The sequence below is a fragment of the Hordeum vulgare genome, chromosome 7H, assembly GCF_904849725.1.
Source record: "Hordeum vulgare subsp. vulgare chromosome 7H, MorexV3_pseudomolecules_assembly, whole genome shotgun sequence".
NCBI classification, from domain to species: domain Eukaryota; kingdom Viridiplantae; phylum Streptophyta; class Magnoliopsida; order Poales; family Poaceae; genus Hordeum; species Hordeum vulgare.
Window position 1 is genome coordinate 543,823,023 of NC_058524.1, and position 144,179 is coordinate 543,967,201.

Here is a 144,179-nt window from a genome sequence, read left to right on the forward strand (position 1 = left end):
AAATCTTTTTGGTTTTTCTCAAACAAGACAGACACACGAAAAGAAAACGAGAAAAAGAAAATAAACTAGCATGGATGATACAGTGGCAAAGTATGAACACCGGCTAACAAAGTGAAAGCATAAGCAAGAACGTAAAGTCGGTGAGAACACGTACTCCCCCAAGCTTAGGCTTTTGGCCTAAGTTGGTCTACTCCCAAGGATGGTCCTGGCGAAACCCAAAATCATAATGGGGGTTATATGGGAGCGCTGCAGCCACTTCCTGAATAGCTGCCTCACGGAGACGAGCAACCTTTGACTCCCTCTCGTACTGATATGCCTCTTCTCTGGTTATGTAATATCTCTGTTTTACCTGAAAGTCAAAGAAGGCAGGAGAAGGAAGGGTAATATGGAAAACATGCTGCCGGTTAAATATCAGACGGTATAGGAGGGATTCGTCATCCCTCTCAAGGAACTGGTAGCGTGTCAAAGCGACGCGGTCAAGGAAAGCTGTATGGAGCGGGGGATCTCTGCTGCGGCAACAAAAGTCCTTCCTTGGCGCTAGGAATTCTTCTTGTTACTTCTCTGGTTTGCGGCAATTTTTCCCTTGAAGAGGAAAGGGTGATGCAGCACATGAGCAGTAAGTATTTACCTTAGTTTGAGAACCAAGGTATCGATCCAGCAGGAGGGCCTCGTCAAGTCCAGAGTACCTGCGCAAACACAAACAAGCTTGCACCCAATGCTTCAATGGGGTTGTCAATCCCTTCAAGATTGTTTGCAAAGTGAGATCTGAAGGCGGAAAGTGCAACGAAGTAAAAAGTGTAAGGCTGAAAAAATGGTGTGGAGTAGACCCTGGGGCCATAGTGTTCACTCATAATAGCAAATATCACGGTGTCGAGCAATTGATAGAACTGCGCAAACTCATGACGATATCTAAGACAATGATCATACATATAAGCATCACGTCCGAGACAAGTAGACCGATACTTTCTGCATCTACTACTATTACTCCACACATCGACCGCTATCCAGCATGCATCTAGTGTATTGAGTAACGCCTTAAGCAAGATGACATGATGTAGAGGGATAATCTCAAACCAATGATGAAAACCCCATCTTTTTACCCTTGATGGCAACAACACGATGTGTGCCTCGCTACCCCTTCTGTCACTGGGTGAGATCACCGCACGGTATGAACCCAAAACCAAGCACTTCTCCCATTGCAAGAATCATAGATCTAGTTGGCCAGACAAAACCCACAACTCGAAGAGAATTACAAGGATATGAAATCATGCATAAGAGAGATCAGAAGAAACTCAAATAAGATTCATAGATAATCGGATCATAAATCCACAATTCATCGGATCTCGACAAACACACCACAAAAGAAGATTACATTGGATAGATCTCCATGGAGATCATGGAGAACTTTGTATTGAAGATCCAAGAGAGAGAAGAAGCCATCTAGTTACTAGCTATGGACCCGTAGGTCTATGGTGAACTACTCACGCATCATCGGAGTGGTCATGGTGTTGATGAAGAAGCCCTCCGTGTCCGAATCCCCCCTCCGGCAGGGCACCAGAACGTGCCCCAGATGGGATCTTGAGGAGACAGAATCTTGCGGCGGCGGAAAAGTAATTTCGATGATCTCCTAATTTTTTCGGGATTTTTAGGGAATTTATAGGCGCAACCCCTAGGTTAGGGGGCGCTCAGGGGCCCCACAAGCCTATGGGTCGCGGCCTACCCCCCTGGCCGCGGGGTGGGGGCTTGTGGGGCCCCTGAGGCTCCCCTGCCTTGGCTCTCAAGCTTCCCGATCTTCTTTCGTTCCGGAAAATATCTTTTCGGGGATTTTCTTCCGTTTGGACTCCGTTTCAAAATCTCCTCTAAAAGGGGTCAAAACATGGAAAAAACAGGAACTGGCACTTGGCACTGAGTTAATAAGTTAGTCCCAAAAAATATATAAAAGGCATGCAAAACATCCAAAGTTTGACAAGATAATAGCATGAAACCATCAAAAATTATAGATACGTTGGAGACGTATCAAGCATCCCCAAGCTTAACTCTTGCTCGTCCCCGAGTAGGGAAGTGATAAAGAATGAATTTTTGATGTGGAATGCTACCTAGCATAGCTGTCCTTTGCAACTTCTTTCACGTGACATGAATGTTCAGATCTGTAAGATTTGAAACAATAGTTTGCTATTGACATGAAAACATTAATACTTCAAGCAAACTAGCAAAGTAATCATGAACTTTCAAAATAACAAGGACATATAAAGTTATCCCTACAAAATCATATAGTCTGGCTATGCTTCATCATCCTCACACAACCAATGTAAATCATGCACAACCCCGGTATTGTCCAAGTAATTGTTTTCGCACTCTTACTTTCTCAAACTTTTTATAACTATCACGCAATACATGAGCGCGAGCCATGGATATAGCACTATAGGTGGAATAGAGTGTGGTGGTGGTTGTAAGACAAAAAGGGAGGAGATAGTCACATTGACTCGGCGTATCAATAGGCTATGGAGATGCCCATTAATAGATATTAATGTGAATGAGTATGGATTGCCATACAAGAGATGCACTAGAGGTATAAGTATGTGAAAGCTCAAAAGGAGAACTAGTGGGTGTGCATCCAACTTGCTTGCTCACGAAGACCTAGGGCAATTTTGAGGAAGCCCATCATTGGAATATACAAGCCAAGTTATATAATGAAGATTCCCACTAGCATATGGTAGTGCCAAAGTAAGAAGCTTTCAATCATGAAGAACATGGTGCTATCATGAAGCACAAGTGTGGAAAAAGATAGTAGCATTCTCCCTTCTCTATTTTTCTCTTTTTTTCATTTGGGCTCTTAGGCCTCTTTTTATCTTTTTTTCTTTTTTTGTTTTTGGGCTCTTTGGGCTCTTTTTTTTTATTTCCTCACATGGGACAATGCTCTAATAATGATGATCATCACACTTTTATTTACTCACAGCTCAAAGATCAGAATGATGATGACTTCATAGGAAATCCCTCCGGTAGTGTACCGGGATGTGCAACGATCTAGCATGGCGTATGACGTTGAAACATCTCGCTAGCTATCTTACGATCATGCAATGGCAATATGAGAGTGACAGCACAAGTCATGAGACGGAACAGTGGGAATTGCATGGCAATATATCTCGAAATGGCTATGAAAATGCCATAGTAGGTAGATATGGTGGCTGTTTTGAGGAAGGAATTTGGTGGGTTTGTGCACCGGCGAGAATTGCGTGGCACTACAGAGGCTAGCAATGGTGGAAGGTGAAAGTGCATCTATACCATGGGCTCACATTAGTCATGAAGAACTCACATACTTGTTGCGAAAGTTTTTATTAGTAATCGAAACAAAGTGCTAAACGCATACTCCGAGGGGAAGGGTTGGTAGGTGTAAACCATCGCGCGATCCCGAACTCAACACAAAGGATGGCAATCAATAGATCAATTATGCTCCGACTTCCTAACATAGCGGTTCACCATACGTGCATGCTACGGGAATCACTAACTTCAACACAAGTATTTCTAGATTCACAACACCCTACTAACATAACTCTTAATATTACCAAATCCATGTCTCAAAACTATTTGAGAGAAATCAAAACTTCTCTTTCTACTCAATGCACATGAAGATGGAGGTTTTTGCATCCTCTTTGGGTATCTATCACTTTTGGGACTACTTTAATAGCATAAGACAACTACCAAATCATGCACCGTCGTGCTCTAAAAGATATAAGTGAAGCACATACGGCAAAAGTATCTAGCTCAAAAGATATAAGTGAAGCACTATGAGCATTCTAGCAAAATCATGATGAGTGCATGTCTCTCTCTCTCAAAAAAGGTGTGCATCAAGGATGATTGTGACGCAACAAAAGGAAAAGACTCCTACGATACAAGACGCTCCAAGAAAAAACACATATCATGTGGTGAATAAAAATATAGCTCCAAGTAATGTTACCGACGGATTGAAGATGAAAGAGGGGATGCCTTCCTGGGGCATCCCCAAGCTTAGGCTTTTTGGTGTCCTTGAATTTGGCTTGGGATGCCTTGGGCATCCCCAAGCTTGAGCTCTTTCCACTTCTTATCTCTTTGTCCATGAGAACATCACCCAAAACTTGAAAACTTCACAACACAAAACTTAAACAGAAACTCGTGATAACATTAGCACAAGAAAACAAATTACCACTTCTTTTGGTACTTTAGAAAACTTGAATTCTATCTATATTGATGATGGGCTACTGTATTCTCACTTTTCCATGGCTAGTACCCACCGATACTAACCATACTTTCATCAAAACAAGCAACCAACTCAACAAGAACATAATCTGTCAAAAACAGACCAGTCTTTAGCAATCTGTATACTTCGTATACTTATGGTACCTCAAAAAATCTGAAAAATTACAACGGTCTGGGCAAATGGCATATAAACCAGCAGCAAAAATAATCAACTCAAAAGCTCTTTATGAAAAATCATCTTGTGAGCGAAAAGTTTCTGTCTTTTTCCAGCAGGATCAAACAACCATTACCAAGACTAGTCATAAAGGTTTTGCTTGGCTCAAACACAAAAAGAAACACAAAAAACACAATCACAACAGAATTCTTAAAGTGAGGATGCAACAAAACAGAAAGAAAAAGATAAATTCATTGGGTTGCCTCCCAACAAGCGCTATTGTTTAACGCCCTTAGCTAGGCATAAAAGCGATAGAATCACGTATCGTCGTCTTTGGTGCTCAAACCATAAGTGGCCCTCATCATGGATTCATAAGGCAATCTGATTTTCTTTCTAGGAAAGTGTTTCATGCCCTTCCTGCAAGTTGTAGTTACCTACTATGTGTTACGATCCGGCAACCCCGGAGCGACAATAACCGAAACCACTCCCGGTGATGACCATAGTTTGAGGAGTTCATGTGTTCACCAAGTGCTAATGCGTTGGTCCGGTTCTTTATTAAAAGGAGAACCTTAATATCCCGTAGTTTCCTTTTGGACCCCGCTGCCATGGGAGGGATGGACAATAGATGTCATGCAAGTTCTTTTCCCTAAGCATGTATGACGACACACGGAATGCATGCCTACATTACATTGACGAACGGCAGCTAGCCACATATCTCTCCGTGTTATAACTTTTGCATGATGAATATCATCCAAACAAATCACTGACCCATTGCCTACGAGTTTGTCCCACTGCTGCTGTTACTTGTTTTGCTCTGCTGTTGTTACTTGTTTTGCTGTGTTGTTGTTACTACTGTTGCTGCTGCTGTTACTTGCTACTGTTGCTACTTGCTACTGTTGTCACTAGTGTTGCTATTTTGCTGTTGATACTTTGCTTGCAGATATTAATCTTTCAGGTGTGGTTGAATCTGACACATTCACCTGCTAATACTTGAGAGTATCCTCTCACCTCCAATCGGCGAATCAACAAATTTGGGTTGAATACTCGACCCTCGAAAACTGCCTCGATCCCACGCGCTGGTGGGTTATTGCAAGACAATTTCTAATTGTTGAGCAATCGAGAACAACATTTGTCTAGTTATTGCCATAGAGTGCTAGTCACTTCCTACTAGTGAAGTCATTCTTATCGTATCTCTTAGGTTGTGGGTTATCAAGATTAACCGTAGGTTCAATCTCCACATCCTTATCATGGCTAGGTTGAGCATTATTGTGAACATCGCTGTCCATATTGTCACCAGGTTCATGTTCATCACCAGATTGTGTTTCTGCATCAGACGCAGAAATATCATTTGGTTCTTCAGGTGTGAAAGTATTTGGTGAACTGACATGTAGGTTTCTATCATCCTTCTTCTTCTTCTTAGGATGACTGGGTGTATCAGCATTAATTCCTTGAGAATCTTGATCAATTCTCTTAGGATGCCCTTCAGGATACAAAGGTTCCTGAGTCATTTTGCCTCCTCTAGTAATGACTTTGACAGAGTTGTCATTTAATTCATTGAGCAAGTCATTCTGAGCTTTAAGTACTTGTTCTACCCGAGTAGTAATCATAGAGGCATGTTTAATCAGAAGCTTCAGATCATTGACATTTCTGTCTACACAAGCACTTAAATCACTAAGCATACGAGTACTTTGTTCCAAATGTCTGCTAACATAATCATTGAAACTCTGTTTTTGGCAACAAAGTTGTCAAATTCATCAAAGCATAGGCTAGCAGGTTTATCAAAAGGAATATCACTCTCATCAAACCTATGCAGAGAATTTAGTTCTACTACCTGTATCGGGTTATCGAGACCATGGATCCCTTCGTTAGGTGGTAGATTTTTGACATCTTCGGATCTAATGCCTTTCTCTTGCATAGATTTCTTGGCTTCTTGCATATCTTCAGGACTGAGGAATAGAATACCTCTTTACTTAGGAGTTGGCTTAGGAGGTGGTTCGGGAATAGTCCAAGCGTTATTGTTGATCAAGATGTTATTCAGTAGAATCTCAGCTTGTTCTATAGTTCGTTCCCTAAAAACACAACTGGCACAACTATCTAGCTGGTCTCTAGAAGCATCGGTAAGTCCGTTATAGAAGATATCAAGTATCACATTCTTCTTAAGAGGGTGATCAGGCAAAGCATTCTGTAGCTGGATGAGCCTCCCCCAAGCTTGTGGGAAACTCTCTTCTTTGTGTTGAGAAAAGTTGTATATTTCCTGCAAGGCAGCTTCCTTCTTATGGGCAGGGAAATATTTCTCATAGAAGTACTAGACCATATCCTGGGGACTACTCACACATCCAGGAGCAAGAGAAGTGAACCAGGCTTTAGCGTCATCCTTTAGAGAGAAAGGAAACAACTTAAGGATATAGTAGTAGCGGATCTTCTCCTCACTAGTGAATAGGGTGGCTATATCGTGTAGTTTGGTAAGATGGGCGACGACCGTCTCAGACTCATAACCGTGGAAAGGATCAGATTCGACTAGAGAGATTATCTCAGGGTCGACAGAGAATTCATAATCCTCATCGGTGATAAAGATAGGTGAAGTGGCAAACTTCGGATCGTATTTCATCCTAGCTTTCAGAGATTTTTCCTTCCACTTGAGAAGTAATTTCTCAGCGTCATAGGCATCCTTACACGCAAGAAAATCCTCAGCTATCTCTCCCTCCATAACATAACCCTCAGGTATATCAGGCAATTCATATCTAGGAGAGCTAGATCTAGCAAGAGCAAAAGCAGGTTCTATCTCAATAGTATCGACAGTTTCAGAAGCATCACGAGCATTGGTAGTAACTCTAGCAATATGAGCATCAAGGAATACCCCTAGTGGCATATCAGGCAAAGTAGTATCTCTAGCAGTATCAAGCATAGCATCATCAGGCAAAATAGCATGTCTAGCATCATCAGGCAAAGCAATATCAGGCATAGCATCTCTAGCAGTATCAGGCATAGTAGCATCATAAGCATCATCAAGCGCAGGCGACATATCAAGATTTCTAGCAGGAGGTGGTGTCGCAAACTTACTCATAACTGAAGGTGAATCAAGTGCAGGGCTAGATGGCAGTTCCTTACCTCCCCTCATAGTTGAGGGCAAGACTTTAGTTCTTGGATCTTTCAGATTCTTCATAGTGATCAGCAGATATAAATCCCAAGTGACTCAGAGAATATAGCTATCCTTCCCCGGCAACGGCGCCAGAAAAATGTTGTTGACGTGCAACTATTCCTGACTTGATGCCTCCACGGCAACGGAGCCAGAAAAGAGCTGCTTCCAGTTGCTCAACAATTTTGAAATTGTCTTGCAATAGCCCACCAGCGTGTGGGATTGCGGCAGTTTTCGAGGGTAGAGTATTCAACCCAAATTTGTTTGTTCGCACGAAGGGAAGTGAAAGAATATTCTCAAGTATTAGCAGCTGAATGTGTTAGATTCAACCACACCTGAAAGATTAGTGTCTGCAAGCAAAGTAGTATGATAGCAACGGTGCCAGAAACGATCTGGATCTAAAACACACATATATTGGTGACAATATGATAATTTCTGATCTGAAATCATGGCACTCGGACCCTAGTGACAAGCATTAAGCATGGCAAAGTAGTAGCAACATCAATCTCAGAACATAGTGGATACTAGGGATCAATCCCCGTCAAAACTAACTCGATTACATGATAGATCTCATCCTACTCATCACCGCCCAGCGAGCCTACGAATAGATTACTCACGAACGATGAAGAGCTTCATGGAATTGGAGAGGGAAGAAGGTTGATGATGACGATGGCGACGATCTCCTTGATCCGGAGAACGAAACGGACTCCGGATCTGCCCTCCAGATGAAGAACAGGATGTGGCGGCGCCTCCGTATCGCAAACGCGATGAAATCTTCTCTCTTGATTTTTTTCGGGACGAAAGGGAATAAATATAGCTGAGTTTGGGGGCAGTAGAGCCACGTGGGCCCCACAAGCCCTCACACCGCGGCTACAGGGCTTGTGGCCACTGGCTCACCCCCTCCGGTGGATCTTTGCGCGGGTATTTTTCATATTTTCCAGAAATATTCTCCGTAAATTTTCAGGACGTTCCGAGAACTTTTATTTCTGCACAAAAACAACACCATGGCAATTCTGCTGAAAACATCGTGAGTCCGAGTTAGTTCCATTCAAATCATGCAAATTAGAGTCCAAAACAAGGGCAAAAGAGTTTGGAAAAGTATATACGATGGAGACGTATCATCCCGCTCAAGCCCTAGTGCTGAAACAATGGGGAGAACCTGCCGGCGCCGCCACCAGGACTTTGCACGGCGGCGCGTGCTGGCGGTGACGGGGGAGGCAGATGGAAGGAGGGATAGAGGTCCGGCGGCTTGGGTTCCCTCTCGGTCGCCCGCAGGGCGATGCTGATGCGAGAGGAGAGGGGGAGAGGAGATTCGTCTGTCATGTAACTTTTTTTGAACAAAGGGAATATATTAATATCATGAAGATATCAATTACACTCGACTTCTGTATCAACAAAATTTCCAAAGACATCAAAGATACACACAGCCATAAAAGAAAACAAAAAAGACCCATCCGCGGTCAACAGTCACTAGCAACAACACTAAGGCAACACCCGAAATACAAAAAAAATCTTCAAAAGCAACGCCTTCAAGAAGCAAACAATGCACAGGCATTATTGTTGCCCGATCAAAGATCTTAGATTTTCATCCATGAGAAAATCCTAGTTCAACCAAAACGATGCCTTCAACAAGATCACTGTTAGGTACAACCAATCAAAACCAGACCTTCGGTTTTCATCCTCGAGATCAAAACTTGATACTCGAGGAGCAGCATAAAAATGCAATACTCCAGTGTTACCGCCTCCGCTTGTCGAGGCCGTTGTTACAACTCACAAAGGGATGCATGAAATAAGTTAGTTATAGTTACTTGTCTGGCTATACCCTATCTACTCCTAGTTGTTCTTGGGCGGGTGGTACCGTGGTCTATGGTAACCAGCGGTGAAGGGTATGTGGCCATCAAAGTAAGCACCCGGACGGAGTCTCCTACTGCTAAAATAAAAGTCCATACTCGAATACTTCCTTCATGCCCACATTTCCCAAACAAACCATTTACACTTGAGCTTGTCATGCTTCTATCATCCGACGCCAGAGAGGAGCCTAGCAAGCAAAACAATCATATTGTTTTTACTGAGTATTTCTTTTCTTGAGTTATCATAAGCGCCACCCCGAAGAAAGTTGCGGGGATACACCCCGATCCTCTTTCCCCACTACCCTCCCGCATCGCTCCCGCAGGCGACAGGGAGGGAACCCTAGCCGCCGCCGGCCTTTTCCCCTCCTCCCGCCCCTTCCTCCCCCGCCACCGCCATAGAGTGCGCCCAGGCAAAGCCTGGTCGACACTAGCGGCAGCGGGCCTCCTCGTCCCCTCGCCTGTGGCGTCGGTGTGGGCCGCGTCCATGGGCCAGGGCGCCGCGGTTAGTGGGTCGCGGCGGCGCGGCGGGTCTCTGCCGACGACGGCGGCAGGTGGCTTCATGGTGCGTTGGGCTGCTCAATGGAGGGGCGTGCTTGCGGCTGCCTGCGCCAAATCTGGCGTTGGGAGACGTGGGCGACGTGGGCCATGGGCGGCACGGGGTCGGTGGCTGCTGTGGCTCCTAGACGGCGGTGGCGGCCGACCGTGGTGGCCTGGCGAGGTTCGGTGGTGGCGGTTGTTGCTGGCCGCTGCTGGAGGTCCCGGGGTGGCGGGGCGTGCTTGGGGCGGCGGCGCTGGACCTTGCTGGATCTGCATCGGGGGATCCTCCGTCCGCTGTCTCCTGGGCGACGCGGGTTGTGGTGCCGCGGGCCGGCCGTAGCCGGTGGCTTCGGGTGCTGGTGGTGGTGCGGCCTGGTGGTGTGCCCTGTCGGGAGGGGCCGGCGGTATGGCCGCGGTGACCGGCTTGACCGTGGTGCAGGTGGAGCGGGTTCGTGGGGGCGGCGACGCTCTATGGTGGTCGTGCCCCCATCGACGGTGCAGCGTGGCGGATGTGATCCTCCTTCTCCTCGGTCTAGAATGGCTATGACCGGGGGCGCGTGCTCGGGAGGATCTGATCGGGGCCCGAGGCGTGTCGGAGTTGCTACTCCGGGTAGGTGTGATTAGGCTCGATCCGGGATGTACAAGCGGTTGGCGAGGTCCCTCCCTCCGTTGGTACGGTGTTCGTTGGTGGTGGTCGGGACTTCACGGTACTGTCGGGCAACACGGAGTCGAGGGCCACAGATATGGCGTTGTCCGAGTGTAGTCGGCGACGGCCGTCGGGAATCAGGGAGGTGTGTCTCCCCTAGTCTGCCGAGATTGGCTGGGGACACAGGGTTGGGCCCCTACTGTGGTGGCGCCGGACCAACCTCTGTGGCTCATGCCGGGCTAGGAGTGAAATCTGTGGACTTTCGCTCTTCCTACCATGGCAGGTACTCTCTGGTGTGGGCAGTGGGTGAGGTCCTGGACTTGGATGCCGGAGCGGCAGCTCCGGAGGGTGGGTCGCTTGGTTGGCTCTTTGGCGGGCGCCGTGTCAGCGATGGTGGCTTCCTTCTTGGTTCGTGCGGGCGACGAGAGGGGTAGCAGTTGGTGGCTCGGGCGCGTCCTCTGCTGGACGTCGCCCAGATCTGGATCTGGGGTATGGGCATGCCACGCCTGCCCTAGGGTCGCGGTGACTTTGGATGGGGTGCCGAGCCAAAGCTCCGCGCTTTTGTGCCGGCGACGGCGACGCTTGCGGGCGCCGTTCTCTTCTTGAAGAAGTCGATGTGGATCTCCTCTCCGTGTCAGGTTTCCGGGTGAAGACCCTTGCCCGGTGGGGCTAGGCAGCGACGACGCTCTGCGTCGTTCTCCCTCTTGTGGGCGTTGTCTAGGAGCTTAGGGGTCCTATGGTGTTTCGTGATTGTGCTCCATTCTTCTTGTATTCTCCTTTGATAGTGTTGTTGTTCTGCTTCGCGGTTCGGCTAGGATCTGCTTTGTAAGAGGGTCATCTCACCATCATGTATCGTTCAGCTGTGTACTTTGTGCGGTTTGTGCCTTTATCTATAGAGGGGGGCGAATGCCTGTTTCGAGAATATTTATTTTCTTCTTTTTTTATCTTTTCTTCGGTTTTCTTTGTTGCATTCTTTTGTTTTCTTAGTGTTTTTTTCTCGGTTTTCATCGTTTCCATTCTCAGAATAGGAGCATTTTTTATACATGATTAACATTTTTTAAAGAAATGAAAATTTCTATGTACATGTGAAACATTTTTTGTGTACATGTTGAACATTTTCTAAGTACATGATTTTTTTAATATATGTTCTGATGTATATTTTCTTGTTCATACACATTATATATTTTTGGTATACATAGCAAACTTTTTTATCCCTCTAACAGTTGTCAAATACATGATTAATATTTTTTCACATATTTTTTTATATAAGCTTTTTATCATACATGTTATTCATTTTCAGATACATCCGGAACATTTTGTTACACGTTTAAATTTTTTTACGGGCACCTGGGCACAAATGCTCCTAGTGTGAACAGTAAAAAATATTCCAAAAAATAGATTTTTTTATGAAATACTTTAAGAAATGTTTGTTGTGCATGCAAAAAATTTATCATAAAATCATATTGATGGAAGGCGTGGTAAAAAAATTGATGCTCTGAAAATGTTACTTTCAAATGCATGTTGGATGTTTGATAAAAATTTTCACAACTTCCACGAATATGATTTCGTGATGAATTTTTGCATGCACAATAAAAAAAATTAAATTTCGGCACAAAAAAGTCATAATTTTTTGAAATCTTTTTCTATTTTTAGTTGTACTGTTCACGGCATGAGCATTTTAGCTCAGGTGTAGAAAGGTACTATCGATTTAAGGACCGTCTTATTATTGTTTCTCATGCAAGAGTATATGTCGTAAAATCAAGTGATCATTCAATTTTCGTGCTTTGTGTCCTTTTCAATAGGGAAGAAAAAGATGAACTGAAAACTTCATGCAGTGAGTAGTTCAATGTCAGTTACATGAGGAACAGTAAGAACCTCATGACCATGATGTCCAACTTATAAATACTCCCGTTCAGGTCTAGCTTGTTCAAGACTTGCTCGCGAATGCCAAAACAACCAACCGAGAACTCTGGAATATTGGAGAAAAACAAGAGATGATGAGCTATCCCAGCAATTTAAGCACAAGATGTAAGCACAAGATGTCGCTTAGCATTTGGATTCAAAGGGTTACCCCGGACAAGAAGAGTCCTCCTCGGAGCTTCTATACACGGTGTGTGAGTAGTCAGATAATTTTTTTCTACTCGGCCGACATGCACCCAACGCATGCAGGGTGGGAGAAAATAATGAAGTGGCTGGAGAATACCTTGAGAGATTTCATAGAAGATAGATTAGGACTAGCTTAGACTATAGCTGTCCTGGATTCTCAAAATTTATATTATATATTTGCATCCTTTTCTGGAAATTATCTTTAGAATTAGTAATTAATGTCTTTCATCTGTCACGTGCGTATGTTTTTCATCCACCTCGATGTACCTAACCTCACCATGATATCATGGGTAGCGAGGACACCCAGCACAAAGGAGAACACACCGCGGGAGAGTCTCCCCGGCTAGCCTCGACTGAATCCACCTCTGAGTTTGACGCATGTAGACTGCTATGTGTATTTCCACATGAAGGTGGAGGTGTAATTTCATAGTGACCTTTATCTATCTCAAGAATCAACCATTAATGTTGTTTTTTATGTCTTCTGCATTGAGGGCAAGAGGACATTCAAATTCAAGAGAAGATGTCAATGCATCAATTCATTAACCGATCCAATTTCTTTGCTGAGAAATATTATTGTGAAGTCAAGCCGGTGGGAAGTGGAAGGTTGAAAAAGTTGCTGCAAAAACTTCACCCTTTCTCAAGTGAGACCATTTATTTTAGGGGACTGTTAGGCGTCCACCCACGGATGCGCGTTATACATCTGTCATCTCGTTGGCCATTGGATCTACACGTAGGCAGCCGTCGATCGCTTGTCATGTTCCGCTCCACTACAGGAATCAGACCCTTTGACGTCTGCCTGCCATAGCAGACGACAAAGGCCTTTGCCGTCAGCCTCATGTCGGCAAAATTTCTGCGACAGCTTTCGACGACAAAGTACCTTCTTTGTCGTGTGCCACCACAAAGCGGACAGCAAAGACCACCGTGTGCCAGGGCGATGGTGGAGGGGGCACGGAGAGGAGGGGCAGTGGTGGAGGAGGGGGCACGAAGAGAAGGGGCGGTGGTGGAGGAGGGGGCACGATGGTGGAGGAGGGGGCGTAGAGAGGAGGAGGGCCCGGGGTGGAGGAGGAGGGGGCACGGAGAGGAGGGGAGATGGTGGAGGAGGGCTGTGAGGAGGGCGAGCTCCGACAACGGGTCGCGGGGAAGAGGGGAGGGCGAGCTCCGGCAACGGGTCGCGGGGAGGAGGGGAGGGTGAGCTCCGGCGGCGCGGTGGGTTTCATGGGTGCCGGGAGAGAGAAGAGAGAGATCATTATGAGAGAGAGAGGGGGTGTGGGTGGGGGCCGATGTCCGCTAGGGCTATTTGGCTCTTTGCCGTCTGCCCCCCGACGGCAAAGAGGTATAAGGCAGACGGCAAAGAGAGAGACCGTTATGGGGAGAGAGGGGGTGTGGGGTGGGCCACCCCGTGCTCTTTGTCGTTTGTCTGCCTGTTTTTTGCCGTCAGCTAGCAAACGAGAAGAGCGGTCAGTTCTTTGCCGTCTGGCATTAGTCTCTTTGCCGTCAGCTAGCAGACAGCAAAAAACTGTTGTTTGCCATCAGTTTGATCTTTGCCATTCGTCTTTTGGCAGCTAACGGCAAAGACGGTCTTTGCCATCAGCCAGCAGACGGTAAAGAACACGCTAATGGCAAATTCTCTGATTTCAGTAGTGCTCGTCCCCTCCTCACTCATTAATTCCTCAAACAACGGTTGTGTTGCAGAAACAACGGTCGTATTGCAAAAATAATTTCCGAAACAACGGCCACGTTGCAGAAACAATTCCTGAAACAACGACCGTATTTCAGAAACAATGACCATGTTGCAGAAATTTCTCTTCGTCGGGAGGCGTTTGGCGGCGGAGATCCAGCATGGATGCACTCACACCGGCGATCTACAGGCGGCGGCTCTCGATGGGGGTGGATAGGGGACAGACGGGGCAAGGGATGAGCATGTATACCTGCTGAAGTCGACGCCCGCCACGGCAGTATCCGTCGCTGTCGCCACCGTGCTGGAAATGTTGCGGCCGCCTAGCGCCCTGCCGTCCTGTGCCATCGGCCCGTCGCCTTCCTAGATCAAGGAGCAAGAGAGAGTAACGCGAAGCGGGCTCTCAGCTGCGAGAGGCGATCCTGAAACATCACTCTGTTTTAGAAAAATGGTTGCAGCCGACGCAGAAGCGGGGTTGGTCTGGTCCGTCAGATCGGTGATCAATGACCGATCTGACGGTTGCCGAGCCAGCGGACGAGGGAGCACGATCAACCGGCTGAAGGTACGTTTTTTCCTTGATTTTACTACAATGAGTTTATGACACAGGAGAAACACAATAGTTGGCTTGTTATATCAGACTGATGACTAAATTAAACACCTATATCTGACAAGAAGGAAGGTGCCCGGCCCTCTGGTCTCGGTTTTTAACAAGAAGGAAGGCCATAGCTGACAAATGCAATGGCCAACCAAAAGAAAAAGAAAAAGGTAAAAGAAGCATCAAACAAGCTAGTCATAGTTACTTGTCTGGCTATACCCTATCTGCTCCTAGTTGTTCTTGGGCGGGTGGTTCCGTGGTCTACGGTAATCGGCGGTGAAGGGTATGTGGCCATTGAAGTAAGCCCCTGGACCTGGATGGAGTCTCCTACTCCTAGAATAACAGTCCAAGCTCAAATCCTTCCTTCCTCCATGCCCACATTGCTCAGCAGAACGTGTTGCACCTGTGCTTGGTGTGCTCTTATCATCCGTCTTCTCCATGGCTGCATACCCAAGGACCGTCTTTCGTCTTGTCATCAGTATACTGCTTTTGGTTCCCTCATCTGTGATGGTTTTGTCAACAGTGGGTTCCTGCATACCAGGACTAACCTTAGTTAGACATGATCCCCGTTTAGTGCATTTCATCGAAACAGCTATAAGTTTTTGACAACCCCTTGCGGTACATACCAGCCTGGTTTCCAGTCCTCTCTGGCTACCGGTTGCCGTCAGCAACTCTGAGAACAAAGAGTAAGTATGTCAGAGGTATGTTCATAATCATAGAAGAGTATGGGATTGTGGACTAAGAAGGAAATGAACACTTGAAGAATGCAAAACTTTATAGCTCTAGTATGCGCACTCAGAAGCATTACCTCTGTGCGCAATGGCGACGAAATGCTCAAGGGTAGCCGATAGGATGGCCACCCCAAGCAAGAAGCTTACACAGTTTAACAGCCGCATGACTAACCGTGGCACTGTTCGTTGAGTATGTCTGTCGTGCAACTAACGAACTGGAAAGGGAAGGAGAAAGCAGAACACGGAGAGGGTGGATTTTATAGGGGACATTCGGCGCCCCATTGGTCAAAGCCCAACTTCGTGTGGCACGTATCTCCTGCGCATGGAATGCCGCATCTGTACTCACAGGCCATATAATACTCTGATCCCTCGGCATTTTCAAATTGGCTTGAGCATATTCACGTACTTGGATGTGCTCAAAGTTTGTCTCTTGTCATTTGACAAGCAGTAGTTTCCAACGATCTCTTGTGAACCGTGAAACTGCTCCAAGGATCTGCCATTGCTTGCGGCTGAAGATTTTGGGCGCATGGGGCATTCTGCCCGACGGACGCGTGCAACAAGCAAAGTGTAGTGGCCAACTAGAAAGGATTTCAGTGACCAAGGCCAGAGCCTGGGGCTTCGATCTCACCTCCATTTGATCTAACCTAAAGTAATGGTTCCCAAACATGTAGTACCTTCAAACCATGTTTATGCATCAGACTCCCAGACGTGCGGCGACCAAAAACAACCGGTGGCGGGCGTGAATCAGATGGCCGCGCACGCAAGATCACACACACACACCAGTGCTGCACCGCCGTTGTCGGTGACATTGAATTTCGACTCGTCGTCGTCGGCTGAATTCGGTCGGTTTTGAGAGGTGGACAAGCACATGATTCGACTTCCGAGCGTCAACTGTTGCGGTTGGTTGGGTTTGGTCGGTGGGTACACTGATTCGGCTTTCGAGCATCGGCTAACTTGACGGTTCCTCTTTTCAGCTGCTGATGGGTCTTGAAGCACGAGCAAGATGCCGAGTTGAGAGCTTTGGTACCGGTGCTGCTTTGGGGAACAGGAACTGGGCCCGGAATGCGTTCTTGGAGACAGTCAACTCGGTCTCCTGGGACTTCAAGCTGCACTCGTGCATGTCCTCGCGATTCACACTTGGCCAAGAGGTCCATGGAGCTGAATTTCCTTCCGTTTGCCTTTTCGCTGAACCTACCACCGAATATACTGTATTTAATCGCTCAGACAAGAGACAGGTTTACAGTCCATTCTGCTGGATCTTGATGCTGGAAGCTTTCGTAGAGAAGTAGTCGCAGTCAGACCTCAGACGACCTCAGAAGTCAGAACGCACAAGCCAGCAGCAAAAGGCAGCTCTTGCGTTTACCATGCGTGCGAGCTGCTAGCACGTGCAACGCCGCGTCGGGGTCCGGCGACGGCATCATTTGCGTGCACTGGGGGTGGCAGGAGCACGAGGGCGCGACCTCCAAGCCGAGCGGGCGGGCCCGTCGCCTCTGGTTTCTCGACGCGTCCATGGTTCTGGACGGAGGCAAGCACTCAAGCTGGCAGCAGCGACACATTTTCTTCCTTGCAGTGGCAGCAAAGCGGCTCGAACCGAGAGCTGATGCACCAGCGACAGCGACTGCTCTGCCTTTCCACAACTTCCGTGGATTAACTTTTCCATCGTCTCAAACGTACAGCAAGTCAATCTAATAGGTATAGTTTTTCGTTATTTAGGCCAGGTTCATTGCAGGGGTGCTCTGCCTAGACGCCTGTGTGAGAACAAAGGCACACATATCTGATGGCATTTCTTTAGGAGTCTTTATTTCCAGTGTTAAGTGCTACCTACCTTCTCTCGGGTTTGCAAGGCTCGGGCATATATTTTCAGACTCGCTTTGACCATCAAGTTAAGCCCCGTTTGAAATCATTTAGATTATATAATTCAGTTTTTTATAATCTATTCTATCTTCAAACAGAACAGATTATGATATAGATTACAAAAACTAGATGAACAGATTATTAAAAACTCAGAATTTACTCTACCCCAGCTAAAATCAAATTATGAATTGCTAATGACCCATTACCCTTGTAAGATAATTGTTAGGAATATGCAACTTAGTATTTCAATGAGGCCATAGGACGATATATATACATGTACAGGTGTGAAACATATGCAGCAAACCCCTTATACAATGGGATAAGTACAAATAGGTACATGACTATATTATATACTCTAACATCCCCCCCTCCCTCTCTCAAACTCATGGTGGATGAACAACACTGAGTTTTGAAAGATAAAAGCCATGTTGTGCTCTAGTCTGGGCCTTCGTCAGGAAATCTATCAACTGTAACTTTGAAGGCACATACTGAAGATCAATAACCTAATCCTGCACACCAGTGTGCACGTAGAAAGCATCAACACCAATATGTTTGGTGAGATCATGCTTCACAAGATCGCGCGCAATGCTAATAGCACATGTACTGTCAAATAAGAGCAGAGTCGGTGTAGTGACAGAAACACCAAAATCCTGAAGTAACCACCGTAACCAAGTCACCTTTGCCGTCAAAAGAGCCATCGCTCGCAACTCAGCCTCTGCACTCGAGCGGGAAACTGCGACATGTTTCTTCGTCTTCCACGCAATGAGAGAACCACCAAGAAAAACACAGTAAGCAGAAAGTGAACGACGATCTGAAGGATCACTAGCCCACGTAGCATCCGAATAGGCTTGAAGCTGTAAAGAACTGGAGCAAGGAAAGAATAGACGGTGAGAGATCGTGCCTTGAAGATATCAGAGAACACGAAGGAGGTGACTATAGTGAACCGAGGTGGGAGCGGAGACAAACTGACTCAGAATATGAACCGGATAAGAGATATCTGGACGAGTGACAGCTAGATAGACAAGACTACCAACAAGATGATGATAACGTGTCGGGTCAAGCAGGGGGTCACCATCAGTATCACGGAGGTGAACATTGAGCTTCATGGGAGTCTCAACAATGCACTCGTCAGTAAGAGCAGCACGAGCAAGAAGATCCTGGATATACTTTTCCTGGGATATAAGAAATCCATCAGAGGTAGAAGAGACTTCAATCCCAAGAAAGTAGCGAAGAGGGCCAAGATCGTACATAAGAAACTGCTCACTAAGACAGACCTTCACAAAGGCAATATACTCGGGGTCGTTACCAGTGATGATAATGTCATCAACATAGAGAAGAAGAAGAGTCCGACCACGAGGAGAAAGGTGGACAAACAATGCCTGATCATGAGCACTGGCTGAAAACCCAGCGGCAATCACCACAGAGGCAAAACGCTCAAACCAGGCGGGAGGCTTGATTAAGGCCATAGAGAGAGCGACGAAGACGACAGACCAAGCCATCAGGAACATAATGCCTAGGTGGTGGCTGCATGTACACCTCCTCACGCAGCTCATCATTAAGAAAGGTATTCTTAACACCAAGCTAAGAGACAGACGAATGGTGTGTAGAAGCCACGACAAAGAAGGGTACGAATAATGGTCATATGGGCCACAGGAGCAAAAGTCTCGTCGTAATCACGACCATGCTCCTATTGAAAACCACGAGCCACAAGACGAGCTTTGTACCGCTCAAGAGAACCATCGGAGCAAGTCTTAACCTTGTAGACCCATTTACAAGTGATGGGACGGACACCGGGAGGAAGAGATACAAGATCCCATGTACCGGTGCGTTCAAGAGCAGCAATCTCCTCTGCCATCGCAAACTGCCATTCAGGATGAACAATAGCCTTACGATAAGAAGTTGGCTCAAGAACTGCAGCACCAGCGGCGGGAAAGCCAAAGAGATCAATAGGCGGACGAGGACGAGAACGCAAGCCATAGTTAGGCTGAGACGAGGAGGACGACACATCCGCAGAGGCATCCACATGGCGTGAACGACGAGTGTAATACTGAGGAAAAGATGGAGCAATACAAGAGGGGCTCGCCAAGGTAGAATCGAGGGGTGAAGACGAAGAAGGCACCGGAGAGGAAGGCGTAGAATCCGGTGACATGCTAGGTGAGGAAACTATGGGAGATGGTGGCGACAAATCAGCAGTAGTTGGAGAAGCAGAGGTAGTGGAAACTGACAAAGGCTCAATGAGGGTGATAGGTGTGTCAGGAAAAGTGAGGAAAGAGAGATCCGCCACTGAGAAGGTCGAGGAAGATGGGCGCGGGTAGAAGGGACGAGACTCATCAAAAGTCACATCCTAATAGATACGCATCCGACGACCGATAGGATCCCAACAACGATAGCCCTTATGCTCATCGCTATAGCCTAAGAATACACACTCAACAGACTGAGCGTTTAGTTTGGTGCGTTCTCAAGGGGCAAGAAGAACATAGCAAACACAACCAAACAAGCGAAGCATCGAATAATCGGGAGAATGATAAAAAAGATGCTCGAAAGGAACACCACCCTGTAGAGCAGCGGAAGGTTGTAGATTTATGAGATAGGTGGAGGTGGAGACAGCCTCAACCCAAAAATGAGGCGGGAGAGAGGCAGCAATCATCAATGCACGAGCCGTCTCAAGAAGGTGACGATGCTTGCGCTCAGCCACGCCATTTTGAGCGTGAGCACCAAGACAAGAGAACTAAAGAAGAGATCCTTGCTCAGAAAGAACACCACGCAACATCTTAGAAATATACTCGCCAGTAGAGTCAGCACGAAACACACGAATGGGCGAAGAAAACTGAGTCTGAACCATGGCAGCAAAACGCTTATAAATAGACAACACCTCACTACGAGAAGTCATAAAATAAATCCATGTGTAACGAGAGAAATCATCTATGAAGATAATATAGCATAGATGACCCCCTTTCGAAGCGAAGGAAGCCGGACCCCATACATCAGAATGGACTAAATCAAAAGGACGCTTAGACACTGACTCACTATGTGAATGTGGTAACTGAATCTGCTTTCCAAGACGACAACCCTGACATTCTAAAGAGACATCTCCTGAGACAGACCCCAGAAGACCTCAACGAACTAAAGATGAAAAACGAGAGCCACAAAGATGGCCAAGTCGATGATGCCACTGGTGGAAGGAACTGGTAGCTGAGGCGACCGAGGCGGAGGAACTGGCAATAGTGGTGACAGCGGAAGGAACGCGATGCCAGTCTAACTCCCAAAGACCCTAAGAATCACGGCGAAGAGGGTCAGCCCCAACCAGAGTATGTGTGTGACGATCCTGGACAGAACAAGAGTCAACATCAAAAATGACGCGACAACCAGAATCAGTAAGTTGGCCAGCAGAAAACAGATTCATAGTAAGGCGAGGAACATGAGCAACATCAGGAACATAATAAGGAGTGGTAAGATTGCCTCGACTAGAAACAGAAAGAGGAGTACCATCAGCGGTGAGGACATGAACAGGAAAATCAAGCGATCTAAGAGAGGACAAAGTGGAAGAATGAGAAGACATATGAAAAGAAGCTTCGGAGTCCAGAACCCATGGGGATGTACCTGACTGTGTAGAAGGTGGTTGCTCAGTGCGGGAAGCTTCAGTCACAGAACCAGCAGTACCCGTCGAGGAAGAACCTGCTGCAGCGAGAAGACGCTTAAGTATCAGAATATCCTGCTCAGTCAAAGCGGTGGCTGAAGCTTCGAGGTAGAAGACGAAGTCCCTGAAGATGATGATCGCGCCTTGCGCATGTGTTTCCTCTTCTGGAAGCACTAGGACTCAATATGACCATAATTGTTGCAGTAGCCGCAATGTGGACGGGGGCGGCCTGAGCCTCCAGAAGGAGTGGGCAAGAGCGGCGGACCACTCGAGCGAGAAGGGCTCGGTGCAGTAGGTGGTGTAGAAGGAGCCGGAGCAGCAAGCACAGAGGGAACCTCTAGTAAGCCAGTCGCACGTAAGCGAGTCTCCTCGGCATGAATCTCAGAAAGCGCCTCCATGAGAGTAATACGGCCACGAGCAAACAACTGAGCACGTCGGGGCTCAAACTCCTTACGGAGCCGAGACAAGAACTCATAGAGATGGTGAAACTCCAAATTGTCCTGTACAGCCTGGCAGCAGGGCAAGTACGACAACCAGCACTGCGGAGAGAATCAAGCTGGCGCCAGATAGCAGAACTCTGTGCATAGAAATCATCAACAGTGGAGTCACCCTGTTGAAGAGCATGCTCCTGACGGACCACGGAGAGGTAAAAGGCATCACCAGTGGGCTCATAGCGCTGATGAAGACAGGTCCACATCTCAAAGACAGTAGGAAGGCCCAGAAACTCAAAAGCAAACTGAGGCAAAACACTAGCAGTGAGAACGGGTGCAGCACGAGCATCATCATCAAGCCACTGCGTGTAAACAGACAGAGCACCATGATATGTCCGAAGAGCCTCCTCATAAGTAAAGAATTGTGCATCATAAGCACGAATAGCGGCCTCATGAGCGAGCTTAGCTGCATCCTTTGCAGTCTGGATAGCATCTGTAGGAAGAACCAATGGCACCGGCGGAACAGGGGCCACAGGAGGGACCGGACGTGGCGGACAACGTACCTCGCCAGAAAGAACGTCCCATAGACGGATACCACGCATATGGATGCGCATGAAGCCAACGAACTCAGTGTAGTAAGTGCCATCAAAAATTACCGGACAACAAGAAACAACAACATAGCCCGATGCATCAGACATTTTTTTTTCTTTTTAGGAATCTCGGCGGCAGTAGATCACGAGAGCCAGCAGGATCCAATCGGGCGACCGGGAGATCGATCCCTACTTGCTGGATCGACCGGAGCTGGCTGAGTCCAGGCGGGCAAGGGGAGCCTCCAAAAGAAACGACGAGGCAGCGGCCTGATCCGCGGCGGACTGGAGGATGCAGCCGGAATCCGGCGAGGGGCGACGAAACCCACAAGGCAGCGGCAGAATCCGGCGTCCTGGGATGAAGACCTGCGGGGGGCGGCAGGAGATCGAGGACGGGGGATCGATCGGGGAGAGCTGGCGGCTTTGAGCGGGCAGACCCAGGAGCGGGACGAGCCTTCGATCGAGTGGGACGAGCCGCCCCCTGCTTCGATCGAGCAGGACGAGAGGAGATCAAGCGGGAGCAGAGCTGCGTCGAGCGGGGCTCGAGATTAAGGCCGGGCTTCGATCGAGAAAAACGGGAGTAGGAGATCGAGGCCGGTGAGATGGATCAAACGCACGAGTTGCAGCGTGCAAAAAAATAACCTAGCTCTAATACCATGTTAGGAATATGCAACTTGGTATTCCAATAAGTTCATAGGCCGATATATATATATATATATACATGTACAGGTCTGAAACATATGCATGAAAACCCCTTATACAATGGGATAAGTACAAAGAGGTACATGACTATATTATATACTCTAACAATAATTACATTCCTGCGAGCGCCACCCTTCTTTTTTTCTAACAGATGGCAGACAGGTCATTATGCAATGTAAAACATGGATTACTATTACTGTTTATATAATCTGGCTTCAAACATGCCCACCTAGATTAGTTTTACAAACCAGATTATATAATCTATGTTTATAATCCAGATTATCATAATCTATTGTGATTCCAAACAGGGCCTAACTAACAAAATATTAACTATATTATGTTGCAAAAACATGCATATCGTTTAATTCGTATTGCAAAAATGTTTTCAATGGTATTATTTTCATTCTCAACTCATGTTGTATTGTACAACAACAACAAATATTCTGATCGTTCCTGAATCTGGAATGTCTTTCGAATCAAAGGACAAAGCTTATGAGATGCACGACACCCCTGCCATTAAGGTTAGGTTCAGTATTTAGAAAGAGTCACACAAAGCACCGATTAGAGGTTACTGTATATCACAATAAAATGCAATAACCGAGGACATTGAGAAAGACAGAGAAGTTTCTACTAAATTTCTCGAGCATATAATTCAGAAGCATCCTGAGAAGTTTCTGCCAGATTTTAAAAGGCGTTTGCAGGAAGACATATCCGAGTTTCATGTCAAAAAGGAGCGGATTGAGGACAACAAATGGATGTCAAATTTACATGCTTGGGGAAAACGTGGGATGCTATGACCTTGACTAAAAGGAGCCAAGGTATGCATAATGTCTTCGAGAAAATATTTTGTATGAAATTCTGTCTTTCAAAACTCCTTGTAGAATGTGAGATGGTTTCTGATAGTCTTTGTGAAAATGAGTTGGTGAAGATTTTATTCAAATGGAAAGAAACCGATTTATTACATCACAATTTTCCCTTTGATGAAGACCGCAACTGAACTATATATACAAGTAGGATGTATTCAGAGTTTGAGAAACAATTTAAAAGGATTTTTTCATCATCTTGTTGATTGTTACAAATTTAGTGGACAATATTGACACATATGGTTATGCATAAACGTTCATGGAGCAATAGTTCTACTCAGCACCATAGATATGAACATTACATGTTTTGCACAAAATACGAATCTATATGTACATATACATGTTTTAAATTGAAAAATATAGTTTTAGTATACGAGAAAGCTAACGTGCAGTCAACCGGACGTTAGCGACAGATCCACACGATCCGGCGACCGCTCGATCCGCTTCTCTCGCGCGAGAAACCGCTAGATACATTTTTTTTCACACTCGTGCGGGAGAAATAAAAAAAAGAGGTGCTTCTAGGAATCGAACATTGGACCTGTACATATACATGTTTTGAATTGCAAATATAGTTTTAGTATATGAGAAAGCTAACGTCCAGTCGACCGGACGTTAGCGACAGATCTGCACAACCCGGCGTTCGCACTCTCGTGCATGAAAAAAAAAGAGGCGTTCCTAGGAATCAAACACTCGAATTGTTGGTTGCGGACACGGTAGGCTATCGTGTGAGATAAGACTCTGATATAATTTTTATCCATATTAGACTACTTTATACCTTATTAAATGAATGAAAAATAAAAACAACAACGCCTATTTTGACGAATGGACAAAACCGTCTGATCCAAATATCAGTGGATAAAATTTTGTGCAAATATCAATGCATCGTATGCCTAGAGGCGGAGCCAGGTTTTGAGCGCATGGGGCAGGTCTAGTAGCGGAAGTTCTCATATCAATCTGGTGGACAAATCATGTGGTCTAAGGTTGTACTTGTATAATAATTTGCCACTACAACAATACAAAAATGTTTAAGAAAAACTGTCAAAATAAAATAATAACTTAAAAATATGATCGCATTTGTATTTGTTTCGGTCCGGCTTTCTGTCGCCAATAAGATATAAATAGCTGCTTGGCAGCACTTTTTTCTTAAAAGTTATGGTGCTTCGAAAGAATCGTCTCTGAGTGACCCTTAGAAAGAATTAATCTTTAGGTGCCTGGCATCACTTTTTCCTTCAAAATTGCTGACAAATACTTCCTCAGTCCTAAAATTATTGTCTTAGGTTTGTTTAGAAATGAATGTATTTAAATACTAAAATATGACTAGATAAATTCATATCTAATAAATCTAAGACAAGAATTTTGGGACGGAGGGAGTACCAAGTTTCAGAATTGGCATCCCATCTCACAGAAACAAAAAACTAAAATCTACTCCCTCCGTTACTAAATATAAGTCTTTTTAGAGATTTCACTAGAGGACTACATACGGAATAAAATGAATGAATCTACACTTTAAAATATGTCTATATACATTCGTATTTAGTCTTTTAATAAAATCTTTAAAAAAGACTTATATTATAAAACGGAAGGGGTAATGTGTAATATCACACTACAAGTTAACCATTAACAGAGATAATACAGGAATCCATAGTACTACCTCCATCCGGAAATACTTGTCCTAGAAATGAATGTATCTAAACTTATTTTAATTATAGATACATTCATTATATGTATTTTTAGGATAAGTATTTTCAGACGAAGGGAGTACTAAACTGCTAGTGCTAACCTTGGTATTTCGGTTGCCGAACTGGAGAATCAATGAGTGCAGCTGGAGATAGCCCTCACGCGTGGCAGCATCGAGAGTTATGATTTGAATCTGATCGCGAGCAGGGTCGCAGTAGGCAACAGCGTGGCGCTAACTTTTTTTTTTAAGCCGAGCAAACACCACTTTCCATTACACAGAACGGAAATACAGCAGTTTCATAAAGTAACAGAAAAAAAGTATTGGGACGACAGTCGCTCCAGCAAGTTGCTATTTTTATCCATAAAATAAAACATATGTTCGCCCTCGAAACGAATGTCATGGAATAAAAACTAGCACTGCACAGAACTGCACGGCGCTAACTGCTTCCGTTAATCATGGCTGGTTCTAATTACGTAGCGCCGAGGAGATTGAGTGGAGGATACCTAGTGCGTGTGCTTCTCACGGGCCTTTGTTGTTTTCCAGATTTTATATTCCTTTTCTTTAATGAAACACAGCGATCCCATACATCACACCGACACAACACTACGGCTGGCCCTCAAAATGTCTAGGCTGGCCCTCAAAATGTCTACATCGCCATCTAAAGCCTCAGCCCATAGTTGTCTCACAGCTTGCCGTTTAGAGCCTAAGACAGCTAAAGAATGTGCTAGCTTATTACATTCCGGAGGGGTAGAAGAAAAGCAATACGAAATAAAACTTTGACGAGCAAACATTCTGATCTCTCTTAATAGAGTTCCTTCCGGTGTTAGATCAAACTCGGTAGTCTGGAGTGCGCTGATCGGATTCTGACAGTCTGACTCCGTCTGAATGTTCGTCATGCCCCAGGGTGTAGCAACATGCATAGCCTCGAGGCAGGCCGTCGCTTTTGTCTGTATTGCGCTCCACATATACTGCAACCTACCGGCGTCCGATCCACCGACGTCTCCCTGATTGTCTCTGATAGCGAAGCCCCAACCATCTGTATTGTCTGCTGCTCTGAATGCCCCATCGACGTTGACCTTTAGAGTATCATCCACTCGCCTCGCCCATTGTCATTGTCTGTGCACAGTCTGCGCGCCTTTTACAACACCGCATAGTTGTAGTGACTCCATGGCCCAGTGTCTGATGTTTGATTCGAGCTCCTCCACGGGCCTCATCCTCTCTCCCTTGTTAATTTTGTTCCTGTAACCCCACCATCACCATAGCATGCATGTGACCAGCACACGTTGCTCGTCAGGCAAAGCGATGATTGCGCGCACGAACTCCTTGGCGTTCCTGCAAGTAACCAACCGTTCACGCAGCCCTTCCATTTGAAGGCAGCGCCAGAGCTTCTTGGCTTGTTTGCATTTCACAAAGAGATGTGCCACGTCTTCATTCAGTTGCCTACAGCAGACACAAGTGGTCTCACAATCGATCACTCTCCTTCTCAGTGTAAGCTTTAGTGGCGAACTATTATGTGCTAGTCTCTAGAGGAACTGCTGAATTTTCGGCTGACACGAAACTTCCCAAATCCACCTTTAGGGAAATTCATCTTCACCTGCTCTTGATGAGGAAGGTAGGCTTGCATCCCTTCCCCTAACATATAACTTGTATGCAGATGTCACTAAGAATTTTCCCTTGCTGTCATAAAACCACGCGTGGAAGTCCTTGTATTCATCATTTATTGGAGTAGTCAGAATCACCCTAACGTCCTCCTCAACAACGATGCTTCTAACTAGGGGTTCATCCCAACCTCATGTCTCTCGTTCAATGAGCTCGCATACCCTTGTTAGCAAACATCTCCCCCTTCTTGTTATGGGTGTCCTGGATCCTTCTCTATTTAGCCATGGGTCATTCCAAATTCTCACCTCCGTACCATCTCCAATTATGTGAATCAGGCCATCCTTCAGCAGTTGCACCCCCTTTAAAATACTCCTCCACGTATAAGATATGCCGCTAGCGGGCTATGCTTCGAGGACCGAGTTGTTCGGGAAGTACTAGGCCTTCAAGACTCTAGCACAAAGCAACTCAGGTGTTGTCAAGATCCTCCATGCCTGGCGCGCTAGCATGGCCAAATTAAAACCGTACAAGTCTTTGAAACCCAACCCCACCCCCCCTCCTTCTTTGGCTTGGTTAATAGCTCCCAACTGAGTAGATGCATGATATTTTGCTTATCTTGCTTTGCCCACCAAAAATGGCAAATCATAGCACCCATTTTCTAACATAAGGTTTTAGTGAGGTCGAAACACGACATAGCAAAGGTTGGAATGGCTTGAGAACACGCCTTGATGAGGACATCTTTCCCCATCTTGGATAGGAGCCTTTCCACCCATCCATGTATCCTTTGCCATATCATGTACTTTAAATACTCAAAGGTCTCCGCCCTTGCTTGACCTATGTACACAGGCAAACCCATATAGCTGTAGGATATTTTGCAGATGTCTGGCACTTTGACGTGAAGCTTTAATCAGTACCAGTGCATCATATGCAAACAGTAGGTGGTTGAAACTCGGGGCTGCATTGCAGATACAGATTCCTTTTAGATCTACATCCACCTCGGCCTTGTTTAACATGGAAGACAAGCCTTCGGCACATATTAAAAAAAGGTAAGGTGACAAGGGATCACCTTGTCGAAGACCTCTCTGGGGGAACAACACCTCGGTACACTCATCATTAACCTTGAACTGATATGCAACAGTGGAGACACATAACATGATCTTCTTTATACATGCTTCATTAAACCCCAATTTCTGCATCATCCTTTCCAGGAATCCCCATTCGACCATATAATAGGCCTTACTCATGTCCAATTTAATCGCTGCATACCCATATTTTCCTCTTCTTCTATTCTGCATATAATGTGTACACTCATAAGCCAACAGGATATTATCTGTTATCAACCTCCCCGGTACAAATGCACTTTGATTGGGAGATATAATTTCAAGCAGAATTTGTTACAGCCTATTGGCAAGAACCTTACACACTAGCTTGTACACCACATTGCATAGACTGATGGGCCTGAGATCCTTCATACTCTCTGGATTCTTCACTTTTGGGATCAACACAACACACATGTCATTCCATCCTTCCGGCATTGGGCCTCCATTGAGCACATTCAACACTTCTCCCACAACCTTCTCTCCGACAACGTCCCAACATATTTTGTAAAAGATAGCTGTCATACCATCAGGCCCCGGTGCTTTCAGATCACCAATACTTTGAAGAGCATAAAAAACTTCCTTCTCACAAAAGGGAAAGTTTAAGGAGTCATTCATCTGTGGCGTAACTCGAGGTTCAACTTGTTGTAACAGTTCACCAATCTGAGTACCTGCATGTGAAGTAAAGAGGTTCAAGAAATAGTTAGTCACCACCTCCTTCATAGCCTCCTTCTCCACCACAGTACCATCCTCCTTCCCCAGTTTCTTAATGTGATTCCTTCTCCTTCTCTCAGACGCCGCCGCATGGAAAAATTTAGTGTTCTGGACTCCCCCTTTCATCCATAGCACGTGTGCTCTTTGTTTCTAGTATGTTTCCCTTTGTTCTTCCAGCCTTTCAAGTTTGAATTTTAGAATCCCCTCTCTTCCAACCATCATGGGGCTGATGCTCCCTCTCCTGCATCTCTCTAACTCCTTTTTTATTTTGCTGATTCTTTTCTCAAGATCACCCAGTGTATTCCTACTCCAATCTATCAATTGTCCCAGGACTCCTCTCACCAGCCCTGCCACGTCTTTTCTTTCCACCTACGTGCCCAAGTTCCATGTATTCTGTATCACTTCCCTACACCCCTGTTCTTTCACCCAGTTTGCTTCTAAACGAGGTATGTGTTGGGGAACGTCGCATGGGAAACCAAAAATTTCCTACGCGCACGGAGACCTATCATGGTGATGTCCATCTACGAGAGGGGACTTCCGATCTACGTACCCTTGTAGATCGCATAGCAGGAAGTGTTAAGAAACGCGGTTGATGTAGTGGAACGTCCTCACGTCCCTCGATCCGCCCCGCGATACATCCCACGAACCGTCCCGCGATTCGTCCCACGATCCGCTCCGATCTAGTGCCGAACGGACGGCACCTCCGCGTTCAGCACACGTACAGCTCGACGATGATCTTGGCCTTCTTGATCCAGCAACAGAGACGAAGAGGTAGATGAGTTCTCCAGCAGCATGACGGCGCTCCGGAGGTTGGTGATGATCTATCTCAGCAGGGCTCCGCCCGAGCTCCGCACAAATACGATCTAGAGGAAAAACCGTGGAGGTATGTGGTCGGGCTGCCGTGGCAAAAGTTGTCTCAAATCAGCCCTAATACCTCAGTATATATAGGAGGGAGGGGAGGGGCCTTGACTTGAGGCTCAAGGAGCCCCAAGGGGTTCGGCCGAAGGGGGGAGGAGGAATCCTCCTCCAATCCTAGTCCAACTAGGATTGGAAGGTGGAGTCCTTCCCTTCCTTCCCACTTCCCCTTTTCTTTCTCTTTGATTTTTCTTATCTCCTGTGCAGGGGCCTTCTTGGGTTTGCCCACCAGCCCACTAAGGGATGGTGTGGCACCCCTAAGGCCTATGGGCTTCCCCGGGGTGGGCTCCCCCCCCCCCTTGGTGAACATCCGGAACCCATTCGTCACTCCCGGTACATTCCCAGTAATGCCGAAAACTTTCTGGTAATCAAATGAGGTCATCCCATATATCAATCTTCGTCTCTGGACCATTCCGGAAAACCTCATGACATTTGTGATCTCATCCGGGACTCCAAACAACATTCGGTAACCAACCATATAACTCAAATACGCATAAAACAACGTCGAACCTTAAGTGTGCAGACCCTGCGGGTTCGAGAACTATGTAGACATGACCCGAGGGACTCCTCGGTCAATATCCAATAGCGGGACCGGGATGCCCATATTGGATCCTACATATTCTATGAAGATCTTATCGTTTGAACCTCAGTGCCAGGGATTCATATAATCCTGTATGTCATTCCCTTTGTCCTTCGGTATGTTACTTGCCCGAGATTCGATCGTCAGTATCCGCATACCTATTTCAATCTCGTTTACCAGCAAGTCTCTTTACTCGTTCCGTAATAAAAGATCTCATGACTTACAATAAGTCACATTGCTTGCAAGGCTTGTGTGTGATGTTGTATTACCGAGTGGGCCCCGAGATACCTCTCCGTCACACGGAGTGACAAATCTCAGTCTTGATCCATACTAACTCAACGAACACCTTCGGAGATACCTGTAGAGCATCTTTATAGTCACCCAGTTACGTTGTGACGTTTGATACACACAAAGCATTCCTCCGGTGTCAGTGAGTTATATGATCTCATGGTCATAGGAATAAATACTTGACATGCAGAAAACAATAGCAACAAAATGATACGATCAACATGCTACGTCTGTTAGTTTGGGTCTAGTCCATCACATGATTCACCCAATGATGTGATCCAGTTATCAAGCAACAACACCTTGTACATAGTCAGAAGACCTTGACTATCCTTGATCAACTGGCTAGCCAACTAGAGGCTTTCTAGGGACAGTGTTTTGTCTATGTATCCACACATGTATCTAAGTCTTCATTCAATACAATTATAGCATGGATAATAAATGATTATCTTGATACAGGAATTATAATAATAACTTATTTATCATTGCCTCTAGGGCATAATTCCAACAGTCTCCCACTTGCACTAGAGTCAATAATCTAGTCCTCACATCGCCATGCGAATTACATTGTAATAAATCTAACACCCATACAGTTCTGGTGTTGATCATGCTTTGCCCGTGGAAGAGGTTTAGTCAGCGGGTCTGCCACATTCAGATCCATGTGCACTTTGCATATATTCACGTCCTCCTCCTCGACGTAGTCGCGGATCAGGTTGAAGCGTCGTTTGATGTGTCTGATCTTCTTGTGAAACCGTGGTTCCTTTGCTAAGGCAATGGCACCCGTGTTGTCACAAAACAGGGTTATTGGATTTAGTGCGCTCGGCACCACTCCAAGATCCGTCATGAACTGCTTCATCCAGACACCCTCCTTAGCTGCCTCCGAGGCAGCCATGTACTCTGCTTCACATGTAGAATCAGCTACGACGCTTTGCTTGGAACTGCACCAGCTTACCGCACCCCCATTAAGAATAAATATGTATCCGGTCTGCGACTTAGAATCGTCCGGATCTGTGTCAAAACTTGCATCGACGTAACCCTTTACGGCGAGCTCTTTGTCACCTCCATATACGAGAAACATCTCCTTAGTCCTTTTCAGGTACTTCAGGATATTCTTGACCGCCGTCCAGTGATCCACTCCTGGATTACTCTAGAACCTGCGTGCCATACTTATGGCCAGACTATCCGGTCTAGTGCACAACATTGCATACATGATAGAACCTATAGCTGAAGCATAGGGGACGGAACTCATTGTCTTTCTAGCTTCCTCAGTTCTGGGAACTGAGTCTTACTCAATTTTATACCTTGTAATACTGGCAAGAACCCTTTCTTGGACTGATTCATTTTGAACTTTTTCAAAACTTTATCAAGGTATGTGCTTTGTGAAAGTCCTATCAGGCGTTTCGATCTATCCCTATAGATCTTAATGCCTAGAATGTAAGCAGCTTCTCCTAGGTCCTTCATAGAGAAATTTTTATTCAAGTAACCTTTTATGCTCTCCAAAAGCTCCACGTTGTTTCCAATCAGCAATATTTCATCCACATATAATATTAGAAACGCCATAGAGCTCCCACTCACTTTCTTGTAAATACAAGATTCTCCAACCACTTGTATAAACCCAAATGCTTTGATCACCTCATCAAAGCGTTTATTCCAACTCCGAGATGCTTGCACCAGTCCACAAATGGATCGCTGGAGCTTGCACACTTTGTTAGCATTTTTAGGATCAAAAAAACCTTCGGGTTGCATCATATACAACTCTTCCTTAAGGAAACCGTTAAGGAACACCGTTTTGACATCCATCTGCCAAATTTCATAATTGAAAAATGCAGCTATTGCTAACATGATTCGGACGGAGTTAAGCATCGATACGGGTGAGAATGTCTCATCGTAGTCAATTCCTTGAACTTGTGAAAAACCATTTGCCACAAGTCGAGCTTTATAAACGGTCACATTACCGTCAGCTTCCATCTTCTTCTTAAAGATCCATTTGTTCTGAATAGCCTTGCGGCCTTCAGGTCGTACTTACAAAGTCCACACTTTATTTTCATACATAGATCCTATCTCGGACTTCATGGCCTCCAGCCATTTGTTGGAATCCGGGCCCACCATTGCTTCTTCATAATTCGCAGGCTCATTGTTGTCTAACAACATAATTGATAAGACGGGATTGTCGTACCAGTCTGGAGCAGTACGCGATCTCGTCGACCAGTGAGGTCCGATAGAAACTTGATCCGGAGTTTCATGATCATCATCATTAAATTCCTCCTCAACTGGCGTTGCAACGACAGGGGTTTCCCCTTGCCCTGCGCCACCATCCAGAGGGATGAGAGGTTCGACAACCTCATCAAGTTCTATCTTCCTCCCACTCAATTCTCTCGAGAGAAACTTCTTCTCGAGAAAAGCTCCGTTCTTAGCAACAAACACTTTGCCCTCGAATTTGAGATAGAAGGTATACCCAACTGTCTCTTTTGGGTAACCGATGCAGACACACTTTTCCGCTTTGGGTTCTAGCTTTTCAGGCTAAAGCTTTTTGACATAAGCATCACATCCCCAAACTTTAAGAAACGACAACTTTGGTCTTTTGCCATACCACAGTTCGTATGGTGTCGTCTCAACGGATTTTGATGGTGCCCTATTTAAAGTGAATGCAGTTGTTTCTAATGCATAATCCCGAAACGACAACGGCAAATCGGTAAGAGACATCATAGATCGCACCATCTCTAATAAAGTACGATTACGACGTTCGGACACACCATTACGCTGTGGTGTTCCAGGCGGTGTCAACTCTGAAACAATTCCACATTGTCTTAAGTGACCACCAAACTCGAAACTCAGATATTCACCCCCACGATCAGACCGTAGGAACTTGATCTTCTTGTTACGATGATTTTGAACTTCACTCTGAAATTGCTTGAACTTTTCAAATGTTTCAGACTTGTGCTTCATCAAGTAGACATAACCATATCTACTCAAATCGTCAGTGAAGGTGAGAAAATAACGATATCCGCCGCGTGCCTCCACACTCATCGGACCACACACATCGATATGTATGATTTCCAACAAGTCACTTGCACGCTCCATTGTTCCGGAGAACGGAGTTTTAGTCATCTTGTCCATGAGGCATGGTCCGCACGTGTCAAGTGAATCAAAGTCAAGTGACTCCAAAAGTCCATCGGCATGGAGTTTCTTCATGCGTTTTACACCAATATGACCTAGGCGGTAGTGCCATAAAAACATGGCGCTATCATTGTTAACTCTAACTCTTTTGGTCTCAATGTTATGTATAAGTGTATTATCACTATCAAGATTCAATATGAACAATCCTCTCACATTGGGTGCATGACCATAAAAGATATTACTCATAGAAATAGAACAACCATTATTCTCTGACTTAAACGAGTAACCGTCTCGCAATAAACAAGATCCAGATATAATGTTCATGCTTAACGCGGGCACTAAATAACATTTATTTAAGTTCATAACTAATCCTGATGGTAACTGAAGTGAAACTGTGCCGACGGCGATTGCATCAACCTTGGAACCATTTCCCACGCGCATCGTCACTTCATCCTTCGCTAGCCTTCGCTTATTCCGCAGTTCCTGTTTCGAGTTGCAAATATGAGCAACAGAACCGGTATCAAATACCCAGACACTACTACGAGAGCCTGTTAAGTACACATCAATAACATGTATATAAAATATACCTGATTTTTCTTTGGCCGCCTTCTTATCAGCCAGATAATTGGGGCAGTTGCGCTTCAAGTGACCCATACCCTTGCAATAATAGCACTCTGTTTCAGGCTTAGGTCCAGCTTTGGGTTTCTTCGTCGGATTGGCAACAGGCTTGCCGCTCTTCTTCGAATTACCCTTCTTTCCTTTGCCGTTTCTCTTGAAACTAGTGGTCTTATTCACCATCAACACTTGATGCTCTTTACGGAGTTCTGACTCTGCGACTTTCAGCATCGCGAATAACTCACCACGTGACTTGTTCATCCCTTGCATGTTATAGTTCAACACAAAGCCCTTATAGCTTGGTCGGAGTGATTGAAGAATTCTATCAGTGATAGACTCTTGCGGGAGTTCAATCCCCGGCTCAGCTAGACGGTTTGAGTACCCAGACATTTTGAGCACATGTTCACTGATAGACGAATTCTCCTCCATCTTGCAAGCATAAAATTTATCGGAGGTCTCATACCTCTCGATCCGGGCGTTCTTCTGAAAGATAAACTTCAACTCCTGGAATATCTCATATGCTCCATGACGCTCAAAGCGACGTTGAAGTCCCGGCTCTAAGCCATACAAGACTGCACATTGAACTACTGGGTAGTCCTCCTTACGTGTTAACCAAGCGTTCCTAACATCTTGGTCATCCGTTGCCGGTGGTTCATCTCCTAGCGCAGCATTAAGGACATAATCCTTCTTCCCAGCTTGTAGGACCAACTTAAGATTACGAGCCGAGTCTACAAAGTTGCTTCCATCATCTTTCAACTTAGCTTTCTCTAGGAACGTATTAAAATTCAGGGTGACTGTCGCGTGAGCCATTGATCTACAACACAAATATATTCAAAGTGGACTTAGACTATGTTCAAGATAATTAGAGTTTTACTAATCAAATTACTTGCTAAACTCCCACTCAAAAAGTACATCTCTCTAGTCATTTGAGTGGTTCATGATCCAGTTCCACTAGCTCAAGTCCGATCATCACGTGAGTTGAGGATAGTTTCAGTGGTAAGCATCCCTATGCTAATCATATCAACTATATGATTCATGATCGACCTTTCGGTCTCATGTGTTCCGAGGCCATGTATGCACATGCTAGGCTCGTCAAGCTTAACCCGAGTGTTCCGCATGTGCAACTGTTTTGCACCCGTTGTATGTGAACGTTGAGTCTATCACACCCGATCATCACGTGGTGTCTCGAAACGACGAACTGTAGCAACGGTGCACAGTCGGGGAGAACACAATTTCGTCTTGAAATTTTAGTGAGAGATCACCTCATAATGCTACCGTCATTCTAAGCAAAATAAGGTGCATAAAAGGATTAGCATCACATGCAATTCATAAGTGACATGATATGGCCATCATCACGTGCTTCTTGATCTCCATCACCAAAGCACCGGCACGATCTTCTGTCACCAGCGCCACACCATGATCTCCATCAACGTGTCGCCATCGGGGTTGTCGTGCTACTCATGCTATTACTACTAAAGCTACATCCTAGCAATATAGTAAACGCATATGCAAGCACAAACATTAGTTTAAAGACAACCCTATGGCTCCTGCCGGTTGTCGTACCATCGACGTGCAAGTCGATATTAACTATTACAACATGACCATCTCATACATCCAATATATCACATCACATCGTCGGCCATATCACATCACAAGCATACCCTGCAAAAACAAGTTAGACGTCCTCTAATTTTTGTTGCATGTTTTACGTGGTGACCATGGGTATCTAGTAGGATCGCATCTTACTTACGCAAACACCACAACGGAGATGTATGAATTGATATTTAACCTCATCCAAGGACCTCCTCGGTCAAATCCGATTCAACTAAAGTTGGAGAAACCGACACTCGCCGGTCATCTTTGAGCAACGGGGTTGCTCGTAGCGATGAAACCAGTCTCTCCTAAGCGTACGAGTAATGTCGGTCCGAGCCGCTTCGATCCAACAATACCGCAGAATCAAAAAAAGACTAAGGAGGGCAGCAAATCGCACATCACCGCCCACAAAAACTTTTGTGTTCTACTCGAGATGACATCTACGCATGAACCTAGCTCATGATGCCACTGTTGGGGAACGTCGCATGGGAAACCAAAAATTTCCTACGCGCACGGAGACCTATCATGGTGATGTCCATCTACGAGAGGGGACTTCCGATCTACGTACCCTTGTAGATCGCATAGCAGGAAGTGTTAAGAAACGCGGTTGATGTAGTGGAACGTCCTCACGTCCCTCGATCCGCCCCGCGATACATCCCACGAACCGTCCCGCGATTCGTCCCACGATCCGCTCCGATCTAGTGCCGAACGGACGGCACCTCCGCGTTCAGCACACGTACAGCTCGACGATGATCTTGGCCTTCTTGATCCAGCAACAGAGACGAAGAGGTAGATGAGTTCTCCAGCAGCATGACGGCGCTCCGGAGGTTGGTGATGATCTATCTCAGCAGGGCTCCGCCCGAGCTCCGCACAAATACGATCTAGAGGAAAAACCGTGGAGGTATGTGGTCGGGCTGCCGTGGCAAAAGTTGTCTCAAATCAGCCCTAATACCTCAGTATATATAGGAGGGAGGGGAGGGGCCTTGACTTGAGGCTCAAGGAGCCCCAAGGGGTTCGGCCGAAGGGGGGAGGAGGAATCCTCCTCCAATCCTAGTCCAACTAGGATTGGAAGGTGGAGTCCTTCCCTTCCTTCCCACTTCCCCTTTTCTTTCTCTTTGATTTTTCTTATCTCCTGTGCAGGGGCCTTCTTGGGTTTGCCCACCAGCCCACTAAGGGCTGGTGTGGCACCCCTAAGGCCTATGGGCTTCCCCGGGGTGGGCTCCCCCCCCCCCCTTGGTGAACATCCGGAACCCATTCGTCACTCCCGGTACATTCCCAGTAATGCCGAAAACTTTCTGGTAATCAAATGAGGTCATCCTATATATCAATCTTCGTCTCTGGACCATTCCGCAAAACCTCATGACATTTGTGATCTCATCCGGGACTCCGAACAACATTCGGTAACCAACCATATAACTCAAATACGCATAAAACAACGCCGAACCTTAAGTGTGCACACCCTGCGGGTTCGAGAACTATGTAGACATGACCCGAGGGACTCCTCGGTCAATATCCAATAGCGGGACCTGGATGCCCATATTGGATCCTACATATTCTACGAAGATCTTATCGTTTGAACCTCAGTGCCAGGGATTCATATAATCCCATATGTCATTCCCTTTGTCCTTCGGTATGTTACTTGCCCGAGATTCGATCGTCAGTATCCGCATACCTATTTCAATCTCGTTTACCGGCAAGTATCTTTACTCGTTCCGTAATACAAGATCCCGTGACTTACAATAAGTCACATTGCTTGCAAGGCTTGTGTGTGATGTTGTATTACCGAGTGGGCCCCGAGATACCTCTCCGTCACACGGAGTGACAAATCCCAGTCTTGATCCATACTAACTCAACGGACACCTTCGGAGATACCTGTAGAGCATCTTTATAGTCACCCAGTTACGTTGTGACGTTTGATACACACAAAGCATTCCTCCGGTGTCAGTGAGTTATATGATCTCATGGTCATAGGAATAAATACTTGACATGCAGAAAATAGTAGCAACAAAATGACACGATCAACATGCTACGTCTATTAGTTTGGGTCTAGTCCATCACATGATTCACCCAATGATGTGATCCATTTATCAAGCAACAACACCTTGTACATAGTCAGAAGACCTTGACTATCCTTGATCAACTGGCTAGCCAACTAGAGACTTGCTAGGGACAGTGTTTTGTCTATGTATCCACACATGTATCTAAGTCTTTATTCAATACAATTATAGCATGGATAATAAACGATTATCTTGATACAGGAATTATAATAATAACTTATTTATCATTGCCTCTAGGGCATAATTTCAACAGTATGGACCCCTGAGCTGGACACCTAGCTCACGGGTGCCTCATGGGCCTTTTGTTTTTCCCACATTTTATGCTTGAGATAGGGGGGGCACGTACGTATAAAACGATGTGTTATCCCTAAATACGCAGTACATGTTGCCTGCACGCTCGATCGTTTGGGGGGGGGGTGGCCCCTGCTCGCCCCCTGTCTCCGCCACTGCGTACGGCCCATAGACCTAGAACTTAGGTACAAAAATCGCGACAACTTCTACATGAGGGAAAAAGTTATTGAAGACACACCCGTGATAACTTCTATATAAATAGCATGATAATATGCACACCACGGGCCTCATAACTTAGTCACAAACGTCGTGATAATTTTAACCGGGGAAAAAGGTTGTTAAAAACTTAACCCCGGGTAATTTTGTGCAAATATCAGTTCATTATATGCACCATACACATGATACTTAGGTACAAACACCACGGCGACTTACGTGGAAAAAAAAGTTGTTAAAGACACACCCGCGATAACTTCTATGTTAATAGAATGGTGATATACGACATCAAAAAATTTATAGCTGACACACAAACACAATGATAACTTTTTGACCGGGAGAAAAAGATGTTGGAAACAAATCTTTATGCTATCAGTTTCCATACTTGTAGTTTTATAGCCTAAAAAATCAAGCTAATTAAAGTTGAGAATTGAACTCAAGACTTCAATATTGATATCTCAACACACTAGCCAACTCATCCACTACTTGGCTCCTGACAAGTTCAAATAAAATACCACTTTTTTACCATCTGAGGTGAAAAAGTTGTTAAAATATAACTCTGGTAAGTTCTGTGTAAAAATAAGATGATAACGTACGTACAACTAACCTGATAACTTACATATAAACATATTGATAACTTTTCACCTTGGTGAAAAAATCTATAAATATCCCCTAATAACCTAGTGCAAATAGCATGGTAATTTATGCATCAGACACCCGAGAACTTACATACAACACATAGATAACTTTTCATCCATGGGAAAAACATTACTGAAACATGCCCAATAACTTATGTGTAAATAGCATGGTCTTTTATGCACGGGAAACACTTCACTACAGAAGTCTGACGGGAAGCATTTCTCACACCAGTCAAACACCGCGCGTCGATTAGATTTTATTTTATATCACGACTAAAGATGAGAGTTGCATGCAAATCATGCAATGTCCCATCCCAATAATCTCTCTCTCATTTAATGGCCCAAACTGTTAAAACTAATTATGTAATTAGGGGAAATCTCCCCTTAACCAACCGTCACGCGGTTTCCTCCCGCAACGACGGTTCTCTTTCTGTCTCTCCTGGAACCGACGCATCCCTTGCGATTGCGTATCCTCCCGTTGTATAAAAGGGCAGATCTCTATCATCATTGAATAAGAATCTCATTTTCTTCAAACACGTTATCAGCACTTGCGCTACCACAGAGAGCGAAAAGAAAACAGAGAAGGAGAGAAGGGAAGGGGAACTTGCCGCCGGTGAGATGCCAGGCCTCGTCTCCTTTTTCCTTCGCCTCATCCACGAGGACGGTCACCGCTACCGTCGCCTCCACGGAGTAGGGGGGCTCCGGCGCTTCCGCCGGAGGATGCAGGCCATCCGCCGCTTCGGCCGCAATGCTGCTAGAGGCGGTGGGATGGGTGTGCGTGGACGCGGTCGCCGCGCCGCCGGATGCGCCCACCGCGGCGCTCCTCGCACCTGTCGCACTACGCCGATGGGGCTCGACCCCTGGCTGGCGACCGGCCCGAGCGCCCCCGCGGTGCACGGGGCTGCCGCCGCGCCTGCCCCGCCTCCCGGATCCCCGCCTCCACCACCTCCTCCACCGACGGCTTGGATGGCGCCGCCGACGCCCACGCCGGCCGCTGAGACCACCGGCCCGAGCCGTGGCCCTCCTGGCTATACGCCCGTCCCGATGCGGGTCTTGGTGGATGAGGAGGCCGCGCCCCCGCTAGGAACGACCGCGGGCTCGAGCAGCCGCGCGGAGAGGCGTTTCGGCCGACTCTTCGAGCGCGCTGTCGCTGCCATCGACCGCCGTCCCGGCCGCCACGCCGGCTCATGGGCTCCGGCGAGCCTCGGCCGTGGCGCCGCTCGCCAGGACCTCGTCGTCATCGCCTCCTCTTCTGATGAGTAAGGGCCCCCCTGGGGGGTGCCGGTGATCGCCAGAGTAGTGGGAGCGAATCGGCAGCCCTCACTCCTCCTGCCACCGGCTGGCTCTTCCATGGTCATGTGGCATGGTGGGAGAAGGAGATGCGAGGAGGGGAAAGAGATAATGGGAGGTGGTGGTGCGGTTCCAGCCAGATGCGAGGAGGAGAAAGAGATAATGGGAAGTTTCCAGGCTGGAAAGCGCTAGATCTATCGATCCCCACTCCCCTTTTTCTTTTTATTTTTCCTTTTTATCTCCTATGCATGCGGTGGATGCATCATGCATGCGGTGGTAGTGTTGACCCGTTGGGCTGCTACTAGTTTGGCTGACTATCTGTAGCTTTTAGTACTAGTTTTTTTTTCTTTGTTTAGTACTAGTTAGTACTAATTATTGTACATAGTATAGTTTTAGACTATGTTTAGTATTACTATTTTAGTACTACTATTTACACTTAGTCTAGTTCTAGATTTACTCTAGTTTAAGATTTGTGTAATTATAAGTGTGTTTATATAAATAAAGTACCGGATTTCATCTGGGAAGAATGACATGTTTTATGTGTTTACCACATTTTCTTTAAACACGTTTCGTATTGCGATTGAGATCAGTTTCTCTCGCATGTCAAACTTGCAAATTTTTGAATATTTCTCCCTCGTCTTATTTGGAATCACAAGGTAATGAGTTGTGATCTACTGCTCATTTGCAGACTATCCCCTCTTACTGTAAGGTCTACGCTTTGTCAATCTTGACATGCGATTACCTTCAACGTGTATTCCTTTATATCTAAATTGTAGCATACACAAGGTAATGGCCATGCGGCCTATTAGTGTGAGATCTAAGTGATCTTCAATGTGTTATGTTCACACAATTGAGGTTGATAATTTTTCAAGTTTTACATTTGACTATCAAATTTTTGCATTCTTATTACACAACCATGATGGTTTTTAATTTACCGCCCGTAAATTAATTATCTCTGGTTCCTCATGTATGCCACGATGACTGCCAAAGAGTTTGAGGAGCTTGCCCTCAATGGCCACAACTATCCTACATGGGCTATGGACATCAAGATCAGTATTGCGTCCCGTGGGATTGCGCGTGCAATCCAGCCCCCGGAGACTCCTCTCCCAGCTGGAGCCACGCCACTGACAGAACAGCAGAATTATGCTGCCTTATTCATCATAAGGCACCATATTCATCCAGATCTCAAGTCTGAGTATTTACAGGAGGAATCTCCTAGTACTCTGTTTCTGGCCCTCAAAACGAGGTATGAACAGCAGAAGGCAGTAGTCCTGCCAGAAGCACTCCATGATTGGACTCATCTCCGCCTTCAGGATTTCAAGTCCATTGGTGAGTACAATCATGTTGTTCATAAGATATGTTCTCAACTGCGCTTCTGTGAGAAGGAACCTACTGAGGGGGAGAAGATAGAAAAAACTCTGTCTACCATGCTCCCTTCAGACAGGATACTCCAACAACAATACCGTGCTCGCAACTACACTGTCTATTCCGAGCTTATTCACATGTTACTTCAGGCTCAAAAGCATGATGAGCTACTCGCTAAGAATGGCTCTCAGCGCCCAGTTGAGGCACAACCTTTACCTGAAGTTCATCTGAATGTCGCGAATAGACAGAAGTTTAATGGTACCTTTCAAGGTAAACATTCCAATTCTGAGCACAAGCACAAGCGCAATGGGAACAGAAAATTCAGAAACATGGGCAAGGGCAAAGGCACTGCAAAGCCAAAGTTCGATAAAACTAAACTTTGCAATAAGTGTGGATGCTACTCCATTCTACTGAAAAGTGCTCAATGCCCAAGCATCTGGTCATGCTGTACCAACAATCCCAGGGACGCAAAGCGACTCAAGGGAAAAGGCTTGAAGCTAACTTCAACCTACATCCGCATAGCGCAAATGGAGCTGGCGATTCACAGGATATTCCTCCTGGACCAAGCAACGCCAAGATTCCTTATCCACTTGAGGACCCTGCTGAAACGGAGGCCATGTTACTTGAGTACACCTCAAACGATGTGTTTGGTGACTTTGACTAGTCATTCGACCTCCTTAGTGATCTATTTAACTATGTCCATTTGTGATGATTGTAATAAGAACATAAGTTTGTTGTTGTCTTTATATTGTATTGTATCAACACATTTGATATAATAAAGATTGTATTCTATGTATTAACATAAGGTTTTCTTATTGAAAATTCTTTCGTTTTTATATAGTTTTTCTACGGGGACAATCCGATGGAAGAAGAATTATGCCTTGTGGACAGTGGTACCACAAACTCCATACCGAGGGAGATAAAATATTTCCAAACTCTGAAAAAGATGAATGGAGATATTCTAACTATCGCTGGACGCGATACAGTGATTGTTGGCACTGGACGTGCCATATTCACACTCCCAAGTGGTACACAAGTGACGATAGAGGATGCTTTATTGTATCCTGACTCATCACGTACCCTGATCAGTTATCGAGATACCCGTAAGAATGGTTTTCATATTGAAACCCATGAAGACAACAAAGAGGAGTATTTACTCTTTACTAAAGATCACGGATATGGCAAAAAGGTACATGAGAAAAATTCCTTCTCTATCGTCTGGTTTGTACGATACGTACATCAAACCCGTGGAACATGTTGCATACAAAGTCATTTTTCAGAATGTTGACGCATTCCAAACCTGGCATGATCGCTTGGGCCATCCCGGTATCGGGATGATGAGAAAAATTACTAGCAATTCCATTGGTCATAATTTGCTTGAGTCAAAATTTCCTCAATCTTCTGATTTTGTGTGCACATCTTGTGCCACGGGAAAGCTAATTTTGAGGCCCTCGCATATCAAAATACAAGCTGAACCACTTCAGTTCCTTGAACGTATTCAAGGAGACATTTGTGGTCCCATTCAGCCATTATCTGGACCTTTCCGGTATTTCATGGTTCTGATTGACGCATCTACACGATGGTCACATGTGTGTCTTCTATCCACACGAAACCATGCATTTGCCAAAATAATGAGGCAAGTCATTAAGTTGCAAGCCCATTATCCTGAAAGTTGAATTAAGACAATTCGAATGGACAACGCTGCAGAATTCTCCTCACGTGCCTTCAATGATTATTGCATGGCTTTGGGGATTGAAGTTCAGCACTTTGTTCCATATGTCCATACACAAAATGGTTTGGCTGAAGCATTGATTAAGAGGACTAAACTCATTGCAAGACCTTTGTTGATGAATTGCAACTTACCAACCTCTTGATGGGGTCATGCAGTTTTACACGCTGCTGACTTGATACACTTGAGGCCAACTGCATATCACAGTTCTTCCCCTCTGGAATTGGTACGTGGAAATCCTCCTAGCATTTCCCATCTGCGTAAGTTCGGATGTGCTTCATACATCCCGATCTCACCACCACAGCGGACATCTATGGGCCCACACAGAAAGTTGGGGACCTATGTGGGGTACAAATCACCGTCGATTATCAAGTACCTGGAACCCCTAACTGGGGATCTGTTCACAGCCCATCACGCTGATTGCATATTTAATGAGGAACATTTTCCGGCATTAGGGGGAGATTTCAAGTACGAGAAAGAATGCCCGGAAATTGATTGGAATGCTCATACCATTTCATCCTCTGATCCACGTACCCATGAGACCGAACTTCAAGTTCGGAAGATCATTAATTTGCAACATCTTGCAAATAATCTGCCAGATTCATTTACTGATCTAAAAGGTGTTACAAAATCCTTAAATCCGGCCAGAAACACGCCAGAAAGAGTGGAGGTACCAATAAAAACGACTCAACTCCCTGTTCCTAAAAAGAGGGGGAGTAGTATGGCTTCTGACCTGGAGCTAGCTTCTAGCAAGCAGCAAAGGAAATCGAGGAAAAAATCCTCGGAGTCAGTAAATGCAGGTCAACTCAATGTTGACAAACACCTGATGGGTAGTTCACACCCAGTGGAAGGGCAACCTTCACAACCCAGCTCCAGTGTGCACAAACTAGCTGGAACATCGGAACACCCAGACTCAATCGTATTGGGAAATCACGAAGAGTCTCTAGGGGTGTAGGAAATTTCCATCAACTATGTTGATTCTGGAGAATCATTTGACCGTAAGACTACGACTGTCGACATATATTTTGCTGAAAAGATTGCAGATACCCTTCTCACTGATCATGATCCAAGGTCTATCGTCGAGTGCCAAAGGCACTCCGACTGGCCTAAATGGAAGGATGCAATCCAAGCAGAAATTGCCTCGCTTAACAAAAGGAAGGTATTCACTGAAGCAATACCTACACCTCCCAATGTTTTCCCCGTGGGATTCAAATGGGTTTTCCTCCGGAAACGGAATGAGAACAATGAGGTGGTGAGATATAAAGCAAGGCTCGTAGCACAAGGTTTTACGCAGAAACCCGACATTGATTTCAATGAAACATACTCTCCAGTAATGAGTGGAACCACTTTCCAATATCTTATATCTATGGCAGTACAAAATCGTCTATCCATGCAGTTGATGGACGTCGTGACCGCATATCTTTACGGGTCACTAGATTCGGACATATATATGAAGGTTCCTGACGGAATCTCCATCCCGAGTAACAATGCAAAACGCAACATGTATTGTGTAAAGCTGAATAAGTCATTGTATGGCTTAAAACAGTCGGGACGAATGTGGTACAACCGACTAAGTGAGTTCCTTCTTCAAAAAGGTTACTCCAATAGTGATGATTGCCCATGTGTCTTCATCAAGAAGTCCTCTATAGGATTTTGCATCATTTCTGTGTATGTTGATGATCTCAACATCATTGGCAGTGCACCAGACATTGATGAAGCACGCAATCACCTAAAGATGAAATTTGAGATGAAGGATTTGGGTAAAACCAAATTTTGCTTAGGTATTCAACTTGAGCACCTTCCCTCAGGAATCATGGTACACCAAGCTGCCTATATCCAGAAAATATTGGAGAAATTCAATATGGACAAATCCTATCCATCTAAAACTCCTATGGTGGTTCGATCTCTAGACATAGAGAAAGACCCGTTCAGACCGAGGGGTGATGGAGAAGAGGTGTTGGGACCTGAAGTTCCATATCTCAGTGCAGTTGGAGCGCTTATGTATCTTGCAAATTGCACAAGACCTGATATTGCATTTGCAGTGAATCTACTTGCTAGACACAGCGCAGCTCCCACCAAACGACATTGGTCTGGAGTAAAGAATATCTTTCGATATCTCCAAGGCACAAAGGATCTTGGCCTATTTTTTCAGTTTCAGCAAAATCTGGACTCTGATATGATTGGGTATGCAGATGCCGGTTATTTGTCTGATCCCCATAATGCCAGATCTCAGACCGGTTTTGTGTTCCTACATGGTGGTACAGCTATATCATGGAAGTCTTCCAAACAGACTCTAGTGGCTACATCTACCAATCATTCTGAAATAATTTCATTATTTGAAGCGTCATGTGAATGTGTATGGCTTCGCAGAATGATAAACCACATACAACAGTCATGTGGAATTGGTTCTATTGAGTCACCCACCATTATCTATGAGGATAATGCGGCATGCGTTGCACAGATGCAGACAGGATATATCAAGAGCAATATCACTAAGCATATTTCTCCTAAATGGTTTTCCCCCACAATCTTCAGAAAAGCGAGGAAATAAGCATTCTGCAAGTCAAATCATGTGACAACCTTGCTGATTTGTTTACTAAGTCTCTACCAAGCTCAACATTCCAGAAATATGTTCACGGAATTGGTATGCGACGACTTAGAGACTTGCAGGCAACAGGGGGAGTTTCTTCTTGAGATATCCTTGTTCAAATAACATCACATTATGCTATCTCTTTGTGAGTTTACATTTCAGGTTCTCATCAAAGTCTTTATGAAGAACTTTTGAAGAAGAGTTTTTGAGATGATAAAGCTTCCTGGACAATCATGAAGATAACTCCACATGGTCAAGCGTAGATTAGGGGGAGTGTTAAAACTAATTATGTAATTAGGGGAAAATCTCCCCTTAACCAACCGTCAAGGGGTTTCCTCCCGCAACGACGGTTCTCTTTCTGTCTCTCCTGGAACCGACGCATCCCTTGCGATTGCGTCTCCTCCCGTTGTATAAAAGGGCAGATCTCTGTCATCATTGAATAAGAATCTCATTTTCTTCAAACACAAACATCACGTCTCTCCTTCCCATCCCATAGATATCGCCTAGCTCGCCATGCCCCACGCCGCCACTCCTCTCTCCCCGCATATGAGTTCCTGACTCACCCATCTACGGCCTCTGTTCCACCTAGCCGGTATGTCATCTCGTCCGTCGGCTGCACGGGGACTGATCCACCACTTTCTCACGTACAATCTTGTAAAATCCCTCGTCGATGCACATGTAGGTGATTAGGGGGAAGCTCATGCGAGACCCGAATGATGCATTAGCTTGAATCTGAATTTCACGTATTGTTCATTCATCGTGAATGAATGGGGGAATATAGTTTGTATTGTTCTTATTTTGATTGGAATTTTTTTACTATTTTAAGCATTATAGACTTTTTCTCTGTCGCTCTTGGATTCGTTCATCGAATTTCGTTAATTAACATCGTCGCATGATTATGTCTCGAATTGCAGAAAGAACTGAAAGATAGTAAGATGCAACATGTATTTCCACCATCCATGGTGCGAGAGACAAGATCTACACACTTCTGCTTGCAGTTGTGTCTCTACCATACATGGTGCATTGCTCCGAGATCACCATGAACACAAGTTCTCCGCTTAAATGAGAAAAATCTTTCACCGTTGTGGAAACATATCCCCATGCTTTTAAAATATAACTTTTCCCCTTTTGATGGAAACAAATATATGTTCATATGAAAATATAGTATCAGGATGATTCAGAAGCAAACTATATATCTTTGGAAGCAAATCGTGATCATATGCACCTTTTTTGTATGGAAGCAAATCTTCCCTTTTTTTAGGTGCAAGTTCCAAATTGTTTAGAAGAAATTTCCGTTATTTTGGATGCAAATACCAAATTTCCATTATTTTGGAAGCACAGTCTCAATTTAATTTGATGGACACAAATACCAAATTTCGTGGCATTGCCAGCTTGTCCCCTACGTCGCCGTTGATATTGTCAATCTACATTTGTGATCTATTCTGTTTGTGTGTCCATATAAGAAATTTAAATGACTTGCTGAACCTAGCAAATTCTGAATAGATTGAAGCAATAACTTATTACAATGGAGGCAACATTTTATGGACGGCTCAAATACATACATTCTAACTAGATCAAAGCAATTGTGGGTTGCCATGGAAGCACTTTGTGTAATCCGTCGAAGCAGAAATTTCAAGCAGATGGAAGAAATATCCCGTTGCTTCGGTAGTAAATTCTAATCTTTTGAAAGCAATATTTAATGAAAACAAATGTTAATCTTGTCGAGAGCTCTTTTATATGCTACACTCAAAATAATTTTCAAGTCGCTTGAAATGTATTTTTGTTTGCATCACTGGACACAAATACGATTGAACTAGACAGAAGTAACCGTCGGTTGCCTTGGAAGCAAAAAAAAATCAGCTCACTGCAGCAAACAAATTTTAACCTGATGCAAGGAATCTCCATTAACAAGCAAATTCTAACCTGATGGAAGCAATTTGTATTTTTCATGGAAACAATTTCATAAGCTGGCTAAAAAAACGTACAAGGCAACTAAATTTACATTCCAAATAAGTATTGGAAACAAATTATATGGAAACGAATAGCATGCAGGAAAAAACATGGTGCCTAATAAATTTGGTATTCCCTGATTTATGGGAGTAGTTGTTAGGATACACATTGATGGGAATTAGTGCGGAATCATGCATGCTGCATGCAAACTACGGTATAAAGCATGGGGCTCTACTGCTCAATCCGATGGTCATCATGCTCCTTATCCTACGGCTAGTTACTAGTCTGATACAATGTAAGTGATCAGTAGTCTGATTCCTAGCCTCATCACTTACGTTCAACCACCATGTTAACTTTGACTTCGAGAAAAAATATATTGAAACATAACTCCTCTGATAGCTTTCATGTAAATTTATGATAATTTTATGCATCACACACCTAATATCTTACGTTTAAACATCATGGTATCTTTCATCCAAGGGGAAAAAGGTTTTGAGACATTTCACTGGTAATTTTTTTGTTAAATTACCATACTGCCCCATGCTTTAACATTTTCGTACTGTAGTTACCATCCTTATCATGGTATAGTTATCATGTTGCTCATACTATATTTATCATGCTGGTCATGCCAAATTTACCAGACCAATCTTTATTATTTTTTCTGATATGGCAGAAATAAGAAAGATTCAAATAACATTGCTTATCTACAATAGACATCAACAAAGGTGGCTTACTTGGTTATTAGGCTCGGTAGCTATTGCATAGACCTTGGTTCGAATACTCTTTCAAGGACTTTTATTTTATTTTCATATTATGCAGTGAAAAACCAGAAAAAACCACTAGCGATTCACTATGGTTTTTGAGAGAAGCAAAAAATTTAGTGTAAGCGAGCATGGGATGATAGCGATCAGGTAGGGACGAATCGTGTGAATCTGTCACTAACTTCCGGTCAACTGGAAGTTAGCACTGTCCTTTAGTATAAAATATGGCATCCACATGTTGTAAGTATATTGTGCAAGCATGTCTTCAAAGTCTTCAATGTGAATGATGTATTCATTTTGCCATCGCAACATACACAAAATATGCAAAAAGAGAAGGAATTTTTTTAGTGCAAGCGAGCATGGGATGATAGCGATCAGGTAGGAACGAGTCGTGTGAATCTGTCACTAACTTCCAGTCGACTGGAAGTTAGCATTGTCCTTTAGTATAAAATATGGCATCCATATGTTGTAAGTATATTGTGCAAGCATGTCTTTAAAGTCTTCAATACAAATGATGTATTCATTTTGCCATCGCAACATACACAAAATATGCAAAAAGAGAAGGAAAAAATTCAGTGCAAGCGAGCATGGGATGATAGCGATCAGGTAGGAACGAGTCGTGCAAATCTGTCACTAACTTTCGATCAACTGGAAGTTAGCATTGGCCTTTAGTATAAAATATGGCATCCATATGTTGTAAGTATATTGTGCAAGCATGTCTTCCAAGTCAACAATACGAATGATGTATTCATTTTGCCATCGCAACATACACAAAATATGCAAAAGGAGAAATTTATATTAAGAAACAGTGAACTGAAAAGAAAATTTTGAAATCGCATGTAGCACATATCTCACAAAAGGTGACATTCGCTGCATTGAAGTGGTCACTATCAAAAGAACTTATGGATGATTTGGTCCTTTAGTATAAAATACGGCATCCATATGTTGTAAGTATGGGCCTGTTTGGTTCCTTTGCGAGTTGAACTCGCTGGGCAAGACTTGTCTTGCCGTCGGAGGCTAGCCAAATTGACTCGCTTACGAAAAGCTGGAAACTGTGGGCAACAAGATGGGATTGCCCTGGAACCAAATAACAGGCTTCCTTGCTTGGCTGGGCAAGGCGATCATTTGCCAATGAACCAAACGTTCCCTATATTGTGCAAGCATGTCTTCAAAATCTTCAATACAAATGATGTATTCATTTTGCCATCGCAACATACACAAAATATGCAAAATGAGAATTTTATATTAAGAAACAGTAAACTGAGAAGAAAATTTTGAAAACACATCTAGTACATATCTCACAAAAGGTGGCATTCGCTGCATTGAAGTGATCACTATCAAAAGAACTTATGAATGATTTGGTGAAACTCAATGCAGTTGGACTTGGAAACACATAATTATCTAAGCAAGATGCAAGAAAATTCGGTTTAGAGTTCCTCAGATGGTAAAAGGCACCCAGGTCCCAGGGTAAACAATTATGGTCAAAGGTTGCCATACACATAATTTTCCAAGGTTGACATTACGGGATTAGCATATCCTCCATGTATATGGATAGTTTGCTATTTGCCCTTAATCACTCAAGGACACTAAGCGATATTGTACCTTTTAAAATGTATGTAGCACACTCAGTCAAAACTAGCAGAACCTCATGGGTTTTTTCTTGCATCTTACATAGAGAATTATCTGGTGTACAGCTTATCATTGGCTTTTTTCAAAATCAGAAGAAGTCCTTTTGATGACGAACACTTCAATGAATGGATGCCACCCTTCATGGGATACATCCAACATGTGTTTTCAAAATTTCGTTCCTACTTGTTTCTCAATATAAATTTTATTTTTGCACATGTTGTCCTTCTCTTCATTATATGTTGTGATGGCAAAATGGAACACTAATTCTTGATATTGAAAACTTTAAAGGCATGCTTGCACAATACACCTAGATATGGATGCATATTTTATCATTTGGTATTAAAGCTACATTTTAGTATAGAAAGTGTATGCATAACTATGAATCCGTACTTCATGCAAGAACTTGTAATTATCATATCTACACTGCTGAATACGACAATTGCTGCATGATCATTGCACATATGCATAACCATATATGTCAAGATTGGCAATATAAGAGCATTTAGATCACGGAGTAACAATTTACAAGACAATGAAAATTGTCTTTTAAATTGTTCCTCAAGTTCTAAATGCATACACTTTGTATATGATTCAACTACATTCTTCAGCAAAGGTTAATTCGGGATATTTTTTTCCATGTGAATTAAAATCTTCATCAAACTTATTTTCACAAAGATTAGCGAAAACCTTCTCGCATTCTACAGGGAGTTTTGAAAGATTAAGTTTCCCAGAAAATATTTTCTTGACATCATTATGCATTCCTTTCGTCCTTTGAGTTGAGGTCATATCAGTTGTGTAAAAGAATCACGATAGGTAGCATCCCATTTTTTTCACAAAACTTGTAGATTTACAATGTCCTCAAGATTGCACTTGCACAACAAGTCGAGCCACTTCTTGTTGAAGTAAAACTCCAACTCTTCTTTGTACACGTATCTTTAAAATCGAATACAAACTTCTCAGGATGCTTATGGTACATGTGCATTAAGACAAATGTGTCACAAATAAAGATGATGGCTTGTACTCGCTTATGGTACATGTGCATTAAGACAAATGTGTCACAAATAAAGATGATGGTTTGTACTTCCTCCGTTTCTAAATATAAGTCTTTTAAGAGATTTCACTAAATGTCTACATACGAAGCAAAATGAATGAATCTATACTTTTAAATATGCCTACATACATCTGTATGTAGTCTATTAGTGAAACCTCTAGAAAGACTTATATTTAGGAACGGAGGGAGTATTTCAGAGTATATAAGTTGTTGCCCATGCCATGGCCGCATTTTGATTTATCAAAATATGTTTGGATGTTTGCTTGACATTATAAAAAGGTCTCAGGTAGACAAACATAACAATGCAGCCCCAAAATTTGTTGTCTGTTTATGTTGGATCGTGGTGTCCAACCAAAGTCCCGGCCCAAAAGTTGTTGTCTGTTTATGTTGAAACGTGATGTCGAACTGACTGTCTACCCAAAAGAAATATGCTATCCAACCATATTTCACATCCATTTCAATGGCGTTAAAAAATGTAGTCGTTTACCGCTTATGCCTCACTACACCATGCATGTTTGCACATCCTTATTATAAGTACTTGCGTTTGCAACAAATCTCATTATTGCAATCCATCCTTGAGAATGAGCATTTGGAGTTATACAAGCTCGGTATGCCATTTTACAAGGTCAATACACTTGCCATTTTACAAGGTCAATACGCTTTTGGTGACAGACATTCTTAGAATCATTTACGTGTCCATCATAATGCATAACATAATAATGAAATCATGGATGTGCCCATAATGCATAACATGATAATTGAGGAAGAGAGAAACTCCTACAGAGTGCGGTATGGCATAATGACTACAAGCATGGGAATAATCAACTAAAGCCAATAATACCAAACCATAGATCACTTGATATGTTTCAGGAATTTACTAGGAAGAAATGACTGTACTCGTGATAGATCCAATCATATCCAAAGTTTTTTTTTACAATAGATTTGGAAATGGCCAGGAAAAACTAGATCTATTATTTAAAATTGATTATATTGATCATTGTTTAAGTTTGACAAAATAATATGCACACATTCTTCATAATCTTAAACCATAACTTCTAATATGATTTATTTGGCAGAATTTTAAAATTTATGAATATTAACAAATGATATGACAGGTTCTCTCTTGTTTTTCTAGATACGGGTTTTCTTTGGTCAAGCACCAAACATAGTTTTTTGCAAAGAGTTATTTGTCTCATGATTGAAGATTGACTCTCATGTTGCGTTACAATCTAAACTAGAGTGATCTCCTTGATTCTTTTGATCACTTCACCTTGATCACATGCAATTTAAACTTAACTAAGGACAAGTTCACTCTTATTTTTCCTATTGTTCCATTTATAGTTGTATTCCACAACTACCTGCTTATTTATAGTTGTATTCCTTGATTACCTTCATATCAAAGGAGCCACAACCGGACGTCCATTCATGCAGTTACAATAATGAATTACACGATATTCTATCTATAGTGTTACTCCTACAAGATTAGCAACCTGAATGCGATTCAAGTCAAAGTCCCCACCAAAACCACTTGTTCATGAATGGAGTATCAACAATGGTTACTTCTCTTTTCTCTTCCACACTGTCTATAAATATTCTTACTCCCGCACATTTTCCACAACACCACATGTAAATTTTTTCCAAAAAATTTGATTTCTCAATGCCAACATTGGAACATACCATTACAGTGGAACGAAGAGAATAATCCACTCTAGTAAAATATTTGCTTCATTATTGGTAGTTATTGAATCAACAAAAGGTCGTTCTTTATGCAGTACATGAATCATACAGATAAGCGCTTGGTTAAATGCCCCAATTGATTTTGTCATTGATAATTGAAATAATGGCCAGTACATACAAGTCACCAAAGAATTTAACACAAATAGTAGAAATGATGGAAGAAGACATCATGTCAAACGGGCTTCTGAGTTTCTATCCACTACCTGCTATCTAACAAGGAACTGGCTAAAACTCTTGAAATGTACTAACTCCCATCAATCCAAACTAATTGACGCTGCTGTAATATACCTTTGTACTAAAGTTGTACTAGAGCAGCATCAACTGAGTACAAGTTAGAAGAAAAAAATGACCCTTCACACTGATTGACTCATGGAGGTTCCTACAGAAGAAGCCCATTTGAATAGGATAAACTACTTTGGCAAAAGGCGATGACTAAGTGAAGTTGTACGACTACTTCAAAGTTCATTTATTTTACCCTGAAATAGGATGTTTTCATATCCTAAATTTCCTAAAACCTATGATGTCAAACTTTGTAGTTTTGACCAAATTATAGAAAGAAGTATCAACATCTACAACACCAAATCAGTAGCATTAGATACATCATGAAATATACATTTTCATATTGTATTTACTATTTACTATTTTATTTGGTACTGTACAATTTGATATATTTTTCTATAAAGGCAGTGAAACTTTATAAAGTTTGACTTAGGACAAAATATATCTGAGAGTAATAACCAACCGCAACAATTAACATGCAAGCTGTTCTTGCATGATTCACCAGCACATACGTGAATACTGTATGTCCTAGTTTACATTTCACCCATGCATTTCGAGTTTTAAATTACATTGGCACGTGACCCACATTTCATTGGTCAAACTTGAACCTCAAATGTGCGGGCACCATGTAAACTGTGACGGAGGGAGTATATATTTTATTAATAGAGAAACTGGATAGCTAGAACATGAGCATTGAACTGAACAAAGATAATGATTACATTGAATGATCCGGTGATTCACTGAACAAAGATAATGATTACATTGAGTGATCCAGTGATTCATTTCAAGCTCAAGCTCTATGACAAAGCGACGAAGTGACAGAAAACCATATTTGAAAAGAACATTCTTTCCAGAGGGAAGACACAAATTCCCAGTTCAGTTATCTATTAAATGTTTCTATTAAAAAGAAAAACCATGACAGTGAATGGTACAAGAACTTATGTACAGTGTAACAATGATGTTGCTTCATACTCGTGGGAGTAGCGTTCTTGATGTGCCAAATGAATGGCTTTGAAAACTCAAGGGGTCAGGAATGAATTATCATTTCTTCTCACGTAACAATTCAGTGTGCATAACCCTCACCCAAATCAATACACCTTCCACAGCAAAACTTAAAACACCCAATTGAATAGATTATACATATGAAATAAACACGTGTGCTAACAAAAACTAACCTTCCACTATTTTCAGCTCCCAGAAGTGGAAGTTACTTTGAAGCAGTCAATATTGCACAATTTGACCGACCTCATCATCCCTCCAAAGCTGCCACACAATGCATTGCAAGAGTCAAGAAGACACAACAAGGATATGTCATGTAACAGGAATCCACATTAAACAGTAAAACAAACAGAGTGCGTGTAAGAATATACAGACCGGTCAATGCTTTTCCGTGGCTTATCAGATTGATCCACACTAGCCCGTGGTTTGTCAGGATGATCTACACTCTTTCTGCTTTTATCCTTCCTATCTATGCTGCTCCTTGGTTTCTCCCGGCGATCTGTACTCCGCCTGTGATCAGTGCTTGACCTTGATTTGTCCCTCACATCCGTGCTTTTTCTTGAACTCTCCATACTTTCAGATCCTGTTTCAAGATCTGAAGGACCTGAGCTTTCTGGAGATTCATCTTTCAGTGGTGGGGACTTCTCTATGGCTGTGATGAACTTCTTTAGGTGCTTAATGTATTCCGGATAGAGTTCCAAATTACAATGGTTACCCCCTTTGACCCACAAAGGCTCATACTTCACTTTGGAGAGTTCCCAAAGCGCTCTCCCATGAGAACAGTCGACAACATCATCAGACGTACCCTGCAGATGAAATAGTTTTAATGCCATAAATAGGTGAGGGAATATTGGTGTTGCTATGGAACAGTCATCTCTTCCCAAAACACTATAATCAGAAATTATTAAATTTCCGTCCAAGGGAGGTGTTGTACTCTTCAAAAGGAAAGGACAATCACATAGACATTGCAACAGTACAGCTATGTTAAACTTAGATCTGTCGCTTTACATGTGATCTTTTTACTAATTACATTATATGATGTCAAATGAATATTCTTATAAAACTTATAAGACCGGTGAGTGAACAGGTGAACTGGCTATTGGACTGGCAAACCAGCAGTTTGACCGATGAACAAGTGAACCAACAGCCTGGTGACTATGGTCATTGGCTCGGTTTTTAAAACTGTGGTAGAAGCATCTAACTTGAAACGTATTTGAAGAGAGTGGAGAAAACAATATATGGAGGTAATCAAATCTAAAAAGGGTTCCAATCCATCCCCACGCCACCAAACTGGAACTGGGCCAACTATTGATGTCCTTTTCATAGGAGGAAAGAACACGACTAAAATTAAAATACAAAAGCATTTCATGTCATATGGAGTTTTAAGACCTTAAGGAAATCTTGCTGTCATTAGAATACTCACATGGATTACTAGCACGGGACATTTGACCAATGCAACTTTGTCAATGTTCTGCACATAAAAATATAGAGATCAGATCAAGGAAAATATGAAACTGAAAGAAACAAAGTAAAATAATCACCTTATATATGTCAAACCAGTACGTATGTTTCACAGGATACATTACTCTCAAGCCAGATGAAATTGGGCTATGTAGAACCACTGCTCTCAAATGAGGCAAACGAGATGCCAAATCCAAAGTAGGGCCGCTGCCAACTGATTGGCCATACAGAATGATGTTTTCCTCGGAGGCCCCATAAGTTTCTATGAGACACCTATAAGCAGCCTCTATGTCTGAATAAGTGTTCTGCTCACTTGGCTGCAGAATCAAACAGAAACAAATCAAGTCAGCTATGCAAACCGATGATAGCTGAACCTCTTAAAACAGAAAGCAAAGGGGAAGAGGAGAGGAAAAGTACTTTCCTAGAAAAAGATTGAGTCTATACCTTCCCAGATGATTGCCCATATCCAGAATAATCGTAACTGTAAAAAGGGGAAAAGAAGGTACTTCATTAGTTACTGTGTGAAGCCAAAATGGGCATTAGGATCAGTGAAATATATATGACATTGACAGTAGGATGATGACTGGTAGGTATCAACTATCAACAGTATCAAATGGAAGCACATACATATCATAAACACAAACACAGAGCTTAAAGCAAGTAATCTATAAGAAATCTCCTTGAAATTAGCATAACATATTGTAGCTGTCACGCGTCAAAGCAACAACTGGTCAACTCTATATTATAAGGTGAAGAAAACTATAGACAGACCTTTTGGAAAGTCAACTATGCAAACCGATGATAGAAAGGACAAGCTGGTATTGGAGCTATAAGACAGATACAAATGGTGTTCACTACTCAACTGAAAAGAAAAAAATGACTACTCAAGCAAGATAAAGTGGAGACACAATGGAACAATTGCTTATTGCTCCAAACCAAAAGATTTGAAACTGGGTATGCCTAATATCCACTGGAAAACTCAATTAATCTAACTAGTCAACAGCTCATCTGCCAGTCTTTCAATTATAAACATAGTAACTGATTAGCAATGCCCAATTCCCTCATAAAAAAACTGACCCACTCAAATGAGTAGATGGAACACAAGCTACCAACAAAAGCTCGTTCATTTATTCACTACCTACACCTACACCAAAACTTGTAAGAGAAGCTAAACTTGGAACTGGGACGTAAACGGACAATAGTTCTAATCAAAGTGCCCAGGTGGGAGTTCAATATTTTATTAAGATCAAATCAAAGAATATCCAAGGAGGAATCCATTAAACAGAAGAACGAAGAATTAAATGTGAACTCAATGTCCTCACTTTTAGTAGACTTTTGCAACCAAATCTATAGCTAAAAATTCTGGTCAAACCTAATCAATTTTGCAGGTACAACAGAAACGATAACTACAATAATTATACAAGAACCTAATCAGAAGTGAAGTGAAAAAAAATATAAACCCCATCTTCATCATTGCACATCACCATACAGTACTAATAACAGTATAACATCCCTATACTAGGAAAAATAAATATACAAACTGAGCAAACATTTTTTTTCTTTTTCCACATTGCAAGAATCTTAATAGTTAATATTGGTAAAGAACATATGAATGTGCCAGTGTGGCATTCAGATTTTGACCAAAAATGGCGACCAAACTACACTCCAAGACAATGACTCTTCGGTCCTTACCAACTGAATGAGCAAACATTTTTTTTCTTTTTCCACATTGCAAGAATCTTAGTAGTTAATATTGGTAAAGAACATGTGAATGTGCCAATGGGGCATTCAGATTTTGACCAAAAATGGCGACCAAACTACACTCCGAGACAATGACTCTTCAGTCCTTACCAACTGAATTATTTAAGGTACAATCAGAAGATTCACAATTCAACACTAGAATCCAAATGTTTCATTTTACATGCACAGACACGAGAATTTCCAAACGACCCTAGCAGTGACAATGACATAAAGTAGAGGTTCCCACCACTGACTAGCACAGCGCACTAACATCCAAACTTTCCAATCAGTCCTAAATCCTCTAGCATTTATTAGAAAAATAATGATCAACTTCAATCAAATCAACCAATTATTGACCAGAATGCCCTGACCTTCGGACTATCCAGCGGATAACAACGGCCTCAGAGACATTCCCACGGGTTCAACAACCTCAATCAAATCACAAAAGTATCTAACGACTAGTACTACTTTCCATGAAGGCGTGGATGCACAACCAACTGCCAGCACGGCCTTGAAGATTAAACTCCCATCGACTTTTTACGGAATAACAGGGCGTTCCTAAGCATGCCCCCAATAAGCAAAACCCAAGCAGTCAAGTTGTACTAAATCCAATCCCTAGCACCGTAATCAAGCAGCCTAACACTAACAGTCTAACAGCACCATATTTCATAACGAAATGTTACCAACAGACGGGGGACGGGACGTACCCCATGAGGTTGACGTTGAGGTGGGAGCTGAGCTCGACGAAGAGCTCGTACATCTGGCCCAGGTCGGCGGCGTTGCCGTGGGAGTAGAGCAGCGTGAGGCGCGCCCCGGGCTGGCGCACGTACATGGCGACCACCTCCGTGCCGCGCTTGGTCGGCAGCCGCCGCGCCTCCACGCCGCCCCGGCGGGGCACCCCGCTTAGCTCCACCACCGCGCCGTCCGCGGCCGCGGCGGCCGGCGAGGGCGGGGGCTCGACGCCGTACGACGGCGGGGAGGGCGGGAAGAAGGCGAAGCGCGCCGCCACCGTGGAGGCGACGGCGCCCATCGCCGCGCCCGCCGGCCGCTAGGGTTGGGACACTGGGAGGCGGAGGCGGGGGGCGGGCGGCGGAGCCCGAGGAGGGACGAAGGGCGGAGAAGAGATGCGGGGAGGGGGGGCGTGGCGAGTTGGGTATTTTAATGGGGGCGGCTCCGTCTTCGCGGAAGCTGCTGCGATCGGAGGGGAAAAGGGAACGGGGACAGCGGCGGAGGTGGGTTTGTTATAAGCTGCGGGTGGGGCCTCCCGGTCGAGTGGTTAGAGTGGCTAATGATCACATCTAACACTAGATCAAGTGTTATCAACCACTAGGGCTTTCAAAAATGGAGGAGTTATCATGAGGCTATCAAGTGATGGATCATGTGTTAATTTGGAAGGGTTGGTACACGTACCAAAATTTGGTCACCGTATCTAGCAAAGATGTCCCTGATGACTTGACGCAACCCCTCCCGTCCGATCGCCGCTCGGGCGATCTTGTGACGGGGGTCTTATTTTCTCTCTCGGTGTTTGTTTGTTTTCTTGTTTTCTTTGTCGTTTTCGTTTTTGAAGAGGGCGACGTGGCGGTGAAGATGTATGCATCTTTTTTCGACACTGACGTGGAGTGGAGGTGCCTTCTGGAGGGTCTGGTTGTCCAGATTCCATGACGCTTTGTGTTCTTACTCTATCTTCAATCATGTATGTCAAGTTTGGAGTACGTCTCTAGTCAATGTTTTAACGGTTAAGCCTTTGTCTCATCATTGTAATTGAGTTTCTGATGCAGTGTGTAAAGCCTACCGGATGGTGGCGCAAGTGTGTGCAGTTTATATTGGTAGCCATGATCTCATTTGTTACCTATTTGTATCTGGTTGTTATGCATCTAATTACCACATATTGTTTACTTACTAGTTTTATATGTACACTTCTCGATCTAGAATAGAACTGTCACTATATATATATATTCATATATCAAGGGCTTATGTAGTTGTAAAATGGGACAACATTTGACAATGAGTTGTTAAAGTTCAGGAGAACAATGACATGGTGGCAAGAGTTTTCCTCTCGTTGCTGCGGAAAACATCCATCCAATAGCAGAAGTTACTGATTAAGACATGGTACACACTAGAAAAACAAAAAGGAGGAGCATAGTTAGCAAAACAACTATTTCACAGTGAAGTAACATCAATGTCATGTTTTTTAATTCTATTTTAGTTTTCTTTTCTAGTTTGAATTGTGTGTTATGCTCCGGAGTGGTAAGCAAGAGAAGATTAAAAACACTATGATAACAAAATAAAAAGCCTTGAACTTTGGGAGCATTATTAGAAAAGGAGTTCCGACGGAAAGAGAAAATGATGAGGCGTCAAGCCATCAACTTATGCGACAAACCTTCATAAAGGTGCGGAAAGCTAACATGTGAAGTTGCTTAGAGCTGATAACAATTGTCACTCGCATTTTGGTCGGGTCTAACGCTCTAAGTGTCATATATTGTTTGGTACTTACTGTGGACTCTGTGTCGAAGACCTTGTTTAATTAGCAATCATATCATAGTTTGTTTAATTACCGGTTTGAATCTGGTGATATGCACACTTGAGTTTTCTCTAAGATTTTCTACTAGACATGCTATTGGTTTGATCTTTGAGGGCTCAGTTATGGTAACTCTGCCTCTGGTTAAACTTGTCTCGTCACATTTAGCCAAAGGTTAATCTGTAACTTGTAGCTCATATCAACTTTCCAGCATTTTTTACGCGACCGTGTTAGAAAAGGTTGTTGGTCAATTATCTCTACTTTCCTTTCTTTTGATCACGTGGCTTTCCCTTTCACGTGCCCGTTACTTCGATCAAACATTGTTGGTTACTGTATTAGGTAGATTAAATTCTACTCTCTCCGTTCCTAAATATAAATTTTTTTTACAGTTTTCACTAAGGAACTATATATGGATGTATATAGACATACTTTAAAATGTAGATACATTCATTCTGCTTCGTATGTAGTCTCCTAGTGAAATCACTAAAAAGACTTATATTGAGGAACGGAGGGAGTATGCATTTAGGTATTGGACTGCAGCCCTGTTTCTCACCACTGGCGGAGTTGTGGAACTCACCGGTTCAGCTCGGGCTTCTTCTGTTTGTTTGGCCTTTTATTCTGTTGCTCGTGCTCTGAAAAATTTAGGATGCTCGAAACATCAAAAAGTTTAGGAACTTGTCTCTTCCTCCAAATGATGTGATTAAGGCTATTATTTTTGACCTCACTCTCTGGTCTCACACCACCTTAAAATGGCGGATAAAAAGATCCACGCTGGATTGTGGCGGGATTTTTTCACCTCTCATCTTTTGCAAACCTTTATTTTTATTGAAATATAGTCACGCGAGGAGTCTTTCCCGTGACAGTTTATAAAATGTATTTAGGTACACGCCGAGTATACTATGTGTCTAGGTTGCTGTTGTAAAAAATGCTTTGATTTCTTTTTCTTAGGCTTCATTTGTTGCATATGATATCTTCGTGCATTGATGGAAAATACATAGGAGCTCCTTGGTGCTTCACCCCCTATACGAATATTAATTTCAAAAATTACCAGGAAATTAAAAAAACTGGAATTTGGGGATATCAAACCTGGGTGACCAATCTACTCCCATGCGAAGTTTTGTGAAAAAATGCCATGAAATCTTTCTGTGGCATACAGTCTGAACTACTATCCATCCAAACAGTTTTCTTTTCTATACATAGGAAATTTTTTGTCTTTTTACCGGGATACTTTTTCTGGTATTTTTTTCATAAAACTATACATGGAAGTTAGATTGGGCACTCAAGCTTGATATCCCAAAATTCCATGTTTTTTAATTTTTTCCCATTTGTTCCTTGATTTTAATATTTATATAGGGGGTGGAGCATCCGACTGGGCCAATTCCTCTTCCCTAGGTGTACCTTTTTTTTTGGAAAAGGAGGAACGAAGCCCTCGATCTCCGTGTACCTCTTACTGTGGTGAAAATTGATTATGCCAAGTGATTGTTAACATTACTGTCCTATGTGTTTTCCGCCGTGACTCGGTTTCTTCTGGAAGAAAGTATCTGTCATACTGTAGTCACTTTTGTGGCTAGAAGAATTTGATGAACTAGATGATGCCCCACACGTTGCAGCGGGAACTTTGTTAAAAAAATATATGAATAAATGATAGAATGCTAAAGTTAATGCAAAAAATAAATATAAAATTTTCCTACATGACTTGATTCCCTCAGAAAATAATAATGCATGAGGTAGAATAAGAACTGGACATGTAAAAACGGATGGGAGGGGACAAATCAACGATGAAGAGGCTGTAGGATAACCTTGCACGGAGCGACCGAGACGGGAGACGACAACAACTGCTGCAGGTGTGTCCGGGCGAACACGCATGGCACCATTTGATGATTATCGTCGACTTCAAACTTGGTCCATCAACATCTATTGTTACCGGAGGGCGAAAGCTGGCGACTCTCCAGCAGAGATATATGGCCACAATAGGAATGGCTTAAAACGGGGAGAGGTATTGCTTCAGTTACACGTGCACGCGTAGAACGCAGTAAATTCAACAGTTTCATCTTTGAACATTAATCCATCTTTTACTCTTGCCGTAGTGGTGTGTTGGAAAATTGGAGGTGGAAGGGGAGAGAGGCTGCCGTGACACTGAGGGGAGCACATGCATCGTGTCGAGTCGCTCGGAAGACCAAAGAATCTATGAAGCCAGGAAGGGGCATGACGTGCTAATAGTTTTGGAAAGAAATACGGAAAATCAGGGAAACACGTCATGAGGTGATGTGGCATCACCAAAGCTCAGGAAAAATCGCTAGTGGGAGTTAGCTATTTAGTAATAGAGGATTACCAATGTTACTGAGTTGAGGATGACTGATGATGCTGAAACCTACATACAACCCGTCCACCCGGTTTTCCTCTAATTAACTAGGCAACCTTTCTTCTTATTTGACGAGGTAAGAAAAAGCTTTTCCCTTTGATAAATGTATCACATCACATAATTTGTATGATTAATGCATTAGTACTTGTTTGCATCAGAAATCAAATCAGGCATAGTTTAATACATTCATAAGGAAATCATTCCCAAACACTGACTGTTTACTGAGAACAAGGAGAAATATAGTTCCATACACCAAATGTATCACACACCAACTCATTCATATGCTCACACATGATAGCCAAGCCAATACATATGGTCATTAGCTACACACCAACTCATTATTCCTAATCAAACCACACATATTAAATTATTATCCACACAACTCATATACATATGTCCAGACACAATGACCAAGCCCCACGCATACAAACTAAAATGCGCATTTGTCAAGGGGCCATGTATCGACACACTGTAAAACCCCATTAAACCTGTAAACATTACCAGCTTCCACCGTGGCTACGGCATCTTGCCCGCCATAATGCAGCCATAAAACTGAATTATTTCTGTTGTTAAACCATAGCACTGCTTCCTGGAGCTCCCCTTTCTCCCAGAAGATGTTGATAGTGGTATCACCCCGAGCCCTCAACCCTTTAACACACCCGTCAGGCCACTTGTCGCGTGGAAGTGCGGGCAGTAGATACACGTCAGTGGGAGTGCTTTGAAGCAGCATTTCCGCGATCGCAGCTGTGAATCTGCAAGACAGTACAGAATTGGAGATGCTAATATTACTTTCAGACAACAGGCACATACCCAGAGTTGGTTAATTGGTAATTACGCAACGGAAACTGTCAAACTGATCAGACAGAATGAAGCATATATCGTATAATGAAAAGGCAAGAACATCTCATACCCAAAGTTTCCATCGATCTGGAATGGTGGGTGTGCTGTCCACAGATTGGTGTACAGTCCTCCTTCGAATTTAATTGTATCACCAGGTGGAACCAGTGTGATTAACTTTAGGATCATTCTGTACGCATTTTCGCTGTTAAGAAGGCGTGCCCATAAAGCCATCTTCCACGTGCTTGACCATCCAGGGCCATCTTCCCCTAGTAAGAAACAACGATGTATTAACTTCCGATTTGAGAGAAATGTCCCTTTATTAGTAGGTGTGAGGCAAACCAGTGCTAGGCAAATATGTCTTGTTGCACCCTTTCTTGGCAAAACACATACAGCCACAAATTTATCTCTTATGTTTTCACTTGATAGGGGATGCTCCTAAGGCACTTTCCAATTTGAAACCATCACAGCAATCAAGTTCAACAATGTGTATTTTTATTTAGACTAGCACAATGCCAGTCTCCCCTCAAAAATAAAAAAACCTCAAGAAAAAAAGCACAATGCCAATCTGCTTCCACGGATTAAAATTTACACTGCAAGATTAAGACGATTAATGTTAGAAGAAATAAGCCGCGGCGACGGGTCGGACACGTCGGGCGCGCGTATGGGCGTGTGCCGGGCATGTTGGGCGCGTCGGGTCCGCGGCGGGGCTGTGAGCTAGGAAGATGCGCTTGGTGCGTGCATGTAGGTTAGCTGATTAGCAGCCGGGTTAGTTGGTTAGCAGCCGGGTCATGTGGCTGTGGCCGTTTAGTACGTGCGTGCGTGAGCCAACGCGGAGTGTACGTGGAGTAGACCTAGTCTGTTAGCAAGATCGGCGGGGTGGCGTTGAGTCGGTACGCCGCGGGCTCACTGCGACCCAGGCGCGTGCGTGCGCATCGTGGGCGCGGGCAGAGCGGGCGTGGACCGAGTGCTCGACGTGGGCTGGGACGTGGGTCGTACCCTGGTGCGTCTCGGCTATAAGAAGCCTCAGCGGGCGTTGTAACGGCGTGGGACTCGAGTTCGAGCTTGAGGGAAAGAAGTCGTTCGTGCGGCGGGCGTACATGTGTTGGAACCACCATATTTTGTGTCTGCTCATACTTCTTCTTCTACCTCCAGCCGTGAGAGAGAAAGAGAGAGCTAGGTGCAGGGAACTGCACCAACATTTGGTATCAGAGCTTCGGTTTAGGAGATCACCGGGGACAACGGCGCTCGTCCCACACGGCGGCGGCGCGAGCGGATCGGTGTCGATGGCGATGCCGATGCTCACGCCGGACAACTACACGGTGTGGGCGATCAAGGCGCGGGCGATTCTCGACGTCCACACCGTGTGGGAGGCGGTGGCGCCGGGCGACGCGGCGGTGAACGCCAAGAAGGATAAGGCGGCGCGCGCGATGCTCCTTGGAGCGCTGCCGGAGGACGTGCTGCTGCAGGTGGCGACGAAGCTCACCGCCAAGGAGGTATGGGACTCCTTGAAGGTGAGGTTCGTTGGCGCCGATCGTGTCCGCGCGGCGAGGTTGGCGACGCTGCGCGGGGACTTTGACCGCCTGAAGATGGCGGACGGCGAGGCGCTGGACGCGTACGCCGGGAGGCTGGCAGGGATGACGGCGCGGTTCGCGAGCCTAGGGGAGACGCTGGGCGACGCGGTGCTCGTGAAGAAGCTGCTGGACACCGTCCCGGATCGGCTGTTCCCCGTCGTCGCCGGCATCGAGCAGTTCTGCGACATGGCGACCATGGCGTTCGACGAGGCGCTCGGGCGGCTGCGCGCGTTCGACGAGCGGCTGCGGCGACGCGGACAGACGGGTGGCGAGCGGGAAGACGGCCAGCTCATGCTCACGGCGGAGCAGTGGCGAGCGCGGGAGCGCCGGCGAGGCGGTGCGCGGGACGATGACGACGATGACAAGAGCGTGGCGTCAAGCGTCCATGGGAACCGACGCGGGCGCTGCTACCACTGCAACGAGCGCGGCCACTTCAAGAGGGACTGCCCTCAACGAAAGAATGGGGCAGCGGCAGAGCAAGCTCTACTGGCAGACATCGACGTCGAGAACGTCGGGCTTCTCTGAGCCACGGCTTAGAGGGGTGAATGTTAGAAGAAATAAGCCGCGGCGACGGGTCGGACACGTCGGGCGCGCGTATGGGCGTGCGCCGGGCATGTCGGGCGCGTCGGGTCCGCGGCGGGGCTGTGAGCTAGGAAGATGCGCTTGGTGCGTGCATGTAGGTTAGCTGATTAGCAGCCGGGTCATGTGGCTGTGGCGCGGAGTGTACGTGGAGTAGACCTAGTCTGTTAGCAAGATCAGCAGGGTGGCGTTGAGTCGGTACGCCGCGGGCTCACTGCGACCCAGGCGCGTGCGTGCGCATCGTGGGCGCGGGCAGAGTGGGCGTGGACCGAGTGCTCGACGTGGGCTGGGACGTGGGTCGTACCCTGGTGCGTCTCGGCTATAAGAAGCCTCAGCGGGCGTTGTAACGGCGTGGGACTCGAGTTCGAGCTTGAGGGAAAGAAGCCGTTCGTGCGGCGGGCGTACATGCGCTGGAACCACCATATTTTGTGTCTGCTCATACTTCTTGTTCTACCTCCAGCCGTGAGAGAGAAAGAGAGAGCTAGGTGCAGGGAACTGCACCAACAGTTATACTGCTATTTGTGCCAAATCACGCCATCCATATCTGCTCTTATACACCCCCTTTGTGCTAGATCAAAGTCCAACAGTTGGTGTGGCGACTGTCAACAGCCATGATGATGAACAGACTGCCACAACCATTTGATTTTCTTTTGCATTCATCCTATTGTCAAAGCATGCACCACTATTTGACTAATTCCATAATATTGCTCGATACCGTTGATTTAAAAAGTAGGAAAGCCAAATAAAGACATATCAAATGCATGGCAACAGATGTAGACATGTAAAGGAAAGCATAAGCTATTTTTAAAAGTAAAACCATAAGCCTAATCTGCTGTGTCCATTACTATATTTGGTTCATAGATGTTTATGATTCTGTACACAAAAATATTTTAACATGTACTCCCTCCTCCGGAAATACTTGTCCTAGGAATGGATGAATCTAGACTTATTTTAATTATAGATACATCAAATATATCCATTTTTAGGACAAGTATTTCCGGACGGAGGGAGTAGTAACTATTGCAAAGCTTGTTTAGGCCGTAAATCCCTACGACTACAATCCATATTCGGGTAAACAGAGCATTAACATCCATTTATTTAGGTATGATACATTAACACTTAACATACGTAATCAAATGCAGTTATTCACTGTGTTATGCAAACCTCGTTTGTGAAGACTATTAGAAATAGCTTCGCAAATCTCAGGATTTCCCTGCATGGTTATAGTATGACCAGGATAAAGACCGAAGAGATGTGACAGGTGCCGATGGCTAGGTTCAGGGTCTTTAAAATCTTGTGCCTCCATGAAAAACACCAAGATGTAAGTCATGAAAAACACCAATGAAACGCAAAGTCTTTTGCGTTTTCTCGAAAAAAGTCATATTACAACAGAAATAAATCCAAACCCAAGCAGGGCTAGAGAATTTACCCACTCCACGAGTGTTTGATCTTTAGCAATCGTATTCTGAGGGAGCCTTGGAAGTGCTTCCTTGATCTTCTGGACCAGAGGAGTATCAGATTTTCCTAAAATCTGTTGTGTAGTAGCATCAAAATATTATGTTTGAGAGATGATCGAGTCAACACACATTTCACAAACAAAAACAAAAAACTACGCCAGCATATATATTTTATCTTTCTGATTACATTTTATAGTGTTATAGCTAGTTATGGCATTAATTGTTACCTCTGCAGAAGAAATGACTGCCGAGAATATCTCTCGGATGATTGCGATGTCCATTGTAGTTGAATAGCTAACACTAGCTTGGTGATCACCAGAACCGGGAGCAATGAAAGCATGCTCTGGAGAAGTAGAGGGGTTTGTTTCCAAAAGACCTCGAGGTCCCTCAATCAACCAATCAGTCAGAAACAGCGCACATCCTTCCAACAATGGATATGCAGTGTTCTTCAAAAAGTCCTAGAAGAAACATAAAAGAATAACAAGAATTTCAAAACTGTGAAATGACAAATTATACTGCTGTAGGAACACTGGGACATTCTTGATACAGTTTTAACAAGAAATATTGTTTCAGAAAACATTCCAGTGGTGCAGAACCCCATAATTATGTGAGTATCAAGGTAGTAATGAATCGAAGACAAGTTGCACAATAAGAGAATAACAATGTGGTAACATGAAACTTGCAAAACATTGAGACGTTGTAACCAGGCTATATTTGCAAAGTAAGATGAGGTAGTACAAATATTGATGTGAGCTGACAACATTAAATCATATCTATTTCTTACTTTGTCCAATAAATACTGGTAGTGCTCCCAAAGATGCGTACAAAGCCAGGCACCCCCCATTGGCCACACTGAGTACTTAGCATCTTCATTAAAAGCTGATGATTTTGCCCATATGTCTGTGACGTGGTGAGTTACCCAGCCACTAGCTTGGTAATTGATCTGTCACAAACAAAGAATTCTGTCAGCAATCAGATGGCATATCGCTCATGTTTTAATTCTTCTACACGTTAAGGATGTTATGAATGGAAGAAAGACACTGATGTCGTCTAGGTAACTTCGCCTCAGTAAACAAACATACTGTTTGCAGGACTTAGCAATCAGAATAAAATCTAAAGTTCAGTGACTAACTGTGCGTCTACCTTTATGCCATGCATCCAAATCAGATAGTCTACTGTCAACCTTTTTTCATTTTCGTTTTCGGCTTGCACGCGTGTGTATGTGTGTGTTTTCAGCTCCCGCAGCGAGATAAAACAGCTCTAGCAGCTGTCGTGGGACCTAAGAAATTGAACTGTTCAGTAAGTAGATTTCAGTGATGCCTTTCAGATGATGACCTATTTTACAAAGTTGGTCATGTGTTTGTCTGGTGGCATATGACAAATTTCTCCCCAGTATAACTCCCCAAGGTATTACAATCCCAAACAAGCAAATATTGACCTGTTTATCATGCTACTCATATTTGTGGTAACCACACCGTTTCACTAAAATAAAATATTGAAAGCAGTAGAACTTACTTTTGCAGTCTTAGTTCCGTTAACTGCAAGAGATGCTATGAAGTCAAGTAGTGGTTCTTGGCATTCAATAAGGTTGCAAGGAAGTGTTGGCCAGTAATTCATCTGAAGATTTATGTTGAGGTGCGGAGCACACCTGGAAAATTAAAGCAGTGTGAATGTTTGATCATTCAGCCCCCCCCCCCAATCAAAACACCACCTAAATGGATCACAAACACAAAATAAAAGTGACATCTGAGGAAAATGAAAGTTTCATGTGAGGAAACGATATCTCCCAGTTGCCTTAATTAGTAGGTCAGATATTTTATAATCAATTCATCAGTAAGTGCATGTATTAGAGTAGGTAGTTAAAGCCTCACATGTAAAAAACAGTGGGAAATGAATAATGAAGGACAACGATGCAATAACTTTAGACATAAAAATAACTTACTCCCATTGAGGCAGAAGATCTTGATTCCAAATTCCTTGCAGATTAGATATCTGTGTTCCAGGTCGAGAGCACGAAATGAGCAAATATCGACCATATTGGAAGAGAAGTTCAACCAAAGAAGAATCCTCGTCGCTTCGAAAACCATTCACTCTTTCTGCTGTAGTCTTGATGGCTTCACCAACTTCTTTCATGTTTATTTTTTCTATAGCTGGTGACTGTGATAGCCGCAGACTAACACGGTGAAAAAGACCCTGGTAATCTTTCAAATGAGAAGCTTTGAGCTGATCAAATGTGAGATTCCTACTCATATTCATGGCCCTCAGAGCTGCTGATTCAGGATCCAGTTTTGAGTCTGACGGATTCACGGAAGGCCCATTGAATGAGGAAGCAGCTGTAACCCGCAAAAGCACCCAATCTGCATTGTCAATTATCAATTTTTGATCATTTAGAACTACTACTTTTGCAGCAGCACCACTCATCTGCAGGCTAAGAACAGCTGCAAACCCGATACCAGAAGCATCGCTGGCTTCATTTTCATGTAGCCTGTGTACTGGACAGCTGCCTTCCATGATCATCTCATTTGCATTCATTACACGAACTCGGTGGTTCAATTTACTATTTAACGATAAAGTCAATGACACATGTTCTGATTTGTTTGCTGAAATCTTGGTAACAATGACCTGGTGTGGATTTGAGCAGAAGTGCTCCCTTGTGTGCTGAACTTCTCCAATGTTGTACGTGATAACTGTGGTTGCAGTATGTAGATCAAGCTCCCTTTTGTAGGAACTATACTCCTGATTGGATATGTCAAACTCTAGATTCATATCTCCAAGAGGTTGGTAGACCTTCATAGCATCAAGATAAGAATGTGTTATGAACTTCTAATGCAGATGTGTAATACTGCATCTTGTAATGATAACCTTTAACTCGAAAGTCAATAGTAAGTTTAGTTCGGTTTCTTCAGTTATGATATGCTATTTCTGGAAAAAAAAACATGCTACTTTTCAACTTATAGCAGGTTAACCAAACAACGACCTTTTACCTTTAGCAGTTTTTACAAGAAAAAGAAAAAGGTCTCTTCCAACATTATTTTTCGTGACGGACCATAGAGTCATGGTGCAGTAAAGGCTAAAATGTTGCATATATCGTCAACCAGACTACGAAAGGACCAATTATGTGTGATCTTTTCCCTAAAAAATTATGTGTGATCTCCATAGGAATGGTGGATTTAATGGCAGTTCGGAATTATAGCGAAGTAAAACACACATTTAGTGTGCAGTAAGATGCATCATATCACAATTCGGAACGATACTCAACGGCGGCAAGGGTCAAGCAATTCATGGCGCTATGTCACTCTGGCCTCACCACAACACGACAATCAATAGCATGCTCTGATGTGCTAAGCAGAACACCATGGCATATATACCTCTGTTTGGCCACCGAAAAGGCCCGAAGCCGCACTGGTGGCATCCACAAACCGTCCGTCGTCAACGAGCTTCCTGACGGCAGCGAGGGCAGCAGGTGCTTTCGGGTCGGTATAATCTCCCGGCACACCAGTCCAGAGTGTATCAACTGCAAAAATAATTACGGTAACTTTATCCTTCCACTTGCCATGATAATCATATAAGGTAGGAGAGGATGGTTTGGTTCGGGAGTTTCATCGAACACCCTTGAGGAGTTGAGGGGCCGTTCTTGGTCGAGTCACGAGTCACAGCCCGGTTTGCTGATCTGATCCCGGTACGTGCTCCGTTTGAAACAACCGTCGTGAACAAGGAATGGCGGGCGGCTGAACTCGAGACCGGGGCAAAAGCGAGAGGAACGGGGGAGGCATAGCTGGTACGTACGGTTGAGCTGGAGCTTGTCGGAGGCGACGCCGCCCCAAACCATGGCGCCGAGGCTGCCGTTCCCGATGGGCGCCGCGTCCGTGAAGTGCTCCGCCGGCGAAGCGAACACCACCTTCAGTGGCCGCTCCTCCTCCGCCTCGTCCGCCCACCGGCGCGCCCGGGCCCGGCCGCCGTCCATGACTGAGTGGAGTGGCGGTCAGTGGTGGAGGAGGGAGGAGGAGATCTTGGAGCAGCGGTGCCGAGCGACGGAGCGAGTGCTTTGGCAGGGGAGGGGGGTTTTCAGGGCGGCAAAGCTTCCATCTTTCGCAGTGGCGTGCTGCGTGATTTTGGCGCCAGCGGAGAGGACAAGATGCATCGTGTACCGTAGCTTCGAAATAGCAGCGCGAGGGTTGCAGGGCTGGCTGATCCGTCTGATGGATGCGAATGCGATCATCGCGTTGCGTGGTGCACGGCATACCGTGATCCCGATATGACTAGTAGTATCGTGCACCGGCAAGGCTTTCTTCACAGGCTTTTTGTGACGTTCGATCGTCTTGTCACAAAATCACTGCCCCCCACATTTTAAGCCCGGCCTCCTCTTTTGTGATCATTATACATCTGGCAACAACACCGCTGATATGTTCTCATCGAGCGATCATGGTATGGAGAGTGGAGTGCACGACACATCCACGTGATTACTACTCCCTCCGTTCCAAAATAGGTGACTCGACTTTATACTAACATTATATTAAAGTTAGTATAATGTTGAGTCATTTATTTTAAGATGAAGGAAGTATTATTTATGGATAGCAAAAGAACCCGTGCGTAAGCAAAAAAAATACAATGACTAAGACTGTCTTTGCTGCATCGTTGTGATACTTTATCTCTCTTTCTCACCGAGACATTCCTGAGAGCATTATCCATGTAAGAAGAGGGGGGAGAAGGTGAACATTATGATGCTTTTTTAAAGAATCTGGTTCCTGCGTAATGAGATGGTGCGTGCAAAGAAACCACCCCCTGTTGATCTCACGGTAAGATTTATGAGCAGCTACTTGTCTTCGCGGTTGATGTTACAATCTGACCCAAGCGGCGATCCAATAAAAAGTAAGTCTTCAGTTGTACATGTATACTCCCTATGACAAATCCAAGGCAAACGGAAGTTACAACCGTGAGCAAATGGGCTAAAACCTGTGCGGATAGAGTAAGGCTCTGTTTTAAATAGGTGTAAACTTATACACCCGGATTTAATTTACAAGTGTATAATACCGATCGTAGTACGATTTTCATCCGGAATAAAAACGACCGTCCGAGGTCTGTATCAATTATACACCCGTATTAGAACTAAACCTACAATCCAAGCGCGTCCTAAAGCTTAACACGGATGCTTCTGTATTGGGCGAAGTGACAAGAGCGTGAATGGTACTCCGAAATAATGAGGGGACCGTTATTTTTTGCTCATGTAGCTAGATGCATTTACTCATGTGGTGATATTGGAAGCTGAACTTCTAGCTCTGAAAGAAGGAATTTTGCTGGCACTATAGTGGAGTCAATTACCAATAGACATAGAATCATATTGTCTAGAGGCTGTCAAGATGATTAAAGAAGGAGGCGATTGTGGGATTCTTGCATTACTCATGTTCATTGATCTTCTAATAATATCAACCACGTTTTGGCTCATTTTGATAGGTGGCATCGTCAAACCATGGTTTGGCTACGATTTGGCCCAGATGAGGCCATGAAACTGATAGATCGTGAATGTAACACTTGGTTTTGAGTAATGCAAGTCCTATTTGCAAAAAAAAAGCATTATCCATGTAATGTGCTTACAATCCATGTGGACGTATGAAGTTCTCACTTCAATCATATCATACTAGATCATTAATGACGCGCGTTGCCGCGTCCATCCATTTTAAATGTTATATGATAGTGTTAAAAATTAGGTTAGAACATGGAGTTGTAATATTATATTACACAATTTGGTGTGTATTTGTAGTGTAAGATGTTACTTACGATTTTATAATGTAACATGTTAATTATAATAGGCCAAAGGCGCGTGTTTCATAGACCATCCACTTGTCCAATAAAATGATACATATTTTCGTAATGTATAGGATCATATCTTGCCTTCAAAAATAATGTACAAGTATTTCTCATCTGATTTCTTCAGGAGAGACGATTTATTGCAATTAATGAAAGTTCCAGCAAATCCCCTTAGCTTTCAGTGTTTCAAGTTTTGTTTACAGATGGAGTATCATTTAGCTCGCTCAGATTTTTAGAGGATCTGGATTTCAAGGTTTTCCTGAGCTAGGAGAACTCATGCTGCAACTGAGTAGGCATGATACAGTGGGCCTATGAAAAGGAACCATAGTTTCAATCTATCAGCATTATCACATGCTTTCTTTCATCTGGTACTTTGGCATGGGTAGACACACACAACTACTCATTAAATGGAAACCCAGTCAGCAATTTATGTTGTTCTTCATATGAAGTGAGCGTAGAATATAATCCATAAACAGTATATATGCAACTATGCACGGTAAAGGAAATTAAATCGTAGCAGGTTGAAAAACCAATTTCTAGGTAAACAACATTGATCGGTCATCCAGAACAAACTAAATAACATTTACTATATATGCTTTATATATATGTATATCCAAGTATGAATAGTCGACCCCACAAGCTAAATGAGAAACAGATCCAAGAAAGGGCTAGCTAATCCCGCCCTACTGCTGAGATGTTACTAACACCATCAGGTTACAAAAGGAAAATGTAATCATTTTTGAACACACTGTGACTCTGTGTCCAGGTAATCTTTGTGGCAGCGACAATACATAACCGGCAGCAGCAAATGGGATTGTTACTCCACCAATGTTTGTCATGGTGTCGAGGAACATTTCCATCCTGAGAAAGGTATCACAAATGAACCTTAATTAGCAATGAAACATAAATGTACTGGGTGCAGGATGAGGCATAGGACAGTCAGTTGACTGAAAAATCCATAGTTTCAGTGTGTCATTCATATATGAAGGAGACATTATTCGTTTATTTTCAAATATGCATCGATAATAAATAGAGAATGGCTCAAGAAGTCTAAATCATTGCCCAAAGTATCATGTCAAGAAAGTGAATAACCAACACTGAATTTGTTGAAAGCAAGAGCCAAAAGACGGTGGTTAAGAATTGAAACAGATTAGGATCAAATAATGGTGCATAAAGAACAAAGCATAAAGAATGTGGCAAAGCACCTGAAACAACTACAATTTTAAACTTCTATGCAGTGAATCATGGCTGAAGTTTCTGTGTCAACGAAACCCTTCAAATTGTTCCAGAGCAACTTGAATACACTGCCCACATTTGCAAGAAAAGTATGATGCAAGGTGTGGAGTTTTAAAATTTAAAATTATTACCGCACCACACCATAATACTTCTTTCTAAATTATCATAATTTTATACTAACTATTTAGTATCTACAACTAAGTGAAGATGATAGTCAATCTTTATCTTCTGCATATAAAGTATCCATTGAACGGATAAGCAAGCATACTATGCACTCTAGCATATACACGAGGGTAGGAAAAACTGGTAGAAAATTACAGAGAATAGACAAAAACTAACCTGCCCCGGAGCCATGTCTTAACTTCGATGACAGCAAGATACAAGACGATCATACCATCGAAAACTTGACATAATCCCAGTTTTCACTTAATATACACAGGGGTGGGCGGGCGTATTAGGGACATAGTTTGAGATACGACGCAAGATCAATTGTATCTATTAATAACACATCGACCCAGCCAAATGGTTTAAGAGTGAGAAGATAGGTCGAAATGATACAAACCCGACACGACGGACATGGTTGCTGAAGGTAGAGAGAAGGGAACAAAATATATGGATGCTTATAAGGAAAATCGAACAAAATAACCTTTTCATCACGTTCAGATCCCCCTTCTTTCAGTAAGCTCATTTGTCCACCAACACTGCAAATTAAACGGTACAGAGAAGCATCAAACACCTCCGATAATAGTCGATCTTTATCTTCTTCATAGGGAGTATCCACGGAACATATGCACCATATACTCTGCATGTGCTCGGGGCAAAGTACATCCCAAGTTAAGAAAATTAGGTAGAAAACTACAACAAGTAAACAAAAGCTAACGTGCCCCACAGCCATTTCTTAACTACGGTGCCAACAGGATGCAACCGACCGTACCATGGAAAGGTTGACATAATCCGAGTTGTCACTGAATATACACTATAAATGTAAAGGTTGTTTCATACCATGGATACCATGAATTTTTTTTATAAATGTAGGATGCATGTAGAGTACGTTATGTACCAAGCCTTCCCATGAGAAAAATGTCTAGTTTCACAAATGAATTAATATTCTCAAGCACATGAAAATATGGAATAATGAGGTCAATCCAAATGTAGGCTTTGGTAAAGCACCACAGAAACCAAATAAAATCGGCATAAGGAATGCTATACGAATAATATTATGAATGGATTTGAAGGATAGCATAAGTTTCCAATGACAATAAGGTGGAAATGCAGGTTCAGTGTAGTACCAACAGGCTACTGACATTCTTTAATTGTAGTATTGTCCTTCTGTGAACCCCTCATCAGCACCAAGCTATTTAAGTTCCTTTTTTCATGCTTATTCAGACCTAGGCCTACAACAACTTAGTTACAGACTGAAGAAAGAGTAGTACCAACAAGCTACTGACATTCTTTACTTGTAGTACTATCCTTCTGTGAACCCCTCATCAGCATCGACCTATTTAAGTTTCTTTTTTCATGCCTATTCTAACCGAGGCCTACAACAACTGAGTTAGAGACTAAAGAAAATAATCGAGAGCAGAAAGATATTGTAATTTCAATGTAGAGAAACACACTAAGAGAATGATAATGGCCAGGCGGCAAACTAACAGAACAGTGGTATTATTGATTTCAAATTGCATTTGTGCCTATCCCTTGCGATGTCAATGGTGAGAACTGCCTGCATTTTGGCAAACTTAAACCATGTTGAACTCAATGTAAGTATACTATTCAATCCAAATATGGTGCCACTCCATTTATGTTGGCTAGGTTTAATTCTGTAAGAAATATACAAAAGAACTGATACTTAATTCCTGGATCTGGCTAGCAATCTAAATCAAGCAACAATCTGCAACCTAAATAAATTACAAAAGTAAAGCATATATAAATCACTAATTTGAAAGGAGCTCGAGAATAATTTATAGGAATAAATTGGAACATAGATTAAGGATCAACAAACATTGCGATGCAAGTAGTGAATATGTGGAATACGAGGCTTCATCGTGCACCAACTGGGGTAGTACAACACTGTGAACTCCTCGCCCGTTCACGCACCCCTTTGTCTCCTTAGGTACAGAAGTTCAACAATTTTGGGGACTAAGCCAGATGATGTGACGTCCGAACGAGACACCCCTCCTCTGCATTGCTGCTGGAGGCGGCGTCCCAGACACCCCTTTCTTTCAGTACACTCGTTTGTCCACCAGCACTGCAAATTAAGCGGTATACAGAAGCATAAAAAAAGGTCAATTACGAATAACATCCGTCAGGTACTGCATCATACACAACACATAGATCAAAGATGAATACTCAGACCATTCACCCCTAAAATACATACTCAAAAATGGTAGATCGATAAAGTTATTCAAAATACAACAAATAGCAATCGAATCAAATGCAGAAACACTTGAGGAATTAAGCTCCAAACCTACCTTCGCACTGGCCGACCTACAGAAGCGGAAGGTAACACAAGCCAGCGGTGGCATGGGAGTGGAGACGACCACCGCTGATAGCTGGTCACCTTCGTTGGCTGGATCCCGTAGCAGACCACACGTGTCGCCCGGCATCAAGCGTGGCTAGATCCCCTTCGACAGCGATGGGGTGGAGCAAGGGAAGTAACCTACGACGGGGATGGAGATGACCAACTGGGTGGCGGCTTGAGATCCAATCGAGCGACATCGTGAGTGGACCTTCTGGTGGGCTAGATGTCATGGGTTTGAGTTGAACTGCACGCTCATAAGGATGGCGGCGTGGACTTGAGAAGTAGCCATGAGAAACACCGGCGGCAGAGGCAGGGATCTGCAGCTGAGGAGAATCGGGTAGAGAGAGGGAAAGTGGAAGGGGCGGAGGTGAGCGAACTGTCATGTTGGCGGAGAGGGGTACCAATAGCACAATAACGGATCTATTACGGACCCGTAACCTAAATGAACCACCATCGAGGGATTTTTCTGTGGGAGCAGCTGCCCCTTAGGACAGCGGATCCAGCGGCCCAAGACGTCTAGATCAAAAAAATGAACGGTCAAAAACCCAAATCGCTGAGAGGGCTCGCTTTAGGTGCGGTTATACTGTCCTAAATAGGCATGCAATAGCTTCTCCATGCAATGGATTTGTGTTGTTGACCATTACATCTTCAGACATAGAGTAACAACATAAAAAGTGTCATGCTCCTCCCATTGTAAAGAATTGGTTAATTCAAATATTTAAATTAGCTTCCGAGTTACTTAACCAAGTGTAAGGAGCCATTACCTTCATTAGTTAGTACTCCATCCGTTTCTAGATATAAGTCTTTTAGAGTTTTTACTAGAGGACTACATATCGATGTATATAGACATACTTTAGAGGCTTAAAGTGTATATACATTCATTTTGTTCCGTATGTAGTCTTCTAGTAAAATCTCTAAAAATACTTATATTTAAAAACGGAGGAAGTATCTTATTAAGAACCTAATTAGTCATGAGGATTGTACATTTATATACACAAACTTAAAATAATAAATGAATAATGTATTACCACATACCCATTAGTCATTACAAAAAACTGACCTATAAAAACATTAGAAGAGGGTTTGAACGTGACATGGAAAGCATTTTTTTCCTCTTGAGGAGTGTGCAAAGAATATTACCCTAATCATATCAGGTCAATTGAATAACATTCGCTTAATCAAATAGCAAGGTTTCATGTTTGGACGGTAAAGAGAGGCAAAGGGTTTTGAGGCTATATACCAAGAATGGGGTTGATCCTATTGTCGACAGGTTACAACCATGGAAAAGATGCAGCCGACGGGTGGCCTGATGATGACGGCTGGCAGCGGTGAGAAGGTCATAGAGAAAGGCAGCAACATGAGCGACCACGAGAGACAGGGTATGGGGTGTGGTCGTCATTAAGGGCTCATGTGTTGAAGTATGTCTTTGCCACATCGTCTCCACCGCCGCCCACAATGAACATGTTGTTGGCTAGGATCAAGGAGAGTTGCACAACTCGCGGCCATGTGAAGGTGAGTTGTTTGTTGCCTGAACGATCCGTCGGCGAACAGTTACGTTGTCGGTGGGTCATCTATGGCCAAGGCACCTTGATGATGCTCCTTGGATAGGTGGAGTTGTGCGGTGAGATTCTCCTTGAGGTCGTGCACCTCGGTCGCTTCCCCAGGAGTTACCCGTAGATGTCATTGAGCACGGTCTCATAGTCCAGCGGCACGTGAGGCAGCAGGGTATGGTGTGCTACAGGGAGTCGAAAGGTATGAGACATGTTTGCTTTTTCTTAGAGCATCTCCAACAGCCGCGCTATACAAACGCCGCGTCGTAAAAAAAGCTGTATTTAGCGCGCGCGACGCGGCGGCAGCTCCAGCGGGTGCGCAAAAACTGCGCGCGCCATTTCCAATTGAGCGTGCTGGCCGAAACGCAATCCCGCGCCCATTATTTGCTGCGCCGGCTCCCGCGCGCGCGACTCTCCCGCGCTCGCTCCTTCTTTCTTCTACGCTCTCTCCTGCTATCTCCTGCGCTGTGCACTCTCTGCGCTTGCTCTGCACTCTCGCGACCGCCCCATCCGACCGCGCCGCCGCCGCCGCTCGCACCACCGTTCGGCGCTGCACCGGCCTATCCCCGAGCCGCCGTCGCCGTCCGCGCCCGCCGGCGCTTCCCCGGCCTGTCTCCGCTGCGGCCGCCGCCCGCGCCCCCCGTTCAGGCGCTTCCCCGGCCTCCCCACGCCGCCGCGCTTCCGCCCCACCCCTCCTAGTCCGGCCGGCCCTCGCGCGCCTCCGACGTCCGAGGAACAGCGCCCCAGCCGTTGAAAAAGCCAGAAGGTAAGAAAAATCTTGATTTTCACAATGCTCAGGCGGCTGCTAGAAAAGATGTGGAGAGAGCATTTGGGATTTTACAAGCCCAATTTGCTATTGTGAGAGGACCGGCTAGATTTTGGGATAAAAAAATGCTTTGGTACATCATGCACGCTTGTGTGATCATGCACAACATGATCATCGAGAATGAGCGTGGCCAAGATGTAGACTACTCACAGTATGAGCTCTTGGGACATCCCGTGCGAGTGCGACGGAGGGCTGAAAGGGTTGCCCGTTTTGTTGCCTCGTATCATTGCCATTCGGCGTCCCGCAACACACAATGATCTTCAGAAGGATCTGATTGAAGAGTGGTGGGCATGGCATGGACGACAAAGAGCATGATTTGATTGCTTATTTGTATTGTATTGTTCATGAACTATTGGTTGTGTTTATTGCATTATTTGTTGTACTGAACGAGAAACTATTTATTTGAGTTGTAATAACTATTATTGTTGATTTATTTTGTTTGTTTGATCGTTTTTCTCACTATTTTTTGAAATGTATATGTGGTTTGTGCGTGCTGCGCGCGCTGCATTTTTGGGCACTGCTGGAGTGCGGCGCGCGCGCTGCATTATAGCACGGCTGTTGGAGCCAGCGCCTATCCCTGCGCTAAACCGACCGGCGCGCGCGCTGTAAAAACATTTTTTGGACGCGGCGCGAAGCGCGGCTGTTGGAGATGCTCTTAGAACAATGAGATGGGTTCAAGGGCGGAAAATCCTATATGACACACCCTGCGTCAATGAGTTGACCAAACACACAAAGAGCACACAAAAGTATGTCTGCCCAAAACTCGGGTTCGGTCAGGCCTTGGGCTGGACCTAAAGGAACTCGTACTATAAAACTCAGGCCCAGACCCGACCCGACCCGACTGTTCGGCCTAGTTTTTGGGTCCAAGCCCGGCCCGACATAGGCATAAAAAGTGGTTTTTACGGGCCCGAGCCCGGCCCAGCCCAGTCTCTTTGTGATTTGGGTGCTAGTGTTTTCACTATTTTGAAATCAGGACAGGGCCTAGGCCTCAGAATCAAGCCAGATGCTATGCTTTATGTGATTTGGGTGCTAGTGTTTCCACTATTTTTGTAATCTCTTTTGAATCTTCACAGGTTGTTCTGTTTTAATAGATTCTGTTTTCTTTGTGTTATGTGTTTATTTTAATGATTCTATGGTTTATATGGGGGCATAAGCCATGGTAAAGTTAAAATATAGTAGGTATAATGCAAAAACAAAATTGGAATATGTTTTCAGCAATACCTATAGTAAATTTGGTTTTCTTATACTATCAGATCTCACGAAAATTTTGTTGAGTTTTGTGTGATTGAATTTTTCAAGTTTTGAGTGGGATCGCGATGGATGAAGGAATAAGGAGTGATAAAAGCCTAAGCTTGGGGATGCCCCATGGCATCCCAAGGCAATTCTAAGGAGTACCAAGCAGCTAAGCTTGGCATGCCCCATAAGGCATCCCCTCTTTCTTCTAAAAACCATCGATAATTTTACTTGGAACTATATTTTTATTCATCACATATCATGAGTTTTGCTTGGAGCATCTTTGTCAGGCATCTGAGACCGGGGGTACCCAGGCTCGTTGGCCTGCGGCCCTAGGCGCGACGCGGCTGGGCAAGACTAGCCCTACCCATCGGCGAGCCTGGCAAGGAAGACCCTCGCGAGGGCCCTCGCCTCACGGGGTGAGCATTTGAACATCGTCCCCAATGGCCTCGAGAGGGCACCCCTCGCGAGGACGCATCCCGAAGTTACCCGTGACCCTGTGCCTTCACGTGGGTGATGCAGGTTGTGCATGCGGCGCACGAGCGGTGCCAGCAGGCACAGACAGAGAAACTTTCCCCTTTGGTGCTAAGGGAGCCAAGCCAGCTGCGGGTTCCCAAGGAAACCCCCCAAAGGTTTCCCGATCGGTGCAAGAGGACTAAGGATGGGGGCTCGACAGGATGGAGGTCACCCTCGAGCCCAGCAACGTGTCATGAAGAAGGGCTTTTGCACGTGAAGACCACCTTTGTCATGGCGGGCCGTAGTCCTATACCCTTTCAAAATGGCCGTTGTGGATGCCCTTCCGCCAACTATGTTTTCGAGGAAGAAGACCAAGGTCAGTATAAAAGAGAGGCTTGGCCTCCATAGTAGGGGATCCGAGGCTCAATGTGTTGGACTAGGGCAAGAACCCACCTTTTTACTCGTCTTCCACCTCGAGCAATCTATACAAGCAGGAGTAGGGTTTTACACCACAAGGTGGCCCGAACCTGGGTAAACTGTTGTGCGTTCTAGTTCGCTTCCCTTAGCTCTAGCCACCGGAGAGTCGTCGTGAAGTAGAGCGGTAGAACATGGTAGGAAAGAAAGCGCACCCGAGAGTTTGAACCTTTCTGTGGGTCTGTGGAGCCCCGATTTGGACATTTTGCACACCGGGTAGGGATGCGTAGCCGTTCTTCCCTTCGAGTTTCGGCTCCAGCTTCACCCACACCATGTCCGACGCTTGCCGCGCGTGCCCCGAGTGCTTGGTGCCGGGCGGCTGTTACCGCCCCACCAACGTTGTGGCCACCACTGTCGTTGCCCGCACCGCCCGCGAGCAGTAGGGCTTCCCACGGTCCCCAGTGTGGCAAAGCATCTGCTTTGCCCCCCCGACATCTTCATCATCTTGTGTCCATGTGGGGGATGTGAATGTGCAAGCCGCGCTGCTCACCGGGCAAACTGCTTCACCATCGCCCTACGGACGGAAGGTATGACGCGTGGGCGGGCCACATCTCCGAGCTCGTCGTCGTCGCCAGGAGGGCTCTGGCGCCCTACGCCCCGCATCGGCCCCGGCGTCAGAGGCAGGAGGCTCAACAAGCGAGTCGCCTCCACCAGCACGCGCTGACCTGCTCGGTCCCCAGCTCGAGGGGCCCGAGCACGGTCCGCCTGGCGTTGTACTCGTGCCCCTCCGGGTCCCAGTGACCGGCTTTGGGCCGCCGCCGGGCCCCTACAGAGGCGCGCCTGAAAGAGTAGGCGGGATGTTCTGCGCTTACCACTATGCACGCTCTCACAACACGGAGGAGTGCCATGCGGTCGGGTCTTCCCCCAATGAGCCCCCCATCCGGCAACGGGCCCGCGTCCATGCCGATAGGATGGAGGGTGTCGCGACTGGCGCCTCCCTCAGGCATAGGATGCCACTCCAGGCACCCGCGTCTGCCCAGGCTCGGGGGCTCCCGCCTCGGAGTCTCCTAGCGGGGTCGGGAGGATGAGTGGGTGCTCGGGAACAAAGTGTTGGCGTGCACCCCCACAAGCCGCAAGCGTGGTGCTGGGTGCGAGGGACATATGAGTTCACCGCTCAGGACGCCAGCAAGTTGTAGGAGAGGTGGGTCGGGCATGCCTCACGAGGTGTCGGGACCTTGCGGGCCCTTGAAGCTTTAGGACCAGGTCGTCCCCCCACCCGCGGGGGTAGACCTCTGCGACACACATCGTCAAGAAGCCTGATGCTATCGCGGCAGCATGGCCGCCAGGTGACTTCTTGAGTAGTTCGAATCAAGAAATTCCCGGTATTTTGCATCGCCCCGAGTGGTTGTTTTCTGGATGTGTAACGAACTCGATTAACCTTCACTTGAGATGGTGATATTTGTCTAAATCTTAAGCTCTGGCGTTCCTCTTGGGGAGCGTAGTAGTAATTCAAAAAAATTCCTACGTGTCACCAAGATCAATCTAGAAGATGCTAGCAACGAGAAAGTGGGAGTGAATCTTCATACCGTTGAAGATCACTAAGCGGAAGCGTTGTAAAGAACGCGGTTGATGGAGTCGTACTCGGGATGATTCAAATCACGGAAGATCCAATCCAAACACCGAACGAACGATGCCTCCGCGTTCAACACACGTACAGCCCGGGGACGTATCCTCCTTCTTGATCCAGCAAGGGGGAAGGAGAAGTTGAGGGAGAGCTCCGACAGCACGGTGGCGTGGTGGCGGTGGAGCTCGTGGTTCTCCAGCAGGGCTTCACCAGGCGCTACGGAGGAGGAGGTGTAGGGGGTAGGGCTGCGCCAGGGGGAGAGGGTTCAGGTGGTGCGCAGCCCTCTCACCCCATCTATTTATAGGGGGAAGGGGAGAGGGGCTCAGCCACCCTAGGTCCCTCTAGAGGGGGCGGCGGCCAAGGGGGGTGGCTTGCCTCCCAAGTTGGTGGTAGGCTCCCCCTCACGCCCTAGGGTTCCCAGCCCTAGGCGCCTTGGGCCCTTGGGTGGTGCGCACCAGCCCACCAGGAAGCTGGTTCCCACCCACTTTCAGCCCATGTGGCCCTCTCGGACAGGTGGCCCCTCTCGGTGGACCCCCGGAACCCTTTGGGTGGTCCTGGTACAATACCGATAAACCCCAAAACCTTTCCGGTGACCAAAACTGGACTTCCCATATATAAATCTTCACCTTCGGACTATTCTAGAACTCCTCGTGACAAAGGGATCTCATCCAGGACTACGAACAACTTTCGGTAACCACATATACAATTCCCATTACAACTCTAGCGTCACTGGACCTTAAGTGTGTAGACCCTATGGGTACGGGAACCATGCAGACATGACCGAGATACCTCTCCGGCCAATAACGAATAGCGGGATCTGGATACCCATATTGGCTCCCACATGTTCCATGATGATCTCATCGGATGAACCACGATGTCGGGGATTCAATTAATCCCGTATACAATTCCCTTTGTCTATCGGTATGTTACTATTGCGGAACGTTGCATGGGAAACAAAAAATTTCCTACGCACACGAAGACCTATCATGGTGATGATCATCTACGAGAGGGAGATCGGATCCACATACCCTTGTAGATCGCTAAGCAGGAAGCGTTAAGAAACACGGTTGATGTAATGGAACGTCTTCGTGATCCAAACCATCGTCCTCCCACGATCCGTCCAGATCTAGCGCCGGAAGGACGGCACCTCCGCGTTTAGCACACGTCCAGCTCAATGACGATTTCCTCCTTCTTGATCCAGCAAGAGAGACGAAGAGGTAGGTGAATTCTCCGGTAGCACGACGGTTTGGCGGTGATGATGTTGAAGCTACTCCTGAAGGGCTTCGCCATGCCGTAACGATCTAGCTATGAGGTGTCACGAAGTAGTGGAGGGAGAGAGGGTGGACAAAGGCTTGAGGTGCAAAAACCCTATCAAACCTCCACTATATATAGGAGGAACCAAGGGGAGGGTGGCTTGCCTCCTACTCCAAGGAGGAGGCTTCAGCCGAGGCAAGGAGGGAGGAGTCCTCCTCCAATTCGGTTTGGTGGAGGACTCCTTCCCATCTTGTCCACCTCCTTCTTTATCTTTTTTTCCTTTTCCTCTTTATTTTTGCCATGGCCGAAATAGGCTTATTGGGCTGACCTCACCAGCCCACTAAGGGCTGGTGCGCCACCCATGGGCCTATTAGGTCCTCTCCCGGGTGGGTGGCCCCTCCCAGTAAAACCCCGAAACCTATTCTTCACTCTCGGTACTTTGCCGGTAATGCCCAAAATCTTTCCGGAAGCCAAATGCAACAATCCTATATATCAATCTTCATTTACGGACCATTCCAGAGACACTCGTGATGTCCGGGATCTCATCCGGGACTCTGAACAACATTCGGTTACCAACATCAATAATTCAACTATACCGAAAACGTCACCGAACCTTAAGTGTGCAGACCCTGCGGGTTCGAGAACTATGTAGACATGACCGAGACACTCTCCGGTAAATATCCAATAGCGGGACCTGGACGTCCATATTGGATCCTACATATTCTACTAAGATCTTATCGGTTGAACCTCTATGTCAAGGATTCACACAATCCCGTATATCATTCCCTTTGTCCTTCGGTATGTTACTTGCCCGAGATTTGATCGTCGGTATCGCCATACCTATTTCAATCTTATTACCGACAAGTCTCTTTACTCATTCCGTAATACAAGATCCCAGGGCTAACTCTTTAGTCACATTGCTTGCAAGGCTTGTTTGTGATGTTGTATTATCGAGTGGGCCCCGAGATACCTCTCCGTCACACGGAGTGAAAAATCCCAGTCTTGATCCATGCTAACTCAACGGACACCTTCGGAGATGCCTGTAGAGTACCTTTATAGTCACACAGTAACGTTGCGACGTTTGATACACACAAGGCATTCCTCTGGTGTCAGTGAGTTACGTGATCTCATGGTCATAGGAATGTATACTTGACATGCAGAAAACAATAGCAACAAAATGGCATGATCATATGCTACGTTTATAGTTTGTGTCTTGTCCATCACATCATTCTCCTAATGATGTGATCCCATCATCAAGTGACCACACTGTCTATGGCTAGGAAACACTAACCATCCTTGACCAACAGGCTAGTTAACTAGAGACTCACTAGGGACATTTTTTTGTCTATATATCCACACATGCATTTATGTTTTCATTTAATACAATTATAGCATGGATAATAAACGATTATCTTGAAACAAGAAATATAATAATAACTATTTTATTATTGCCTCTAGGGCATATTTCCAACAATCTCCCACTTGCACTAGAGTCAATAATCTAGCTTCACATCTCTATGTCATTTACAATGCAATGAATCTAACACCCATATAATTCTTGTGTTGATCATGCTTTGCTCGTGGAAGAGGTTTAGTCAACGGATCTGCAACATTTAGATTCGTGTGTACTTTGCAAATATTTATATCCTCCTCCTTGATGTAATCGTGGATGGCATTGAAGCGTCGCTTTATGTGTCTGGTCCTCTTGTGAAACCTTGGTTCCTTGGCTAGAGCAATGGCACCAGTGTTGTCACACAACAGATTGATTGGGTCCAGTGCACTTGGCACTACTCCAAGATCTGACATGAACTGCTTCATCCAGGCACCCTCCTTAGTCGCCTCCGAGGCAGCTATGACTCCGCTTCGCATGTAGAATCAGCTATCACGCTTTGCTTGGAACTGCACCAGCTTATCGCACCCCCGTTAAGAATAAATATGTATCCGGTTTGAGAATTAGAGTCATCCGGATTAGTGTCAAAGCTTCCATCGACGTAACCCTTTACGACGAGCTCTTCGTCACCTTGATAAACGAGAAACATTTCCTGAGTCCTTTTCAGGTACTTCAGAATATTGTTGACCGCCGCCCAGTGTTCCACTCCCGAATATACTTATGGCCATGCTGCATCCGGTCTTGTGCACAACATTGCATACATGATAGACCCTATGGCTAAAGCACAGGGGACGACACTCATCTTTTATCTATCTTGTGGAGTTACTGGACATTGAGTCTTACTCAACTTTATACCTTGTAACACAGGCAAGCACCCCTTCTTGGATTGTTCCATTTTGAACTTCTTCAAAACTTTATCAAGGTATGTGGTTTGTGAAAGAGATATTAGGTGCCTTGACCTATCTCTATAGATCTTTATGCCCAATATGTAAGAAGCTTCTCCTAGGTCCTTCGTTGAAAAACTTTTATTCAAGTAATCCTTTACGCTTTCCAAAAACTCTACATTGTTTCCAATCAACAATATGTCATCCACATACAATATTAGAAACGCTATAGAGCTCCCACTCACTTTCTTATAAATACAAGCTTCTCTAAAAACTTGTATAAACCCAAACGCCTTGATCACCTCATCAAAGCGCTGATTCCAACTCCGAGATGCTTGCGCTGGTCCATAAATGGATCGTTGGAGCTTGCATACTTTGTCAACATTCTCTGGTTCGACAAAACCTTCGGGTTGCATCATATACAACTCTTCCTTAATAAACCCGTTAAGGAACACCGTTTTGACATCCATCTGCCAGATTTCATAATCGAAAAATGCATTTATTGCTAACATGATTCGGGCGGACTTAAGCGTCGCTACAGGTAAGAATGTATCATCGTAGTCAACTCCTTGAACTTGTGAAAAACCCTTTTCCCCAAGTTGAGCTTTATAAACGGTCACATTACCGTCTGCGTCCGTCTTCTTCTTAAAGATCCATTTGTTCTGAATTGCCTTTCGACCTTCAGCTCATACTTCCAAAGTCCATACTTTGTTTTCATACATAGATCCTATCTCTAATTTCATGGATTCTAACCATCTGTTGGAATCTGGGCCCACCATTTCTTCTCCATAATTCGCAGGATCATTGTTGTCCAACAACATGATTGACAAGACAGGATTCCCGTACCACTCAGGAGCAGTGTATGCCCTTGTCGACCTGCGAGGTACGACGGTAACTTGATCCGAAGCTTCATGATCACCATCATTAGCTTCCTCTTCAACTGGTGTTGCCTCGACAGAAATTTCTTTCTACCCTGCGCCACCATCTTGTTGAAGCAGAGGTTCCGCAACCTCATCAAGTTCTATCTTCCTCCCACTCAATTCTTTCTAGAGAAACTCTTTCTCAAGAAAAGCTCCGTTCTTAGCGACAAAAACTTTGCCCTCGGATCTGAGATAGAAGGTATACCCAACTGTCTCTTTTGGGTAACCTATGAAGACACACTTTTCCACTTTGGGTTCCAGCTTTTCAGGCTGAAGCTTTTTGACATAAGCATCACATCCCCAAACTTTCAGAAACGACAACTTTGGCTTCTTGCCATACCACAACTCATGTAGCGTCGTCTCAACGGATTTTGATGGTGCCCTATTTAAAGTGAATGCATCTGTCTCCAATGCATAGCCCCAAAATGATGATGGCAAATCAGTAAGAGACATCATAGATCGCACCATATCTAATAAAGTACGATTACGACGTTCGGACACACCATTACGCTGTGGTGTTCCAGGCAGTGTTAACTGTGAAACAATTCCACATTGTCTTAAGTGAGCACCAAACTCGTAACTCAGATATTCACCTCCTCGATCAGATCGTAGGAACTTGATCTTCTTGCTATGATGATTTTCAACTTCACTCTGAAATTGTTTGAACTTTTCAAACGTTTCATACTTGTGCTTCATCAAGTAGATATAGCCATACCTACCCAATCGTCAGTGAAGGTGAGAAAATAACGATATCCACCGCGCGCCTCTATGCTCATTGGTCTACACACATCAGTATGTATGATCTCCAACAAGTCACTTGCATGCTCCATTGTTCCATAGAACGGAGTCTTAATCATCTTTCCCATGAGACATGGTTCGCATGTGTCAAGTGATTCAAAATCAAGTGATTCCAAAAGTCCGTCAGCATGGAGTTTCTTCATGCGCTTAACACCAATATGACCTAAGCGGCAGTGCGACAAAAAAGTGGCGCTATCATTGTTAACTCTACATATTTTGGTCTCAATGTTATGGACACGAGTGTCATCACAATCGAGATTCAATATGAACAAACCCCTCATATTGGGTGCATGACCATAAAAGATATTACTCATATAAATTGAACAACCATTATTCTCTGACTTAGATGAGTAACCATCTCGCAATAAACAAGATCCAAATATAATGTTCATGCTCAAAGCATGCACTAAATAACAATTATTTAAGTTCATCACTAATCCCGATGGTAACTAAAGTGAGACTGTGCTGACGGCGATCACATCAACCTTGGAACCATTTCCCACGCGCATCGTCACTTCATCCTTCGTCAACCTTCATTTATTCCACAGTTCCTGTTTCGAATTGCAAATGTGAGCAACACAACCGGTATCAAATACCCAGGCACTACTACGAGAGCTCGTGAGGTACACATCATTAACATGTATATCAAATATACCTTGTTTGGCGTTGGCCGCCTTCTTATCGGCCATATACTTGGGGCAGTTGCGCTTCCAGTGATCAATCCCCTTGCAATAATAGCACTCAGTTTCCGGCTTAGGTCCAACCTTTGGTTTCTTAGGAGGGGCAACAACTTTGCTACTCTTCTTGGAGTTACCCTTCTTGTCTTTGCCGTTTTTCTTGAAACTAGTGGTCTTATTGACCATCAACACTTGATATTCTTTCTGGATTTCTGACTCAGCGACTTTCAGCATCACAAGTAACTCGCTGGGTGACTTATTCATCCCTTGCATGTTATATTTCAACACGAAGCTCTTATAGCTAGGTGGCAGTGACTGAAGAATTCTGCTAGTGATAACTTCTTGTGGGAGTTCAATCCGCAGCTCAGCTAAACGGTTCGAGTACCCAGACATTCTGAGCACGTTTTCACTGACAGACGAATTCTCCTCCATTTTGCAAGCATAAAACTTATCGGAGGTCTCATACCTCTCGATCCGGACATTCTTCTCAAAGATAAACTTCAACTCCTAGAACATCTCATATGCTCCATGACGTTCAAAACGTCTTTGAAGTCCCGGTTCTAAGCCATACAAAACTTCACATTGAACTAGTGAGTGGTGTCATCCTTACGCGCTTGCCAAGCGTTCAAAACATCTTAGGTTGCCGTAGTGGGTGGTGCATCACCTAGCGCAGCATCAAGCACATATTGCTTTTGACCAGCTTGGAGGATAGGCCTCATATTTCGAGCCCAATAAACAAAGTTGCTTTCATCCTCTTTCAGCTTAGCTTTCTCTAGGAACGTATTAAAATTCAGGGTTGCTACTGCGCGAGCCATTGATCTACAACATGAAATTTTGCAAAGATTACTTAGACTATATTCAAAACAATTGAGTTTAGCTAATCATATTACTAATAAACTCCCACTCAAATAGACATCCCTCTAGTCAATCGAGTGTCGCATGATCCAAATTCACTAACTCAAGTCTGATCATCACGTGAGTTGAGTATAGTTTCAGTGCTGAACATCACCATGTTGATCATATCAACTATATGATTCATGCTCGACCTTTCGGCCTCTTGTGTTCCGAGGCCATGTCTGTACATACTAGGCTCATCAAGCTTAACCCCAGTGTTCCACGTGTGCAACTGTTTTGCACCCGTTGTATGTGAACGTTGAGTCTATCACACTCGGTCATCATGTGGTGTCTCAAAACGACGAATTGTCGCAATGGTACATGATACATCTCCGTCGTATCTACTTTTCCGAACTCTTTTGCCCTTGTTTTGGACTCTAATTTGCATGATTTGAATGGAACTAACTTGGACTGATGCTGTTTTCAGCAGAATTGCCATGGTGTTGTTTTTGTGCAGAAATAAAAGTTATCGGAATGTCCTGAAAATTTACGGAGATTTTTTCCGGAATTAAAGAAAAATACCTGCGCAAAGATCCACCGGAGGGGCGTGCTAGTGCGCCACAAGCCCACAGGCCGTGGCCAGCCCCCTAGGCTGCGCCGTGCAGGCTTGTGGGGCCCACGTGGCACCACCGCCCCCAAACTCAGCTATATATCTTCCATTTCGCCTGAAAAAAAACAGAGAGAAGGTTTCATACGGAGGGGAGATCTGGAGTCCGTTTCATCATGCGTTTTGCAATACGGAGGCGCCGCCACATCCTGTTCTTCATCTGGAGGGGAGATCTGGAGTCCGTTTCGGGCTCCGGAGAGGGGAAATCGTCGCCATCGTCATCACCACCTTTTTCCATCGACAATTCCATGATGCTCTTCATCGTTCATGAGTAATCTCATCGTAGGCTTGCTGGACGGTGATAAGTTGGATGAGATCTATCATGTAATCGAGTTAGTTCTTGACGGGGATTGATCCCTAGTATCCACTATGTTCTAGATTGATGTTGCTACTACTTGGCTATGCTTAATGCTTGTCACTAGGGCCCGATTGTCATGATTTCAGATCTGAACCTATTATGTTGTCGCCAATATATGTGTGTTTTAGATCCTATCTTGCAAGCTGTAGTCACCTACTATGTGTTATGACCCGGCAACCCCGGAGTGACAATAGCCGGAACCACTCCCGGAGATGACCATAGTATGAGGAGTTCATGTATTCACCTCGTGTTAATGCGTTGGTCCGGTTCTTTATTAAAAGGAGAACCTTAATATCCCATAGTTTCCATTAGGACCCCGCTGCCACGGGAGGGAGGGACAATAGATGTCATGCAAGTTCTTTTCCCTAAGCACGTATGACTACATACGGAATACATGCCTACATTAGATTGACGAACGTGAGCTAGTTACATATCTCTCCGTGTTATAGCTGTTACATGATGAATCACATCTGTCATACTCATCCATCACCGATCCAGTGCCTACGAGTCTTTTACTACTGGTCCTCGCTACTTTACTGTGTCTAGGCTTGTCCCTTGCTACAAAAGGGATTGGGCCACTTTGCTACTACTTTTGCTGCTGTCACTTTGCTGCTACTACTGTCACTTTGCTGCTAATGCTGTTACTTTGCTGCTGCTGCTACTGCTGTTCCTTGCTACTCCGCTGCTACTTAGTGCAAGACCTTTTCTGGAGCAGTTGCTGGGGAAGAATAGTCCCCCGTCAACGTGCTTTTTACTGGCGCCATTGATACAACAGTTAGGAATAGTCTGCCGTCAACAGATCGTTTCTGGCACCGTTGTTATCATACTACTTTGCTACTGATACTTTGCTTGTAGATACTAATCTTTCAGGTGTGGTTGAATCTGACAAACTCAGCTGCTAATACTCGAGGATATTCTTTCGCTTCCCTTGTGTGAACCAACAAATTTGGGTTGAATACTCTACTCTCGAAAACTGCTGCGATCCCATACGCTTGTGGGTTGTCATTGCACAGTCGGGGAGAACACAATTTATCTTGAAATTTTAGTGAGGGATCACCTTATAATGCTACCGTCGTTCTAAGAAAAATAAGGTGCATAAAAGGATTAACATCACATGCAAATCAGAAGTGCCATGATATGGCATTGAAATTGTCCTTCTTGATCTCCATCACCAAAGCACCGGCATGATCTCCATCGTCACCGGTGCCACACCATGATCTCCATCGTTGTGCTGCCATCAAGGTTGTCGCGCTATCTATTGTGTTACTACTAAAGCTACTACCTAGCGATATAGCAAGAGCATGTGCAAGTGCAAAATAAATTTAAAGACAACCCTATGGCTCCTGCCGGTTGCGGTAGCATCGATGTGCAAGTCGATATTTAACTATTACAAACATGATCATCTCATACATCCAATATATCATATCATGTCTTTGGCCTTATCACATCACAAGCATACCCCGCAAAAACAAGTTAGACGTCCTCTAATTTGTTTTTTCATGTTTTACGTGGCTGCTATGGGTTTCTAGTATGATCACATCTTACTTACGCAAAGCCACAACAGTGATATGCAAAGTGCTATTTAACCTTCTCCAAGGACCGCCTTGGTCAAATCTGATTCAACTAAAGTTTAAGAAACAGACACCCGTCAGTCATCTTTATGCAACAATTTGCATGTCAGTCGATGAAACCGGTCTCTCGTAAGCGTACGAGTAAAGTTGTTCTAGGCCGCTTGAATCCAACAATGCCGTTGAATCAAGAAAATACTAAGGAGGGCAGCAAATTGAACATCAACGCACAGAAACTCTTTTGTGTTCTACTTGAGATATCATCTACGCATGAACCTAGATCTGATACCACCGATGGGGAACATTGCATGGGAAACAAAAAATTTCCTACGCACACGAAGACCTATCATCTACGAGAGGGAGATCGGATCCACATACCCTTGTAGATCGCTAAGCGCGAAGCGTTAAGAAACGCGGTTGATGTAGTGGAACGTCTTCGCGGTCCAAATCGCCACTGTCCCACGTTCCGTCCCGATCTAGCGCCAAACAAACGGCACCACCACGTTCAACACACGTACAACTCGATCACGATCTCCACCTTCTTGATCTAGCAAGAGAGACGAAGAGGTAGATGAATTCTCCGGCAGCATGATGGTGTGGCGGCGATGATGGTGAAGCTACTCCAATAGGGCTTCGCCGTGCCGTACCAATCTAGCTACGAGGTGTCACAGTAGTGGAGGGAGAGAGGGCTGCACAAAGGCTTGAGGTGCAAAAACCCTCTCAAAGCTCCACTATATATATAGGAGGAACCAAGGGGAGAGTGGCTTGCCTCCTACTCCAAGGAGGAGGCTTCGGTCGAGGCAAGGAGGGAGGAGTCCTCCTCCAACTTGGTTTGGTGGAGGACTCCTTCCCATCTTGTCCACCTCCTTCCTATTGGAAAAATGCCCTAGAGGCAATGATAAAATAGTTATTATTATATTTCCTGTTTCAAGATAATCCTTTATTATCCATGCTATAATTGTATTGAATGAAAACATAGATACATGTGTGGATACATAGACAAAACAATGTCCCTAGCAAGCCTCTAGTTGGCTAGCCAGTTGGTCAAGGATATTCAAGGTTTTCTGACTATATGCAAAGTGTTGTCACTTGATAACTGGATCACATCATTAGGAGAATCATGTGATGGACTAGACCCAAACTATGAACGTAGCATGTGATTGTGTCATTTTGTTGCTATTGTTTTCTACGTGTCAAGTATTTATTCCTATGACCAAGAGATCATATAACTCATCGGCACCGGAGGAATACCTTGTGTGTATCAAACGTCACAATGTAACTGGGTGACTATAACGGTGCTCTACAGGTATATCCAAAGGTGTCCGTTGAGTTAGTATGGATCAAGACTGGGATTTGTCACTCCGTGTGCCGGAGTGGTATCTCGGGGCCCACTCGGTAATACAACATCCAACACAACCTTGCAAGCAATGTGACTAAGTTCAAGTCACGAGATCTTGTATTACGGAACGAGTAAAGAGACTTGCCGATAACGAGATTGAAATAGGTATGCGGATACCGACGATCGAATCTCGGGCAAGTAACATGCCGAAGGACAAAGGAAATGACATACGGGATTATATGAATCCTTGGCACTGAGGTTCAACCGATAAGATCTTCGGAGAATATGTAGGATCCAATATGGGCATCTAGGTCCCGCTATTGAATATTGACCGAGGAGTGTCTCGGGTCATGTCTACATAGTTCTGAACCCACAGGGCCTGCACACTTAAGGTTCGATGATGTTTTAGTATAGTTGACTTATATGTGTAGTTACTGAATGTTGTTCGGAGTCCCGGATAAGATCACAGACGTCACGAGGGTTTCCGGAATGGTCCGGAAACGAAGATTGATATATAGGAAGGTTTCATTTACTCACCGGAAAGTTTTGGGCATTACCGGCAGTGTACCAGGAGTGGCAAATGGGTTCCGGGCATTCACTAGGAGGGGCCCACCCACCCGGGAGTGAGCCGAGTGACCCTAGGGTGGCGCACCAGCCCTTAGTGGGATTGTGAGGCCAGCCCAATATGGCCATGGTGCCACAAGGAAAAAAATACCAAAGGAAAGGAAAAAAAGGAAAGAGGGAGGTGGGAAGGAAGAGGAGGACTCCTCCTTCCCCAAACCGAATTGGATTAGGAGTCCTCCTCTCCCTTCGGCCGATGCACCAAGGGGCTCCTTGAGACCCAAGGTTAGCGCCTCCCCTCCTCCTATATATACTGGTGGTTTTAGGGTTTTTGAGACACAACTTTGCCACGTGCAACTCAAACCTATACCACGTAGTTTTACATCTAGATCGGTTTTCTGCGGAGCTCGGGTGGAGCCCTGCAGGAGTAGATCACCACCACCACCAAAGCACCGTCACACTGCTGGAGAACTCACCTACTTCTCCATCTCTCTTGCTGGATCAAGAAGGCCGAGATCGTCATCGAGCTGTACGCGTGTTGAACGAGGAGGTGCCGTACGTTCGACGCTAGATCGGAACGGATCGTGGGACGACAGTGATTTGAATCACGAAGCTGTACCACTACATCAACCGCGTTTATTAACACTTCCCGCTTAGCGATCTACAAGGGTACATAGATCTAATCTCCTCTCGTAGATGGACATCACCATGATAGGTCTTCGTGTGCGTAGGAATTTTTTTGTTTCCCATGCAACGTTCCCCTACATTGGTATCAGAGCCAGGTTCCTGCGTAGATGTTATCTCGAGTAGAACACAAAAGGTTTTGTGGACGTTGATATTCAATTTGCTGCCCTCCTTAGTCTTTTCTCGATTCGGTGGTATTGTTGGATTGAAGCGGCCCGGACCGACATTACTCGTACGCTTACGAGAGACTGGTTTCATCGACTAACATGCAACTCGTTGCATAAATATGACTGGCGGGTGTCGGTTTCTTCAACTTTAGTTGAATTGGTTTTGACCGAGGCGGTCCTTGGAGAGAGGTTAAATAGCAATTTGCACATCTTTGGTGTGGTTTTTGCGTAAGTAAGATGCGATCATACTAAATACCCATAGCAGCCACGTAAAACATGCAACAACAAATTAGAGGACGTCTAAGTTGTTTTTGCAGGGTATGCTTGTGATATGATATGGCCAATGACGTGATGTGATATATTGGATGTATGAGATGATCATGTTGTAATAGTTAATATCGACTTGTGCGTCGATGCTACGACAACCGGCAGAAGCCATAGGGTTGTCTTTAAACTAACGTTTGTGTTTGCAGATGCGTTTACTATATTGCTAGGTCGTAGCTTTAGTAGTAATAGCATAGATAGCATGACAACCTCGATGGCGGCACGATGATGGAGATCATGATGATGGAGATCATGGTGTGGCGCCAGTGACAAGAAGATCATGCCGGTGCTTTGGTGATGGAGATCAAGAAGCACAAGATGATGGCCATATCATGTCACTTATGAATTGCATGTGATGTTAATCGTTTTATGCACCTTATTTTGCTTAGAAGAACGGTAGCATTATAAGGTGATCTCTCGCTAAAATTTCAAGATGAAATTGTGTTCTCCCCGACTGTGCGCCGTTGCGACAATTCGTCGTTTCGAGACACCACGTGATGATCAGGTGTGATAGACTCAACGTTCACATACAACGGGTGCAAACAGTTGCACACGCGGAACACTCGGGTTAAACTTGATGAGCCTAGCATGTGCAGACATGGCCTCGGAACACATGAGACCGAAAGGTCGTGCATGAATCATATAGTTGATATGATTAGCATAGAGATTCTTACCACTGAAACTATTCTCAACTCACGTGATGATCAGACTTGAGTTAGTGAATTTGGATCATGTACCACTCAAATGACTACAGAGATGTACTTTTTCAGTGGGAGTTTATCAGTAATTTGATTAGTTAAACTCTAATTATCTTAAACATAGTCTAAGTCCACTTTGCAATATTTGTGTTGTAGATCAATGGCTGACGCAGTAGCAACCCTGAATTTTAATACGTTCCTAGAGAAAGCTAAGTTGAAAGATGATGGAAGCAACTTTGTAGTCTGGGCTCGTAATCTAAAGTTGCTCCTGCGAGCTGGGAAGAAGGATTATGTCCTTAATGCTGCAGTAGGAGATGAACCACCCGCTACGTCTAGCCAAGAGGTTTTGAACGCCTGGTTAACACGTAAGGAGGACTACTCAGTAGTTCAATGTGCAGTCTTGTATGGCTTGGAACCGGGACTTCAACGTCGCTTTGAGCGTCATGGAACATATGAGATGTTCCAGGAGTTGAAGTTTATCTTTCAGAAGAACGCCCGGATCGAGAGGTATGAGACCTTCGATAAATTCTATGCTTGCAAGATGGAGGAGAATTCGTTTGTCAGTGAACATGTGCTCATAATGTCTGGGTACTCAAACCGTCTAGCTAAGCTGGGGATTGAACTCCCGCAAGAGGCTATCACTGACAGAAAATCTTCAATCACTGCCACCTAGCTATAAGATCTTTTTTTTGAACTATAACATGCAAGGGATGAACAAGTCACCCGGCGATTTATACGCGATGCTAAAAGTCGTAGAGTCAGAACTCCGGAAAGAGCATCAAGTGTTGATGGTCAATAAGACCACTGGTTTCAAGAGAAATGACAAAGGCAAGAAGGGTAACTCCAAGAAGAGCGGCAAGCCTGTTGCCAATCCGACAAAGAAACCCAAGGCTGGACCTAAGCCTGAAACAGAGTGTTATTATTGCAAGGGACTGGGTCACTAGAAGCGCAACTGCCCCAAGTATTTGGCTGATAAGAAGGCGGCCAAGGAAAAATCAGGTATATTTGATATACATGTTATTGATGTGTACTTAACCAACTCCCGTAGTAGTGCCTGGGTATTTGATACGGGTTCTGTTGCTCATATTTGCAACTCGAAGCAAGAAGTGCGGAATATATGAAGGCCGGTGAAGGATGAAGTGATGATGCGCGTGGGAAATGGTTCCAAAGTTGATGCAATCGCCGTCGGCGCAGTCTCACTTCAGTTACCATCAGGATTAGTTATGAACTTCAATAATTGTTATTTAGTGCCTGCGTTAAGCATGAATATTATATCTGGATCTTGTTTATTGCGAGAAGGTTACCTCCGTTAAGCATGAACATTACATCTGGATCTTGTTTATTGCGAGATGGTTACTCGTTTAAGTCAGAGAATAATGGTTGTTCTATTTCTATTAGTAATATCTTTTACGGTCATGCACCCAATGTGAGAGGATTGTTCCTATTGAATCTTGATAGCGATGATACACATATACATAACATTGAGTCCAAAAGATGTAGAGTTAACAATGATAGCGCCATGTTTTTGTGGCACTGCCGCTTAGGTCATATTGGTGTAAAGCGCATGAAGAAACTCCATTCCGATGGGCTTTTGGAGTCACTTGATTTTGAATCACTTGACACGTGTGAACCATGCCTCACGTGCAAGATGACTAAGACTTCGTTCTCCGGAACAATGGAGCGTGCAAGTGACTTGTTGGAAATCATACATACCGATGTGTGCGGTCCAATGAGTGTGGAGGTGCGCGGTGGATATCGTTATTTTCTCGCCTTCACTGACGATTTGAGTAGGTATGGATATATCTACTTGATGAAGCACAAGTCTAAAACGTTTGAGAAGTTCAAGCAATTTCAGAGTGAAGTTGAAAATCGTCATAACAAGAAGATCAAGTTCCTACATTCTGATCGAGGGGGTGAATATCTCAGTTTCGACTTTGGTGCTCACTTAAGACAATGTGGAATTGTTTCACAATTTACACCGCCTGGAACACCACAGTGTAATGGTGTGTCCGAACGTCGTAATCGTACTTTGTTAGAAATGGTGCGATCTATGATGTCTCTTACTGATTTGCCGTTATCGTTTTGGGGTTATGCATTAGAGACAGCTGCATTAACTTTAAATAGGGCACCATCAAAATCCGTTGATACGACACCATACGAGCTGTGGTATGGCAAAAGACCAAAGTTGTCGTTTCTTAAAGTTTGGCGATGTGATGCTTATGTCAAAAAGCTTGAGCCTGAAAAGATGGAACCCAAAGCGGAAAAGTGCGTCTTCATAGGTTACTTAAAGGAGACAGTTGGGTACACCTTCTATCTCAAATCGAAGGGCAAAGTGTTTGTTGCTAAGAACAGAGCTTTTCTTGAGAAGGAGTTTCTCTTGAAAGAATTGAGTGGGAGGAAGATAGAACTTGATGAGGTTGTCGAACCTCTAATCCCTCTAGATGGTGGCGTAGGGCAAGGGGAAACCTCTGTCGAAGCGACGCCGGTGGAGGAGGAAGTTAGTGATGATGATCATGAAACTTCGGATCAAGTTACTATCGGACCTCGCAGGTCGACAAGATCACGTACTACTCCTGAGTGGTACGGTAATCCTGTCTTATCAATCATGTTGTTAGACAATAATGAACCTATGAATTATGAAGAAGAAATGGTGGGCCCGAATTCCAATAAATGGCTCGAGGCCATGAAGTCCGAGATAGGATCTATGTATGAATACAAAGTGTGGACCTTGGAAGTATTACCTGAAGGCCGCAAGACTATTCAAAACAAATGGATCTTTAAGAAGAAGACAGACGCGGATGGTAATGTGACTGTTTATAAAGCTCGACTTGTGGCAAAGGTTTTTTCACAAGTTCAAGGAGTTGACTACGATGAGACGTTCTCACCGGTAGCGATGCTTATGTCCGTCCGAATCATGTTAGCAATAGCTGCATTTTTTGATTATGAAATCTGGCAGATGGATGTAAAAACGGCATTCCTTAACGGTTTTCTTAAGGAAGAGTTGTATATGATGCAACCTGAAGGTTTTGTCGATCCAAAGAATGCTAACAAAGTATGCAAGCTCCAGCGATCCATTTATGGACTGGTGCAAGCATCTCAGAGTTGGAATAAATGCTTTGATGAGGTGATTAAAGCATTTTGGTTTATACAAGTGGTTGGAGAATCTTGTATTTACAAGAAAGTGAGTGGGAGCTCTGTGGCATTTCTAATATTATATGTGGATGAATTATTGCTGATTGGAAACAACATGGAGTTTTTGGAGAGCGGAAAGGATTATTTGAATAAAAGGTTCTCAATGAAGGACCTAGGAGAAGCTGCTTACATTTTAGGCATTAAGATCTATAGGGATAGATCGAGACGCCTCATAGGACTTCCACAAAGCACATACCTTGATAAAGTTTTGAAGAAGTTCAAAATGGAACAGTCCAAGAAGGGGTTCTTTCCAGTGTTACAAGGTATAAAATTGAGTAAGACTCAATGCCCAGCAACTGCGGAAGATAGAGAACAAATGAGTTCCGTCCCCTATGCTTCAGCCATAAGTTATATCATGTATGCAATGATGTGCACTAGACCAGACGTCAGCTTGGCCATAAGTATGGCATGCAGGTTTCAAAGTAATCTAGGAGTGGATCACTGGACGACGGTCAAGAATATTTTGAAGTACTTGAAAAGGACTAAGGAAATGTTTCTCATTTATGGAGGTGACGAAGAGCTCGTCGTAAAGGGTTACGTCGATGCAAGCTTTGACACCGATTCGGATGACTCTAAGTCTCAAACCGGGTACATATTTATTCTTAATGGGGGTGCGGTAAGCTGGTGCAGTTCCAAGCAAACCGTCGTATCAGATTCTACATGTGAAGCAGAGTACATCGCTGCCTCGGAGGCAGCTAAGGAGGGTGTCTGGATGAAGCAGTTCACGACGGATCTTGGAGTTTTTCCAAGCGCACTAAATCCAATAACTCTGTTTAGTGACAACATTGGTGCCATTGCTTTAGCAAAGGAACCAAGGTTTCACAAGAAGACCTGGCGCATCAAACGACGCTTCAACCTCATCCGCGACTATGTCGAAGGAGAGGAGGTAAATATTTACAAAGTGCACACAGATCTGAATGTAGAAGATCCACTGACTAAACCTCTTCCATGGGCAAAACATGATTAACACCAGAACTGTATGGGTGTTAGATTTATTATAATGTAAATCGCATGGTGATGTGAGGACTAGATTATTGACTCTAGTGCAAGTGGGAGACTCTTGGAAATATGCCCTAGAGGCAATGATAAAATAGTTCTTATTATATTTCCTGTTTCAAGATAATCGTTTACTATCCATGCTATAATTGTATTGAATGAAAACATAGATACATGTGTGGATACATAGACAAAACAATGTCCCTAGCAAGCCTCTAGTTGGCTAGCCAGTTGGTCAAGGATAGTCAAGGTTTCCTGACTATATGCAAAGTGTTTTCACTTGATAACTGGATCACATCATTAGGAGAATCATGTGATGGACTAGACCCAAACTATGAACATAGCATGTGATCGTGTCATTTTGTTGCTATTTTTTTCTGTGTGTCAATTATTTATTCCTATGACCATGAGATAATATAACTCACTGGCACCGGAGGAATACCTTGTGTGTATCAAACATCACAACGTAACTGGGTGACTATAAAGGTGCTCTACAGGTATCTCCGAAGGTGTCCATTGAGTTAGTATGGATCAAGACTGGGATTTGTCACTCCGTGTGACGGAGAGGTATCTCGGGGCCCACTCGGTAATACAACATCACACACAAGCCTTGCAAGCAATGTGACTAAGTGTAAGTCACGGGATCTTGTATTACGGAACGAGTAAAGAGACTTGCCGGTAACGATATTGAAATAGGTATGCGGATACCGATGATCGAATCTCGGGCAAGTAACATGTCGAAGGACAAAGGGAATGACATACGGGATTATATGAATCCTTGGCACTGAGGTTCAATCGATAAGATCTTCGGAGAATATGTAGGATACAATATGGGCATCCAGGTCCCGCTATTGGATATTGACCGATGAGTGTCTTGGGTCATGTCTACATAGTTCTCGAACCCGCAGGGTCTGCACACTTAAGGTCCGATGATGTTTTAGTATAGTTGAGTTATATGTGTGGTTACCGAATGTTGTTCGGAGTCCCGGATGAGATCACGGACGTCACGAGGGTTTCCGGAATGGTCTGGAAATGAAGATTGATATATAGGATGGTTTCATTTGGTCACCGGAAAGTTTTAGGCATTACCGGCAGTGTATCGGGAGTGACGAATGGGTTCCGGGTATTCACCAGGAGGGGCCCACCCACCCGGGAGTGAGCCTAGTGACCCTAGGATGGCGCACCAACCCTTAGTGGGCTGGTGAGGCTAGCCCAATAGGGCCATGGCGCCACAAGGAAAAAAAATACCAAAGGAAAGGAAAAAAGAGGAAAGAGGGAGGTGGGAAGGAAGAGGTGGACTCCTCCTTCCCCAAACCGAATTGGAGTAGGAGTCCTCCTCTCCCTTCGGCCGGCGCACCAAGGGGCTCCTTGAGCCCCAAGGCTAGCCCCTCCCCTCCTCCTATATATACTGGTGGTTTTAGGGCTTTTTGAGACACAACTTTGCCACATGCAACTCAAACCTATACCACATAGTTTTACCTCTAGATCGGATTTCTGCGGAGCTCGGGCGGAGCCCTGCAGGAGTAGATCATCACCACCAGTGGAGCGCCGTCATGCTGCCGGAGAACTCATCTACTTCTCCGTCTCTCTTGCTGGATCAAGAAGGACGAGATCGTCATCGAGCTGTGCGTGTGCTGAACGCGGAGGTGCCGTCCGTTCGGCGCTAGATCGGAATGGATCGTGGGACGGATCGTTGGACAAGGGTGATTTGAATCACGAAGTTGTACCACTACATCAACCGCGTTTCTTAACGCTTCCCGCTTAGCAATCTACAAGGGTACGTAGATCTAATCTCCTCTCGTAGTTGGACATCACCATGATAGGACTTCGTGTGCGTCGGAATTTTTTTGTTTCCCATGCAACGTTCCCCAACACTTCCTTCTCTTTTTTTTTCCTTTTCCTCTTTTTTTGCCTTGGCCGAAATAGGCTTATTGGGTTGGCCTCACCAGACCTCTAAGGGCTTGTGCGCCACCCATGGGCCTATTAGGTCCTCTCCTGGGTGGGTGACCCCTCCCGGTAAAACCCCGAAACCCATTTGTCACTCCCGGTACTTTACAGGTAATGCATGAAATCTTTCCGGAAGGCAAATGCAACAATCCTATATATCAATCTTCGTTTCCGAACCATTCCAGAGACACTCATGACGTCCGGGATCTCATTCGGGAATCCGAACAACATCCAGTTACCAACATCAACAATTCAACTATACCAAAAACGTCACCGAACCTTAAGTGTGCAGACCCTGCGGGTTTGAGAACTATGTAGACATGACCGAGACACTCTCTGGTCAATATCCAATAGCAGGACCTGGACATCCATATTGGATCCTACATATTCTACGAAGATCTTATCGGTCGAACCTCTATGTCAAGGATTCACACAATCCCGTATATCATTCCCTTTGTCCTTCGGTATGTTACTTGCCCGAGATTTGATCGTCGGTATCGCCATACCTATTTTAGTGTCGTTACCGGAAAGTCTCTTTACTTATTTCGTAATACAAGATCACGTGGCTAACTCTTTAGTCACATTGCTTGCAAGGCTTGTTTGTGATGTTGTATTATCGAGTGGGCCCCGAGATACCTCTCTGTCACACGGAGTGACAAATCCCAGTCTTGATCCATGGTAACTCAACGGACACCTTCGGAGATGCATATAGAGTACCTTTATAGTCACCCAGTAACGTTGCGACGTTCGATACACACAAGGCATTCCTCCGGTGTGAGTGAGTTACATGATCTCATGGTCATATAAATGTATACTTGACATGCAGAAAACAACTACAACAAAATGACACGATCATAGGCTATGTTTATAGTTTGGGTCTTGTCCATCACATCATTCTTCTAATGATGTGATCCCGTCATCAAGTGACAACACTTGTCTACGGCTAGGAAACCTTAACCATCCTTGACCAACAGGCTAGTCAACTAGAGACTCACTAGGTACATTGTTTTGTCTATATATCCACACATGCATTTATGTTTCCATTCAATACAATTATAGCATGGATAATAAACGATTATCTTGAAACAGGAAATATAATAATAAGAATTTTATTATTGCCTCTAGGCATATTTCCAATAGTTACTTTCCCGATATTCGATCGTCGGTATCCCGGTACCTTGTTCAATCTCGTTACCGGCAAGTCTCTTTACTCATTCTTTTACTAACTCCTTAGTCACAATTAGCTCATTATGATGATGTATTACCGAGTGGGCCAGAGATACCGCTCTGTCACAGGGAGTGACAAATCCCAGTCTCGATTCGTACGAACCCAATAGACACTTTCGGAGATACCTGTAGTGCACCTTTATAGTCACCCAGTTATGTTGTGACGTTTAATACACCCAAAGCATTCCTACGGTATTCGGGAGTTGCACAATCTCATGGTCTAAGGAAATTATACTTGACATTAGAAAACCTCTAGCAGATGAACTACATGATCTTGTGCTATGCTTAGGATTGGGTCTTGTCCATCACATCATTCTCCTAATGATGTGATCCCGTTATCAACGACACCCAATGTCCATGGTCAGGAAACCAGGACCATCTATTGATCAATGACTAGTCAACTTGAGGCTCGCTAGGGACATGGTGTGTGATACACCCCAAACGTATCTATAATTTCTGTTTGCTCCATGATCTTTTGGGTGACATTGTTATATGTTTTGCTACACTTTCATACCTTTTTACACATATTTGGACTAACCTACTAACTCAGTGCACCCAGTGCCAGTTTTTGTCTGCTGATGTCTTTTTTGCACGGACTTTTACCCCAATTTATAGAGTCCCAAAAATCCCGAGAAAAATATATAAAACTCAACATGACGGAAGCTTCACAAAGCACGACGATGGGCAAGAGGGGAGCCAGGGCCTGCCCAGACGGCCTCCCTGCGCGGCTTACCTCCTCGCCGCGCCCACAGGTCGCCTGGGTGGGGCCCACATCCTCTGGTGCCCTACCTTGGCTCCTATTTTTACCCCCATGGAGGAAACGCTGATTCTCGAACCCTTTTCCCCAGAAGCAATTCCGATCTCTGCCGCCATCGCCAACAAGTTTCGGGGGACCAAAATTCCTGTGCGAGCACCCTGTCGGGACAGGGAAGTGCCCCCGGATTGATCTCCATCGACGTTGCTTCCTCCCTCCATGAAGCAGGAGTAGTTCCTCCTCGGGGTTGAGGTCTTCTACAGTAGTCTTCTACAGTAGTCATGTGGTTAATTCTCTCTCCCATGATGTGATATTTATTGTGATCATAGGCTATGTTAATCTAGGGCGATCTCATGATGTTTCCCCTTATTCTATGTATTGGGTTGATGTACTCACTTGATCTTATGTAGTATAATCCCTGAGACCATGGTGACAGCGGTCTATTGGACATGGATTAGAAGAATATTTTCATGAGTGGTTTCCTCTTTTGTGAATTGATTGACATTGAGAGTCTCTTGGTGCTTGTCTTTGACTGTCCTTGAGATACGTTGTGGTGATTGTGGTACTCTCTTTGGATGGCCGAAGTGACATTGGGAAATCCATAGAAGAGAACTACAAACTCCGAGGTGTGCTTTTGTAGCCCTACATAATTCTTGTCCTCTCTTGATCAGAAAGGAATGACCTCTGAGTACGTCTCCATTGCATGTTTTAGTGGAAATATCATGTGATTAGACTATGTTAATGTTGTTGGGAGTTGCTACTAGTGAAAGTATGAAGCCTCGGCCTTGTTTCTCACCATTGTTACACCGTTTATGCTCACTTTTGTCACTTGCTACCTTGCTTCCATTTGTATTTCAGATTTACAATACCTTGTTTTCCCATCCATATCACTTGTCTTTTTAACATATCTTCGCCGAACTAGTGCACCTATACAACTGTTAATTGTATTAGGTGTGTTGGGGACACAAGAGACTTCTTGTATCTTAATTGCAGGGTTGCTTGAGAGAGACCATCTTACAACCTGTACTTCCGTGAGTTCGATAAACCTTAGGTCATCCACTTGAGGGAAATTGCTGTTGTCCCACAAACCTCTGCACGTGGAGGCCCAACATAGTCTACAAAAATAGAAGCGTGCATAGACATCAAGCTATTTATGGCGCCGTTGCCGGGAAGTTGAGTGCTTGTAGGTATATCTTTAGATCTTGCAATTAAATCTTTTTGTTTCTTGTTTTTATTTTCACTAGTTAGGCTTATGGACAACTATTCTCTTGGCTTGTTTCTTGTGGGGAACCACCCCACCGCTATTGTGGTGGTGAAGCCTCCCCTACCTACGGAAATTGTGCCCTTTAAAATACCAACCAACATTATTGATTGTGTCTTGGCTAATCGATATGCAGGAGATAGACATCGAGGCGAACACTTGCTATATCTTTCACAACTATGCTTCTTATTTAAGCTTGAGGTATATCGATGGATTTTGTTATGAGAAAGTTATTCTCTCTATCAATAAAAGATAAGGCTTTTGATTGGTATAGGCTTCTTGATAACTCTCATTTGCTAAATTGGCAAGATTTAATACCTCTCTTTTACTCCAAGGTTTATCCTCTTCAAGAAGTCCATGTGGATCATGGTAACAATGCTTTTATGTGATACTTATATTGTTGAGTTTATTCATGATCCCACTGAAAATTATTATGAGAAGGGAACATATGCTTATAGATATTTCAATAATATCAAGTTCCCTCTCTTTATGTTGAAGGTTTTGAAGCTGCACTTGTTTTGCCTTCCTATGCTTATTGCTTTGTGCTTCAATGAATTATTCTATTGCAATATTCCTATGCATAGGAAGCATGTTAGACTTAAATATGTTTGGTATTTGCTTCTTGCTCTCTTTTGTTATACAACTCTTATTCCTATGAGAGCATCATTAAAATGTTAAGCCTATCTTTATGGCTATAAAGAAAGAGCTCTAGGGAGACAACCCTTGTTATCTTTACTTTGAGTTTTTACTTTCAGTTTTTAGTGGTCTTGATGTGTGTTACTACTGTAGCTACATCATTGTATCTTTATTTTTAAGATTTGTCTCAAGTTTTAGCCTCCGATTGCAAGAAAGTTCAAAAGTTGTGACATGCCGTCCAGAAATAGATTCTGTCTGCTTGACGGACAAATTCGCCAAAAATCACCAGATCATGTTTTTGATCTGAATTATTTTACAGAATGCTCTATATAATTGTCTTTCTGGCATCTATTCTGAGTATTTTGATTTGAGTTACAGAAGTGGCCCAAAAAAATATTTACTACCTGATGTTCTGTTTTTCACAAATTCTGCCACGTTTTGCGTTTTCATCATTTTGCAAATCTTAAGCTTGCTTTTCCTTTGCAAAATCCTTTTGGAAATCATGAGAAACATTAGCTTTTCATGAAAATCATTATTTCTAGTAGGTAATGAATTTTTTTATCACGGGCACTAACCACTCTAATCAGCTTATGATGAGTTTCGTATGAAGGGAGTTTTCAAGTATGCGATGGAAGATGATGAAAGAAGATCTAGGAGTGTCAAGCGCTCAAGCTTGTGGATGCCCCCATGCACCCCAATAAATATTCAAGGAGACTCAAGTGTCTAAGCTTGGGGATGCCCCCGTGCATCCCCTTCTCTATCAACAACCATCAATTCCTCCATCTCCATGCTATACTTTTATCACTTCACATGTTATGTGCTATGCTTGGAGCGTACCACTCTTTATTTTTTAGTTTGTTTAGTTTTGCTTGATGTTCATAACAAGTCGAAACCTATCCTTCCTTGTTTGGGACAGAAACACGCTCCATTCCACCCTAGAACAGAACATAGTTTTCATGCTTATCTTTTTTGTGTGTTCTCTATCTTTACATAGCTGATGTCATGCTTAGCTCTTAGTTTTCATGATATATCTTTTTAAGAGATTTTATTTAGGTTGCTTTTGGAACTCTCTTGAGTTATCATGCTTATCTTGTTTAGAGAGTTGGCTTGTTGCACTGAGTTGTGTGTCTTGCATGAGTAGGTAACTGAGGTTGCTATTTAAGTATAGTAGTAACTTGCAATAGTTTTCAGGTATTGATTTGAGTAATGTTTGGACTATTGGTGCCAAGAGCTTGAGCCTATTAGTGATAGGTGTCATATTTTGGGAAATCTGTGTGTTTTTCAAAAACTAAAAATTATTTGAGAACTCTAGCTACTATATTGATCGCTAACCTCTGGAGGGGTTGGAATATATAGAGTACCCTCACGTTACCATGGATCGAGGATGCACAAGGATAACCAAACCCCCAAACACTCCTCCTCGGGGTACTTGTATCTTTGTGAATTTCCTAACTAGATAGTGAGTTACCAATAATAAGTGTATGAGTTCTTTGGACTAATGTGAGTATTCGATTGTAGGCACTTCCACCATCCATATTTTGCTAGCCTCTTCGGTACTGTGCATTGCCCTTTCTCATCTTGAGAGTTGGTGCGAACTTCGCCGGTGCATCCAAACCCTTGGCATGATACGCTATGTCATCATAAGCCTCATTATATCTTTCCTCAAAACAGCCACCATACCTATCTATTAAGGCATTTCCATAGCCTTTCCGAGATACATTGCCATGCAACATCCACCATCTCATGACTTGATCTTCATGTCATACATGCTTTTGCTTGATCGAGGAGCCGCATGCTAGTTGGGCCTTGCCCTTATTATTGCTACATGACGCGCTAGTATCATTGCATATCCTGCTACATTGGCAGAGGAATACATTTGCATACATCATGATAGTTTTCATTTGTCTTTATGTTGAGTAGTTCTTATAAAGTGTGATGATCTTATTTTTATTTTTGTAAAACATAGAATGTTGCCCTTAAGTGAGGAAAAGATCCCAAAGAGGACAAATGAACAGATCTCAAAGAGGACGAATGAGAAATAAATAGAAAGAGCCAAAGAGAACAAAAAAAAATAAAAAAAAGAGAAAAAGAAATAAAGAAATAAAAAGAGAGAAGGGGGCAACACTACTATTCCTTTTGAAATATCCACACTCGTACTCCACTGCTATATTTGTACCCCATAGAGATTATCATTTATGCATAACTATGTGGGAACCCTTAAACTATAGAACTTGGCTTTCATATTTCAATGATGAGCCTCCTCAAATGAGCTCTAGGTCTTCATGAGCAAGCAAGTTGGATGCACCCCCACTAGTTCTATTGGAGAGCTTACCTTAGCTCATATGTGCATCCATTGCATGGAAATCCCTACTCCTCACATCATATCTATCATTTGGCTTTCTCTCGCCTATGGTTGTCCTCATCGATGTGAGCCGTTCACACCTTTTTGTCTTCCTTCCCCATCATTATTCTATTTGCCATCCAAAGTGCCAACATATCTTGCTTGCGCTCATCCATTGCAAGAGTGCTCAATGTCGAAAGGGAGAGGATCATTTGGACTTGTGCCTGACTAGTGGTCTGGGGATGAGTCAAAATAAGATTCCGAAGGGGACCAAGTGGGAAGTTTAGTAGATTGAATTCTCAATTAAAAAAATTATACTCTCAACCCGTCTCCCGTTGCTTGCATGCAAACACCATTTCGAGACATTCAAGTCACGGACGGCGAGAGCTCTTGCACCTTTATGTTCTTACTTTGCAATTTTCAACACTAGATATAGACTCTTGCTTGTTATTGTATTGACTTGAATTGCATATCCTACTTACTTTACTTTGAAGTTCTTATATGTGTGTTAGCATGTCACCACATAAATTATTTGTGTTATCGCTTACCTACTCGAGGACGAGCAGGAATTACGCTTGGGGATGTTGATACATCCCAAACGTATCTATAATTTATGTTTGTTCCATGAACTTTTGGGTGACATTGTTATATGTTTTGCTACACTTTCATACATTTTACACATATTTGGACTAACCTACTAACTCAGTGCACCTAGTGCCAGTTTTTGTCTGCTGAAGGCTTTTTTGCAGGGACTTTTACCCCAATTTACATAGTCCCAAAAATCCCGAGAAAAATATATAAAAATCAGCGTGACAGAAGCTTCACGAAGCACGAAGATGGGCCAGAGGGGAGCCAGGGCCTGCCCAGACGGCCTCCCTGCGCAGCCTACCTCCTGGCCGCGCCCACAGGTCACCTGGGTGGGGCCCACCTCCTCTGGTGCCCTACCTTGGCTCCTATTTTTACCCCCGTAAAGGAAATGCTGATTCCCAAACCCTTTTCTCCAGAAGCAATTCCGATCTCCGCCGCCATCGCCAACAAGTTTCGGGGGACCAAAATTCCTATTCTAGCACCCTACCGGGATGGGAAAGTGCCCCCGGATTCATCTCCATCGACGTTGCTTCCTCCCTCCATGAAGCGGGAGTAGTTCCTCCTCAGGGGTGAGGTTTTCTACAGTAGTCATGTAGTTAATTCTCTCTCCCATGATGTCATATTGATTGTGATCATAGGCTATGTTAATCTAGGGTGATCTCATGATGTTTCCCCTTCTTCTATGTATTGGGTTGATGTACTCAGCTCATCTTATCTAGTATAATCCCTGAGACCATGGTGACAGCGGTCTATTGGAGATGGATTAGAAGAATATTTTCATGAGTGATTTCCTCTTTTGTGAATTGATTGAAGATTGAGAGTCTCTTGGTGCTTGTATTTGACTGTCCTTGAGATACATTGTGGTGATTGTGGTACTCTCTTTGGATGGCCGCACTGACATTGGGAAATCCATAGAAGAGAACTACAAACTCCGAGGTGTGCTTTTGTAGCCCTACATAATTCTCGTCCTCTCTTGATCAGAAAGGAATGACCTCCGAGTATGTCTGCATTGCATGTTTTAGTGGAAATATCATGTGATTAGACTATGTTAATGTTGTTGGGAGTTGCCACTAGTGAAAGTATGAAGCCTCGGCCTTGTTTCTCACCATTGTTACACCGTTTATGCTCACTTTTGTCACCTGCTACCTTGCTGCCATTTTTATTTCAGATTTACAATACCTTGTTTTACCATCCATATCACTTGTCTTTTAATATCTCTTCGCCGAACTAGCGCACCTATACAACTAACAATTGTATTAGGTGTGTTGGGGACACAAGAGACTTATTGTATCTTAAGTGTTGGGTTGCTTGAGAGAGACCATCTCCAACCTCTACTTCCCTGACTCCGATAAACGTTAGGTCATCCATTTGAGGGAAATAGCCGCTGTCCTCAAAACATCTGCGCTTGGAGGCCCAACATAGACTACACGAATAGAAGCATGCGCATACATCAGTGTGGTCTATGTATTCACACATGTATTACGGTTTCCGGTTAATACTATTATAGCATGAACAATAGACAATTATCATGAACAAGGAAATATGATAAAAACCATTTTATTATTGCCTCTAGGGCATATTTCCAACAGTCTCCCACGTGCACTAGAGTCAATAGTCTAGTTACATTATGATGAATCGAACACCCATAGAGTTCTCGTGTTGATCATGTGTCGCTCGTGGAAGAGGTTTAGTCAACGGATCTGCGACATTCAGATCCGTATGTACATTACATATATCTATATCTCCATCCTGAATGTAACCACGAATGGAATTGAAGTGGCGTTTGATGTGCTTGGTCTTCATGTGAAACCTGGGCTCCTTGGCAATGGCAATAGCTCCAGTGTTGTCACAGAACAGAGTCATCGTGCCCTACACATTGGGAATTACTCCTAGGTCGGTGATGAACTCCTTCATCCAGACTCCTAAACCCTAAACCCTAAACCCTTTACAGAATGCTCTATATAATTGTCTTTCTGGCATCAGTTCTGAGTTTTTTGATTTGAGTTACAGAAGTGGCCCAAAAAAATATTTACTACCTGTTGTTTTGTTTTTCACATATTCTGCCACGTTTTGCGTTTTCATCATTTTGCAAATCTTAAGCTTGCTTTTCCTTTGCAAAAACCTTTTGGAAATCATGAGAAACATTAGCTTTTCATGAAAATCTTTATTTCCAGTAGGTAATGAATTATTTTATCACGTGCACTAACCACTCTAATCAGCTTATGATGAGTTTCGTATGAAGGGAGTTTTCAAGTATGTGATGGAAGATGATGAAAGAAAATCTAGGAGTGTCAAGCGCTCAAGCTGGGGGATGCCCCCATGCACCCCAAGAAATATTCAAGGAGACTCAAGCGTCTAAGCTTGGGGATGCACCCGTGCATCCCCTTCTCTATCAACAATCATCAGTTCCTCCATCTCCATGCTATATTTTTATCACTTCAGATGTTATGTGCTATGCTTGGAGCGTCCCGCTCTTTATTTTTTAGTTTGTTTAATTTTGATTGATGTTCATAACAAGTCGAAACCTATCCTTCCTTGTTTGGGAGAGAAACACGCTCCATTCCACCCTAGAACACAACATAGTTTTCATGCTTATCTTTTTGTGTGTTCTCTATCTTGACATAGCTGATGTCATGCTTAGCTCTTAGTTTTCATGATATATCTTTTAAGAGCTTTTATTTAGGTTGCTTTTGGAACTCTCTTGAATTATCATGCTTATCTTGTTTAGAGAGTTGGCCTGTTGCACTGAGTTGTGTGTCTTGCATGAGTAGGTAACTGAGGTTGCTATTTAAGTATAGTAGTAACTTGCAATAGTTTTGAGGAATTGATTTGAGTAATGTTTGGACTATTGGTGCCAAGAGCTTGAGCCTATTAGTTATAGGTGTCGTATTTTGGGAAATCTGTGTGTTTTTCAAAAACTAAAAATTAGTTGAGAACTCTAGCTACTAGATTGATCGCTAATCTCTGGAGGGGTTGCAATATATAGATTACCCTCACGTTATCATGGGTCGAGGATGCGCAAGGATAACCAAACCCCCAAACACTCCTTCTCGGGCTACTTGTCTCTTTATGAATTTCCTAACTAGATAGTGAGTTACCGATAATAAGTGTATGAGTTCCTTGGACTAATGTGAGTATTCGATTGTTGGCACTTCCACCATCCATATTTTGCTAGCCTCTTCGGTACTGTGCATTGCCCTTTCTCATCTTGAGAGTTGGTGCAAACTTCGCCGGTGCATCCAAACCCTTGGCATGGGTGCTATGTCATCATAATCCTCATTATATCTTTCCTCAAAACAACCACCATACCTACCTATTAAGGCATTTCCATAGCCTTTCCGAGATACATTGCCATGCAACATCCACCATCTCATGACTTGATCTTCATGTCATACATGCTTTTGCTTGATCGAGGAGCCGCATGCTAGTTGGGCCTTGCCCTTATTATTGCTACATGACGCGCTAGTATCATTGCATATCCTACTACACTGGCAGAGGAATACATTTGCATACATCATGATAGTTTTCATTTGTCTTTATGTTGAGTGATGACCTACAAGTATAGGGGATCAATCGTAGTCCTTTCGATAAGTAAGAGTGTCGAACCCAACGAGGAGCACAAGGCTCTGATAAACGGATTTCAGCAAGGTAATAACTTCAAGCATTGAAAGTAGCGGTAACAAGTGGTTGTGTAGCGAGGTGAAACGTAGCAAGCAAAAAGTAACAAGTAACAAGTAGTAGCAACGGTGCAGCAAGTGGCCCAATCCCTTTTGTAGCAAGGGACAAGCCTGAACAAAGTCTTATAGGAGGAAAAACGCTCCCGAGGACACACGGGAATTTCTGTCATGCTAGTTTCATCATGTTCATATGATTCACGTTCGTTACTTTGATAGGTTGATATGTGGGTGGACCGGCGCTTGGGTACTGACTTACTTGGACAAGCATCCCACTTATGATTAACCTCTATTGCAAGCATCCGCAACTACAAAAGAAGAATTAAGACAAAGTCTAACCATAGCATTAAACTAGTGGATCCAAATCAGCCCCTCACGAAGCAACACATATACTGGGGTTTAAGCTTCTGTCACTCCAACAACCCATCATCTACTTACTACTCCCCAATGCCTTCCTCTGGGCCCAAATATGGTGAAGTGTTATGTAGTCGATGTTCACATAACACCACTAGAGGAAAAACAACATACAACATATCAAAATACCGAACGAATATCAAATTCACATGACTATTATCAGCATGACTTATCCCATGTCCTTAGGAACAAAAGTAACTACTCACAAAACATAATCATAATCATGATCAGAGGTGTAATGAATAGAATCAAGGATCTGAACATAAACTCTTCCACCAAGTAATCCAACTAGCATCAACTATAAAGAGTAATCAACACTACTAGCAACCTTACGAGTACCAATCGGAGTTGCGAGACGAAGATTGGTTACAAGAGATGAACTAGGGATTGGAGAGGAGATGGTGTTGATGAAGATGTTGATGAATATGCCTCCCCTCCGACGAGAGGAGTGTTGGTGATGACGATGGCAACGATTTCCCCCTCCGAGAGGGAAGTTTCCCTGGCAAGATCGTCCTGCCGGAGCTCTAGATTGGATCTGCTCAAGTTCCGCCTCGTGGCGGCGGCGAAACCACGAAAAAGCTCCCGAATGATTTTTTTCTAGACCAAAACCCTTCATATAGAAAAAGAGGGGGATAGTGGGTCGTTAGGGAGCCCACAAGCCCCCACTCCGCCACCAGGGGGGTGGCGGTGTCAGGGCTTGTGGCGCTCTGGCAGCCCCCCTCCGGTACTTCTTTCGCCCAATAATTTTTATATAATCCCAAAAAAATCCACGTAACTTTTTAGGGCATTTGGAGATGTGCAGAATAGTGGACTAAGATTTGCTCCTTTTCTAGTCCAGAATTCCAGCTGCCTGAATTCTCCCTCTTCATATAAACCTTGCAAAATAAGAGAGAAAAGGCATAAATATGGTACCACAAGTAATATAACAGCCCAAAAAGCAATAAATATCAACATGAAAGCATGATGCAAAATGGACGTATCAACTCCCCCAAGCTTAGACCTCGCTTGTCCTTAAATGAAAACCAAGTTCCATAAACATGTCCACCTGTTTAGGGATGAAGGTGTCGATAAAACATAATACGGACATGAGGGCATCATGATCACACATAGAACAGCAATATATCATAAAGATTCTTATGGGAAAGTTACAATTCCTTCACAAAGCAAAGCATGAAGCAAAAACCTTACCGAGAAGTAACCAACAACAGTCCATAGTCATTGAAGCAATTGCAATTTATCATAACATCGGAAAGAGTCAAATAAGAGCTTGTAAGGCAAATCCACATACTCATTCATCTCTTTTGTTTTCCACAATTGTTACAACTCACGTGGTACTCATGGTGTCAAAGTTTCAGCTCGACACACAGGAAGATAGGGGCTTATAGTTTTGCCTCCCAACGATTTACCTCAAGGTAAAGTCAACAATAATAAAGCATAAGTACTCAACTCCAAGTTGATATATGAATATAGATCTTTCCCAAGCTTGTGGTGGTAGCCAAGACAAAGGCAAAATAGGGAATTGGTGAAGATCACCATGACTCTTACAAGGGAAAAAAGTAAAGGTACAAGAAAGGCCCTTCGCAGAGGGAAGCAGAGGTTGTCATGCGCTTTTGAGGTTTGAATGCGTGTCCTCTTAGGGCGGAGGAACGTCACTTTATATTGCCTCCTGTGATAAAGAACTTTATTATGCAGTCTGTCGCTTTTATGTCTTCATCATCACAGGTTCGTACAAAGCTTATTTTCCACACACTAATAGATCATACATATTAGAGAGCAATTTTTATTGCTTGCACCGATGACAACTTACTTGAAGGATCTTATTCAATCCATAGGTAGGTATGGTGGACTCTCATGGCAAAACTGGGTTGAAGGTTTATGGATGCACAAGTAGTATCTCTACTTGGTGCGGGAGTTTTGGCTGATATGAGGTGGAAGCAATCGTCACATGCTAAGGGATCTCTAATCATATAACATTGTTTGGAACCAAGCAAACACAATTCATTATGTTGTCTTCCTTGTCCAACATCTACTCCTAAGCATGTAATAGTTTGGTGAGTGCTCACAATTGTAAAAAGTGTCTAAGATGATATATCTATATGTGAACCTCTCTTTCCTTATTACTTCTTATTAATTGCAACAATGACTGAGGTCTATGTTGTTTTATTCTCAACAAGTTTCAATCATCATACGTGTCATATGTGAAGCTATCACTTTCCATAAGATCGTCTCATGATCTTTCATGCTATTGTTCTTTTCATACTTTTGATCATGGCACGAAGCATAGCCCTTGACTAAGATACTCTTTATTATATAGCTCGTAAGCTCGAATACAACGGGGAGAGACAAAAGCAAAAGACTCAAACTAAACACTAAAGACCTATTCCTCTAAGAGAAGAAATAAAAACTGAAAAGGAAAGAACTAAAACAAAGGTAAAAGCAAAAGATATAAAGGTGATACGATACCAGAGCAACTCCCCCAAGCTTGGCAGAAGCCAAGGGGATTGCCCATACCAATGCTTAGTTGTCTTCCTTTGGCGGTGATGGTGGTGGAGTTGTCGCCTTTGATTGCAAGAGAGCTATCAATCTTTGATTTATACCTTTGAGATCTGTGACATGGTTTTCCAGCAAAACAACTTCACGAGAAAGGGAAATATTGCGAGCACGAGTCGTTTTGCAAAACCTCAAGAGTTCAATCAAGGATGGAGACAACACGTGGAGGAAAGGTTGAAGAAAATCTACTCCTCCAACGTCTTCAATGTTGAACATAGGTTGAACTTCCTCCCTAGCTTGGGGTTTCTCCTTAGTTTGGTCCATGGCTTCCGTGACTTCTACTCTTTTCAGATCAGCATCTACTTCCTCATGAACTTGGTGAAGATCATTCTCCCCAACAGATTCCTGAGACATCTTTGCTCTAAATCTGCGGCAGAAAACAAGCTCGAAACGAAAACAGAGGAAAACTACGTGATACGGAGATCAAAACCTTCGGGCGAGTATATATTGATTTTTTCTGGACCAGAAAGAGTGCTCCGCAAGAAAACGGGGTTAGGGAGGCACACGAGGTGCCCACAAGCTTGCCCTCCGCCACCAGGGGGGTAGGGGGCGGTGGCACGGCTTGTGGCCGTCTCGTTCGCTCTCGGGACTGCTTTTTATTTTTCTAATTTTCCAAAAATTCCAAAACAGAGGAAATTTTCTATTGGAAAAGCATCGGAATCCAATTTATTACCAAGACAGATACATCTTCGTTTTCAGGGTCTGAAACAGGCTGATAAACATCCCTTATGTACTCCTCCGGAGTTATGACATTGATGATATTGGTCTCAACATTTATGGGAGTACCAGAGATGTAATGCTTGATCCTTTGCCCATTAACCACTCTAGGAAAATCTCCTTTCGTGTTATTGATTTTGATGGCACCGGAACGATATACTTCCTCGATAACATAAGGACCTTCCCATTTAGAGAGAAGCTTGCCTGCAAAGAATCTCAAACGAGAATTGTATAACAGGACATAATCACCTACATTGAACTCTCGTTTCTGTATTTGTTTGTCGTGCCATCTCTTAACCTTTTCCTTGAACAACCTGGCATTCTCATATGCCTGGGCTCTCCATTCATCTGACGAGATGATATCAAACAACCGCTTCTCACCGGCAAGTTTGAAATCAAAGTTGAGCTCTTTGATTGCCCAATAAGCTTTGTGTTCCAGCTCAAGAGGTAAATGACAGGCCTTACCGTAAACTATCTTATGCGGCGACATGCCCATGGGATTCTTATAGGCAGTCCTATAAGCCCATAGTGCATCGTCAAGTTTGCTAGACCAATTCTTTCGAGATCTATTGACGGTCTTTTGTAGGATCAATTTGATCTCCCTATTACTCAACTCCACTTGACCACTAGACCGAGGATGATAAGGAGATGCAACACTATGGTTGACATCATACTTAGCTAGCATCTTGCGGAAAACACCATGAATGAAGTGTGAACCGCCATCAGTCATCAGATATCTAGGGACTCCAAATCTTGGGAATATGACTTCTTTAATAGAGGTGTGGTGATCAACATTTTTAGTGGGGATAGCTTCTACCCACTTAGTGAAGTAATCCAGAGCAACTAAGATATGAGTGTACCCATTGGAACTCGGGAAGGGTCCCATATAATCAAAGCCCCAGACATCGAATGGTTCAATGACAAGTGAGTAGTTCATAGGCATTTCCTGACGCTTACTGATATTCCCTATTCTTTGGCATTCGTCACAAGACAAGAAAAACTTACGGGCATCCTTGAAGAGAGTGGGCCAATAGAAACCTGATTGCAATACCTTATGGGCAGTTCTATCTCCAGCGTGGTGTCCTCCGTAGGCTTCGGAATGACACTTCTGCAAGATCTGTCACTGTTCATGTTCAGGCACACAACGTCTAATAACACCATCTACTCCTTCCTTATAAAGGTGAGGATCATCCCAAAAGTAGTGTCTCAAATCAAAGAAGAATTTCTTCTTTTGCTGATAGGTGAAACTGGGTGGTATGTATTTGGCTACGATATAGTTCGCATAATCGGCATACCACGGTGCACTATGTGAAGTGCGGATGACATTCAATTGCTCATCATGAAAGCTGTCATCAATAGGTAGTGGGTCATCAAGGACATTCTGTAGCCTAGACAAGTTATCTGCTACAGGGTTATCAGCACCCTTTCGGTCAACGACGTGCAAATCAAATTCCTGTAGCAGGAGAACCCATCTGATTAGCCTAGGCTTAGCGTCCTTCTTCTCCATAAGGTACTTAATAGCAGCATGATCAGAGTGAATAGTGACTTTGGAGTCAACTATATAAGATCTGAACTTTTCACATGCAAACACGACTGCTAAAAACTCCTTCTCCGTAGTGGCATAGTTTCTTTGGGCAGTGTCTAGAGTTTTACTAGCGTAGTGAATAACATTCAACTTCTTGTCAACTCTTTGTCCTAGAACAACACCAATAGCGTAATCACTAGCGTCGCACATGATTTCAAAGGGCAAGTTCCAGTCAGGTGGTTGAACAATAGGTGCGGTTATCAAAGCCTTCTTAAGTATTTCAAAGGCTTCCTCACAATCCTCATCAAAAACAAAAGGAACATCCTTCTGCAAGAGGTTGGTAAGAGGCCTAGAAATCTTAGAGAAGTCTTTAATGAACCTTCTATAGAAACCAGCATGACCTAGGAAACTCTGTATACCTCTGATATCTGTGGGGCAAGGCATTTTCTCAATTGCGTCAACCTTAGCCTTATCAACTTCAATGCCTCTTCAGAGATTTTGTGTCCTAAGACGATACCTTCATTAACCATAAAGTGGCACTTCTCCCAATTCAAGACGAGATTGGTATCTTTGCATCTGTATGACTCGATCAAGGTTGCTAAGGCAATCATCAAAGGAATACTCGTAAACGGAGAAGTCATCCATGAAAACATCGACAATCTTTTCACAAAAGTCAGAGAATATAGCCATCATACATCTTTGGAAGGTGGCAGGTGCATTGCATAAGCCAAAAGGCATACGTCTATAGGCAAAGGTACAAAGGGGCAGGTGAAAGTGGTTTTCTCCTGATCAGATTGTGCAACATGTATTTGCGAGAAACCTGAATAACCGTCTAGAAAGCAAAAGTGTGTGTGTTTTGATAGCTTTTCTAGCATTTGGTCGATAAACGGCAAAGGATAATGATCTTTCCTAGTTGCCTTGTTTAGTTTCCAGAAGTATATCACCATCCTATAGCCGATAATAATCCTTTGTGGGATTTGTTCATCCTTATCATTAGGAACGATGGTGATACCTCCCTTCTTAGGTACACAATGTACTGGACTTACCCAATCACTATGAGCAACAGGATAAATGATTCCTGCTTCCAGAAGCTTTAATATTTCTTTTCAAACGACCTCTTTCATCTTAGGATTTAATCTCCTTTGATGATCTGCATCTGGTTTAAAGTCAGGATCAGTTTTAATCTTGTGCTGACATAGAGTAGGACTAATACACTTAAGATCATCAAGAGTATATCCAATAGCAGCACGGTGCTTCCTCAGAGTTTTTAGTAACTTCTTCTCTTCGTGCTCTGAGAGGAGAGCACTAATAATGACAGTATATTTCTCCTTCTCATCAAGATAGGCATACTTAAGAGTATCAGGCAACTGTTTAAGCTTGAACACAGGATCACCCTTTGGTGGGGGAGGATCCCCAAGCAGTTCAACACGCAGATTATTCTCGAGAATAGGATATTGTTCTGAGACAATTTTATCTATCTCATCTCTCTCCTCCATATGCATATCATTTTCATGCTCAAGCAGATATTGCTCTAAAGGATCTGTAGGAGGTACGACAATAGAGGCAAGAGCAATGATTTCATCCCTTCCAGATGACTCTCTTTCATGGGGTTGTCTTCCAAACTTGGAGAAGTTAAATTCATGAGACACACCCTCGAAACTAACTGTGACAGTCTGCTTAATGCAATCAATGTGAGCATTGACAGTGTTGAGAAAGGGTCTACCGAATATGATGGGACAAAAGCTATCTTGTGCAGTACCAAGGACGAGGAAATCAGTAGGATACTTCGTCTTACCACACATGACTTCTACGTCTCTCACAATTCCCAAAGGGCATATAGTGTCTGTATTAGCTAGCGTAATAGTGACATCAATGGGTTCTAACTCAGCAGGTGCAATCTCATATTTGATTTCATCATATAGAGAACGGGGTATTGCACTAACACTAGCTCCCATATCACATAAACCATGGTAACAGTGATCTCCTATCTTGACAGAAACAATGGGCAGGCCAACTACAGGTCCGTATTTGTCTTTCGCGTGAGGTTTAGCAATTCTAGCGGAGTCCTCACAGAATTTGATAGCATGCCCATCTATGTCTTCGGCTAAGATATCTTTGATAATAACAACACTAGGTTCAACTCTTATCTCCTCAGGGGGTGCAAGTGGTCTGATGTAACCCCTACGTATCACAGTTGGCGCTTTAGAATAATCCTTTATCCTAGCAGGGTATGGTGGTTTCTCAGTGTAAGCACAAGGAACAACAGGATCACTAAAAGCAATGACTTTCTCCTCAACTAGATTGGTTTTGGCTATGTTGCTTTCTACAGCAGGATGATATTTAAACCAGTTCTCTTTGGGAGGATCAACATGAGCAGCAAAAGATTCACATAGAGAAGCTACTATCTCAGTGTCAAGTCCATACTTAGCGCTAAAATCTCTAAAAGTGTTTGTCTCAACAAAAGATTTAACATAATCAAACTGGAAATCCATACCTGACTCCTTACCTTCCTCTAGCTCCCAATCTTCAGAGTTGCGTTTGATTCTCTCCAATAAATTCCACTTGTGATCAATATCCTTCTTCATAAAATAACCGGTACAAGAAGTGTCAAGCATGGTACGATCTTCATGAGAAAGCCGAGCATAAAAGTTTTGTGTGATGATCTCTCTCGAGAGCTTATGATTGGGGCATGAATATAGCATTGATTTAAGCCTCCCCCAAGCTTGAGCTATGCTTTCCCTATCACGAGGCCAAAAGTTATAAATAAAGTTCCGATCACGATGTACTAAATGCATAGGATAGAACTTTTGAAGAAATTCCAATTTCAACCGATTGTAGCCCCATGATCCAGTATCATCACATAGCCTATACCATGTCAACGCCTTATCCTTCAAACATAAAGGAAATACTTTCTTATTTACCTCATCCTCGGGCAAACCTGCAAGCTTAAATAAACCACAAACTTCATCTACATAGATTAGATGCAAGTCTGGATGTGAAGATCCATCTCCTGTAAAAGGATTAGCCAGCAGTTTCTCAAGCATACCCTAAGGAATTTCATAAAAGATATTTTCAGTAGGTACCTTAGGTCGAGGAACAACTCCTCGTGCTTCCGTTCGTGGTGAAGATACCCCGAACAAACTCCTCAAAGGAACAGTTTCCATAGTGACAAGTGACAATAAATTTCAGCATAGTATAAAAATGTTTCCTTACCAATTTCCACTTACCAAAGGTGCTTCACTCCCCGGCAACGGTGCCAGAAAAGAGTCTTGATGACCCACAAGTATAACGGATCAATCGTAGTCCTTTCGATAAGTAAGAGTGTCGAACCCAACGAGGAGCAGAAGGCTCTGATAAACGGATTTCAGCAAGGTAATAACTGCAAGCACTGAAAGTAGCGGTAACAAGTGATTGTGTAGCGAGGTGAAATGTAGCAAGAAAAAAGTAACAAGTAACAAGTAGTAGCAACGGTGCAGCAAGTGGCCCAATCCCTTTTGTAGCAAGGGACAAGCCTGAACAAAGTCTTATAGGAGGAAAAACGCTCCCGAGGACACACGGGAATTTCAGTCATGCTAGTTTCATCATGTTCATAGGATTCACGTTCGTTACTTTGATAGTTTGATATGTGGGTGGACCGGCACTTAAGTACTGCCCTTACTTGGACAAGCATACCACTTATGATTAATCTCTCTCGCAAGCATCCGCAACTACAAAAGAAGAATTAATACGAAGTCTAACCATAGCATTAAACTAGTGGATCCAAATCAGCTCCTCACGAAGCAACGCATAGACTGGGTTTTAAGCTTCTGTTACTCCAGCAACCCATCATCTACTTACTACTCCCCAATGCCTACCTCTAGGCCCAAATATGGTGAAGTTATATGTAGTCGACGTTCACATAACACCACTAGAGGAAAAACAACATAGATCATATCAAAATACCGGACGAATATCAAATTCACATGACTATTATCAGCATGACTTATCCCATGTCCTCAGGAACAAAAGTAACTACTCACAAAACATAATCATAATCATGATCAGAGGTGTAATGAATAGCATCAAGGATCTGAACATAAACTCTTCCACCAAGTAATCCAACTAGCATCAGCTACAAAGAGTAATCAACACTACTAGCAACCTTACAAGTACCAATCGGAGTTGCGAGACGAAGATTGGTTACAAGAGATGAACTAGGGATTGGAGAGGAGATGGTGCTGATGAAGATGTTGATGAAGATGCCTCCCCTCCGACGAGAGGAGTGTTGGTGATGACGATGGCGACGATTTCCCCCTCCGGGAGGGAAGTTTCCCCGGCAAGATCGTCCTGCCGGAGCTCTAGATTGGATCTGCTCCAGTTCCGCCTCGTGGCGGCGGCAAAACCACGAAAAAGCTCCCGAATGATTTTTTCCAGACCAAAACCCTTCATATAGCAAAAGTGGGGGAATAGTGGGCCGTCAGGGAGCCCACAAGCCCCCACTCCGCCACCACGGGGTGGCGGTGTCAGGGCTTGTGGCGCCCTGGCAGCCCCCTCCGGTACTTGTTTCGCCCAATAATTTTTATATAATCCCAAAAAAATCCATGTAACTTTTCAGGGCATTTGGAGATGTGCAGAATATTGGACTAAGATTTGCTCCTTTTCCAGTCCAGAATTCCAGCTACCTGAATTCTCCCTCTTCAAATAAACCTTGCAAAATAAGAGACAAAAGGCATAAATATGGTACCACAAGTAATATAACAGCCCAAAAAGCAATAAATATCAACATGAAAGCATGATGCAAAATGGACGTATCATTGAGTACTTCTTATAAATTGTGATGATCTTCTTTTTATTCTTGTAAAACATAGAGTGTTGCCCTTAAGTGAGGAAAAGATCCCAAAGAGGACAAATGAAAAGATCCCAAAGAGGACGAATGAGAAATAAATAGAAAGAGCCAAGGAGACCACAAAAAAATAAAAATAAAAATATAAAAAGGAATAAAGAAATAAAAAGAGATAAGGGGGAACACTACTATTCCTTTTGAAAGATCGACACTCGTACTCCATTGCTATATTTGTACTCCATAGAGATTATCATTTATGCATAACTATGTGGGAACCCTTACACTATAGAACTTGGCTTGCATATTTCAATGATGAGCCTCCTCAAATGAGCTCTAGGTCTTCATGAGCAAGCAAGTTGGTTGCACCCCCACTAGTTCCATTGGAGAGCTTACCTTAGCTCATATGTGCACCCGTTGCATGGAAATCCCTACTCCTCACATCATATCTATCATTTGGCTTTCTCTCGCCTATGGTTGTCCTCATTGATGTGAGCCTTTCACACATTTTTGTCTTCCTCCCCCATCATTATTCTATTTGTTATCCAAAGTGCCAACATATCTTTCTTGCGCTCATCCATTGCAAGAGTGCTCAAAGTCGAAAGGGAGAGGATCATTTTGACTTGTGCCTGACTATTTGTCTGGGGATGAGTCAAAATAAGATTCCGAAGGAGACCAAGTGGGAAGTTTAGTAGATTGAATTCTCAATTAAAAAATTATACTTTCAACCCGTCTCCCGTTTCTTGCATGCAAACACCATTTGGAGACATTCGAGTCACAGACGGCGAGAGCTCTTGCACCTTTATGTTCTTACTTTGCTATTTTCAATACCAGATATAAACTATTGCTTGTTATTGTCTTGACTTGAATTGCATATCCTACTTACTTTACTTTGAAGTTCTTATATGTGTGTTAGCATGTCACCACAGAAATTATTTGTGTTATCATTTACCTACTCGAGGACGAGCAGGAATTACGCTTGGGGATGTTGATACGTCCCAAACGTATCTATAATTAATGTTTGTTCCATGATCTTTTGGGTGACATTGTTATATGTTTTGCTACACTTTCATACCTTTTTACACATATTTGGACTAACCTACTAACTCAGTGCACCTAGTGCCAGTTTCTGTCTGCTGATGTCTTTTTTGCAGGGACTTTTAACCCAATTTACATAGTCCCAAAAATCCCGAGAAAAATATATAAAAATCAGCGTGACGGAAGCTTCACGAAGCACGAAGATCGGCCAGAGGGGAGCTAGGGCCTGCCCAAATGGCCTCCTTACGCGGCCTACCTCCTGGCCGCGCCCACAGGTCACCTGGGTGGGGCCCACCTCCTCTGGTGCCCTACCTTGGCTCCTATTTTTACCCCCGTGGAGGAAACGCTGATTCCCGAACCCTTTTCCCCAAAAGAAATTCCGATCTCCGCCGCCATCGCCAACAAGTTTCGGGGGACCAAAATTCCTGTGCCAGCACCCTGCGAGGACGGGGAAGTGCCCCGGATTCATCTCCATCGATGTTGCTTCCTCCCTCCATGAAGCGGGAGTAGTTCCTCCTCGGGGCTGATGTCACGCCCAAGATGCGACCCTATCCTCAATTTGGCACGAAGGGCTCGTCAGGGATAGAAGCGCATCTCGTCGTGTCACAAGAATGGATATCGTTACAAGTACATGTACTGAAAAGAAGAGATATACAAATAGAATTGGCTTACACTCGCCACAAGCTACATTAGAGTCACATCAGTACATTACATAATCATCAAGAGTAAGAGCAGGGTTCGACTACGGACAAAAACAAACGAGAAAAGAAGAACGACGTCCATCCTTGCTATCCCAGGCTGCCGGCCTGGAACCCATCCTAGATCGAAGAAGAAGAAGAAGAAGAAGCAACTCCAAATGTACAATCAACGCGCTCGCGTCAAGTTACCTTTACCTGTACCTGCAACTGGTGTTGTAGCAATCTGTGAGCCACAGGGGACTCAGCCATCTCATTTACAAAGGTATCAAGACTAGCAAAGCTTATTAGGTGAGGCAAGGTTAAGTGGTGAGGTTGCAGCAGCGGCTAAGCATATATTTGGTGGCTAAACTTACGCGTACAAGAATAAAGAGGGGGATGATCTACGCATAGCGGACGTGAACTACTGATGATCAAATGAATGATACTGAACACCTACCTACGTCAGACATAACCCCACCGTGTCCTCGATCGGAGAAGGAACTCACAAAAGAGACAGTCACGGCTACGCACACAGTTGGCATATTTTAATTAAGTTAACTTCGAGTTATCTAGAACCAGTGTTAAACAAAGCTTCCACGTTGCCACATAACCGCGGGCATGGCTTTCCAAAAAGATTTAACCTTGTAGGGGTGCTCCAACTAGTCCATCACAAATTACCACAAGCCACATAGAAATCCTCAATCACGAAGCTCGCGATCTCGTCGGATTCCTTAGTGGAAAACCTCAACTCTGAGATTACCCAAAGCATCACCGGAATCTCGATGCACAAGATATTTCGTCAAAGGTAAAACTAATCCAGCAAGACCGCCCGACGTGTGGACGATCCCGATAGGAGCCGCGTATCTCGTTCTCAGGACATGACGGATGGGTCACACTAGGAGAACCAAACCTCGGGTTGCCCCGTGGTGGCCCCGTAGTCTGCCAGTTTGGACCAACACTCATGAGGAGCACTGGCCCGGGGGTTGATTAAATTATCCTCGGGGTCCGGAAAGTCCCTATGCAATTTTATTAGATGTTTAGGCAAATGTAGTACGAAAGTTGGGCCTTGCCAGACCAGTCTTAATCTAAAACGAATTATCAAGGGGGTCCCCATAACAACCCCGATCGTGTTAGGAGCGCTCAATTATGGAACATAACACCGGTATCCGAAACTAAGGGGGCAAAGGTGGAACAAAACACCAGGCTAGAAAGGCCGAGCCTTCCACCTTTTACCAAGTATATAGGTGCATTAAATTAAATAGCATTAACAGGGTGATATAACAAGGAACCCATGTTATCACATGGAGGCAATTGCACCTGCAACTAGCAACGCTAACACACGGTTAAGCAAGCGGTAACATAGCCAATCAGTGGTTTGCTAGGTTGAATAAGTTGAAGGTTTTCATGGCATTGTTCAGAGGCTGATATTTAACATGTGGTAGGCAACGAGACATAAACGATAGAAGCGATGAAACTAGCATGTCAATGATAGTAATGGTATCTGGGGAAATGGTCGTCTTGCTTGAGATCCCGCTTGGAAGAAGAATGACTCCGTGAAGCAGACGAACCGACGTAGTCGAACGGGTCCTCACAATCCGGCACGCTGCGGAACTCTATCGAGACGAAGCAAACCGAAAACACAAATCAACACACGTAATTCACCACACGATGCACAACACATATGATGCATGAGCAGCTGAATACATGCAAGTCACGGCATGACAATTCACACAAACAAACACTACACATTAAGTGAAGTTCAATATGCAACGAGTTGCATATTGACGGAACTCCATGTTAATTATTTAGTTCTATCCCGGTTAGATACACGGCAATATTAAATGTGGTTAAACATGGAAAGAGGTGAAGCGTAATTAATCTACCTATCTAGGCATTTTAAATGAGGTCGGAAATGACATATAACATCTCCGAAACGACCTCACAGGTTAATTTACAATTCTGTCCAGATCTGAACTAACACATTTAATTGGTTGTTAACCAGCAAAACAAATAGGTTCACGTGATTCTACGCATCGTTACAAGAAATTTAAACATAGAGATCATCTGGAACGGAGCTACGGTTGAAAAGATACAAGCACCGCAAGATATGATGGCACGAATGCAATATGTGTGCAACGACGGTCACGAGCACTTCAAAACATACAACCAGCAAGATAAAATGAAACTACATGAGATTCTAAGCAAGTTTCATATAGGACATGATCAAAACGGAGCTACGGATCAAAAACTACGAGCTAAACAAGAAAACACTACAATCTGCCAAAATCAGCCACATAGCATTTTCTACGCACCACAACTACGAGCTACACAACTCCAATCTACTCAACCAAGGCATGATACGAAAGAGGGCAAGAAGCACTACAACAAACAACTAGAAACAACTAGCATGGCATCCTGGATCACCAGGGAAAGAAGTCACAAAGTGGCATCCCACACACTATTTCAGACTTAGTGAAAATTACACCTCATGAAAGTGCAGTTTTCGATCTGAAGCCATATTGACAGCACCAAAATCATAACCTACAGGACTCCAAATGGTATGAAAATTCACAGAATGCTAGAGAATCACAAGGTTTACAACTAACTCCGTTGGACCAACCTCAAAAGAGCTACACATCACAAGATAGAAGCAAGAGAAGACAACAACAAAATATAACAGATTCCAGACTTAGAAATATTTCAGCACCTCCAAATCAGCACTATTTCTAGTAACTTGAGAGCAAGCAAACCACACCTAAACATGCGTTTCTATTGCAACTAAAAATACCAGGGGCTAGACTAAACATCAAAGAACAACTCCCTAATTGACAACTCCTTCAAACGAAGCACGGAATAATTCCAACGAAAAAGACAAGAGTGTGACATGGCAAAATATCGCACGAACTAACTTGCTCAAAAGCCAAAACCAATTGCACAGAAAAATCCTATGGATTTTTCTACCCCGAAAGCATATAAAACATGTGGGGTTGCAACACAAAAATATCGCCGCACGTAAATGCGAGATAACGTCCTAAACACGGAAAATAATCTAGCGACAAATCCCTACGTGCAAAAATACCAACGGCTACTCTAAAATACATGGCAAATGGGTCCCTAGAGCATGAACATTTTATCTAAGGCATTCGGGCAAACCGGACACGCGCGAAAAATAAATACGGGACGCAAACATGATAGGACAACGCGTGTTTCTAGGCAAACGACACGCTAAACGACGTCAAACAAATATGCAAGTTGTGAAATCGTATTCTACGCGAGAAACTACACGAAAACCATATACTACATGTCGCAAACCGACTAACGGAATAAAAGTTACGGACATTTAAATATTTACCTATTTTTCTGGAATTTACATTAATTCCAAAAATTACTAATAAAATACACGGGCCGAAACTATTCCTAATGGGCTACATAGGGGCATGGCGCAGTTTAAAATAGTGTGCCAGCGGCACAACATAGAGGCCTTGAGGGGGGTGCTCACCTTTTGGGCCTGGCCCGGTGCTGCAGAGGTTTGGTGGAGGCACGCAGGCCGAGGTGGCCTGGCTCGGGATCCAGCTAGGCCTGGGGGCGTGGCCCAGCGTGGTTGAGGCGGCCCACGGAGGAGCGGAGCGCATCTGGCCACGCCAGCGACGACTGCCCCGAACTGGATCCCGCGAGCGGCTGCCGGCGGCAGCTCAAGGCACACGGCGGCGCGCGTCGCGAGGAACCCGGGGCGACGGTGACCGGACCTGGCGTGGGGGAACGCGCTGCAACGGTGGCCGGAGGCGACGAGAGCAGGGGGCTGCGGATCGGGCGGAGGCTGCTCGGCAACACCCCGGCGACCGGCGACGGCATGGGTTCGGGCTCGGTCGAGGACATCCGGGAGGAGCTCCGGCGAGCTGGTGCGGCGGCATGCCGGTTGGCGGGCGGGGCGACGAGCCGGTGAGGAGGCGCGGGGCTGCGGCTCCACGGGAGGTGTCGTGGTTTTGTCACGGCAGATGTCCTCGTGAAAGGACTTAATACTGGAGCCATCGCACCTTGGTGGCGACTCAAAGGGGTTAAGCGGGAGAGACACGGCGATTTACCCAGGTTCGGCCCCTCGAGAGGAGGTAATAGCCTACGTCCTGCTTTTGTGTGTATTGATGTGGATTCAATTACAAGGGGGGCGTAATTCGCCAAACCTAGCACTTGATGATTTCTAACCTACCCTTTGTCCCCCGGGACTCGCCTTTATATACAGGTCGGTCCCCTAGGGTTTACAAGGATTCTTTCCTTCCTACAACTCGTGACCCCCGTGGTCTCTAAGTCGCCATCTTCCGAAGCTTGGAGACCTTCCAAGAGCCACAACCGTCATACAACCTTGATTCGGCCAAAACGAGGCCCAACTAAATGTTTGGGTGAATCGCCCAATGGATGACCCGGCCCAACTAGGGCGGGTCATCCGTAGGTAATATCCCCAACATTTGGCCCCAAATTGACTTTTTCTTTTTCTTTTTCATGCCAATACCTCTGCTCCATCGAAGGCGATTCATCCCTCATTTTTTTTCATATGTCAGAAATTGTACACCCGCCATTGGGCACTGAAAATCCCTTAAGTCGCCAAACCATTACTGATTGGCCTCTTCTTATTCCTCGATTTTTGGGAAGACAGTCACAACCCCAACGGATCTTTAGCGCATCGTTATCCCGAAATCTTCGGCACGCATTTATAGCGAATCTTTCTATCCCCCGGCGGTTCCCGCTCACGGCGCCTCGATTCCAGCACCTGCCTTGATAAATAGGCCAGGGGGGGACAGAACTGGCGCTTCCCACCTACCAGTCCCGTCACCTTCCTCCCCACCTGCGTAGCGAGAAAACCTCATAGCCTCCGAGGAATCCGCCGCCGACCGTGCTTTCGGCGTTCACGCAAGGAGCTTCGGTGCTGCCCGTAGGCTTTCGCCGTCGTCCAGTCTCTTGCCGCAACCAACACATCCGCCGTCGTCGTCGTCGACTGCATCGCCGTCGACCACTTCGCCATTCACCACGAACTCCGCCGCCGCCGAAGATCTCCTCGCTCGACGGGACGCCCGTGCTTCTCCAACAAACTCCATCACCGTCGGCTCCTTTTACCCGAAAGCATCAGGTTAGGCCTCCACCCATTTTTAGGAGTAGATTCAATCTCCGCTTGAAACTCCAGCCATTGCCATGTTCTTGATGCTCCTTGCGTACAGACGCCGCTTACTCTGAACCGATCAGCATGAGTGTTGATAGGATAGCTAATGTTTCGAATACCTTTATTTATCCGCCTCTACTTGTGAATCTTTGAGAATAATGTTTTCACCAAGCGAAGGGCGTCATCTGATAATAAACTGCTGCGTCCAGTCATTTTTCTTAGATTTTCTCGTCTGCCTGGTAGATCCATTCTTTACTTACTGTTTGCAAAAAGTTGTTTATAGGCTTTATACCCTGGCACTTCAAACGAATGCCTTTACCATCTTTAGAACGTAGCCCTTGTGAATAGCCACACTCCATAAGTCGCCATAGTGATCCAAGTCGGCCCTTCGATCTCGCGGGTCAAAACCCTTCCTTAATCAAAGTACTCGGCGAGTCAAACGAACTGATTTCATCCCATACAGTAGATGTTCAAGGCATGTAATTTCATACTTTACTTATTTGTAGCATGGGCGCCGTCTTCAAAAGTGACTGGCTTCCTACCAAGGTCGATGACACCATATTAGCCGATTATGTGAAAACGGGCAGCTTGGATCCTGAGGATGTTATTGGCTGGCGCACCGGGTTCGGAGAAGATCTCCCTAACCCCAAAGAAGGGGAGATAGTCGTTTTTGTTGAACACCTGGAGCGAGGTTTTAAGCCGCCCGGATCAAAGTTTGTTAGGGACGCCATGACTTTCATGAACGTCCGTCTCCAGGATTTGGGACCCAATTCCATAAGTAACTTGTGCCAATTCCAAGTTTTCTGTGAGGCTTATCTGCGGATTGAGCCCTCTGTTCCTTTATTCTGGCATTTTTTCCATCTGAATCGCCAAACAGAATTCCACAACGGCCCCAGCTTGGAACTCGGCAGCGTCAATGTCCAACGCCGCAGGGATAGCCCATTCCCCTCACTCGCCATGCCTAGCCATCCCAAAGGTTGGGTCGAGTCTTGGTTTTACTGTCAAGAGACGTCTCCTGCCGGCGAAAACAAACTTCTAGGCTACAGGCCAACTCACCTTCCAACCAACTTCAAGCTTCCAGACAAGCTCACCGAGGAGGAAGAATCGGAATTCATCCCGATACTGTCTGAATTAAGATCTTTGACGAACAACGGCCTTACTGGGATCGACCTAATCCGCTGTTGGGCCGAATGGTGTATCCTCCCTCTGAGCCGCCGGGACGGTCTGATGTGTGAATTTGATGGCACCCTGGATCATCCTCAATGTTATTTCCATACGGCTTTAGCAGAAAAGGACATTGTTACCATTATCAAAAAGCTGGCCGGCGAGCCTGCGGGAAAATGCGGCCAAATCGGCCTCAAGCCTTTCTGCAAAATTAACCCGGCGCCCAAGGTGAACAAACCTAACCCGCCTTTGGTCTTTACTCTTGATGCTTCATTTGTATTGTGGTTTCATAACATATGCCATTTCAGAAATGCGATAAGTTATGGTCCAGGAAGCCCAAAAGGCCAGCCATGAAAAATGTTAAGCCGCCCTCAAAGAAAACCAAGGGTAAGGGCAAATCTGCTGCGGCTGAGCCATCCGAAGTCGATGAATCTCAAGTCGGCGATGCACTTTCGGAGGTAAAAAATTGTCCTCTGTTCACTCGCCATCCATTACTGTTAACCTTTGTATTTATATCTTTCCCTCTCCTTGTAATAGAATGAAGACAACGAAAGCCAGGAGGACTCTGTTGAGGTAATTTCTGTTTCCTCCGATTCATCTCCTTCTCCACCGAAGCCGGCCAGACGAATTTGTGGGAAAGTTCCCTTCTCACATCCAAATGCTTGTTTGGACCCAAATTTCTTACTGAAGAAACCACAACATACCTCAAATAGGAAAACACGAAGTCACTCCGGCGATCTGGTATCCGGCTTACCAGCAACGAACAAAAGGAAAACAAACGAGGTACTTTATGAATAACAATTCTTCATGTCTCTTTGGACCACGCTTGTAACCCGCCTGTATTATTGACGTATAATTCTTGCAGGATTATCCTCCCACATCTGGCGACTCAGTGATGTCTACACTCCCACCAATGATTCGAGTTCCAGGGTAAGTCTTTTGATAACCTTGCTTTGAATCTTGAGAGTAATGAACTTTCAGTTCTTTAATGTGCTTATTCCCTCTTTTTAGGGCACAAGCCAAGAAAAGGAAAACCAATGGATCAAGTCCTGTCGCAACTTCAGAACCCATAAAAGAATCAACTCCGACTCAAGACAACCCGGATCAAACTGAGCCTGAAAATCAAATGGATCTTCCTGAGTCACCGAAGGAAACAATGGATACCCCTAAGCCGCCAAGTCCATTGATGACAACAGAAGACCCAGATGCTGTGGTTATTACTGGCACCGGCTTTTCTAAGCCGGCGGGAACAGTTTTGTCCAAACATGTAGCATCATCCTCTCAAGCCATTCCCGAGTCTGAGCTCTCCAAAGCGAAGCTTTCCGAATATGAAAATCTGGAGTTTAAGGAACTCTGCTCTGGCTTTGCAAGTCGCCTGGAGGCGAGCTATGAGATGGAGAAAAGCCTGCTGCGGATGTTAAAAAATAAACATGAGGTAAGTTTTGTTATACTATATTATTCCCATTAACCCCCAAGGGCCGGGTCATCATTAAAAAGATGAGCCGGGTCTTGAAAAATTTAGAAAAACTTTGCGACCAGTAACCCCCAAGGGCCGGGTCATCAGTAAAAAGATGAGCCGGGTCTTGAAAAATTTAGAAAAAACTTTGCGACCAGTAACCCCCAAGGGCCGGGTCATCAGTAAAAAGATGAGCCGGGTCTTGAAAAATTTAGAAAAAACTTTGCGACCAGTAACCCCCAAGGGTCGGGTCATCAGTAAAAAGATGAGCCGGGTTTTGATTTTGTATAATTTTATCTGAAAAAATTATACATTAGCCCCCAAGTGTCAGGGATATTGCTTGCAGTAGTTCTGAGACTTGCCCTTATTTTGTACTTTCAACAGGAAACTCTTGCTCAGACCGAATCGGCGCTGGGCGATTTAAAGAGAAACTTATCTGGTCAACAAGACGCCCGAGCTAAGTCGGAGGAGAGATGTCAATTGGCCTTGGACGAACTGGAGAAACTCAAGGCCGAGTTGAAAAGAGCTCAGGCTGACCAAGATGCCATTGTGAAAAGAGCAGAGAAGGCTGAAGCCAGGCTGGCCACTGTACAACAGGAATTGTCCGGCTTGAAACGTCATATCTCCAACATGACGCAAGCCGTCTTCGGTAAGCTTACTTAAACTTTTGATCTCCACTTCTCTTTTTTTAAATAAGTATTATCATAAGTCGTTGATCATCATGATTCCTTGCTCAGGTCCGAGAGCCGCCAACCTTCAAGAAGACTGCGTGCTGATGCTGAAGGCGATTTACACGCTGATAGAGCAATTGTACACAGGCAGTGTCTTGACTGTTAAAGCTGTGATGGGTGCCAAAGAACCTATAACTTCCATAAAGAAGGTGCTTGGCTGCTTATCCACACTTCCCCCTCAGATTGGCGAGTTAACTCGGTCAGCCGCCCGAAAGGGTGTTCTGACTGCCCTGAGTTGCTGCTTGGCGTATGCTCCAGAAATCAACCTGGAAGAGGTAGCAGCAGGCTTTCCTCAGCTTAAAGACGATGGATCAGAATTTGTCGAAGAGGACTATCAACGTGTCGTCAAGGACTCCCGGCTGGCAGCAACCCAACTCGCAGCAAGCCTTGATTTATCAAAGTATCAGGCGGCTTATGATAGCAAAAACAAGAAGGTCAACCCGCCAATCTTTGTGACGACCAGTCTAACTCCTCGGCGACCCAAGAACCCTTTTGACTTGGAAGCAGACCTGGCATCAATCTTGGCTGATGAAGACGACTTCGCAGCTTTGGCTAAGTGCAACTTTGTACTGGGCGACTTGCAAATCGAAGTCGGCCAAAGCTCACATCAGGATGATCCTAAGGCGCCGGCAAAATAAACTTTATTGATTTTGGCCTGAGAGCCATGTAATAGGTCTTTCCCATAAGTCAGTACTATTTTGGTGATACCTTTTGCAAGAATCTTTATATCGCCCTTAAGGCGATTTGAAGTATTTGACCCGCCTTTCTAAGAATCTTTTATGATGCTTAATTTGCCATGGATGAAACAGTTCTAATCACCCTCCTGACTTAAGCTTTGAAAATAGCATATGTGAAATCAAAACAAATAATAAATATTTTCAATAGGTGTCAGAAAAAAAGGCTTAAAAACCCTCGAGGTTTATGCCACGAAGAAAAAATAGCAACATCAATTTCGTCGGCTCGTAATGTCGCGACAGGATGAGGCGAGTTAGAAAGCTCGTGCACCCACCCTAAATGCAGGTTTCGTCGGCTCATAAGGTCGCGACAGGATGAGGCGAGTCAAAAAGCTCGTACACACACCCTAAATGCAGGTTTCGTCGGCTCATAAGGTCGCGACAGGATGAGGCGAGTCAGAAAGCTCGTGCACACACCCTAAACGCAGGTTTCGTCGGCTCATAAGGTCGCGACAGGATGAGGCGAGTCAGAAAGCTCAAGCACACACCCTAAATGCAGGTTTCGTCGGCTCATAAGGTCGCGACAGGATGAGGCGAGTCAGAAAGCTCGTGCACACACCCTAAATGCAGGTTTCGTCGGCTCATAAGGTCGCGACAGGATGAGGCGAGTCAGAAAGCTCAAGCACACACCCTAAATGCAGGTTTTGTCGGCTCATAAGGTCGCGACAGGATGAGGCGAGTCAGAGAGCTCAAGCACACATCCTAAATGCAGGTTTCGTCGGCTCATAAGGTCGCGACAGGATGAGGCAAGTCAAAAAGCTCGTGCACGCACCCTAAATGCAGGTTTCGTCGGCTCATAAGGTCGCGACAGGATGAGGCGAGTCAGAAAGCTCAAGCACACACCCTAAATGCAGGTTTCTTCGGCTCATAAGGTCGCGACAGGATGAGGCGAGTCAGAAATCTCAAGCACACACCCTAAATGCAGGTTTTGTTGGCTCATAAGGTCGCGACAAGATGAGGCGAGTCAGAAAGCTCAAGCACACACCCTAAATGCAGGTTTTGTCGGCTCATAAGGTCGCGGCAGGATGAGGCGAGTCAGAAAGCTCAAGCACACACCCTAAATGCAGGTTTCGTCGGCTCATAAGGTCGCGACAGGATGAGGCGAGTCAGTAAGCTCAAGCACACACCCTAAATGCATGATTCTGTCGGCTCATAAGGTCGCAACAGGATGACACAATTGCTCTGTAATAAAGAAGCCCCCAAGCTAGGGAGTATTTGTAACTTTATTACTTCATAATGAAATTGAAAAAACTTACAAAGTGTAGAGCTTAAGAGCTCAAGTGTAATAAGGTCGCAGATGGGCAATATTCCAGGGGCGAGTTGACTCAGCCTCCGTGGTTGGCCGATTAGGCCGGAGATCCACCAAATAATAAGAGCCATTGTGGAGATTCTTGCTGATGACGAATGGCCCTTCCCAAGGTGGTGACAGCTTGTGCATGCTGACTCGATCTTGTATCAACCAAAGAACCAAGTCACCTTCCTGAAAATGTTCGACTCTTAACCCGGCGACTATGGTAACGCCGCAGATCCTGCTGGTAGATAGCCGAACGAGCCGCAGCCAGGTCACGCGCCTCCTCTAAGGCGTCCAAAGAATCTGGACGCGCCAGCTCGTTGTCTTGTTCCACATATGCGGCGACTCTAAGTGAGTCATGCCTTATGTCAGTAGGGAGAACAGCCTCTGCTCCGTAGACCAGAAAGAAAGGGGTGAAACCCGTGGATCGGTTCGGGGTGGTCCGAATACTCTACAACACCGAAGGTAATTCTTCAACCCAACATCCTGGGGTTTTTTCCAGGTGAACCATGAGTCGGGGCTTAATCCCCCGCAAAACTTCCTGATTCGCCCTCTCTGCCTGCCCATTAGACTGTGGGTGAGCGACTGCAGAAACATCAAGTCGGATGTGTTCTCGACGACAAAACTCCTGCATCGCCCCTTGGGACAAGTTAGTACCATTATCAGTAATGATACTATGCGGATATCCAAACCGGAAAATCAGCCTTTTCAAGAATTTGACCGCCGTTTCCGCATCGCAAGATCCAACAGGTTCCGCCTCAACCCACTTGGTGAACTTGTCAACTGCCACCAACAAGTGGGTCTTCTTGTTAGAGGACATTTTAAAGGGGCCGACCATGTCCAGCCCCCAGACTGCAAAAGGCCAAGTAATGGGAATCATTCTTAATTCTTGAGCCGGCACATGAGCCTGCCTCCCGTAACGCTGGCACCCTTCGCACCGACGAACTACATCCTGTGCATCTGCATGAGCCGTCAGCCAAAAGAAACCATGACGGAAAGCCTTCGATACCAAAGAGCGTGACCCGACATGATGCCCACAATCTCCGGAATGAATGTCATTTAAGATTATGCATCCTTCTTCGGAGGAAACGCATCGCTGAAAGACTCCAGAGGCGCTCCGTTTATATAACTCGCCATTGATGATGACCATGGATTTGCTGCGCCGAACGATTTGGCGAGCCAAAACTTCGTCGGCCGGTAACTCGCCCCGAGCGAGATAAGCCAGATAAGGGAGAACCCAATCCGAAGTGACGTGGAGGGCCGCCACGAGCTGAGACTCAGGATCCGGTATCGCCAATTCCTCCTCTGATGGTAAAATCACGGATGGTTTATGTAAGATATCCAGAAAAACATTAGGAGGGACCATCTTTCTTTGGGAGCCAAGTCGTGAGAGGGCGTCAGCCGCTTCGTTGAGGCGCCGATCAATATGGTCCACCTGATAGCCATGAAAATGACCCGCCACATCAGACACAGCCCGCCTGTAGGCCGCCATCGTGGGGTCCCGAGAATCCCAGGTACCCGAAACTTGCTGTGCCACCAAATCAGAGTCGCCAAAACATCTGACCCGTGTTAGATTCATCTCCTTGGCGAGTCGCAAGCCGTGAAGCAGAGCTTCGTATTCCGCTGCATTGTTAGTGCACGGAAACATGAGTCGGAGAACGTAACAGAACTTATCTCCTTGAGGGGATACCAACACCACACCAGCCCCCGAGCCTTCCAGCTGCCTAGACCTATCAAAATAAATAGTCCAGTAAGTGAGATCGGGCCGGTCCTCCGGAGCCTGTAACTCCGTCCAGTCGTTGACAAAATCAATTAACGCTTGGGACTTGATGGCAGTGCGGGGAGTGTACTGTATGTGATGGGGCCCAAGTTCTATCGCACACTTGGCGATTCGCCCTGTTGCCTCCCGATTCTGGATGATGTCCCCAAGGGGGGCAGAGCTTACCACTGCGATTGGGTGTTCTTGGAAATAATGCTTAAGTTTTTGGCTCGCCATAAACACCCCATACACCAATTTCTGCCAGTGTGGGTACCGCTGCTTGGAAAGAGTTAGCACCTCACTGATAAAATATACCGGGCGTTGCACTGGGTATTCCTTCCCTTCCTCTTTTCTCTCAACGACCACCGCCACACTTACTGCTTTGGAATTTGCCGCGATATACAGAAGCATGGGCTCTTTTTCAATTGGGGCGGCCAGGACTGGCGGGTTGACTAATTGGCGCTTCAGGGCTTCAAGCGCCTCGTCTGCCTCGTTTGTCCAAACAAATCGATCGGATTTCCTCAATAACTGATAAAGGGGAATCGCCTTCTCCCCCAGGCGACTCACGAAATGACTTAGGGCCGCAATGCGACTCGCCAGTCGCTGAACTTGATTAACGTTCGCCGGCTTTCCAAGGGACGTAACCGCTTAGATCTTGTCCGGATTAGCTTCAATGCCGCGCTCCCATACCAGGAAACCCAGCAATTTCCCTGCAGGCACACCAAAAACACATTTGGTGGGATTTAGCTTCATCTGATACACCCGTAGATTATCGAATGTTTCCTTGGGGTCCTCCAGTAGTGTCTCCCTCTGGCGGGTCTTGATCACAATATCGTCGACATAAGCATCGACGTTGCGACCAATTTGGTTACGAAGACAATTCTGGATGCAGCGTTGATAAGTCGCCCCGCACTCTTGAGTCCAAAGGGCATGGACACATAACAAAAGGCCCCGAAGGGGGTTATGAAGGCCGTTTTCTCTTGATCTTCCACGGCCATCTTGATTTGGTGATATCCCGAATAGGCATCCAGAAAGCACAATCGTTCGCATCCCGCCACCGAGTCAATGATTTGGTCGATGCGGGGAAGAGCGAAGGGATCTTTTGGACAAGCTCTGTTGAGGTCCGTGTAGTCAATACACATACGAAAAGTACCATTTTTCTTGAGTACGAAAACCGGGTTAGCCAGCCATTTGGGGTGAAAAACTTCCACGATGAAACCGGCGGCTAAAAGACGAGCGACTTCTTCCCCAATCGCCTTGCGTCGCTCCTCGTTAAATCTACGAAGGTATTGCTGGATGGGTTTGCACTTTGGGTCAACATTAAGATGGTGCTCAGCGAATTCTCTCGGCACACCAGGCATGTCAGAAGGTTTCCATGCAAAGATGTCTCGATTCTCACGGATGAATTCGGTGAGCGCGCTTTCCTATTTGGGGTCCAGACCCGTCCCAATGGTGAACTGCTTGGATGAATCGCCAGGCACGAAATCGATTGTCTTAGTGTCATCCGTTGGTTTGAACTTGAGGGGCGACTCAGAGTCTGTAGTTGGCTTCTTCAGGGGTGACATGTCTGCCGGGTCAACATTGGCCCGATGGTGTTTGAGCTCTTCCGCAGCACAGGCGACTTCCGCATAAGCCGCATCCCCTTCTTCACATTCCTTTGCGATCCTTCTATCTCCATCAACTGTGATGGGTCCTTTGGGACCAGGCATTTTTAGCTTGAGGTAGACATAGCACGGGCGAGCCATGAAGCGGGCGTAAGCCGGTCGCCCAAACAGCGCATGGTAGGGGCTTTTCAATTTGACCACCTCGAAAATTAGAGACTCTGACCTATAATTCTGTGCAGTTCCAAATGCCACTGTGAGCCTGACCCGGCCTATGGGATAAGCCGACTTGCCCGGGACAATTCCGTGGAAAACTGTGGTTGAAGGCATCAGGTCTTTCTCCAATAGATTCATTCTTTGGAAGGTGTCGAAGTATAGGATATTGATGCTGCTGCCACCATCCATTAGTACCTTTGATAGGGTGTAGCCCCCACTTGGGGAGCCATGACCAACGCCAGATCGCCCGAGTTATCTACTCTCGGCGGGTGATCCTCCCTGCTCCATGTTATGGTCTGCTCAGACCAATGGAGGTATCTGGGAATCGCCGGTTCAGATACACTATACGCCCGGTGACTCACCTTCTTATCACGCCTGCAAGCATTAGTGGTAAAAACATGGTACTGCCCGTTATTTAACTGTTTGGGGTTGCTACGGAAGCCCCCATTATCGTCCTGACCTTGCGGAGCCCCCTGTGGGGGTGGGTGCTGGAAGACCCCTGGCGGGTTGTACCGCCGCTGGTGGTGTACCGGGTATTGGATGCCGCCTGGCTGCGGGCCTCCCTGAGCCCCCTGCTCGGGAAATCCGCCGAAGGGGTTCTGTCTTTGCTCCTGGCGCTAGTCCGGGTCTTTGTTTTGACTCTTCTTGATTGCCTCCGCCCGAAAATCTCGCATCACGAAGCAGTTTTCCCAAGAGTGGCTCGCCGGTCCATCAGCCGTGGCGTGGTGCGGGCAAGGGCCCTTGAGTAGCTCTTCATAGTTACGCGGCCTCTTCCCACTGAAACCTCGATTCTTCTTTTTGCCGTTATTAGCGTTGGTATTGGCGACTAAATCCGAGGGCTCCTCCTGTGGTCTCCGCTTGCCATTGGTCCCTTGATTGTGACAGTTACGCCCCTGAAACCGGGTGTGATTTTTGGATGACTCGCCCTTCTTAGGCGAATTAGCCTTGCCATCCTCGCCGGGATCTTTGGTATCATCGGCCTCGGCATATCTAGTGAGGGTGTCCATCAGCTCACCCATGTCTTGGACCTTTCGTTTGAGCCGCCCTAATTTCTGCACCAAGGGTTCGTAATGACAATTGTGCTCGAGGATGAGCACAGCTTGAGCCGCCGTAATACCATCTGACAAATGAATAATTTCTGCAACCCGCCGTGACCAATGGTGGGCCGACTCATCTGGGCGCTGAACACAGTGCTGTAGATCGACGATCGTCATTGGACGTTTGCAGGTTCCTCGGAAGTTTTTGATGAAGCGCTCCCTTAACTCGCCCCAGGACTGGATGGAATTGGGAGGTAATTTTTCAGCCAAGTGCGAGCCGACCCCTCGAGCATCATCGTAAAGTATCTGGCGCAAACCGCCTCGTTTACGTCGAGCATGTCCATGGCGATCTCATAACTCTTGATCCATGACGCCGCTCGAGGTCTGGGGTATAATTAGGCACTTTCCTTGGTCCCTTGGATTCTTTGGGCATCTTTTTCGTTCCTAAGGGCCGGGGACAAGCATGGTACCCCAACTCGCCCCCCGCCCCCAACGAGGGGGGCCGGGGCATCTTGGATGTTCGGGAGGTCCCGGCCCGGCGGGTTCCGTTCGAGCGGGTTGTCCTGTGGGACGTGTCGCGGCCCGCTGTTTACGGCGGGTTGGTCCTCTGGTCTGCTCCTGGTATAGCTTGCCTGAGGGGTAGAATGTAATCTCTCGAGGCTATGTGAGAACTGGACGTTTTGAACCACCGCCGTCTTCAACATCTCGATGGCATTCCTTGCTTCTATCTCAGCAGGAGTGTTGCCGTGAATTGGGAGAGACTCCAAATGGTGGGTTGCGGCATGCACGTTATCCACCGGGTTGGAGAAGTGGCCTTGAGGCGTCCGGAACCGGGGAATGTGTTCCCCAACCGGTTGAGCCGGCGGGTTAGGTGGGTGACCCGGTCCTCCTGCCGGGGCGGCTCCCGTCCCAGGGGTTCGTGGAGTGTCGAACAGGCGGGTCGGATTGAGGTCATGGGGCAGGCGACCCTGGTGTCTCCGCTGATGGACGGCGTCGGACGCGCGCTGCTGTCTCTCGAGCTGCCAGTTGTCAGTGTTTAAGCGCGTCCTTTCGGCCGTGATTTGAGCTTGCCGAGTCTCGATTCTGGCGGACTCCATCTCGGCGTCCCGATGAGCCTTGGCCACCGCCTCTCTGAGTTTCGCTAGCTCTGTGTTTATCTCTTCTTGGTTTTCTGGTGTGAGGGGAGTCGCCATTAGCCTTGTGATCTCCGCCGCTAAATCCACCAGGACTGCGGCCGGACTCCTGGACGCCTCGCCGGTTCCATCACCTCTAGTGGGGTTTTGTGCGGGCTGAGTCGCCCCAGCCATGTAGATGGCGATCTGGCGGCGAGTTCGGTCAAGGATTTCTGGGTCCATGGCTAGCGACAAGCTCCCAAGACAATCCCCATGCAGAGAGCAGATTGAATCTGAGTCACCCATGGATGATTCGTCATCGGAGTTGACCGGTGTAGTTTCCTGAGTCGCCGAGCGTTCTGGCTCCTCCGATCCCTGCGTGAACCCCACAAAGACCGGGCGAGTCAGATTTGGCGTTATGACTTGGCGGACATACCTGGCCGGCTCGACGATGTCGGTGGAGACGTCCGGCTCAGGCGCGGATGATCCGATCATGCCGATGAAGATGTTGATCTTGCCGAAGGGGACCCTGTAACCAGATTCAATCAAATCCGCTTCAGGTCCCCATTGCTGGTTGTCGATGTAGGTTATCCCGCGGCGGCTCCGAGTCATGAGCCCTGTCGCGTAACTCCCAAACCCTGGTAGGGCTCCCTTTGAGAACTCAACTCCACCGTGCGTAGGCCCCAGGGTGGGCGCCAACTGTCGTGGTTTTGTCACGGCAGATGTCCTCGTGAAAGGACTTAATACTGGAGCCATCGCACCTTGGTGGCGACTCAAAGGGGTTAAGCGGGAGAGACACGGCGATTTACCCAGGTTCGGCCCCTCGAGAGGAGGTAATAGCCTATGTCCTGCTTTTGTGTGTATTGATGTGGATTCGATTACAAGGGGGGCGTAATTCACCAAACCTAGCACTTGATGATTTCTAACCTACCCTCTGTCCCCCGGGACTCGCCTTTATATACAGGTCGGTCCCCTAGGGTTTACAAGGATTCTTTCCTTCCTACAACTCGTGACCCCCGTGGTCTCTAAGTCGCCATCTTCCGAAGCCTGGAGACCTTCCAAGAGCCACAACCGTCATACAACCTTGATTCGGCCAAAACGAGGCCCAACTAAATGTTTGGGTGAATCGCCCAATGGATGACCCGGCCCAACTAGGGCGGGTCATCCGCAGGTAATATCCCCAACAGGAGGCGTGGCCATGGAGATCGGGGGCGGCGGCGGCTTGGGCCCCGGGCGGGCCTGCGATGGGCTCGGCGGGCCCGCGGGGCTAGTGGCAGGCTAAGGGGAGAGGGTGAGGGCTAGGGTTTGGTGCGGATTTCGAGGGGAGATGGAGAGAGGGTGTCTAAATTAAGAGGGGGTCTATATATAGACAAATCGGGGGGGGGGGGGGGCTAGGTTAGCCGGAATTTCGTTTCGGATCCAACCGTCCGGTCGGATTCGGACGATTCCGAACGCGGGAACGATTACGAGGCCGTGTAGAGTGGATATCCGGAGACGAGAGGGAGACCGGGCGGCGCGGCAACGAACTTTAAAACACCGACAAACGTCCGACGAATAACCGAAGACGGTGCCGCTACGGTCGACCGTTCGGTTTCCAAACGAACTCCGATCGCGACGAAATTCGACTGGCGGCCAAGTTATATTAAAAGAACATCGCACGTCAAATCTCACCCTAATCACAGAAAGTTTTCAACACACTTCTAAAACAGGGTTTTGACGATGCCGCGGGCGCGTGCGAGTGCGGTCGGACTCAGAACGGACAACGACGAGAACCTGCAACTACTAACGGATGCAAGTTTTGAAAACGGGCGGCAACGGGATGCTGATGCAATGCTGATGATGCGCATGAATGCGATGATGATGCGACAAATAAAAATAATCACACGACGGAAACGGAATAGAAGGGGAATCTTCTCGAACATCGGTCTCGGGCTGTCACAACTCTCCTACACTACAAGAGGATCTCGCCCCGAGATCCAAGAATGAAAGGGGGCAGAGGATGAGAAGGAACAAGAGGTAAAATTTAGTCGCTTCTTTGACAAACGAGTGACACCAACGATCCTTGAAGATAGCAAAGAGATGAGGAATGATATGAGAAACAAGCAAGAATTCACGGATAATTTCGTCAGCACTTCGGTAGGAAAATGGGACAAAAAATTCGATAAGAAGAGAGAATTAGACAATATGCACAACAAACAACTAAGTAGAGCAAGGGAACACCATGATCTTGATAGAACAACATAATAGACCCAAAAGAGCAACATCACAATGCCTCCGGAACAAGAGAATATGAACTAGCTCAACCGGAAGAAGAGAATGAAGAAACGAATGACAACTATCATCACAATAGAATTCAAGAGCCTCCGGACAGAGAATTGACGAAGTAGTTCGAAAACCTACAACGAAAAGAACAAGATAGTAGTGGGCTTATGAAAATCATCTCAACAAATATGAGGTGACAACCAACCACTAAAAGAAACAAGGATAGTTTCGGGAAACAGGACATGAACAATTATTACACCAAGAGGATACATTGAGAACTTGGATTAATGACAAGCACCATGATAGCATAATCCATAGGAAAAGCTTTAGGTAAAATCCAAACCAAAAATAGCTCAATGAAGAAATCATGGGTTGAAATACCTCATGATCAAAGAATTGATGGATTTAATTGTATCATTCTTGAAAGGAAAACTCTTCGAGGCTCCTACACTAACAAGTATGCTGTAATACCACCTCAAAGGATAAGGAAGAAAAAGTGCACTTGGAAATGCAAGAGAAGAAAAATTTAGGTTCTCTAGTAAGAATCTTTAAGAACACTTCAAAATGAATGAAATCTTGATGAACCACCATGAAGAACCTCCGAATATAATGAATGACACAACGATATGAAGGTAGAAAAGAATAAGATTATGACCTTGCCAAAATTTAGATGAAGCCTCACAAAGAGATACTTAAAGAACTTGGAACTCCGGAAAAGAAAGATAAGCACTTGCGAAAAGAATTGATATCATGAGCCACTCCGGAAGAAGAATTCAGATTACTATGAACAAGAATAAGAATTATATTATGCTTATCCTTCATCAAGTTTAATTGATGACAAGCAACAGATTAAGCATACAACTTATTCCTCTTGAAAGAATCTTGAAGAGACAAAGAGATAAGCACCACTTGAAGCATAATTGAAGGAAGCACCAGTAAGAATTCACAATTGGATGGAAAAACCAAGAATTAATGGAGATGCAAGAGAATGAAGAGATCATAAGCCACCTGAGAGAACACTAGAACAAGGCACCAGATAAATGAGAGACGACGAAGAGCCAACAATTGAGAAGAATTGAGGATGAAAGCTGCAAGCTGAGAACGAAGAATCTTCTAAAATGATGGCCTTCGGAGGATCGAGTATGAAAACAACTCAGAAGTGCACCGGATAGCAAGAAAGGAATTACTCATGATTGACAACAAATGAGAGGATAACACGAAGCTGAGATGACAATCTTCCCAAGAATGAAATAAAACTGAGAGAAACACTCCTTCGAATTTGCAAGCTGAGAATGATGACGAGGAAGAACACCAAGAATAGCTGAGACACTCCGGAATAAAGAAGAATGAAAGGTTGAGCCAATATGAGAATTAATTCAAATAGATCTTGACGATGGGATATGACTGATGAAATTCATACTTACGTCATAGTTGAAAAGAATTAAAGATCTTCGGAAGATTACAAGAGCTATAACAGATCCTGGGAAAAACC

At 44.7% G+C, this 144,179-nt stretch overlaps 3 protein-coding genes and 1 pseudogene across 4 annotated transcripts; all 4 read right to left on the reverse strand.

Moving 5' to 3' along the window:
* Window positions 1-14,894: 14,894 nt before the first annotated feature.
* On the reverse strand, window positions 14,895-15,885 carry LOC123412376. Its single transcript, XM_045105322.1, has 3 exons — window positions 15,741-15,885; window positions 15,559-15,605; window positions 14,895-15,462 (listed from the first exon to the last, which is right to left on the reverse strand). Exons 1-3 carry the CDS (start codon window positions 15,826-15,828, stop codon window positions 15,163-15,165), a joined length of 435 nt encoding a protein of 144 aa, XP_044961257.1. The 5' UTR covers window positions 15,829-15,885; the 3' UTR covers window positions 14,895-15,162.
* A 23,636-nt stretch (window positions 15,886-39,521) lies between these two features.
* On the reverse strand, window positions 39,522-40,367 carry LOC123409252 (annotated as a pseudogene).
* Window positions 40,368-54,534: 14,167 nt separating this feature from the next.
* Window positions 54,535-58,830, reverse strand: LOC123411498 (alpha/beta hydrolase domain-containing protein 17C-like). Its single transcript, XM_045104456.1, has 6 exons — window positions 58,415-58,830; window positions 56,412-56,448; window positions 56,048-56,284; window positions 55,930-55,977; window positions 54,882-55,312; window positions 54,535-54,770 (listed from the first exon to the last, which is right to left on the reverse strand). The coding sequence occupies exons 1-6, from the start codon at window positions 58,735-58,737 to the stop codon at window positions 54,695-54,697; spliced, it is 1,152 nt and encodes a 383-aa protein (XP_044960391.1). The 5' UTR covers window positions 58,738-58,830; the 3' UTR covers window positions 54,535-54,694.
* Window positions 58,831-62,784: 3,954 nt separating this feature from the next.
* On the reverse strand, window positions 62,785-71,204 carry LOC123412012 (alpha-L-fucosidase 2-like). Of its 2 annotated transcripts, XM_045104966.1 has the most exons (10): window positions 70,821-71,199; window positions 70,403-70,548; window positions 68,977-69,821; window positions 68,550-68,682; window positions 67,819-67,977; window positions 67,262-67,492; window positions 67,007-67,108; window positions 66,742-66,877; window positions 63,498-63,693; window positions 62,785-63,339 (listed from the first exon to the last, which is right to left on the reverse strand). In XM_045104966.1, exons 1-10 carry the CDS (start codon window positions 70,996-70,998, stop codon window positions 63,018-63,020), a joined length of 2,448 nt encoding a protein of 815 aa, XP_044960901.1. In that variant the 5' UTR covers window positions 70,999-71,199; the 3' UTR covers window positions 62,785-63,017. The 2 variants fall into 2 exon arrangements, with proteins under 2 accessions (XP_044960901.1, XP_044960902.1); XM_045104967.1 differs by lacking the exons at window positions 62,785-63,339; window positions 66,742-66,877 and having other exon boundaries at window positions 63,508-63,693; window positions 70,821-71,204.
* Window positions 71,205-144,179: the final 72,975 nt, after the last annotated feature.

Excerpts from the sequence above, each read along its gene's own strand:
- LOC123412376 (XM_045105322.1), bottom strand. The coding sequence starts at position 15,828 with ATGCGGCTGTTAAACTGTGTAAGCTTCTTGCTTGGGGTGGCCATCCTA. Across the intron at positions 15,606-15,740 it reads CGTCGCCATTGCGCACAGAG|AGTTGCTGACGGCAACCGGT; the intron begins GTAATGCTTCTG and ends CTTTGTTCTCAG. Across the intron at positions 15,463-15,558 it reads GAGGACTGGAAACCAGGCTG|GAACCCACTGTTGACAAAAC; the intron begins GTATGTACCGCA and ends CCTGGTATGCAG.
- LOC123412012 (XM_045104966.1), bottom strand. The coding sequence starts at position 70,998 with ATGGACGGCGGCCGGGCCCGGGCGCGCCGGTGGGCGGACGAGGCGGAG. Across the intron at positions 68,683-68,976 it reads GATCTTCTGCCTCAATGGGA|GTGTGCTCCGCACCTCAACA; the intron begins GTAAGTTATTTT and ends TTAATTTTCCAG. Across the intron at positions 63,694-66,741 it reads TAATAGTCTTCACAAACGAG|GGGAAGATGGCCCTGGATGG; the intron begins GTTTGCATAACA and ends GTTTCTTACTAG.
- LOC123411498 (XM_045104456.1), bottom strand. The coding sequence starts at position 58,737 with ATGGGCGCCGTCGCCTCCACGGTGGCGGCGCGCTTCGCCTTCTTCCCG. Across the intron at positions 56,449-58,414 it reads CTCAACGTCAACCTCATGGG|TTACGATTATTCTGGATATG; the intron begins GTACGTCCCGTC and ends CCCTTTTTACAG. Across the intron at positions 55,313-55,929 it reads GTCCCGTGCTAGTAATCCAT|GGTACGTCTGATGATGTTGT; the intron begins GTGAGTATTCTA and ends TTTCATCTGCAG.